This window comes from Myotis nattereri (assembly GCF_964212035.1).
Source record: "Myotis nattereri genome assembly, chromosome: 3".
Classification (NCBI taxonomy): domain Eukaryota; kingdom Metazoa; phylum Chordata; class Mammalia; order Chiroptera; family Vespertilionidae; genus Myotis; species Myotis nattereri.
The window spans coordinates 168,465,408-168,609,586 of NC_138077.1; the positions used below are offsets into that span (position 1 = coordinate 168,465,408).

The following is a 144,179-nucleotide window of genomic DNA, read 5'->3' on the forward strand; positions in this document are numbered from 1 at the left end:
AAAATTAAAACCTATAATTCTAGTGAATCAATGTAATGAAAATCATTCACACAACATTAAGTACGCAAATATGTTTAAAAAAATATTTTAATAAGCATATTCAGAATGGCAGACAGGGAATGGGAGAAGGGAATTATTTTACAGTGCAAAATTACTATGCATAAATTTAAAAACATCCAACTCATAATTTTAAATGCCTATTTAAATATTATTTCAAATACATTTTAAAGCTCAACAGACTTATGTTGAACTGAGTTGCAGATTCTGAACTCTATCTGAAAACGCATCATAGAACAGAAAACCATTCCAAATGAAATCGATAGTGCTTTGCTGGAGGTCAGAGAGACTAAGTAGCTATTAACAAAGGCTTCTTTTCCCAATGCAATTTGTCAGGAGTTCAAGAGTTATGAAATACAGTAAATATTAAGCAAATTAGATTCATGATATTACTACAAATTTCATAGTGCAATGACTTATAACTAAGCACTGTGTGAAATGCCTATATAAACACAAAATTAAATATTCCTTTATGAAGAGCTGAGCATTATGTATTATAATAGTGGAATGTCTTTCATTAGGCATACTTTAAAAAGAAAGATGAAGAAAAGATTTCCTAACATGTATACATGTGCTGTATTCAAGAACTTCACAAACCTGCAAACAAAATGCATCTTTTATGAAAGTTGAAAATGGTATCTCAAATATTACAACTTAAAAAGTACATTACTATTTGTTCGAAACGTTTCTATAGTCTTTGACAAGGAGCTAGGATACTTTGGATTCATTTGAATAAAATCTGATTTAGAAAATGGATTGTGACCATATGTTAAAGCTGCCATTCTGGATAAATTAATGTTCTAGGCAAAACAAAAACAAAACAAAATTCATGCTTCTCAACACTTCCACCCAAAACTTGGATTTACTGGGATTATGTATGTAACAGTGGATGCACATTATATGAAGTCAGTCAAGTGTTGTCGAGTGGCTTTTAACACTGTTTGGGGCAGGGGGGACTTGTTCACACTGGTGGAGGGAAGCAGTCTGAACATATGTTAATAGTAATACTTCATGGAGTAAGGCCTAAAGCATAATATCTCAGTGCAAACCTCTACTCAATTGCATTGGACAGTTGAGCCATTAAAAACAAGATCACAGAAGATTTATTTAAAAAGACATCAGCTCTTGAACTGATGGCTAGAAATGAATTGGTAGAAGCATTTGGGGTATGCGTATGTGATAAAAACAATAGGTGACAATCTTTTATAAAAGTTTGGATATAGGTTGGTCTATCAGCTGTATAAAACTACATTTTTTCAACAAGAATTTTGCACTAAAAATAAAATGGCACTCTTGCAAGGCTATGCAAATGGATGATCCTATTTGTAATCACAGAACAATAGTTACTGTATAACTTATCTTCATTTTGGAAATATACTATCGAATCTGAAAAACTAGATTATAACTGGAAAAGTCCAAAAACTTTTCTAACTTCACTTTTTCCTCTTAAAAATCAATATTGCTGCCTGCCAATCCTTTGTGTCGTGTCAATTATCTAAATATCACTTGACCTTTTCCCCAGTTCATTTAATGCAAAAATGGGAAATTTCATAATGCATATAAAAATAACTGAACAGGATTCGGGTCAGCATGATACATTTAAGCATTTAAGCCAACATTAAATGTTTGTCTTGCTTCAAAAATAATTTTGAAAATTATAGCAAATACAAACAAACTATGCAATCCAAGTATCATGCTTAATTTCAGAATTCTCACACTATTTGTCCATAAGTAAAAAATTGAAAAAAATTTTCACAATCCTTCATGAATGCTTTTACCACCTGTATAAGAAACATGACTTAGTTACTACACAAAACACTTAAAAATTCATTAGAAAAACCATAGCAAAATAAAATGAAAGCTGACAGACTCAGAATATCAATTCCTCTCATAAAAGTTTACCAACTGTACAAGTTAAGAAAATTATACAAGCTTTTGTATTAAGAAAAGACAGCTCAGTCAAGACATATGTACTGTAAAAATCTTTCAAAGGCTACAAAGAATCTGGAAAAATACAGAATGTATTTCTTAAGCCCAGATAAGAATATGGAAAGACATCATTGATGTCAACAATTTTACATATACAAACCTGACTTGGTTTATTTTTAAACTTCTATATATAAAAAAATCATGCTAGCATAACTTTCAGGATTCATAAGGGTTTCCTTAATAACGATACTCAACTTGTATATAGAGAAAAATGTCTGAAAGATTTCAATAAACTAAAAAAATTTGGTGTTAAGCAGGAAAATTTTTTCTTCTCTGCCATAAAAATTAAGCAAAAAGTACTTTGTAGTAAAACTTTAGGATTAATACATCCAATGAAAAGGTACAGATGTATCTTTAGTTCAAATTTACTAAACTATTTGTTATATTCTTAAAAGGGTCTTTATAGTTTTAAAATAAAAATTCTGCAAAAGGCAGAATTATGAAATCATATTTACTAAAATTAGGACTCAATTCAGTTTTCAAATTTTAACCAATTACTTCAAGGAAATCAAGTTTTTAAGGTAACCCATCAACCCTGAAAATTTTAATCACACCAGGATTTACTCCAAAGAAAGTAAAATAAGTTTAAAATTCAGTCATCTGTGTTTTCAAGTTCTTCAAATTTTCCATGTGAGATTGTTTCTTGGAAAAATTCAGAAGAACCTGGACTTTCTTTTCCATTGCTGTTTACCCTTCGCCTTTTGGCAGGTCTCTCACTTTTTTCATCAATATGGGCAAGTTTTGGGTCAGTGGTAAGATTATCTGTTTCATAACCATTACTATCCATATCTGCATGAAGTGGTTTCTTATTTCCACCTGTTGGTCCATTAACGTGTAACCCTTCAACTTTTACTTCTTCTTTGTTTAATAATTCACCTGGTCCATTAGATGACACCCCTAAGTTGGAAGAAACAAACTGCTAATATTAAACTGTTATAAGATTGCTTTTCATAAGGAAGTGAGGTATTAGATCTGTGTATGGTCTGAATTTGGACTATATTTATTTGCCTAGTAGTGGTGTGACCTTAGACAAGTTATTTATATTCTCTGAACATCAGTTTTATCATATATACAATGAGGATACCTTATGATAGCCTACCTTACCCAGTTGTTGTGAAGATTAAATAAGTAAGTATAAAGAATTAAGAACAGAATTTGGCATATATTAAGAGCAGGTAGATATTATGTGACAAAATAAGCATTGGGTCCAGTAGTCAAAAAAAGCTGAATTTTAAGCAAAGATATGCATAAATTATTCAGATTTAACAAACAGCTATACCTTTCTAAAACCATGTAAAATATTATATTCTTTCTTTAGAAGCTTGAGCTTTATACTGCCACATAAAACTACAATGATGTGACTTTTTAATTCTTAATGTAAATCTATGGATATTACTGTACTTTAAGGGTAAAGAGGAAAATATTATCTAAATTAATTTAAGTAATCTATCATGTTGAAAATTAATGCTTTCATTGTCTAGGCATACACTTGAAAATGCTAAAAGTAAATAAATTCCTCCATAATAGGTGAGAAAAGAACACAATTATTCTAATGAAAGCAAGTAATAGTAAAGGTCATGTTCAATTTATCTGCAATAGGAAGTAGAAATTGTGGGAATACTTAATGTAAAAATATAAAATGTGTCACTAAAGATAGTTAAAATTTAATTAAAATATTCACTATAAAGGATAAGACTCAAATATTACATTTTGGTCAAAGTAAATATCCTATTTTCCTCAACTCATAAGTATACCCAATCATGAATCACAGGATTATGTATCATGATTTTGTTGTAGTAAGCTGAAAGAGTTGGTGACACTGTGATTAGGTCAAAAATAACCGTAAGGTTTCAAGAGACTGATAAAGTCCCTTACAAATAAATAAAACTGGGTTAGAAAGTTCCTTCTTTTCCTTGAAAAACCTGAGAAACTTGAGTTTTAGGTACTCAACGTGAATAGCTTCTGGGCTACTGAGTAATTTACAGGTAAATCATGAAACTCTCCTACTCGACCTGCATGTTCTCATTAAATGCTTAAAAAAGAACAAGAAAAGGAAATTATTTATTTGGTATTATGAGCAAGTAGGAAAAGACAATCGTAGTACCAACTGAGTTTCTACTTCTAGTTCCAAGGTCAGAATTTCAGCTTTTTATTGTATTTCAAGGTGGATGTGCTAGCATTAGATGTCAAGTCAATGAAACTTTTTGGGCCAGGAAATTGGTGGTTGGGCCCTACTTTTTGTTGGCTTGGCTTGCTCTTAGAAGGGAAGTAGTGAGGAAATAGAGAGGGATAATCAAATAAGCAAAGTGAAGTATATTCACTACAGTAGTGCCAGGGTCAGACCAAAGGTCAGAACATGGGTCAAATTTTTCTCAGCATCTCTCTTCTAGTTTCTGTCATGGGTTTAGCTAGCTCTGCACTGGCCCCCCCTAAGGCTGCTACATCAGAATGTAAGTGGGCAGAACTTATAATGTACCCGTTTCTTTCTAAAGAGGAGTGAGGGACTTATTACTTTCTGCATGGCTACTGTCTTACTTAGGAAGAAGATCATTTTTTTTAAAAAAAATGTTTTATTGAATTTTTTACAGAGAAGAAGGGAGAGGGGTAGAGAGTTAGAAACATCAATGAGAGAGATCCATCAGCTGCCTCCTGCACGCCCCCCAGTAGGGATGTGCCCGCAACCAAGGTACATGCCCCCGACCAGAATCGAACCTGGGACCCTTGAGTCCGCAGGTCGACGCTCTATCCACTGAGCCAAACTGGTTCGGCAGGAAGATCATTTTTATTAAATTAGAAGTCAAATAGTTCTCTGACTAGGTGTTAATGATCAGCACAATGATCTTTGGTCCACTGTATATTTTAAACAGGAACATTACCTGAACCTCAATCATATTGGTATGCCTTCTGCTTCCTTTTTTCATGGAAATAGAAATAGAAATGTTTCTCTTTGATCTTTTCCTAGCCTTCAAAGTTATTATGCTATCAAAGAGAAAAATATTCAAGATGGTGTCTTTGTTATCTCTTTTTATCAGTATGTTATAAGCTCTCAAAATATTTAAAAAATATGTGTATTTCTGATGTGAAATGGCTGGGGTTTTGGTCTAAAAATTAACAAGAATATTTATATTCAGACATCCTAACTGGATAAGAAAAGAGATGCTACTCAAAAAGAATAAATTTCTTAAAAGAAATGGTCACTGTTGACAGTATAGTTTATTAAACTTACTTTTTAGTGATATCAATGGGAGGTCTTTCCAATTAACTTGTATTCTGTGTATTGTTAGTATGTACGTATGTATGGTGATATCATGTATGTTTCATCTGATATTTACAATTATTAATTTAACTTCTGCACTGAAGTTTAATAGAAACCAAAACTGAACATTCCAGGCTACAGAAAGAAACAGAAGTGTTTCTTTGGTTGCTTACCATTTTGATTACTATTGCTTATAGTGCCATCTTCTTTCTCAGACTGGCTGTTACTACTGTTTGAGGCAGTTGGGGGAGGGGATGGTGCTCGACTGGAGGCAGCACTTTCACTTTCATCCAGGAGACGATCCATGTAATCCCTTAAAATTAAATAAGATCAAAAAGTAATTATTTTCTTATATTACAAAAGCTGAAAAGTAAATGATGTTAAATTGAGAAGGCTCTATTTACAAATATATCCTAATTTTCACTTACTACTACATTCATTCTAGTGCCTTATCTATCACACCAGGATCTGAACATGTAGATGGAAAGCTTCTTTTGGTTACATGTTTGTAGGAAAAATGTGTGAGAGCCTTAAACTAGCTAATTTTAGAGACCTATAGGCAGCTTTAAAACTTTTAAAATTGTAGGCAAGTACTCAGAGTGGTCCAACTAAAACCAGAGGATCTAAAAGTGAAGAGATAGGGATAATGTCAACCAGAAGGAGAACAGAAGGATTTCTGAGCAACATTGGAATTTTAAAGCCCCTGAAGTCTATTTGATGACTATGGCAAACATCTCAAAGACAAATTAGGTCCTAACAATGAGTCACCTTCCTAAATCTTCCTGGATACCTTCTATATTACCTTTCTGCTAGATATGAGCTATAAGCTCACTAAATTTCTGGGCTTATCTACTGGCTTTACCTGCCACTATGTCATTAAATGCGAGTTCACTTCTTGTCTAAGTCATTCCTGAATGTTACGGCATGGAAGATAGTTGTGTATATGACATTGGTTTGGGTTAGACCCGGGCTCACTATCTCTCTGAGGTAGAGTGCTCTTATCTGTCAAAGGCATATAATCATACATGACCTATCTACCATATAGAGTTATTGTATAAGACACATATAGGAAAAGTCTGCCAACACCAGCACTGGAAAAACTCCCTGAAGGCAGGGACTTTAGTCTGTTTTACCAGTGCACTTTTGGTGCCTAAGTTGTGCATGGCACAGGTAGAAGCTTAATAAAAACAAAAATACATATTTTAAAATTCCCTCAGAATAAGTATACTGGAAATATTCAGTCAAATGTTTTAGAATTTTGTGAGCAGGACAAAGAATGTGGATAAAAATGTGGATAAGAAAACAGTGGGATGGCTCAAAGTCTATGTTAAAAGTCCATAAAAAGACAACCAACTATAGCTATAATCTCAAACTTCATGATCACATTGTCCCTTGGGTTATGGGATATAATAAATATAAGGATGTGGTACTTGAGTTCAAGAAGCTTCCAACAATCTGAGGTACAAAATTAACACATATCAAAGAAACATACAAGATAACAAGCTAATCAATTTAACATTCTAGGCCTATTTACCTCATCTATAAATGAAAGGAGTTAAATTTAATGGTCTTTATTACCTTTCAGCTTCATGCCATTTATCTTAACTTTGTTACAATTATGTAACAAAGCTGAAGCACAGAGAAACAGAAATGAGCATGATGAATGCTAAAGGGAATTCAGAAGCTAAGGCTAATAGGAATAGAAGATGCATGATGGGGAATTGCTGTAAATAAATTTGGTGTGGTGGGAATGGATAATGGAGGGTGCTAAAAGCCAAGCAAAGGAAACTAGAATTGACTAGATATCAAAGTTACTTTAAATTTCTGAATACATCAATGACATTGTGAAAGAATTATTATTATTATTTCTTAATGATTAATGGCATCCAGAATGCTTAAGGAAGAGGAGTCAGGTAGACCACCCAGGAGAGTGGAATAGCATTCAGATAACCAAAGTTGGCTGAGTTAATTTTTACTTTTTTTCTTTTTAATATATTTTTATTAGAGCCCAGTGCATGAATTCGTGCACCAATGGGGTCCCTTGGCCTGGCCTACGGGATTGGGCTGAAACCAGCTCTCCGACATCCCCCAAGGGGTCCCAGATTGCAAGAGGGCGCAGGCAAGGCTGAGGGACCCCACTGGTGCACGATCGGTACTGGGGAGGGATGTGGGAGGTTGGCCAATCAAGGAGGGACCATGGGAAGGCTCCAGGGCGTGTCCAGCCTGTCTCACTCAGTCTCAATCGGCCAGACTCTAACAGCAAGCTAACCTATCTGTTGGAGCATCTGCTCCCTGGTGGTCAGTGCACATCATAGTGACTGGTTGACCGTCTGCCCCCTGGTGGTCTGTGCATGTCATAGTGAGCAGTTGAGTGGCCTTAGCATATCATTAGTATATTATTCTTTGATTGTTTGAACGAACGACCGGATGACTGGACACTTAGCATATTAGGCTTTTATTATATAGAATTGGTTTCGGAGAGGAAGAGAGAGAATCATTGATAGGCTGCCTCCTGCACGCCCTCTACTGGGGATGGAGCCCACAACTTGGGCATGTGCCCTTGACCAGAATCGAACTTGGGACCCTTTAGTCCACAGGCCGACGCTCTATCCACTGAGCCAAACCAGCCAGGGCAATTTTTACTTAAAAAGAAAAAAAAAAAAGATTAAATGCAAGGTGGTTATAGCCAAATCTCCAATTTGCATATAGCTACCAATTCTTCCAGGTAGTGAAGAAAGAATCTGTATTAGAATTTTTCAAAGGCTATTTATAGGCAAAGAATGTAGCTCGTTCTGGTGAACAAATGCCAGATAACAATGCAACAGAAAAATGAACAAATAACTTTCAGGAAAATGTACTCTATGATTCTGACTAAAAATAAAGATGAAAAATGCAATTTTGGCTAAAGGCATTAACTTAATGTTGTGTGCAACTACTACTAAAAAGCAAACTGGAAAAATAAGTTTGGAAGCAAACTGGAAAAATATATCCATGCTTACAGAAAACCACAATTTCTCCCCATCTGGAAAATAATGCACAGTCTGGTTTAAAATTACAGTTCGGCTAAAAAAAAAAAAAACTTTATGAAAGATCCAAAGGGAACATAATCAAAGACTACAAAACAGTATCTTGCCTAGTGGGGCAAGCACATTTGTTCACTTCATACCATTACACCAGAGGACCACTGTTAACTCTTGAAGCCTGAGAAAGAGAAAATGTGGGATTACCCTTAACTGTGGCTATTCCACCTACAGAATAAGTTAACCTTAACAGGAAACAAGGTTACAGACATAGGTATCTTCAAAATGTTTACAGAAGCTACGGAGAAATTATTAGAGAAACTAAAATGTTTGGCAGCACATCCCTACCTAACCTGTGAAGCCCGACAACAAAGAGGACCAACAAAGCCAGCCCACAGCACCTCCCTTGGTGATGCTCTCTGGAAAAGAAAACTGGATGAACCATGGGTCTGACCCAACATGGCAATTCTTATGTTCTTATGCTGATCATGACAGACTGCCTGTAGTTCATGTGTAAATATTATTTCTGAAATGGGTATAAAAAAAAAATGAAATGTTACTACTGCTTAAACCTATAGAATAGCTTGAAAATTGTGACTAAAATGGTACATTCTGTAAATTAGACAGCTATATCTAGTTCTACATCATTATGTCTCAACAATACCAATTCATTATATAATCCAGAAAAAATTTATAAATGTATAACATTAGACAATTAGACAAAATCTGGAATACTATTATGAAATTCCACTCTAGCTATCAGGAGCTTTAATGAGGGATGAGGCACAGAGTCCAATGTACCCATGATTTGCAAGGGCAATCATAACCATTTATTTGCTTTTAGATGATTTTGCTTTTGACTTTAGAGTGTTTGATCCTCCAGCAAAATGACCAGCAGAGAGACCTATAAGTAAACATCACTCAGAAATAGTCTAGCCAACAAATTTCTAAAGCACAAATATGTATACAAGCACATCTTTCAAAGGCAGTTATTTGGCCAGCTTAAGAACTTTACTAGTGAACACTGACCAAATGAAGTCACATTTTACGTTATTCTTATTCCATACACATTAGGGAATAATCAGGTATAGTATGATCAAGTTAAGTCCACTGTAACAATTCATTAACATTTTAGAGCAACTCATGTGAGAGGATAGGTTCTATATTCTATGTCAGCCATTTTCAACTAGTGTGCCACAAAAATTTTAAAACATGTAATACCTAACTATTGATAGTCAGGGCATTGACCTCTTTTCCCTTAGATTGTCAAATTAAAAAATGACAACAGCCAACACAACAATAGCCATTGGTATGAATGAATCAAAATTATACCTAATTATTTTGTCAGATCAGCAAAAATTTCAGTAATCTATATATACATAAAAGCCAATCAACCAGAACGACCGGTCGCTATGACATGCACTGTGGCCGCCCTCCCCCCGGCCAGCCCGGCCCCCAATCGGCCCCCTTCACCCTGCTGATAAGGGGGCAGGGCCGGCTAGCCAACCGCCCACGGTCCCTCCCACCTGCCTGCCCGATTGGCCCCCATCGGAGCTGGCCGGCCAGACCCCACCGGTGCACAAATTTGTGCACCAGGCCTCTAGTTAGTTGATATGTGCCATGAGATGAAAAAGGTTGAATGTCGCTGCTCTATGCACTTAAATAACAAATTACTAGTGGCAATGGGGACAGTGCTTCATTCCAGAGCTAGACTAACTGAGGGCTAAGAGAATTTGGTGCACGGGGACTAGACTAGACATATAAGGCATTTTGCATAGAGTTTTGGTTACCTGGATCAAAAATAGATTAGACAAAAAATATATTAATTTCCCTTCCTCTTTAAAGTGCTTCTATTAGGCATATGACCCTGTGTTTTTTAGAAAAGATAAGTCTTTTCTATTCTTACTGCTCTCACAGAGTTATTACATTAAAACTATAAATGCTTATACTGAATGAAATAGAATTAAATAAAAACATGCTTTCACAGCTGTTCTGATCCACTTACTTTAAGGAATCCTACTGAAACATACACTCTAACATTTGCTTTGATATATTTGTTAGCTCAAATAATATGAACTGTAGTTTGCAATGTTTTCTAAGACACTGAAAAGTCCAAATGTCCTATAGATATGTCAATAATGGATAAATTGTAACTAAAGTATTATTAAACAATTACAATTTCCTCAAGAAAACTTTAGAAAAGCTTAGTGAAACTCTGGCTAAGTAGCTCAGTTGGTTAGAGCATCGTCCTGATATGCCAAGGTTTCGGGTTCAATTCCCAGGCAGGGGCATATACAAGAATCAACCAATGAATGCAAAAATAAACAACAAATTGATGTTTCTCTCTCTCTCTCAAGTTAATAAATTAAAAAGAAACACACAAGTCCCACCCCAACAAAGCAAATAGAAAAGCTTAGTAAAAACACATGACACGAAAGAAAAGACACTCACGTTACACCAGGATGAAGATTGTATTTCTTTTTTCCAAATCGTGTTTGCTGAGCAAAGAAATCATAACGTTCAGATTTTTTCCACATATAATAGAATGCTACACATTCACCAACTGATCTTGTTCGAACCTGTAAGAAACAAATATATGTTTTACAGTGATCCAGAGTCAATTATTTTACAAAAAGGCTGAGAATAGTCCGCAGTGAGTGAAAAGCTATTATAATGCTAATGCTTTGTTTACTAAGTTACTCCTGTGATTACTGTGCTGTACCTATCTGTGTAATTGAATGGGTTCACTTCACAAATGTTCACCTATGAGATGACAAATGATGTTGACAAAATTATGTTTTGCTACTTGGCTTGGAGAGCTGGAAGGGTTGAAAATGAAAAAAAGGTACCTGCATGAGTACTTGGAATACAAGATAATATTACTTTAACCCACACATTTCTATGTTGAAGGAGGTATCTCATAGGATTGATTGCACCCTAAGGTCAATTTGATTATTTACTTATTTCATTACCTGACATACATTTTTCTTTCTTCCCCTCTGCTTGCATTTTACAACTTTGGCCTATGTTCCTTGAAGGCTGAAAGCTATTAGGTCTCAAAAAAAAAATCTTTCAAGCTCTTTTTGCCTCCTTTAGAATCTTATTTCTCAATAGATACAAGCCAAGTCAATTGCACTTTTTTTTAAAAAATATATATTTTATTGATTTTTTTAGAGAGCAAGGGAGAGGGATGGAGAGTTAGAAACATCGATGAGAGAGAAACATCAATCAGCTGCCTCCTACACACCCCCTACTGGGGATGTGCCCACAACCAAGGTACATGCCCTTGACCGGAATCGAACTTGGGACCCTTCAGTCCGTAGGCCGATGCTCTTTCCACTGAGCCAAACCGGTTAGGGCTCAATTGTACTTTTGAGAGTAAAAATTGAAGATACTTTGGGGCATGTAAATTTAACATTATGAAAAATCTTCAATAAAATAAACCTGCATAATAGAACTTACGATTAAGATCAAACTTCAATTCCAGGTGTAAAAACAAAGTCTTAATGTTTTCACTGGACCAAAATTCTCCCTCTTAACACGTTAAGAGCCCAACCTGTTTTGTCTTCCGGACAGAAAGAATAGTGTCAGTCACCAGTGACTGACAGGGCGCTTAATGTGTTAAAGAATACTGTCTTCCCTCCATTGACTCGAACAACTAGTATCTACACTAATAAAAGAGAAACATGGTAACTGGCGTACGACCGCTACCCTTTTTATTGGCTAATCAGCGAGATATGCAAATTAACTGTCAGCCAAGATGGCGGCCGGCAGCCAGGCAGCTTGAATCTAACATGAGGCTTGCTTGCTTCAGTGACAGAGGAAACCAACGTTCCCCACCTGCGGCTGCAGGCCTCTGAGCCTGCAGTTTGAAACATTGTAACAGATACCGGGGACTTCAGCCAGCAGATTCGCAACATTGTATGCAAAGGCCAGAAACCTACTTTTAGCCTAGGCCTAAGAGCTGGAGCCAAGCCTCAAGCTAAAGCTGGCCCAGAATAAAAAAAAAAAGGAAAAAAGGAGCAGTTGGGAGCTTCAGTCACCCCCAGCCTGAAAACAGCTCTCAGCTCCTCACCCAGACTGGCCAGGCACCCCAGTGGGGACGCCCTACCCTGAATGGTGTGTGACCAGCTGCAAACAGCCATCATCCCCTCACCCAGGCTGGCCAGGCACCCCACTGGGGACCCCCACCCTGATCCAGGACACCCTTCAGGGCAAACCAGCCGGCACCCACCCATGCACCAGGCCTCTACCCTATATAGTAAAAGGGTAATATGCCTCCCAGCACCGGGATCAGCGTGACAGGGGGCAGCGCCCAAACCCCCTGATCACCCTGCGGCTCTGTGTGTGACAGGGGGCGGGGCCACAACCTCCCTATCCATCCTGCTCTGTTCGTGACAGGGGAAGGCGCCCCAACCCCCTGATCAGCCCTGCTCTGTGCCTGATAGGGGGGAGCTCCCCAAACCCCGCCCCCCCATGGGCCCTGCTCTGTGTGTGACGGGTAGAGCCATAACCTCCCCATCGGCCCTGCCCTGAGTGTGAGAGTGGCGGCGCCCCAATCCCCTGATCGGCCCTGCTCTGTGGGTGATAGAGGGTGGTGCCCCAACCCCCTGATGGGCCCTGCTCTGTGTGTGACAGGGGGCGGTGCCCCTACTCTGTGCGTGACAGGGGGCAGCGCCCCAACCCCCTGATTGGCCCTGCTCTGTGCGTGACAGGGTACAGAGCCCCAATCCCCCTGATGGGCCCTGCTCTGTGAGTGACAGGGGGCAGTGCCCCAACCCCCTGATTGGCCCTGCTCTGTGCATGACACAGGGTGGCGCTGCAACCTCCCCATCGACCCTGCCTTGAGTGTGACGGGACCGTGCCCCAACCCCCCAATCGGCCCTGCTCTGAGCCCGACCAGGGGCTGCACCTAGGGATTGGGCCTGTCCTCTGCCACCCGGGAGCAGGCCTAAGCCAGCAGGTCCTTATCTCCCAAGGGGTCCCACACTGCAAGAGGGCACAGGCCGGGCTGAGGGACACCCCTCCCCCCCGAGTGCACAAATTTTTGTGCACCGTGCCTCCAGTATTAGGTATAAAGCAGCTGACTTCTGTTAACAGTGAAATATCACCATCCCAAATGTTTATAAACAAATCCAGGTTTAGAGTCAATATTACGTTAAGGCATTTTTGGATAGTGGTTTCAAATCACCTAATAATTTTTTATTCCTTAAAAAAAAAAAGGGGGGGGGGATTCCTAGGGGTATGTTGTTGCTTCTAGTTATACCAGCCTATCATTCCAGGAGTCTCTTCTATAGGTAATCCAACATGGTTTGATCAAAAGTGTTTAAATTCAAGATTCAAGCAGGAATGCTAGAAAACTATTATCCAAAATGTCCCTTCAAACATGAAACTGCATTTTTTTTTACATTCAGAACCATATATGACCAGTCATTAGCATAATGCATTCCTTTCATAGTGTTATTCACTATATTGGAGGTCAAAGATTTGGATACAACATTAAGGAGTATAGATACATTTTCTAAAACAATGCTAAGACTCAAAATTTTTCTATTAGTTATGTCTGATGTTGTATACCAAGATGCAAGATAATCAAGAGCAAAATTAAGAAAAAGGAACCAATAGGATTTGTAAGCAATATTTTATTTATGAAACATAAAATACTGTTAAATATGTGTTAAAACAAATCAAGCGGACACCATCCAATCACATCCAGAGGAATATAAGGAGGACGTGGTCACAGACTATTTAGAGCCCAAGACTTAAGCCCAGATACTTTTAACTTCATCCTAGTAAGCCACCACACAAGATTTAGCTACTATCTTCAAGGAAACATGTAAAGCCAAGTTCTTTTGTCACTTATATTTGCTAAAAGTGTAATATTTTTAAGCCTGGAAATTACGTAATTTCCTACATTTAAACTCTCAGAGTTTAATTTTTGCCTGTCCCAATTCCCCACAGGAACAGAACATTTCCCCAGTCTATATAATTATGTAATTACTATTAAAAATCTTACCCGATTTCAGCTGCAAGAGAGTTAAACCTAAAAATAAATCTGCAAGTAATAGTGAAGTTCTTTTGGGTATACACTGACACTGTATGATTGATATTACCAATATGGAATGATGATCATCCTATCTAATAAAAGAGAAACATGGTAATTGGCATACGACCGCTACCCTTCCCATTGGCTAATCAGCGAGATATGCAAATTAACTGCCAGCCAAGATGGCGGCCAGCAGCCAGGCAGCTTGAAACTAACATGAGGCTTGCTTGCTTCAGTGACGGAGGACTCCAACGTTCCCCGCCTGCCGCTGCAGGCCTCTGAGCTGCAGTTTAAAAAACATTGTAACAAATATAGAAGCTAAACAAAACCCCAGAAACCAGCTTTAGTCTGCCGGGCTTCAGCCAGCAGGATCGCAACATTGTAAACAAAGGCCAGAAACCTACTTTCAGCAGCGGAGGCCTAAGAGCTGGAGCCAAGCCTCAAAGCTAAAGCTGGCCCAGAATAAAAAAAAAAAAAGAAAAAAAGGAGCGGTTGGGAGCTTTAGTCACCCCCAGCCTGAAAACAGCCCTCAGCCCCTCACCCAGACTGGCCAGGCACCCCAGTGGGGACCCCCACCCTGAAGGGTGTGTGACCAGCTGCAAACAGCCATCATCCCCTCACCCAGGCCGGCTAGGCACCGCAGTGGGGACCCCCTTCAGGGCAAACCAGCCGGCACCCACCCATGCACCAGGCCTCTATCCTATATAGTAAAACGGTAATATGCCTCCTAGCACCGGGATCAGCGGAGCCACGAGGCCTCCCAGCACCGGGATCAGCGTGACAGGGGGCAGCGCCCAAACTCCCTGATCGCCCTGCGGCTCTGTGTGTGACAGGGGGTGGGGCCACAACCTCCCTATCCACCCTGCTGTTTGTGACAGGGGAAGGCGCCCCAACCCCCTGATCAGCCCTGCTCTGTGCCTGATAGGGGGGAGCTCCCCAGCCCCCTGATCGCCCTGCGGCTCTGTGTGTGACAGGGTGCGGCACCCCAACACCCCCCCCGCCCCCACGGGCCCTGCTCTGTGTGTGACAGGGTAGAGCCATAACCTCGCCATCGGCCCTGCCCTGAGTGTGAGAGTGGCGGTGCCCCAACCCCCTGATCGGCCCTGCTCTGTGCATGACAGGGGGCCGCGCCCCAACCCCCCAATCGGCCCTGCTCTGAGCCCGACCAGGGGCTGCACCTAGGGATTGGGCCTGCCCTCTGCCACCCGGGAGCAGGCCTAAGCCAGCAGGTCCTTATCTCCTGAGGGTTCCCAGACTGCGAGAGGGCACAGGCCGGGCTGAGGGACCCCCCCTCCCGCCCGAGTGCACAAATTTTTGTGCACCGGGCCTCTAGTGTTAAAATTGTTTACCTATGAATCAGTAGGTTACGGTTTAATTCCTGGTCAGGGCACATGCTTGGGTTGCAGGCTCAATCCTGTGTGTGTGTGTGTGTGTGGGGGGGGCATATAGGAGCCATGATTCTCTCTCATCGTTGATTTTTTTCTCTCTCCCCCCTCTCCCTTCCTTTCTGAAATCAATAAAAATATATTTATCCTAATTAAAACCAGATTAAATAGAGTATCTGATTTTTGACCACTCAGGACTTAAGCAAATGTAAATATTTAAAATGTAAATGTCATGTTAAAAATGCTTTAAAGTTTCAAAATTATTTTGAAGACCCTCCTAAAAGAAATTTGTCACAGGTTGTGGAAAATAGCTTTAAATAATTACATAGTAGACACATATCCCACCCAGAAGTTGTTGAACGTATTTCCAAATGAGTGCAATATAAAGGCTTCTAACATCATGCACTGAAAAGTCACTTGGCAAATATCTGCCTGGAAGTCCAGGCATGTTTTATTACAATAATTCCCTAGATACCATATATTAAAATTTTATGGTACAACTTTTAACATTAGAAAATAATAAAGACATAAGATAAATTAGGTTATTAACTAATTTTTGTAAACTAGAGAACATATGTCACTTACTTTATTAGCCTGAATCAAATGAAAATCCTTTCCATAGGCCTTCAGCCCTTGTTCAAAATTTCTACACTCTTCTTCTGTCCAAACAGACAATTCCTCTGACAAAATGGGAGGAAAACAACTGTTAAGAAATGTTCTCCAAATGTTGTATATAACAAAACTGTAAATAAAAATATAACTTCCTGGTCACACTAAAGGAAGTACTTTACCCCTAAGCTCTATTACTTATGGCTGCAAATGACAGTGACAAAAACTCCTTATTAATAAAATTTTGCATGATACCCTAAGTCTCCAATCTCAACTTGAGCCACTTTCTCCTTTATTCTTTATGACCCAACTATATGAGCCACCTGTCAATTCTTTAAATTTATGTTTTTTCTTTAGAATCTGTGCACATTGTTCCTTTTGCCTGGAATTATTTCCTGCCTCCTACATCCCAACAAAAATATCACTTTGTTCTAGAAGCTTTCCCTAACAGCCTCACCCTTTCCCTCAACTACATTAAGTTCCACTGCAATAAGTTTGAAATGCACCCTTTAGTTCTCCATTAAGAATGTATAACTATTTTCCAGTTTCCCTACCATCTCTAAGCACCATGAGGGCAAGGACTTTGTTTATAGTTATGTCCTTAGTATTTAGACCTTCTAATTTTTGTTGAACGAATCTTTCATTTGTTATATAATAATATATAAAGAGTTGAGAGAAAAACACACACACAAAAAAACCCAAACCCAGACTTTACTTATGACTATGAATAATGATTGCCTCAGCTAAATTACTTCCGTTCAGAGACCTCAGTCTTATCAATTTTGAAGTGAAGGTAACATTTGTCACGTAATTTAGAAGCAAGATCGAATAAGATGTTTATAAAAATGTGTTGAAATTCTAAAGTAATAAGTAGTTTTATTTAAATGGCTTTATTTTCTCTAAAGAAGGGACAACCTTAATCCCATTTTCCATAATGCCTTGTACAAGGGTGGCAAAAGTAGGCTTACAGGGGGACGGGGGGAGGACGGGAACAGGGCGGAAGAGGTTAATGGGGGGAAAAGGAGGACCTATGTAATACTTCCAACAATAAAGATTAAAGAAAAAAGAAAGTAGGCTTATGGTTGTGAGTACGAGAAAGCTTATTCCTGTATTGTTATAATATAATCATAACCGGCATGTCTTTTTCTATAGGAACTGTAAATCTACTTTGCCCACCCCTGTAAAACTCTTGCTGCTACACACAAGTTATTTAACAAGTTATTTGTTATTTAACAAATATTTACTAAATTCAGAAAGATCAGTATTATTAAAAGAAGAATATAGCTAGGTAGACCTAAGAGCTTAAGCTTTAAATTTCTGCTACATCATGAAAACAAATTTAGTATTTATTTATGCTTACCTCTAGCTGCTTTTACATTAAATCTTAATCTTCTCAATGCTTCTTCTGTGTCAAAATTGCATTTAACCAATTCATATAATGCCTAGAAAAATAAAGGGTTTCAATATAAGCTACAATTTCTTGAGAGTAAAGGCCTTTCCAAAATCCAGTGTTTTCATCCTTTCTGGAGGACAAATAATTCCAATGAATGGAACACTACAGAGAAACAAACAACCCCAGTCCTGATAATTAGCTACCTCTAAAGCAGTGGTTCTCAACCTTCTTAATGCCGCGACCCTTTAATACAGTTCCTCATGTTGTGGTGACCCCCAACCATAAAATTATTTTCATTGCTACTTCAGAACTATAATTTTGCTACTGTTATGAATCGTAATGTAAATATCTGATATGCAGGATGTATTTTCATTGTTACAAATTGAACATAATTAAGCATAGTCATTAATCACAAAAACAATATGTAATTATATATGTGTTTTCTGATGGTCTTAGGCGACCCCTGTGAAAGGGTCGTTCAACCCCACAAACAGGTTGTGACCCACAGGTTGAGAACCACTGCTCTAAATATTTAGAAAATAGGATAAACAAATAACTTAAGTTGGCTTCCACAGTATCACAGGAATTTAGAAACAAAAAAGTTGTATAAAGATAACAAATTCATTCTTTTCTGGCCCTTTAGGGTTCCTATTCTAATTTTGAACACATCAGAAAAGAAAAACACTAATTAAAAAAGGTAAAAAAAAAAAAAAAAAAAAGCCTGGCTGGGTGTGGTTTAGTGGTTGAGGGCCGACCTATTAACCAGGAGGTCATGGTTCAATTCCTGGTCAGGGCGCATGCCTGGGTTGGGGCTCAATCCCTGAAGAGGGGCATGCAGGAGGCAACTGATCAATGATTGACGATATTTCTGTCTCTCTCTCCCTCACCCTCCCTCTCTAAAGTCAATAAAAATATATTTTTAAGAAAAGGTAAATATAAATAATGCTGTCATTAGGTTTGCAGAAGCCACTGGTATGTAATAACATTATACTAGATGTGCACAGTATTCCCAACTTGATGAGATCCAAAGAAACTTTTCTCTCTCATTGATATTTCTACTTCCTCTCCTTTGCTCTCTTTGAAATCAATTAAAAACGTTTTATAAAGCCTAATAAAAAATATGTACAGGCAAACTGAAATATCAAGATTTTTGTTTGTTGAGCTGAAATCATACCCATGGTATGTGTTAACACTAGGTATCTTATGTTGATCATAACCTCAGATTCCATTCATAACATTACAGGAATTTTGGTGGATAGAATAACTAAATGTGACAGCATCTACAGTTAAAATATGTATATGATTAATTTATTTGGGGGAAATTGTAACATTTCTTATTCATGTACCTGTTCATTGTCTTTTATGTGAGATCCTTCAGGAATTGCTTCTACACCTTTCTCATCACCTGTTCTTCTAGATGCATCCTTAAGAAATATAATCACTCTATCTTCTGGTAAGTACTCAGGATCCCACAGGAGTTGATCATCATTTTCATATACTAAATTAATAAAACATAATATTTTTTAATTGCCAAAATTTGAGAGAGTTTGTTAAACATATCATTAAACAAATAACTCATACTTAGAGCCAAAATGATAAACACTGAAAGGTAAATTGTGGTCCTACTACTTGCCTAACTTCAATCTTGGACAATATTCATAGCCTAGGTGAGTAAGCAATCTAACCAGAGAAGTACCACTTTATCCTCTTTCAAATTCTGTCTTACTTAAGTTTATTTATCAAATTCCAAGCTCTCTTGGATTGGATAGCAACACCAACACTTACTACCTATTATGACCGTAGGCAAATTATTTCCCTTCTCTCTGCCTCACCTGTGAAATGGGCTTCGCAACCCTACCACATAGGGTTATGAGGATTTAAAATAATTTAAAACAATTCTGGCACATTTTATGATTTAATGGATGTTCAATATTTTTGAAAAGGAATATCTAAAAATTGCTCACCCAAATGCTAATGCTGTTTATTTCTTGGTGGTAGGATTTGGGGCAATTATTTTCCTATGATGCTTGAAAATATAATGAATATAAATAACTTTCATAAAAATGAGTCATTTTTTAAAAAGCATTTAGGTTCCATCATTAAAATTTCCATTATAGTAAGAATAAAGCCTGAATCTCATAAAAATATTAAAAGTGAAAGGGATGGAGGAGAACCTAAGAGAGCCTTGTGGAACTCTAAAACACAGGAAGATGAAAACACAGACAAAATTAAGAAGAACAGTCACAAGATAAAATATCAAAACCATGGTAGCACAGCCGCTAGGTGAAGAAAATGTTTCAAGGAGTGATAAACTGGTTAAATGCTGAGACCAGACTGAACACTGAAAAAAGGTATGCTGGATTTATTAACAAGGAGAGCGGGAGATGTTTCAAGAACATTCTGTGCAGAGACAGACGCTGAAGTCACACTGGAGAGAACTAAGGAGTAAGTGAAGGGTGAAGAAATGAAGCGGGAGCGCTTGGGAAGTCTGGCTGTGAGGAAGCATAGGGCAGCGGCTGAAGCGGAGGTATGGTGGGAGAACGTCTGGTTTTGTTTTTTTAGAGAGAGATGAGACATTATCGTTTAAATGCCAATAAAAATGCCAGCTGGAGAAAAACGTTGACTCTAAGAGATAAAGGATAACTGACAGTGTCCAAGTTCCTTTCGCTATGAAAAAGAAATTAAAAGCTAAACGTCTCCTATGTACCAGGCAATATGCCAAGTGTTTTCATGAACATTACCTGCTCCACCCACCATACAGTTTAAATATCCTATCTTTCTTTTCCCCAAAGTTTATATTATTTAAAATACAGCGCAAAGGACAGTCTCTATAAAATTTCCTTTGTAAACGTCATGCCTTTTTAAATCTGCTGTAGAATCCTAGTGAAACTCTTAAGTTGTAAATACAATAAAACTCCCATGACAATGTGAATTTGAATATACTGCTATTGATTTCTATTCCCTGCTCAGTCCATGTTCGCTGAAGGTTACAGACTAGTTATATTTTTGGAGTGATGGGTATGGGGTAGACAAGGCCTTACAAGGAAACCTGACTCAGGAAGAGGAAGGAGGTCTCTGAGTCCCAGTGTTCTCCAGTTAGAGAGCCCCACATAAAGCCTATGAAACCAGCACAAACTGGGAGATACGTCTGGAATCATTCTGGAAGTCCTAGGAAGCCAAGGATACAATCTTGAAAAGGTCATACTATGATCAATGACATGAATTTTAAGTCATCTAGCTGAGCTTTTCCAGTTACATAACTTCACTTTTATGAAAGATCTACATTAGTAACTTTTTGCTAATCAAAAGGTATCTGGAGACAATTTTCACTTCTATGAAAAAAGGCAAAAAAAGTGGAAACGGCATTCAGCTTTGTTCTGTAGTGAGCCTTTATAGAGCCAGTGTGCCTGAGTGGCGCCACCAAACTTCTGCCTTGGATACTACACCCACCATTTAAGCATCAAGCCGCCATGGTTTCTTACTGTCTATTATCTGTGATTTACCTCGATTTTGTGCATCCATTTGGCAAGATGTACCTTAAGGTAAAAGAGAGCCTGTATCATTCCTGCTTTTACTATGTGTTAATATTATCTTAGGTTTTATGTGTTATTTGGTAGGTTATTTTTGGGGTATGGAAACGCTCAAAAATGTTTCCATATAAATTAATGGTACCAGTAGTTGTCCCTTATAAGCATTTTTGCTCCCGCGGTTTTAAGTTATCCACTATCAACCATGGTTTGAAAAGCTCTGCGTAATTTACTTACTTCATTTCATCACATAGGCACTGTATCCTCTCACATCATCACAAGAAGTACAGTACAGTAAGATATTTTGAGACCATACTCATAATTTTTATTACAGTAGTTATTGTCCTATTTTATTATTATTGCTGTTAATCTCCTAATGTACCTAATTTATACATTAAACTTTAACAGAGGTATATACACGTATAAGGAAAAACAAAGTATACACAGTTTGGTAACACTGGTCTTTCTGTTGGGTAGTCTAGGAATGCATTGCCCTCAAATGAGGGGAGCACACTACTGTGATTGCTTCTTGGCTTTCCATTTTGGTATACAAAAGGTTTCATAGGAACGCTCTACTTTTGGATAGGTTTCTTCAATAAAATGCCTGTTTCAATAGTATTGTTATCAACTAAGAGTAGTGCATGTGTTCAGTTTTCAGTAACTTACGAATCAATTTGTCAAATGCTCATTAGAAACAATTTGCCTGGTCCTTTGCTATTCACTGCTTCATAATTCCTAACAATCATTTACTTACTCTAAAACTTATGTAATGCAAACATGAAAATTTGACTGGGAATAGTCTGAACCATGACCTTCTTTTTTCCTAAGTAGCCCATCTAAATTCCCAATTAAATTAGTCCAGGGTTCTAAACCTTGGCACTACTGACACTGGCCTGACAATTCTTAGTGGTGGGATAAGGGAGGTTCGATCCTGTGCAATGTAGGATGTTTACCAGTACCAGCATTCAAATTACCTAGTCTTATCACAAAGTTGCAGTGAGAGTGACAATAAAACACATAACTTTGAAAAGCATGTCTTTCGTCTTCTTTAGATATGCTCTGAGAGGGGCTGATACCACCCCTGGGTGCTACAAGAACAGATAAAGGAGTCAGTGGAAGCTAAATAACTCACTCATCTCTCTGGCCACAAGTCATTACTTCTGGCTGGGTATATGACTAAAGCTGAGTCAACAGAGGCTCTCTTTAGACTTTTTGCTGGAGCAAAGGGGTATGGGGAAATTCTCATTTTTGCTGGTCTTCTAGCTATAAGGACAGTGGTTGATTTGCATATTAGGGTTTTATTATATAAGACTGTGGTAAGAATGGTAATTTACATGAATTTAAGAAAATGTTAATGTGGAGTTGAAATTTTATAACCAAAATAGATACTGGTTCAAAGGAATGTCTTTGAATGTGACTGTAACTACTAATCTTCCTATGTAATAAAAGCCTAATATGCTAAATGTCCGGTCGCCTGTTCAACCAATCAACGCGTAATAAGCTAATGATATGCTAAGGCCACTCAACTGCTCGCTATGACATGCACTGACCCACCAGGGGGCAAATGCTCCGACCGGTAGGCTAGCTTGCTGCTGGGGTCCAGCCAATCGGGACTGAGCGAGATGGGCCCGACACGCCCTGGAGCTCTCCCGCGGTCCCTCCCTGCTGGCCAACCTCCCGTGTCCCTCCCCGGCCCCAACTGTGCACTGGTGGGGTCCCTCAGCCTGGCCTGCGCCCTCTCACAATCCGGGACCCCTCAAGGGATGCTGGAGAGCCACTTTCAGCCCGATCTCGCAGGCCAGGCCGAGGGACCCCCCCCACTGGTGCATGAAATTGTGCACTGGGGCCTCTAGCATTTACAGAATTATTTGAATTAGGAGTGATAACTGATGAGGAATATATAATGTGCAGAGAGCCTAGTAAAAAGAGATCAGATGTCATAGAAAAGTGTCATCAATATCTCTCCAAATACTCAAATTAGGGTTTATGTCAATAAAAAATTCTAATCCTTCTGTCAAATTATTCCCATAGTAAAGAGATCAGGTTATCTTAGTTTTATGGAACTTTTATCAAAATCACTTAAACCAAATGCTTTCCCTTTTGAATGTGTGCTCACCAAACCATTAAATATACCTTATACTTTTTATCTGTAAGAAAAGACTGCATTAACCAGCACAATCCCCTTGACAGCTTAATTTGTGTTTTTCATAAGTTTCGCATCTGTTTGGTTTGTATGCATAAGGTACCGTGTAAATGGAAACAAATTCTGGATATCACAACAAAAGTTTGAATTCCTGTAATGACAAATTTGAGGACAGGCCTTGTACCACAGTGACCCTCTCCAAGGCAGTATCACCTTGCTAAATCTAGTCTGATCCTTACACAATCTAATAGGCTTTCTCAAAGTAAGAAAGCTTCAGAAATCATTGCTTTGACTGGGGGAAAGAAGTATAATTGCTTTCTAAAATTATTAAACCAAAATTTAAACACTGAAAATTAGAGATTATGATCATTTATTCACTGTGATCTATGACAATAAAACATGTTATAATTAAAAAGAACATATTAAAAGATAATTAAACTACCTTTAGCCATAGCATTAACTTGCCAGATAGAAAACTGAGATGGTTTTCCTTCCCACTGACAAAATACAAAATTTTCCAAGATAAGCACTGCTATCTTTCATAGTCAAATTTAATTTGTAATAATTTCTTTAATAAAGAAATTTAATAAAATGAAACAAATGTCTAACTTTCAATTCTTTATTTGGAGAGAAAGAATTCAATGGTGAACACATACTAAACATTATATAACACTAGAGGCCTGGTGCACGGATTTGTGCACTGGTGGGGTCCCTCGATCTTGTCTGCGGAGATTGGGCTGAAACCGGCTCTCCGACATCCCCTGAGGGGTCCCGGCTTGTGAGAGGGTGCAGACCAGGCCGAGGGACCCCACCAGTGCACGATTGGGTGTGGGGAGAAACCATGCGAGGGCTTCAGGGCATGTCCGGCCCATCTAGCCCAGTCCTCATTGGCCAGGCCCCAGCAGCAAGCTAAACTACCAGTCAGAGCATCTGCCCTCTGGTGGTCAGTGTGCGTCATAGTAACCAGTCGAACATTTGAACGAATGGTTGGACGCTTAGCATATTTGCCTTTTATTATATAGGATAGGATAGGAGAGGTAAAGCATAGAACTGCAAATTCAATTACAAAAGTTCAATACAAAAGCTAATGGATCATTTATTTTTGCATACAATTACAAGGTATTCACAAAACATATGCACAGAACTTCAACATATAACTAGGTCACTCCATACTGAAACTTCTAAAGTTCCTTTATGATACAGGAATTAACTGAAAGTGAGTGAAAGCAGTTACTGGTGTGCTAAAACATTTTTACGGTCACTAGGATTTACCAGCCTATGGTGTCCCCTTAATTACCTCTGATCTGCTGTTTGTCCTGAAAGCCCGTGCACCCTCAGAATATAAAGTACATTTCTGGAGGGGATGCTAAAAAGAAAATAAACAACAAAAGACTTCTACAACTCCAAAATGATCTGCATATGTAAGCTGAAATGTGGAGAAAATTGAAATAAAAGAAATGAAGAAAGATTTCTAGCATCAAGTGACGTCACACTACACATGAACTCATTGAAAACACACATACACCCACAACATTCTTTATAGAACTCACCTAAAGTGAGTAATCTAAAGCAGACTTAAAAAAAAATCCTCAAGTATTTTATGTTTATTAAAAACTTAAGTATTTATGACTTACCTTAGGACTTTAAGATAAAATGATGAAAAAAATCATGTAAAATTTAAATGTACAAGTTGTTTTCCCAAATTATTTCAAGTACACAAATATCAAAGTAATAAATTTTAATAAGTAATCATTAAAAGTTTCAGAAGCAAGTAATTTTATAGTTATTTATTCAAAGTTTTATTTAGACCTGTCCAACAGCTTCCACTGACATAACTTTTAAAATCTAAATTATAAAGGCTATGAAAGGGTATATTCAGAGTATTTAATATAAGAACAAGAAAAAAAGAAATAAAAGTTGGGATGTTTTAAGTCACTTAACAACAAAATAAGAACTCACCTTTTCCACTAGATTTGTGTGAACAAAACTAGAAAAACAAAAAATGTATTTCTTCTTACAGAAATAATGCAGGACCTCTTTCATATTTAAATGGGGTAACATAAACTGTCATGTTCTTATCCCATTATAAAACAACAGTTCATCACTTCAAAAGCATGAATCCAGCTATTAACTTTACTAATAACCCACCTTTTTCATTTTCTTTGTATCTACAAACGCCAACTGGAATCTCTGCTTGAAACATGGAGCCCACCATAATCTCCTATTTTAAAAATAACATAAAACATTAGTAAGGGCCCTGGCTGGGTACATCAGTTGGTGGGAGCACCGTTCTAATGCGCCAGGGTTGTGGGTGCGATCCTGGTCAGGGCACATACAGGAGTCAACCAATGAATGCACCATTAAGTGGATTAACAAATTGATCTCTCTCTCTCAAATCAATCAATAAAAAGTTTTTAAAAAGTACATTAATAAAGTCTTAGTAACAGACTTTATATCCATTTTCTAGCATTACCATCTTCTTGGACAAACTGTTCCTGGTTTCTGTGTCATATAATACAGATGCAACAATTAACTACCTCAGAGAAGTATTGTGAGGATGAATGAGTTAATAATAGATAGGAGCTTGGATATGATTGGATGAAAATATTAGTAATAACAATGGGGTGAAATGCAATATAGACAATGTATACAAACTACTTCAAAATATGGAGAAAAAAATTCTTACTATTCAATTAGTAAGATAATTGCAAACACTAAAAAACTGGAAGTCAAATTCAGGTATTTTCAGAGTATCTACACTGTAAACTGTGGTCCCTGGGAAACTGATACACAAATGCTCAGGTCCTATTCCAGACCTACTTACTGAACCAGAAGCTCTGAAAATGAGACTCAGCAATTAGTGTTTTAACAAGGTATCCAGGTGATTCTGACACACCTTAAGTCTGAGAACCAGAGCTTTAAGATAAAGAAAGTAACAAAAAGGGTTTGTATAAAGCTCAGTAAAGGCCAAAAGGATGAAACTCCAAACCAAATGGATAAGGAGGTTAGTGCCTGACTTTCATTAAAACAATACAAAATGAAAAAGTAACCTCCCAAACACAATTAAAACTTATTTTAGGAAATCTGGTAATCGACTTTATAGCATCAAATCACAAATTAGGGGAAACTGTTCAGAAAGACATTGGAGGTCATCACAGACAAGATTTTAGTACACACAGGGTCCAAAATTACACACTCTCTTTTGTCTGGTGGCTAAATGTTAAGAATAAATTTACTGCATTTTTAAAATGAAGACTTAGGGAGGAAAAGTACAAAATCTTGGTCTAGCAAGTTTAAAGAACTCCTAGAATTTGAAAACTTCTGCTCTCCAGTTACTGTCACCCCACTGATGTTAGAAATTGTTATTTCCATATTTTATGGGAAGAGATGAAACTCAAAAAATTTTATTTCCTCAAGTACACACTATTATTAAGTTCTGGGGCTGTAACTTGAAGAGATTTGAATTCAAAGCTGTTTCCTCTACCCATTTCTATAAAAACTCCCTTTTATCTTACAAGCCTGAGAAGATCCTCAATCTAGACATTTTTTTCCCCAACAAAATCATACTAAAAACAGTCTGGATTTACCATGGCCTGATTATTACACACTATTCCTGAGGAAATGACTAGTACCCTCCAGCAAAGAAGAGTTCACTTTCCCCCGTTCTCTCACCTCTGAGCTTTTTGTCCCTTGATTAAAAATAATAACATCCAATTAAATACTATATTGAACACAGATACAAAAACAGTTAATTTATTTTGGAGAAAACTTATATAAACTTGAATGTGTGATGAAAAACAGTAGTTTAAGATGACTCAAGATTTCTACAGTTTATCATTTTATAATTTCTACATGGTATTAAAAATCAGAAAAAACTGGATTAAAAACCATTTCCCCAAATAGGACACATAAATAGTAACTTCTGTGAACCTTGTTATGTCTTCAGACCCATCAGTCATTCATCATGCACTCAAATTACTGTACTCATACTGTACTGGGCTAACCTTCTCTTAACACTCTATTCCAAACAGATGTCTCTCCCTTCTAAACATCTTTTTGGAAACCTGTTGTAACAGATCAATTTTGGCTGAAGCCCCAAATCCTGGGTAGCCCAGTTCAACTTCATTTGAATACTTAATTCTTCCTAATAGAACTCTAAATATGTTTCCTTATTTTTAATCAGCAAGGGGGTCAGCTCATTTTTAAATTTCCCCCAGGCATCCCAGACCAGACAACTTTAAACTAAAAAACAAACAAACAAAAACAAAAACCCACAAAAACATAGGGAAAACTCAAAAGTATTAACTAAACAAATAATCAATCATGACTGAAGTGCAGAAATCCCACTCAATTTGATGTTCTGGTCTATTCTGCATTCAAAGAAATTTACACACTAAATTTAAAATCAAACGTAGGAAAAACAACAAAAAAACCTCAATGGAGTTTTTAAGAGAAAGATCAGGTGATCATTTTTTTAATATATAAATGATGATTTGCTCTAAACAATTTCACATGACATTTTGATACTTTCATAAGTCAACAGCTTTGCAATAGTTTTTAATTCAATTTAATTGTATGATTAAACAATGTTATATAATTCTATAATTTAAAACTATGTCTATATATTCTCTTTAGACTCATTTAGAAATCAACTTATTTAATTATGCAGTTTTAGAGAAGCCCAAATCCATCTTTTTACACATTATATTTGGAGTTGTAAATATCAACATTAATATAGGATAAATTTATAATCAAATTTTTAAACAGAATTTACTGAATACTAAAAAGCCTCATGATTTATATATATTTATAAATGTGATACTTTCTATAGTGCAACAAAAGTCTAATTCAGCACTAGTTCAGAAGTTTGGATTTCTAATCATGGTGTGAGCGCTAGTTCAAAGGCCAATTCTTTCTATATCATTATTTTATTTTATAATAAGATAAACATCTGAATATATTAGGGGAAATCTGAACATCTACCCAATATTTATAAGTCAGAACAGGGCTTACCTCAACTTTATCAACATATATTTACTTAATAAAAAATTAATTACATTGGGCTTTTTAAATATTAATTTATCTAAGTTTTGGGAAAATATGGCTCTACTACCTTTTTCCAGTCTTCTGATGGAATATAATCTTCATCTTCTTCAGATTCTTCTTCTATTTCACTGTCTAGAATAAGTAAGACAATACTACTATAAAATGATTGCTTATCCTGTCCACAGCGTATATTTGTATTTTATTCTTACATCTACCATCAAAATATTTAAATATGCCCAAAGTTATTTCCAGATTTAGACCAAGATATTTAAAATCAAATAATACCCCATCAGTTAAAAAACAAAACTAAATAAAAAAAGCCCATACACCTTTCAGGTCAATCCTAATCTTAGACAACTGTATTCTCATGAAATGATTTTCTACAGAAACTTCAGAAACAAAATTTAGAATCAAAATAACCTATTTCTAAACTTAATTCTATCAACAGCCTGGTGACAGAGTAAATTATATGATCTCAATCTCTTCCTTACAAAATGAGAATTTGGACAGAATGGTGATTTCCAAACAGTGCTCCCTGAAACACTGAGAACTTTATGGCATCACTTTGGGTGGAAGCACATGAAGGGAGTATGTATGATGTCCTCCATTCTACCCAACTGTTTTATTCAGAGCAGGGAAGCTGCTGTCTATTTACATTTTGGAGTAAGAATCTACACTAATAAAAGAGAAAAATGGTAATTGGCGTACGGCGATACCTTTTTTATTGGCTAATCAGGGCTATATGCAAATTAACTGCCAACTAAGATTGGCAGTTAACTGCCAACAAGATGGCAGCTAATTTGCATATGTAGGCACAATGCAGGGAGGCGAAAGGGAAAGCAGGAAGAAGCCCCCTGCCTCTGACAGTGATCGGAAACCCAGGGGGGAGCTAAGAGCTGGGGGGGCAGGGCAAAGGCGGCCCTGGGGCCGCCTTTGCCCTGCCCCCCAGCCATGATCGGAGAATCAGGCGCCTTTGCCGCCCTGGCCAGTGATAGCAGGAAGTAGGGGTGGAGCCAGCGATGGGAGCTGGGCACGGTCGAAGCTGGCAGTCCCAGGAGCTAGGGGTCCCTTGCCTGGGCCTAAAGCGAAGCCCATGATCGCGGCGCCCCCCGCTGCCACTGCAGGTCCCCGCTGCCTGGGCCGGACGCCTAGGCCAGAGGCGTTAGGCCTGGGCAGGGGCGGAGCCTGCAACCGCGGGGAGCTGGGGGTCCCCTGCCCAGGCCTGACACCTCTGCCGGAGGCCTCAGGCCTGGTCAAGGGGCCGATCCGGTGATTGGTGATCGGAGGGTGATGAGGGTCAACTCCTCTGGCCGAGGCATCAGGCCTGGGTGGGGGGCGGAGCCGGGGATTGGGGGGATATGATGGTCCCCTTGCCCAGGCCTGAAGCCTGGGTCAGAGGCATCAGGCTTGGGCGGGGGGTGGAGCAAGCGATCAGAGGGAGATGGGGGTCCCCTGTCCAAGCCTGACACCTCTGGCGGAGGCGTCAGGTCTGTGCAAGGGGCCGATGAGGTGATCGGAGGGTGATGGGGGTCAACGCCTAAGTGCTCCCAGTATGTGAGAGGGGGCAGGCTGGGCTGAGGGACACTCCCCCCGCCCCCCCCCCCCACAGCCAGGGCACGAATTTCGTGCACCGGGCCCCTAGTGTATTTATAAAAAGGGGTGGGAAATCTGAAAACAGATTCTTAACATCTTCTTAACTCTAAAATGGCACACAAAGTTCAATAGGATAACATTCCATATAGAAATTAATTCTTCCTATGAAGACAGGCAATGTATGTGTATATATATACAGCTTCCATGCAAACATCACAACTGAAATACCAGCTTAAACAGTTTAGGCAGTCACTTAGCACCCCACTGTCAGTAGATCTGCTCTCTGTTTAACTAAGACAGTGGTTCTCAACCTGTGGGTCGCGACCCCTCTGGCGGTTGAACGACCCTTTCACAGGGGTCGCCTAAGACCATCCTGCGTATCAGATATTTACATTACGATTCATAATAGTAACAACATCACAGTTATGAAGTAGCAACAAAAATAATTTTATGGTTGGGTCACAACATGAGGAACTGTATTTAAAGGGCCAGAAGGTTGAGAACCACTGATTACTAAGAGGTTAATACTACATTTCCCCAAACTTAAATAACATAATTATTGCCCTGGCTGGTGTTCTCAGTGGTTAGAGCTTTGGTCCCTGGCACTGAAAAGGTTCTCAGGTCCGATTCCTGGTCAAGGGCATGTACCTGGGTTGCAAGTTCCATCCTTGGACCCCAATCAGGGCACATGTGGGAGGCAACTGATCTCTCTCTCACATAGATGTTTCTCTCTTTTCTCTCTCCCTCCCTTCCACTCTTTCTAAAATCAATGTAAAAAAATATCCTCAGGTGAGGATTAACAACAAAACAATTAACACAATTATTTCAGTAATATCTTCCTGCATTGGTACACTTTTCAATTGGACCATATCTTAGATCAAAACTCAATAAAATTATTATTAGCAGTACTACATTCACTTCTAAACTAAATGTGTAACAGAAATCATTCATACAAAGCAGTTGCCATGTTTAATCAGTTATTACATTACTAAATTTCATGAGGGATTGTTCAAGTGTTTTTCTTCTTTTTAAAGTACAGAAATTTAGATAAAAAATTTAAACTAATAACACTAATAGTTGACTTTTTATCAGAGAGTTGACCTCTAGAGTAAAGATTACTGTTTAGAATGAAACACTGTGCAGTAGATGAAGTATGCAAATATTCAAGATAGATATTACTGGTCATCTCTGACTAGATCATAATTGTAGGAAAATTAGGAGACTTCTTTCTAAGTATAACATATTCCTATCTCAAATGTCAACCACTTCTTCAGAATTAGGAGGCACTGATTAAGGAAAGCAATGCTTAGGAATCTATTTTTAAAAAGCTAATAGGCAAAGAAAGTAGAAAATGAAAACTGAGGAAAAGACTAGGAGAAATTAAAAGATGACCATGAAACAAACTAAATTTAAGAAAGGGTCAGGAAGGGAAAAAAAGGAACACACTTAAAACCAAGTAGTAAGTGACACAACAATTACTGTAGTATATTCATGAACAGGGCCCAACATTGCAAAACTAAGAACCTAGAACAAAACTCCATTACTGTTAAAGCGATATTTAAGAGTAAATAAACTCAGAGCAGTGAAAAAAACACACTAGAATTTTAGGCCATATATTAGAGAGTAAAAATTACACCCCAACTATAGCAACCAGATACACTTACTTGTATCAAAATATTTACATCGACGTGGGCGTATTATTTCCTGTGCATCTTGAGAAGCAACAGATTGTGATGGATCATCATTGGAAGACTGAGTTTCATCCTCTTGACCTGATGAATCCTTTATATTTTCTTCCTGTGGAATCATAAATTAAATTGTTGTAAGATGTAAAACAGTAACAACAAAAAACATTTTGGAGATAAAAGGTCACAGTATTTCAAATACAACTAGAAGATTAAAATAAATACACCAACTGTAGCATGGTGTGCTGGGTCAAATCCTGGACCAGGGAAAAGGACATTAATGGGAAAACTGATAAAATCTGAACTGCCTGTAATTTAATTAAATAGTGTGGTACCAGTATTGACTTTTTATTTTTGATAAATCTTCCATGGTTATGTAAGATATTAACATAAGGGAAATTTCTGGGTGAAGAGTATATAGGAAGTCTCTGTACATTAGAACCTCTTCTGTAAATCTAAAATTATTTCAAAACAAATTAAGGAAAATGAATACAGAACTGCCAACTAGCCATTATTACTTAAAAAGATAGTGCTTTTTAAAAGCTGTTACAAATTTATTTAGAATAGGCATTGAAAAGAAATCTGAATAACACAGATGAAACTTACCCCTCAGGAGTGGATTACAGAGAACTTGCAATTTTTATTACATATTTCTATATCTTAATTTTCAATATCTAAATGTATTACTTTTAAAATCAGAAAGAATACAGGTAAAAATAAGCAGTCAAAATGAACGTATTTAAAAATTATAACTCCAACAATAAAGACTATAATCTTAAAAATTTCGGTATAAGCTTACTTTATTTTCTCCACTACAGCCACTGTTATCATCATTATCAGCATCTTCATCATCTTCACCTTCTTCTTCCTCTTCTTCCTCCTCCTCATCTTCTTCAGGTAGTCGACTAGTACCATCATACCCATAAAGGCTGAGAAGTTCATGAATTGGCATGTCGCTTTCCTAAATAGACCAAAATAAAAAGTTAATTCTGAGTAATATTTCATATTCCTATACTTCACAAATCTGTATTCATTCCATACTGAAGAATGCTCTTAGACCTGTACCAAAAATTTTAAATTCATAAAAAGTGAAACTGAAAATAGTTCTGAAAGTTAAGAAAATTCTAGTCTTTTATGAATTTCTTAAGACATTGACCAATGAGAATTGTTAACAACAAAATCTTTTAAGTATAATAAAAAGGGACATTGGTTTATTGGAACTATTCTTTTGTGCAATCATTTAGATAATGTAAACCATCAGTTAATAGTATGTATGGATGCTCACACTTAAGAGTATCATATATAATGTGGGAGTGGGGGAATAGAATAATTAGAAAGTAAAGAGACTGTAAACTAAGCCTACTCAGCCCAAATACATGAAAAGAAAATAGCAATGATACAGTACAGGAATAATACTGAATTGTATTAGCCATTTATTCTCTCTTAGGGTAATCTATAATTACATATAAAACTATCTTATGGAATTTCCAGTTTCTAGATGAGATAGGCTCACAGATTAAGCCATTTCTCAAAAAACAAAAACAAACAAACAAAAAAAACAACCAAAAAGAAAAACCCCCCACATAAGTAATAACTTATGTGGCCAGATCTCAAGTCTAATTCCAAAAGTCCATACTCTCAGCCATGGACTTCCCCCAAACCCCACAAAAACATACCGAGGGTGAAATAAAAAAATATCCATGTTAGTGAAATGAAATTAGCTTTCTGCAGAAGGTACTCTTTTCAGTAATCAATATGACTACAATATCAAGTATCAGGGAAACATGACAAAATTCTGATTAAAAAAGGAAAATTTAACCCATTCATGTGAACATATTACACACACACACACCCCTTAATAGAAAGAGTCAGTTTAAAAAGAGTATCATGAAATAAGACATTCTATATAATAAAAGCCTAATATGCAAAGTGTCCAACTATTTGACCAGTCACTATGACGCACACTGACCACCAGGGGGCAGATGCTCCGACTGGTAGGTTAGCTTGCTGCTAGGGTCTGGCCGATGGGGACTGGGCAAGATGGGCTGGAAAAATCCTGGAGTTCTCCCACGGTTCCTTCCTGGCCCCGATCAGGACTGGGCCAGACAGGCGGGACACAACGTGGACTAATCCATGCACTGGGCTGGTTTTGGCCTGATCCCTGAAGGCCAGGCTGATGGGCCTCTAGTGTTCTATATTTCTCCAGCAGTCTTGTAGTGTTATTCATAGGCAGAAATAAGTCTAGCCTACGTGTTAAATACATTGTTGTGGTAGAGAAGGGTACATCGAACTGGATGATATAAATCCAATGACGCAAATCACTTATATCATACAATTAACTCGCATCACACCCAGAATTCGTGTGCAAGAAACGACTAATAATTATAATTTTTAAAAGTTTTCTTACAGAAATAAGAAGAAAATGTTAACTTCTACTTGATATCATAAATGGATGTTCTAATTATAAGTCAGTCTGTGAATCTGTTTCTGAAAGTGAAATCCCTAATGGCCTGCTGTAGCCACAGCTTGAAAAATGTTAACTATGTCAGGCAAGGTATTCCCACCCTAGCTGATAGACCAGGTGGCATACTTAATGACATCTTGTATTGTGATTCTCAAAGTGCAGTAGCACAGTGTTTAAGTTGTTTAAGGATCTAGTCCATGCAGATATCTGGTCCATGTACGAGACAGAAATTTGGGAATTAGGAGTCAGGATTTGAGAAGTAAAACAGAACTTCAAAATCAAGAAAAAACTAGAGTAAGAGAAAGAGAAAGAGAAAGAGAAAGAGAAAGAAAATACTGTTTTTTTATACAACTAGAGGCCTGGTGCACAAAATTCGTGCACTCAGGGGGTGGGAAGGTCCCTCAGCCCAGCCTGTGCCCTCTCACAGTACGGGAGCCCTCGGGGGATGTCCGACTGCCACGGCGGCAGGGGAAGCTCCCACCACCGCCGCTGCACTCGCCAGCTGTGAGACTGGCTTCTGGCTGAGTGGCGCTCCCCCTGGGGGAGCGCACTGACCACCAGAGGGCAGCTCCTGCGTTGAGCATCTGCCCTCAGGTGGTCAGTGCGCGTCAGAGACTGGTTGTTCTGCCATTCAGTCGATTTGCATATTAGCCTTTTATTATACAGGACTAGAGGCCTGGTGCATGAAAATTCATGCACTGGAGGGGGGTGTCCCTCAGCCCAGCCTGCCCCCTCTCACAGTTCGGGAGCCCTCAGAGGCAGGAGGCGAGCCGGCAATCAGGGCAAGGCGACCCCCCCATCACACCTCTGGAGAGAAAATCAATTCAGAAAAAACTACACAAGTATAGAAAAAAAAATGGTAAGTAGGTTACTGTATAAGAGGAGAGGGTATCTATAATAACAAAAAGAAAGTTAGGGCTGGTATTTTAAACTATTTTCTCTAGTCTTACTTAGTTTCTAAAAAAATCTGTCATATCCTACTTTTGACTTGGTTTGAAAGTAGGTGTTGAACAGGGACTGACACAATGTTAGGGCTTAGGGAAAATACAACCAAATGCTCAAGATGGACTTAGGCAGGGAGAGATTTCGTTTGCCAGGAAGACTAAGCTAAGTTGGAATTCACTGCTGTAAATCACATGTAGTATAATTAGAACCTAAACTAAATGAATGGTTATGGTAAAGAAAAAACTCAAGAGATCTTGCAGAAAAAACCAACAGGTTTAACCATGGATTAAGAGTAATTGAGGGGTCCTAGTGACACTGAATCTCTGGTTCTAGACATTCCTTGGACTCAGATACTCATTCATATGACTTCTAAAAAATAAAAAAAAATAAAGTTCTAAAAAAGTTCTAATATACATCTAAAATGCATTCTTAAAGTTAGTTTTAGGTGGGTTCTATCATGTGTAAACAAAATAAACCTTGCTTATTCCATCAAGAAAATGCTTACTTAATATAAAACAAACTATAGTCCGGCTGGTATGGCTCAGTGGTTAAGCATCCACCCATGAACCACAATGTCTTGGTGTGATACCCAGCAGGAGGAAGCCGATCAACGATTCTCTCTCATCATTGATGTTTTTATCCTTCTTTTCCTCTCTCTTCCTCTCTCTGAATCAATTTAAAAATATATATATTTAAAAACAAACTATATAGTGATATTATGCTTCTGTTTAGACATTAACTTTTATCTTAACTTCTGTCACTCAATATCAATTTATTAAGCAACAGTCAGCAGCAATAAATTAGTAAGCAATAGTCATGACCCACTGTGGAATACAACATTTAGAGTTTGACAGTGGTATGAAAAGTTAACTTACTTGATCTAAGGCAGTGGTTCTCAACCTTCCTAATGCCGCGATCCTTTAATACAGTTCCTCATGTTGTGGTGACCCCCAATTTCATTGTTACAAACTGAACATAATTAAAGCATAGTGATTAATCACAAAAGCAATATGTAATTATATATGTTTTCCGAAGGTCTTAGCGGACCCCTGTGAAAGGGTTGTTCGACCCCCAAAGAGGCCGCGACCCACAGGTTGAGAATCGCTGATCGAAGGTATAAAGTGAAAATCTTGTAGCCAACATTGGGCTAAAACTACAAAAAACAAAATCAATTCTGCTGCAGCTCTTTTGAATTCAAATAAGTGTTCCTACTATGTGCTAACTGAAGTACTTAAAGATTTAGCAAGTATCATGTAAGAATCATTTATTGTTTTCTGGGTAACAAGGAAGATGATAACAACTCTTAAATTCTGGCTGCGAAGGTGGGTAAAAATAAAAGGTAGGGTAATTGGGAGAGGACAGAGGTGTGTAAGAAGAGATTTAGGATCCTTTTATAGTCCATTTTTGACCCGATACCTGTGATGTTTTATAAAAGTTAACTACCTGAATTCTATTTACATAATAAAGTTACTTCTTTAAAAAAAGGCCTTTCATTTCAAACTTTAAACATACCACCTATGATCACATAGAATTTTTCAGTCAACTCTATACATCCTTTTTCTCCCCAAACACAAGCAGAGAACCAAAATTTCAAGTGTTTCCTCTCTCCACAAAAAAAGTTATAAACACTTCATCCTCTAATTCTTATTGTTATTTACCCTTGCAAGATCCTCTATTTCAGAACTGAAGTTTGTTTCTCCTTCCATCATTTCTTCTTCTTCTAATGTTCGTTCATCATCAAAATCATGAACCAGCATGTCAGCTGATGGATCAAATTCATGGTCATCTGATGTTGCTGAACCTCCTGGTAAAGAATATTTTTTAAAGTTTGGTAAATCAAATTAAGTGTACCTCATTAATATTAATATAATGTATATGACATCTGAAGCTGATATAAATCAAATAACAGTACCAAAGAAAAGCTATGCACAGAAAATATTATTTATTGTTTTCTGAAATTCTTGCCATTACTCATATCTCCCCGCAAACCTCCTCTAAGGGATTATTTTTTGCCTTTCTCATCTCTATACACAGGTACAACTACAGAATAAGAATCACAATTCTTAATCATTTGATCAATATTTAATAGACTCAATGAGTATGAACCCTTATGGCCCCTGAGAGTATATATTCATGTGAAATATATAGTCATCTTAACATATAGTCTAATGAAAACAAAGTTGCACTCAAATATTACTCTTCTATTAGCACTTTCATGAAAATTTATTCCAGTATATAGATAATTGCCCTTAACTTATTTGGATGATTTTTATATGAAATAACTCAAAGATAAACTATAGAAGCAAAATGTACTAAAATTGCACACAAAACTCTTATGAAAGGCATTAAAAATAGCCTAGCTAGTAGGTAACTGATGTGTAAGCTAATCTATTTTTAGCCTGGTGGTTGGAGAACACTGCTGTACTCAATAGGTCAAGCCTTATAATACTGAATTGCAAATGCTAGGGCATACATATTCTGTAAACTATCCCATTTGGCTATTGTTTGGACTTAAGTTTGCAAAAGCATTGTTTACTAATGAACAAATGAGTTATTTAACATTAAAATAATCAATTTAAGTTTAAACTGTTAAAAGTTGTATTAACAGATGCACCTACTCCTCCTTAGTAAAACAAAGTGATACAGATGCTGATTTGTTTAAATACACACTATTAGGGATAAGGAAATACAGAAGGCTCCAGGTTCTTGCACCTCCCACACTTTTCAGAATAAGAAATATTTTTGGAGTGCTTACTATGTACCAAATACTATGCTCAAGCACTTCATATACATCATTTCATTTAAGAAGAACAAAAAGAAAAACCCGAGGCTCAGAGTTAAGTAGCTTGTTTAAACTCTTAGAGCCAGTACATGGCAAGGATGGAATTTGAATCCTGGGCCTGCTAATTCCAAAGCCTGTGCTTTTACTGCACTCCAAACCTCCCGTAAGGCACAGCCTCAGAAACAGTAGGTATCCTGCCTCAGAGAATACTTGAAAAGAGCCTCTGTTTACTATAATGAGTGAATAGCAAGCCAGGTTAGAAAGCAAAATACTTAGAAGTCATGGTACACTCTGAGGAACATAATAAAATACTGATATTAAACATAAAATAACTAGATATGTAATTGCTAAATCAGGTCTTATCCTACAGTACAGCACAAAAGAGTTAACAAATTATCAAAGTTTTACAATGATTTACAAAATAAAACATTTAGAAAAGCATATTATCATTTCTTTTGGAAAATTAAGAAAAACATGGCATAATTAGGGCATTTTAGTACTGGTTGAGGGACTTGCACAGTTTAAGAACCACTAATTTAGTTGTAGTTTTTGCGGTTTCAATCATTGTCCCTTCTTTCTGAGTTTTTAATGGAAAATGCTCCCAAAACTTTTCAGTTCACCTAGCAATCAATCTCCTAGGAGACTTAGTTAATAATTATGTATTCCTACAAATGATACTATACTTTCCTTCTCTCTTATATGCAGAAAGATAATTAAAAAACCCTCACACAAACTCTTTCGTATACTATTATACCAATCCTATCTAATAAAAGAGAAACATGGTAATTGGCATATGACCGCTACGCTTCCCATTGGCTAATCAGGGCAATATCCAAATTACTGCCAGCCAAGATGGCCGCCGGAAGCCAGGCAGTTTGAAACTAACATGAGGCCTGCTTGCTTGCTTCAGTGACGGAGGACTCCAACGTTCCCCGCCTGCCGCTGCAGGCCTCTGAGCTGCAACTCTAAGCAACTATGTAACAAATATAGAAGCTATACAAAACCCCAGAAACCTGCTTTAGTCCGCCGGGCTTCAGCCAGCAGGATTGCAACATTGTAAACAAAGGCCAGAAACCTACTTTCAGCAGCGGAGGCCTAAGAGCTGGAGCCAAACCTCAAAGCTAAAGCTGGCCCAGAATAAAAAAAGAAAAAAGAAAAAAAGGAGCGGTTGGGAGCTTCAGTCACCCCCAGCCTGAAAACAGCCCTCAGCCCCTCACCCAGACTGGCCAGGCACCCCAGTGGGGACCCCCACCCTGAAGGGTGTGTGACCAGCTGCAAACAGCCATCAGCCCCTCACCCAGGCTGGCCAGGCACCCCAGTGGGGACCCCCACTCTGATCCAGGACACCCTTCAGGGCAAACCAGCCAGCACCCAGCCGTGCACCAGGCCTCTAGTCTATATAGTAAAAGGGTAACATGCCTCCCAGCACCGGGACCAGCGGAGCCGAGAGGCCTCCCGGCACCGGAATCAGCGTGACGGGGGGGAGCGCCCAAACCCCCTGATCACCCTGGGGCTCTGTGTGTGACAGGGGGCGGGGCCACAACCTCCCTATCCACCCTGCTCTGTTTGTGACAGGGGAAGGCGCCCCAACCCCCTGATCAGCCCTGCTCTGTGCCTGATAGGGGGGAGCTCCCCAACCCCCTGATCGCCCTGCGGCTCTGTGTGTGACAGGGTGCGGCGCCCAAACCCAAACGCCCTGCAGCTCTGTGTGTGACAGGGGGCGGGGCCACAACCTCCCTATCCACCCTGCTCTGTTCGTGACAGGGGAAGGCGCCCCAACCCTCTGATCAGCCCTGCTCTGTGCCTGATAGGGGGGAGCTCCCCCACCCCCTGATTGCCCTGCGGCTGTGTGTGTGACAGGGTGCGGCGCCCCAACCCCCTGATCGGTCCTGCTCTTTGGGTGATAGAGGGCGGCGTCCCAACCCCCTGATGGGCCCTGCTCTGTGCGTAACAGGGTACAGAGCTCCAAGCCCCTGATGGGCCCTGCTCTGTGAGTGACAGGGAGCAGTGCCCCAACCCCCTAACGGGCCCTGCTCTGTGCGTGACGGGGCAGCACCACAACCCCGATTGGCCCTGCTCTGTGCGTGACAGGGGGTGGCGCCGCAACCTCCGCATCGACCCTGCCTTGAGTGTGACAGGGGACGGTTCCCCAACCCCCCAATTGGCCCTACCCTAAGCATGACTGAGGGTGGCATCACAACCTCCCGATCGCCCTGCTCTGTGCATGACAGGGGGCGGCGCCCCAATTCCCCAATCAGCCCTGCTCTGAGCCTGACCAGGGGCTGCACCTAGGGATTGGGCCTTCCCTCTGCTACCCGGGAGCAGGCCTAAGCCAGCAGATCGTTATCTCCCGAGGGGTCCCAGACTGCGAGAGGGCACAGGCTGGGCTGAGGGATACCCCTCCCCCCCAAGTGCACAAATTTTTGTGCACCGGGCCTCTAGTCCTATCTAATAAAAGAGAAACATGGTAATTAGCGTACTACCACTACCCTTCCCACTGGCTAATCAGCGAGATATGCAAATTAACTGCCAGCCAAGATGGCCGCCGGCAGCCAGGCAGCTTGAAACTAACAGGAGGCTTGCTTGCTTCAGTGACGGAGGACTGCAACGTTCCCGCCTGCCGCTGCCGGCCTCTGAGCTGCAACTCTAAGCTGCAACTCTAAGCAACTATGTTACAAATATAGAAGCTAAACAAAACCCCAGAAACCTGCTTTAGTCGCAGGGCTTCAGCCAGCAGGATCGCAACATTGTTTCAAATATAGAAGGTAAACAAAGGCCAGAAACCTGCTTTCAGCAGCGGAGGCCTAAGAGCTGGAGCCTCAGAGCTAAAGCTGGCCCAGAATAAAAAAAAAAAAAGAAAAAAAGGAGCGGTTGGGAGCTTCCGTCACCCGCCAGCCTGAAAACAGCCCTCAGCCCCTCACCCAGACTGGCCAGGCACCCCAGTGGGGACCCCCACCCTGAAGGGTGTGTGACCAGCTGCAAAAAGCCATCATCCCCTCATCCAGGCTGGCCAAGCACCCCAGTGGGGATCCCCACCCTGATCCAGGACACCCTTCAGGGCAAACCAGCTGGCCCCGACACGTGCACCAGGCCTCTATCCTATATAGTAAAAGGGTAATATGCCTCCCAGCACCGGGATCAGCGGAGCCGAGAGGCCTCCCGGCACCGTGATCAGTGTGACAGGGGGCAGCACCCAAAGCCCCTGATCGCCCTGCAGATCTGTGTGTGACAGGGGCTGGGGCCACAACCTCCCTATCCACCCTGCTCTGTTCATGACAGGGGAAGGCGCCCCAACCCCCTGATCAGCCCTGCTCTGTGCCTGATACGGGGGAGCTCCCCAACCCCCTGATTGCCCTGCGGCTCTGTGTGTGACAGGCTGCAGTGCCCCAACCCCCTGATCAGCCCTGCTCTGTGTTTGACAGGGTGCGGCGCCCCAACCCCGTGATGGGCCCTGTTCTGTGCGTGACTGGGGGGAGCGCCCCAACCCCGAGTGGCCCTGCTCTGTGCGTGACAAAGTACCGTTTCCCAACCCCCCTGATGGGCCATGTTCTGTGCGTGACAGGGGGCAGCGCCCCAACCCTGATTGGCCCTGCTCTGTGTGTGACAGGGGGTGGCGCCGCAACCTGCCCATCGACCCTGCCTTGAGTGTGACAGGGGGCGGTGCCCCAACCCCCCAATCGGCCCTACCCTGAGCGTGACTGAGGGTGGCATCACAACCTCCCAATCTGCCCTGCTCTGTGCATGACAGGGGGCGGCGCCCCAACTCCCCAATCAGCCCTGCTCTGAGCCCGACCAGGGGCTGCACCTAGGGATTGGGCCTGCCCTCTGCCACCCAAGAGCAGGCCTAAGCCAGCAGGTCGTTATCTCCCGAAGAGTCCCAGACTGCAAGAGGGCACAGGCCGGGCTGAGGGATCCCTCCCCTCCCCACCGAGTGCACAAATTTTTGTGCACCGGGCCTCTAGTCCTATATAATAAAAGCCTAATATGCTAAGTGTCCGGTTGGCCATTCAACCAATCAAAGCATAATACGCTAATGATATGCTAAGGCCACTCAACCACTTGTTATGACGTGCACTGACCACCAGGGGGCAGATGCTACCACTGATAGGTTAGCTTGCTGCTGGGGTCCAGCCAATTGGACTAAGTGAGATGGGCCGGACATGCCCTGGAGCCCTCCCACGGTCCCTCCCTGGCTGGCCAACCTCCTGCGTCCCTTCCCGGTCCCTCAGCCTGGCTTGTGCCCTTTCACAATCTGGGTTGAAGGATCCACTCCCTCCCCCGCCCCACCTGAATGCACGAATTTCATGCACCGGGCCTCTAGTCATAATATAATTCTTATTAGATGCAAATATTGTCAAAATAACAATGTTTAATTCCTGACTACTTACCTTCCTTTACCAACTTAAAAAAAAAAATCAAGCTTACATTAGTATCATATGATTTACCTGAAGCCCCTCACTTGTCATTATATTTAAGGCCAATTAAATTTAAAGTTTTGTCACTTCCCCCTCCCTACAAGAAATACCTTAGGTGAACCTTTTCTCTCTTCTCACTCTAATTCTTTTCCCTACATATACACTATAACTGTTTTTTATAAACTTCCAATTTTTTCTTGCCTTCATATGACTTCTTTTTACCTTGTCCTTTGGGACCAAATAATCACCCTACTCCTTTTTGTTAATTACTAAGGCCCATTGTTAGGCTGTCTCCTAGGGGGAAAAAAAGGTCTTAAAAATAAATTATTACGGGTAGGGAGTCTGACGCACTGTGAAAATAAATATTATGTTTTAGAATTAAGCCAATATCAGCACTTTTTGTATCCTGTTGCAAAATTACTAAAAGGTATCCTACATTATTTCAACCATTAAAGAGATAAATTCTGCTTATAATATGCCACTAGAGGCCAGTGCACAAATATTCATGCACTCAGTGATGGTGGGGTGGGGGGCAGTCCCTCAACCTAGCCTGTGCCCTCTAATAGTCCGGGAGCCCTCAGGAATGTCCGACTGAGCCGCAGTCTGGCCTCCCTCTGCAGGAGGCGACTGGCGGGGCCAATCAGGGGATGGCACAGGCAGCGAGTGGCCCTGCCAGTGGCTTCTGCGGGAGGCAACTAGGCGATCAGGGGACGGCACAGGCCAGCGAGCAGCCGGACCTGCCCCCCAACCCCCCATTGCCCCTCTGCTGCTGCTGGTCACCTCCCCCCCCCCCCCCATTGCTGTCCCCTCCCTCTGCCCGCTGGCACAAGCCTTGGCTGGCCTGGCGCCATCTGCTCACAGGTTCCACCCCGTCAACTGGTCATTCCATCTTTTGGTCGATTTGCCTATTACTCTTTTATTATATAGGATGTGCACTCATTACATTATTTTATTTCCTCCCCTCCCTAAATCCCTATCTCTAATGGCTACTAGTTTTATAGGTTAAACCTTGTCTTATACCTCCACATTGGTTTATACTGGTGGCGTCTATAGACAAACCACCTAACCTGGGCCATATGACCGTTATTACTATAATAAATTCCAAAGTGCAGATGTTACAAAGGACACAGCCTTTTACCAGTGGACCAAATAATTTTTTTACATGAAGCCTCTATTCCTAATTTCTTCCAACTTACATAATTAGTATTACTTACAAAAACAATAAATATTCTCTTGGGCAGAAGCCTGATATTAGAAACACTATCTATCTTAAAAGATCTTCTTAGTCTAAAACCAATTTAAAAACAAAAAACACTAAAGATTCAATCTGTTTGTATAAGCATTCAGCAGGCAGTAAGGGGCATCAAAGACATTTATATTTTCCAAGCATTACTATTCTTCCAATGCAGCCTAGACTGATTCAAATGCAATGGAAATTCAAGTCATTCATTAATATCATTTTTGGAGAAATTATTTTTAGACCTATGTATTACCTGATGAATGTCTCAAAATTTCATGGAAAAATATATAAAACTCAGTTTATTTGCAATATCACATTAACAAAAACCAACTAGAACCTATTTTTTTTTTTCAATGAAAATGATTCTGTTTGCAAGAAAAAGAAATTAGGAAAAATTCTATGTCCTATAAAGGATATGATAATCTAGTATTTATCTGAGGTCAGACTACTTCCAACCTTAACTATCCAGAACATATTTATAAACCATGAAGTTGAAATAAATATGATAAAATCAACTGTCAATTTAACGCACACTTGTCTTTTAGAAGGAATCTGGAGGTATTCTAGTCCAACCACCCTACTTGATGCCTTATACTACATGGAGTACAATGATATGTGTTCATGAAAAGAACCTTGATCCATTTAAAAAAAAAAAAAGAAGAAGCTTACTATGATGTTAAGCATTTTTACAAATTTACTTTCTAAAATTTAACACAGAGAGTAGTGACTGCTTCAATAATCTGAAAATTTTAGTAATACATCATAACTAAATATTCAACATGAGATGTTTTCAAATGAAGTATTACAATGCCTTAGAGTGCTCCCTTTCTCTCTCTTCTTTAGCTACATTACGCTGTCCCTTAATCCAAGTACTTCATTGCAGAAGGCAGTACTCTTGGTAAAGTCCCTGGACACTAGTCAGAAAAACTGGTTGGTACCAAACTCTTTGCTGACTGCTATTCAGTTCCAACCAATTGTTGCCACACAGAAATGCTGTACCCAATGGAACTGGAACCTCTACCTGATCAAGAGAAGCCTAAATATAGATTTTTATATAAAATATTCAAATTTTTAAAGATCACTACACTGGCAGAATAAAAACACATTTATTTGTGGCCAGATTTAGTCCAAAGATCATAACATCTAAGTTAGGAAAAAAATGAATCTGTATTGTATTTAAAGAATACAAAAACCCAAAGATATGTGTTCAGAAGATAAAAACTGTTCCTATTCAAATATAAAAAAACTTCCTTAATTTACAACATTAAATATTCATTTGTTGAATGTTTTTCTTATTTTATTTCTCCTTCCTTCACTAAATGTTTTCACAATTTTTCTCTCAAAATACTTTTAATTTCCTATACAAGCTAATATTTCTAAGTTGTTAGTAATTCCTTTTTTAAAAGTACACATAACTCCTTTTTTAAAAGTACACATAATATATATTTATACTTCAAGTCAAATAGCAATTAAAAACTATTAAGAAATATATGTGGAAATTCATGAGAGAGTGAGAGAGGGGGCGGGGGGGAGGGGGGAGGAAGAGAACCCATTAACAGTCACGAGTTTGAACTCACAGCAGCCTCACCTGTACTTTCATGGGCAGTCAAATATTTCATCCATTTCTTTTTCCCCAAAGAAAAGAAGCATTCAGAAGAAAAGCAAGTCAGATGATAGTCTAACTCCTCTAGCCTTTATGCAACGAATAGGATAAATATTAGTCAAATAGAGATTATAAAAAGTATAGAAAATACTTACCTGGACTTGAAGACTCAACAGATGGCTAAGGGGGGGAGGGGAGGGAGGAAAAAAGAAGAAAAATTAGCATTTTTGTGTAGTAATCCTTACCAATGTTACAACAGGAATTATTCAACAACTATAACTAGTTACACACCAAAAACTATCACAATTGTTAATGTCTGAGTTGTCTAGGACAAAATAAAACTTCCTGTATAATCCTTTCTGACATTATATTTATTTAAACACACAGGAAAATTGGAAAACATTCCTGAATCTAGAAACAGACAGTAATTTGGAATTGATTCAAATTTTAAAGGCAAATATGGGTGTCATAACATATGTAATTTAAAAGATATGATTTAGATTTTGAAATTTTCTGAAATATTCCCTCCTATCAATACAGGAAAACCATGCACAAGGTTTGCTACCAAGCTGATCTCTGGCTTAACATGTGCGTGAGCCTATACCTGCGTGGCTCAGTTGGTTGGATGTTATCCATTGCACCAAAAGATTGCCAGCTGAGTCTCCATCAAAGCACATGACTGGTTGTAGGCTCTATCCCCGGTAAGAGGCATGCAGGAGGCAGCCGATCGATGTTCTCTCTTTTCCTCTCTCTCTCTAAATATATATATGTGTGTGTGTGTGTGTATTAATATATTTTATTGATTTTTTATAGAGAGGAAGGGAGAGGGATAGAGTTAGAAACATCGATGAGAGAGAAACACTGATCAGCTGCCTCCTGCACACCCCCTACTGGGGATGTGCCTGCAACCAAGGTACATGCCCTTGACCGGAATCGAACCTGGGACTCTTCAGTCCGCAGGCCGATGCTCTATCCACTGAGCCAAACCAGTTAGGGATAAAAATATATATTTTTAAATGTGTGTGAGAATGGAGGTGGAAACAATTTAAGACATTTTAACTAAAAATTATATTGCAAGCAAGCAGAAGGAAAAATTAAAATGTTACTTAAGCACCAAACAGTACATTAGGTTAACTTCACTAACAAACAACATACTTATAAATTATCACAAAATAAGCAGCCTTTCATGCTCTAGAGAAGTTAGGTTATCTGATAGGAGACCACAAATACTCCAAATTATAATGCTCCTTCTACTGTAACATTTCACCTCTCATAAGTTTAACAACATACATCTGGAAAACTTAAAGATAAAACTGTTAGCAATTTGTTTTATTAATATCATCACATGAGTTTGTGGCTATTTTATCTTAATTAAATTATAATCAAGTCATTTACAAACAAACTCCTATAAGATAAATTCAATAAGAAACTCAAAAGATGCTTCAAATGACCAACTTCATGACTAAAACTTTGTCCATTCATTCAGAGCTATCTATTTTATGCCCAACAGAAATAAGAGATACAGGAAGGCCAAAAGCACTAGAAAGAGCTAGGGGATATTCTAGTATTTTCCTTCTTTCTCCTAAGTAATGGTGCAGAGGGGCAAGAACAAAATAGAAATGAGGAATGTGCGCAATACTTCAAAAGCTAGGTATTTAAGACAAATTTTTATAAGGTGTTAAAACTCCATTTTGAAAACTGTCCACATTATGCTACTGTAGTAAGTATATACATACTCCAAATTCCACATGATGACTTAATTCTCTTAAGGCACACTTTTTCAAGGATCCTATCTTCTTCTTTTAATTCTTAAAAGAGAATGATTCTTGCCTCTAGCACTGTTTTATTCTAACAAAAGACTGATAAAAAAAGACTAGTAATGTATATTTTCAAGTTATTCTGCCACAACAATCAAACAAGTGCTACTTTTAAAAAATATTTTTTAATTCATTTCAGAAAGAGGTAGGGGGAGGGAGAGATAGAAACATCAAGGATGAGAGAGAATCATCAATCAGCTGCCTCTTGCATGCCCCCTACAGGGGAATCAATCAAGCCTGCAACCCCAGCATGTACCCTGACTGGAATTGAACCTGTGACTTCCTGGTTCATGGGTCAATGCTCAACCAATGAGGCACACCAGCTGGGCACAACTGCCACTTTTTCATTCAGTTCCTCAATGGGAAGCTGAAGAGTAGGGTGAGACAACACAATAATCTATAATAATAAAAGCATAATATGCTAACTAGACCAGACATCCTTCTGGACAACCTTTCGGATGAAGCTGGGGCTGCGAGGGCTGAGGCAGCTGCCACAGCTGCAAGGGCCAAGCCCCTTGCACAAATTTTGTGCATTGGGCCTCTAGTGTAACCAAAGGGTTTCTCGTTTGCTTAACATCTTTCAGGCAAAGCTACACATTTCTGGCTGAAAATGAATTTAACCACCATACAAATTATTGCACAGCATATCAATATTTTCAAAAATTAATTGGTTTATTTCATGTAATTATACTTTATTTCCCAAGTTTAAGCACAACCTCTGTCCAAGACTACAATGTTCATGACTATCTTCATCTGGTCTCAGATACACTATCCACATAATAGCCTTACAATGCTGTTTTTCCTTTTTAGTAAACTTTTGAAACAAGTTGCATGGCATAAAGAAGAAAAACCAGTATTTCTTTCAAATTAGGAGCTTAAAAGAAATGGTCCTTTGAGCATTCAGTCGTTTTTGAACGCTCCAATAATTATTCCATCTAACTGTTTGATAAGAAAGGCTTTCTGATTAAAAATAAGTTATTCGCCCTAGTTGGTTTGGCTCAGTGGACACAGTGTCGGCCCACCAACTGAAAGGTCACAGGTTTGATTCTGGTCAAGGGCTTATACCTTAGTTGCAGGCTCTATTCTCTTGCGGGAGGCAACCAATCAATGTGTCTCTCTCACATCAATGTTTCTGTCTCTCCCGCTCCACTCTCTCTAAAAATCAATGGAAAACTATCCTTAGGTAAGGATTAATAATAAAATAAAAATACCAAATATCTTAAGGACTGGTAGCATTTGTGAATATAGCTGGCATAAAATACAATACACAGTGTTGAAAGATATCATTAATGATATTATATCAGAAATACTGGAATGTTTCAAAAACCATGATTTGACTGATGGTATATCTAGATTAAGATAGGGGGAGGGAAAGTAGGGATGGTTGCCTATACATACATATTTTATTCTTCTATATTCAAAATAAAATTCCATTGTATTGGTTTGAGGAGGGTGGGAATAACATTAATTTCTTTAAAGTAATTATATCCAATTAAATAAAAGATGATCATTAACCAATATCACCCCAATGAATTTAATTTAAAATGAAATAAACTATGACTGATTAAACAAACAAAAAGAGGAGCTTCTGAAATACTAGCATTTGAAAACAGTTTATACTGTAAACATTACTTCTGCCCAACCTACAAAAAAAATTATTATGTTTCAAAATATGAGTTTAATATTATAATACAGGGTATTTCAGTATGGAATGCGGGCATTTGTTTATTTACCTATTTAAAACAGCAAAACTAGGTTACATTTATATAGTACTACATTTTTTCAAATGCATAGTTACATGATCATAACCATAAACCTGGCAATAATACCTTCCCCACCTACCTCATTTTATGTATCAGCAAACCCAGGGAGATAAAGTGACTTGATTAAGGTTCCATGGTAAGTGAAAAAGGTGGAACTAGAGCCTAGAGTCTGATTCCTTGTATACCTCCCAGGGAAACAACTACGTAAAAAAAATTTCTCATTTCCTTTTTTTCCTTACCCTTATTTTCTTTTTCTTTTTAAAATGGTTTTCATCTGTTCAAAAAAGGTTTAAATTTGACTGCAAGTCTTTCATTTGTCATGTGACTATTATCTATGTCTCCTTAGGAACTGGTATCTCTAACAATATCCTCCAGGAAAACTGCAGTAATGATCACACTAAACTGGACATGGGGAAAATAAAACTAAACCTATGTAGGTACTCACTTGTAACAATATCTATTTTTAGAAAAAGTTCAAACTATAAAATGTAAAAAGTCAGGATTTTACCTTGGGGATTAAAATGTCTTAAGTGCACTCATACACTATTGGTAAAAATATGAGTTAGTTTACCTGCTCTGGAGATCGTTTTGCCAAAATGAACTTACCCTACTGATATGCCTAATAAAGAACAACAAGATGTATAATGTTCATCACCACAAAGTTGTTCACAGCAAAAAGTTGGGGAGAAATTTAAAAGTTCACCATTTAATTAGCTAGAAATGGAAATACAGTTCTTCCAAGCAATGAACACTATTCGTCCATTAAAAAAATGAGTGGCACAGACCTGGTCGTATTGAGAAAGAAAAAATACATACATACATACATACATACATACAGAGAGAGAGAGAGAGAGAGAGAGAGAGAGAGAGAGGGGGGGGGGTGTAGAGGGGGTAAATTGGGCTAGAATATACATAAAAATCTTTTCCTCCCAAAAGGATGCACAAGATTCTGTTAACAAGTTATCACAAGGGAATGGGTTGGGGAGAGAAGGTTTTTTCATTTTATACATCATTTGCTAACTACTTACAAACATTACTCCTTGTTTCTTAAAAAGAAAATCAATGGAGATTGTCTCCTGAAATTATGAGATTTTCATTTTCTTACTTTACCCTTTGTTTAAAAGACCTAGTACTCACCATTTTTTTCTTTAACAAGTATACTAATATAATTCTGAAAAATAACCTAGTTTTCTTTTAGGTACATACATAATTGTTTGAGATAGAAAATATTAACACCAGACAGACAGGCACATACACATTATGAGTAGGCTAAATTAATTTAAAAAATGAACTCTATTAACTTTTATAGCAATTTTCATACTTTGACCCATACAGTATACAATTTAGCCAATCAAATTGTTAAGAGTTGTAATAAATATTCAATGCCTCAGATGTGTTCAAATGTTTTTATATTTTTTTAGAACACAGTGAGAAATATCCCATCCACTAGAAAACTATAAATTGGAAGAGTAAAAAATCAATTAAGTAGAATATTGCCATTATTTAAAAATAAAAAATATAAGGTAGTAAAAACATGAAAGAATCTTTAGATTCTTCAATTCCAAGCAATCAAAATCCATTTTCAATGAGTATAACTATCTGAATTAAATTTTCCCCTCAAACCAATTCCACCGCCATTTCTTTAAGTGTTATTGTCACCTACTTGGTAATGCAGATACTAAATTTCCCAAGTTTAAACACAACCTCTGTCCAAGACTACAATGTCCATGACTATCTTCATGTAGTCTCAGAGATTCTCTCACAGGTGAGGATGAGAACAGAAGCCAGGAAGGAGCTAAGGACCCAACTCCGTAGTGGGAAAGGCAGCAGGGACTATACCAAGGCAAGGGCTCACCACAACCTCTTCCTCCACACAAAATTAATCACTTAACTTTGCTGTTACCCTGAGGAATTCTAGAGCATAAAAAGATTAAGTCTTGGAGTGAAAATTAGAAAATTTACTATAGTAGTAATAATTTAAAGGATGAATTGCTATATTAAGCATAAGGAATTCACAAGTCTAGGTTCCAGTATTAATTGTGCCACAGACTAACTGTAGGACCTAGGACAAATTACATAAACTCTTTGCTTAGTTTCATTTTCTCGAAGATTTAAATTTCTTCTAGTTTAGTTCAAATTCCTTTGAGATCAAAGTTTTTTACTTTTATTATGATTTCTCAGAAGACAAACTACTAAGGAATGCTTAGCTAAATGGATGGGATATGTTTAACAGACTCTTCTAAATTTATTTTTAATCTATGACTATTGGGAAAAGAGGATCTCAATTTGCAAAAAGCTTTCTGGGGGTGCTATTAGTTCACATCTACGTACTAGTAAGCAAAATTTTAAGTCATTCTTCTAAGCCACATAAATATTCAATGCCTCAGATGTGTTCAAATGTTTTTATATTTTTTTAGAACACAGTGAGAAATATCCCATCCACTAGAAAACTATAAATTGGAAGAGTAAAAAATCAATTAAGTAGAATATTGCCATTATTTAAAAATAAAAAATATAAGGTAGTAAAAACATGAAAGAATCTTTAGATTCTTCAATTCAACAGAATGGGTCCCAAGCCAAGAATGTTACTTGAACAGTTTAATCATTGCAATGAATTTTGAAACCATTTGCTAATCTTTTTATTTTTTTAAAAAATATATTTTATTGACTTTTTACAGGGAGGAAGGGAGAGAGAGAGCTAGAAACATCGATGAGAGAGAAACATCGATCAGCTGCCTCCTGCACATCTCCCACTGGGGATGTGCCCGCAACCCAGGCACATGCCCTTGACCGGAATCAAACCCGGCAGTCCGCAGGCCGACGCTCCATCCACTGAGACAAACGGGCCTCGGCTGCTAATCCTTTGAAACGTACAAGGGACTCAATCTGAGCTTCAAAAGCAAGAAATTTCTATGTAGCTAATTACTTTTCATAAAGACATGTAAAGTTTCAATGGCAATGTGTTATTTCCAAATTATTTGGGAAACTGATTAGTCTCGCAAGAATTCTCTAAGACGAATTCACTTCTACTAGTATATATTCCCCACCAACCTTTCCTACCTCATCAAGCACTTTACCTATTACTTCTTCTGAATTAAGCTTTTAAGTAGCTTAATTTTAAGTAATTTTAAGTAATCTCATGCATTGGTGTTCTTGATTACGTTTGATAAATCCTTACTAGCTCTAAAGTATAAATACTAAAAAAAAAAAAAAAATCATTACCAGTATAGAAATTTAAGACTTAAATTCATTATAGTGAAACAAGTTTTGTCTAGAGTAGAAATTAATACTATCAAGAATAACAAGATGATCACATTTCCTTAGAAAACAAAATCCAAATATACTTAAAAAAATGCTAAGGAGTATGTTTTTGAAAGAAATGAATGAATAGATGTGATAGTGAATAAACAGATTATGTACCATTTTTTGAAATATCAGAATACTTAAGACTAACACAGAAAAGCAAGCCCATTAAATTTTCTTTTCTTTATTTATATAACAGCAATATGGACTAGGTGAAATGACAGGACTTGTGTTATACTGTGGCTTTTTTTTTTCCTTGAGAAAAAGTCCCTTATGTGTTTACAAACACTGAAATAAAAGACAAATTGTTCCTTCCCAAAGGTCCCTACACCACGTTCCTTATAAAACCCAAAGGATCAACTAGCCGTCTTTTAGAAGATGGATAAATAACTTTAAGGGATAACAAAGAATGAGAAATATTACCAAAAAGTATTTTTAAAAAGGAGCATATGTATTTCTTTGAAGCATATTAAATGTTATTAGTGTTACCACAATTTGAAGAATCATTAGTTACTTCCTATTATGGATTGAGATGACCAGACCAAGTATGAAAAATTGGTATATTCTATTTACATCTAAAGTAATTTGTAAAAAAAAATAAAGTAATTTGTATTCAAGAATTAAATACTTTGGGGGGGGGGGGAGGGAAGGGACAAGGCCAGGGTTATTCTTCTATGTAGGAAATAACAACAAAAAACCCCACAGAAGCATAATACCTATATTTTCTCTGGAGACATGCTTCTTCAATAACCTGTTTTCCCCTCAGATTTATCGAATAAATGCATATTATTGCTTTGCACTTACTGTTCTTTCGCCAGTTAGCTTCAATCCTTAGGTCTACTTAATCAAAGGTATAATAGCCAGCATTTGAATTATTTACCACATGTATCATAAAGAATGAATCTCCAGAAAGCACACACAAAATCAAGTAAAAAACAAGCATTTCTCCATCAAAATTTTTTAAATAACCAGTCTCTAAAGTCATCCTTATTAACATGTTGAAATCAGAAAATTATAATTTTTTCCCACCTCTACACCTGTTTTAGATTTTTTGTAGGACACAGTGAAGTTTACTTCACTCTTCTTCCAAATTCACTGTAAAGAAAATCACCTCCAAGTAATTGAAGAATATAAAAGAGGATTTTTTTAAAGATACCAGGTCACTAAATAAATGTGCTGAAAACAAAATTCAGGGTTTTTCTTCTTGAAATTGGACCACACAAGTGTTCCTACAGAATGAGAGTTCCAGTGTCCAAATGATGCAATTTTTAAGAAAATGAAAAGAATACACTTGAAAATATTAGAAAATTATTAGTAATTCAAAATGCATTTCTTTTCCTCTTATATTACTGCAAACATCTTTAATTTCTAAAATGAGAAATAAAATGTTAATATACTTCATTTACATATGAAGTTTTCAGTATGCTGGGCAGTTATAATTTCTGGGTGAGGTGTTTTAAAGTTAAATTTCACCATATTTTCATATACTAAGCTACTTTCCTTCAATAATATCCTGCTTTAAAATATGACAACAGACCTTAAAGCTCAAACCACTGTGAGCAGTACCACTAGGGAAGAACCCACAACACCTATGACAGACAGCAAGCACACTGCTGCTTACCCAGTGGATAGTCACTGAAAGGGTGATCTGCTAAAGGCTATTTGATAAGACATACGTAAAGCCGGCTGCCTACAGCCCCTCCCCCCTTACATATGAAGGAAAAACAAACACACACTTAAGACTCACCAGGGCTGAAATTCTTTCAGCTAAGCGGAATAAATCCAGTCACATTTAAGTAAAATACAAAGTACTATGTTTTCTCCAATTCATGGGAAATTAAAATGCAATTCTTTAACCACAAAGAGCAAAGACATGGAAACAATCTAAGACTCAATCTAGTTTCGAAACAGAAATATTAAATGTTTTAAAAAGAATATCGGCAGCAAACACTCCTGCTACCGCACAAATATAAAGCCCGTTTCCCTAAGGCGAGCGGGAGCAGCACCCCAAGAGCCGCTCCGGGCGACAGTTCACCTTTATGTCCCCCCACCTCAACAGGTACGTGGAAAGGCCTCCAAGTATTTCCATAACGTAACCATGTTTCTGTCGCCCAAGGTTTAAAAAGGGGGCCTGGTTTTGATGAAAACACTCACCATTGATTTCATTTAGCAAGTCAGACAGACAAAAACTGGGGGCCGGGGGTAGAAAGAATGACCTACTTCCTGAATCTGTTTCTGGGTGCCTCTGCGACCGTGTAAACGGCAATTCCCCCAAGAGAAATGAATGCCCCACTGATCACGGCGAGTGGCTCTACGCAAACGAAAATCTAAATATATCCCCCCTTGAACTGAAAGGTACCTAACGAAATTCTTCCGAGGGTAAGAAAAAAAGTTTTTCTTTAAAAAAACCGAACGTTTATGGTTTAAATCGGAAGCAAAAATTTAAATCCCCAGGTCCTATACTAAATTCAAACTACCAGACCCGGTTTGGGACGAGCGGGCGGCGGGGGAGGAGGAGGCTGGGGGGGAGGGGGCTGCCGGGAAAGTGAAACCGGGGGCGGCAGACAGCAACTCCGCGGACACGGAGGGAGGAAGGGAGGTGCTTTCTGCCCGGGGGCCCGGGGATGAAGTTTGGAGAAACGGGGGCACTCGCAGCCTAGACGGCTGGATGCGAAAGGCCAGGCTCATGCCTCCCAGCTCATTCGATCCGCGACAGGGAAACTGCAGTTCACCAAAGGCCCCCACGCCGACGGGATGTCAGCGGCGGGCGGGCGGGGGGACGCGGGCGGCGCAACAGCATCTCGGCCCGGGAGGGAAGAAACTTCGCAAGAGGAAGAGCAGCGCCTCCTGGCCCCGGCGCCGGCCGGCCGAGCTGCCCCCGCCCCCGCCCCCGCCGGCGGGCGCCCACCCCCGGCCCTCCGCGCACGCAGCACGACGCGGCCCTCGACCCTCCAAACTGCCCCCGAAGTCCCGCTGCGCTCGGCCCGCCGGCCCCGCACCCATCCCAACTAAGTTCCCGGAGCCGCTCCCGCCCGGAGCGCGGCCCGCTCCGGACAACAGGTGGGCAGCGGCGCCGGCAGGGCCGGGCCTCTCCTGGCCAGGCCCACTCCACTCCTCCCCGGCCGGGGCCCCGGGGCGCCCGGCTCCGGGACGGGGAGGGGAGCTCGCTCCCTTACCTCCGCCATATTTGCCGTCCTGACGGGTCACATCTCCGCGGTGGCCGCGGCTGGGTCACGGCCAGAACCCGGATGTGAGACTCGGCAACGGGACTCCCGCCGCCGCCGCCGCCGCCGCCTCCCCGCTCCCGCCGCCACGGCCTCTGCCGGGAACGCGCAGGAGCCGCCCGAGCGCGCCCACCACACCCCACTCCGCCCCCTCGCGGCGACCCGGCGGAGCTGGGCTGGAGGGAAAGGCCGGCGCGAGCGAGCGCGGGCGCAGGGACCAGGGCGCGGGCCCGCGCCGCCCCCCCCCCCCGAGGGCGGAGCCAAGGTGGGTGTGGAGGGAGGCGGGCACCCCGCGAGGGCGCCGCCCGGCCCGGCCCGGCCCGCCGGCGACTCCAGCCGGGAGGAGACTAGCAACTACCGAAATCAGGACGGGTGCAAAGCGCGCCTGGCATCCACGCCGCAGGGGGAAGGTCCGTTATATTTTACACGCAGCCCTGTTTCTGAAGTGCATTCGCTGGAAAACGGGTGTTGCTGTGATGCGACAGCCGCAAGGAGTGCGCTTTAACGCAGTTATCCCTTGACAAATAGATTCCTCTCTCGGTTGATTCGCAATGGGCAACGTAAAATTCAGCATCTTGTAATTTTAGCGGTATGGGCAGAGATTAAGAGAAGGGACCGGGTGAGTCTGCCATCTTCCTATCTCATTTGCTTTGCACATACCTGCTGCGATGCCTGTAACACTGTAAGTGTGCAACCATTGAATTTTGCACTAGAGAAAAAAATTTTAAACATGAAATATTGAAAAGCTGCTCTTTGATGGACATAATCCCTGACTGAACTGCATGGAGGGAGAACTTGCTTATTTGCAATGCCCAAAACGCCTGCAATTTAAAAAGTTTATTATGATGTACTGTCCTAGAACTAACTGCCCTGGGCCTTAATGCCAACTCTGATGGCCAGAGCCAAAAGATTGCAAAATACAAACATGTTTCACCTCCATTATTTAGGCACATATTAGCTAATGCAAAGGTGACATTAAAAAGTACATTAACATATTTTACTAAGCCAGGAGTTTAACAGTCTTATTTCAAAAGACAGTTACCCCCCCCCCCCCGCAAATGTACAAGGGTTCCTTTCAATGCAATTTTTTAAATGGCTACCAAAATCAACCAGTTAAATATGAAAACAACTCATTCCCTCCAAATAATGTAATGCCAGTGCTACAATATATTGCAAAAAGTTGCACATAGAAAAATTTAATACTTAACTTACAATGCAATATGAGGGGGGCTGTTTTCTTAAGGTATTTGTATTCCCTTAAAATTCTAGACTCTGTAAGCAGTTTCCTATTTCTAAAGAGCCAACATTAACTTGAAATTCTTATGTCCAATAATAATTTGTGCATTTACAGGTATATGAAGTAGCTGCTAAGTGAAAGGACATTACCTGGTAATTTGACAGGAAAAGAGTCCATAGACAGTCTGTAAACCAATTAAACATAAACATCTGATGCACATTTTCTACTGAAAGAAAAGCAAGGGAAAGAAGAGAAAGGAAAACTTTAAGGTTCCCAAATCTACAAACAATTTTTACCATTAACTGTATTGTACAGTATTTTCATTGTATTTTTTAGAATACTTATATAAAAGTGTTTTTCAGGATTCCTTGGGGGAGGGAATATGTTAGCATAGATATATAGTTTCTAAGTTACCTACCCTGTTGAATGACCTTAATCCTAGGACTCAAAATAAAAATGGCTTTTTAAAGTCAGTTCATAGTCACATCATTTTCACTTTGAGATGTTTGATGGCAACAGCTAAAGGCAAAGAACAGTGGATATGCATAGACTTTAGGTGGGTAAAGACAAAAAATAATGAGGGGCCTTGAGGTAGAAACTCAGGCTTTATAATACCATGGTGATAAAGGAGGATTTTCCATTTAAATGTGAAAGCTAATATATGAAATTTATGTAGCTGGTTACCAAAAGAATTTTAAAGCATTGTCAAAAATGCAAGGTACAGGAATAATTTGCGTGCGTAAGGCCCATTTAATCTCTGATTCTTCAGTTAAACCTCAACAAAATCCCAACTGATAAAAAGCCAGGGATCACAGCCTCTTAAGCTACTTAATGAATTCTGAAGTTGTCAAGAAAATCAAGGTCTGAGAAATACTTGAATGGGTATCTATCTACTGACAAGTGACCTTTACGTTTATTAATACTATGTATTACTTTTACTAATTTTAAGTGGCATTATGGTATAGAGGAAAAACATTCCCTCTACATTTTTCTTCTTCCCGTCTTTATAAAGGTGGGTTCAATGTTTTGGTTTTTTTAGGTTCAGAGATTCCAAAAGTAAAGAGAAACAGCTCCAGTATTTTAAGTCATCAGTAACATGTGACTACTATATTCAATACAATCTACTTCCATTTTATTCTAGTGATATATCTTTACAAATTTTAGGAGCCACCTTAAGGAAGGTCTTTTTCAAAACTCTTCCTACCTCTTCAATATCAAATATGTAAAAATGAAGTATTCATTAGCCATAGAATCTTAGTGTTGGATGGGACCGAGAAGGTCCTTTGGTATATTTCTCCCCTATCTAGGTAGGAATCCCTTACTATGTTTCCCCACTCATTACCCGGCTTTTCTGCCTACACCTCCAATGACTCACTGTGTCATGAAGAAGCTGCTCTTTAAAAAAATAAAACTCTAATTTTTGGAACATTCTTTTTATTAATCCAGTATCTACCTGTGTGTTACTTCCGTTACTCTGAGTTCTTCAGCACTTTGGATTAATACAACAGATGTCTTCTTTGTATTCAAATGCAAACAGTCAATATTTATACTTGGGTTAACAAAAAATAAATGTTGAAAGTCTACTTATACTAGGAGAGCTGAAAACAGGACATGACAGAATTAAAGGCATGAGAAAACTCCCCAATATCTATGAGTTGCGTAAAAATATTATGGTTTACAGTACTTATTAATGTGATATTCAAAATGGTCGTTCTCTTAATTGAAGTATTATGTTTAAAATTAAACTAAAAAGTGTGGTTAATTCCAATTTTATGTGAAGTTTGTGGCTAATGTCCCAAAACAAACAAAAACTTCACTATACAAAGCCTGAATAAATGCCTCTTTAGCTCCCATTCCCCACCTAAAGGCTTCCTATTTTCAGGGAAACTAACATTAACTTTTACTACATTAAGCTGTTCAAAACTGCTATTATATTGGAAAATTATTTTAAAGCAATTTACTGAATGCTCCATTAAAAAGTTATTAAACAATTTTATAGAAGCTATAATACACAAGAACCACTCAGAGTTATTTTGTTAACAAAAGCATTTTACGGTCACAATTTTACTTCAACCAATACCTTAAAATAACCAATAAGTAAACTTCTTTGGCAGTTTACATATCCTAAGAAATACCTTTTATTCAATACCGATACCTGATTCAAATATAAGTAATATATACCCATATGTATAAACTGTTATGCAATTCAAAAGGTACCTCTCAAAATGCACCAAAAAAATTTTGTAACAACTTAGACTCTGGGGCTGTTTGAGTGAAACAGATTAATGCAACATATTCAAGACCCTAAAACCAAATCTATATCTAATAATTTTCAGAGTCCCTGAGTGCCTTTTGAGATTTTGTAATTATTTCCTAAATTTTTTGTTTAAAAGTGACAGCCTACACATTATATGCAGGTAAAAAATTTATGGATAATCACTAATTTGGTTGAAAATACCCCCCCCCCCAGAAAAAAAACCCACCTATTTTTAAAAACGACATTTTCGATAAAGGCTGAGAGTTTACCTTTGTTTAGTAGGCAAGATGCAGGTTACAAAGCAGTAATGCATTACATTTGGAAGCCCCTCATCTATTCGACAATCAGCATCAGCATCCGGATGTTAGTTTGATTTTTATTGTTAACGCCAGCCCAAGACACACCTTTTGGTTCTTCAAGGAACAGTTTAGGCTTTTCTTCTCATAATGTTTACATAAAAGAGTTTTACCCAGTGGCCCTATTTTATCAGACTATCACCAACTGATATTTTTATAGCTCTTAAACTGTTGACATGTTATTTTTATTTCACCCAAACTCGAAATTTTTGGCCCATCAGCAGTTCTCAACACGGGAACATATAAAAACAATATACTGACAGTACTTGAGGGAGTTTGGATTTTCCCTCCCTTAATCTCCAAGTGTGCCCCTGCCTACCAGCATCACATCCGTCTTGTCTGCATTGAACCTCAACCAGTTGGTTCTTAACCACGTCCGTAACTCAGCCAGGCACTGGGAGAATCGAGCCACCACACCATCTGGATCAAAGGAAAGAGAGCCTCATAGTAACCGGACCAGAGACCATGATACCACAAGCTCACCATTCACCCTGTCTCTAATTTTTAAAAGAGATGTCCAGGAATTGGGAGAAGGATCTCACGACCATTTTTGAGAGCATGAGCGAATCTTGAGTCATACAATTTGTAACCAACGTTAAAAGAATAAAAGCGACTCAATTACATAGATCAACTCATTCCACCCATGAATGAAGAAAGAAGGTTCAGTCAACTCCAGATTATCTCGGCTGAGCGGCCTCAGGAGACCGGCCTAAGTTTTTCTGCAAAATTAAGAATTTCAGCGTTGGCGAAAGCTTTAGGGATAACTGCGGCCCAGAAAGGGGTAGTGACTCGCTCAAGGTCACCCAGCAAGCGAGGACCAGAGAGAAGCTACAGGCCAGGGATCTTTCCATGAAAAGCTGGGAGAACAAGGCCAAAGGAAGGGGAGGCGTCTGTCCCCAGGAATCCTCCCAGCGGCTGGGAGCGCCTTGGTCCCTCCCAATAGTGCCCTCTTGGAGTCTCTCTTCCCTCCCTCACTCCCTCTCGAAAGAGATGGTTTGCCCAGGACCCTGCTCACCACCAGGGCTGCAGGGCGAGCAGGAGCCTCCCCCGGGCTGGGACCGAACCCCAAGATGCTGGGGAAAAGAGGCGGAGCCACAGAGGGGAGGGCAGCTTAGCCCCACCCCGACCTGGACCGGAGGCCGACAGGAGAAAGGGGCGGAGGCGATCAGGGTCAGGCACACTCACGCCGCTGCGGATTCCCAGCCAGCCAGCCAGCCAGCCGCGGGCACTGCCAAAGCGAAAGACCGGGCTGGGAGGGGGGCGGGGGGGGGGGGCGGAGGGGAGCTGCGCATGCGCCTCGGCGGCTCGCGCCCCTGCGGGAGGGAAGCGGGCGGCAGCCCCTCCCCGGAAGTTCAGGGTCTTCCGGGCGGTACTCTGCGGTGGGGGAGGGGAAGGAGAGAAAGGGGACAGAGGACACCTCGGGAGCCCTTCGTTCCAAAAAGGACCAGGAGAGGGGAGGTGGTTTATGGAGGCTGCACTTACAGCCGCTGCCGCCGCCACCGCCGCCACCTTCGCTGCAGCCGCCACCGCCTGGAGAAGCCCCATCCATCCGCCTGCAGCCGGGGAGACTCCGAGCCTGGGAGGGGCCTGGGGCCGGGGCCGCCCGCCTCCTTCTTCTAGTCGTCTCCCCGAGCTTCCTCCTGCTCCACCAACCCTCTGCCCTCCCCTCCGCCTCCGCCCTCCTCCTCGGCCTCCAGCCGCCAGCCAACCGCGCGGCCGCTTGTTGAGCCCGGGCTCCACCGTCTCCATGACGCCCGGCAAACATTCCGGTGCTTCAGCCCTCGCCGCTAACGCCCGGGGTTGGGGTGCAGGGGCTCCCGGAGCCGGCGGGGAAAGGGGTGGTCGGCCACTCCCCAGCCCGTCGCCACCATGCCCGGCACTCCGATAGACTACTACAGGAAGCCGAGCGGCGCATCGTAAGTTCCGGCGAGGAAACCTTAGTCCGGCCCTCCGGTTCGCGGAGGGAAGGAACCTCTAGCCGCAGCTGGGTTCAATCAGCAGCATCGGAAGCCTGCAGGCGGCCGTGTCCCTCCTTCCTGGGCCCAGCACAGGCAGCCTTTTCCAGACCCCCTCCGGCCGTGCTCGCCCCATGGGAAAAGGCCGGGTTGGTGGAGAGCCATCCTGCTAGCACTCCTCCGGTTTTTTCCGCCCTGCCGGCTCAAGCTAGTTGCCCACGAGCTGTGCCTTCGGTTTTTTCCTGCCCCCACCTCAAACCCTCCTGCCCTAAGCTCATGCCTGCGTACAGCATTCTAGCGGTCCTGCAGCCGGTGAATGACAGGCCGGCGAAAGCGCACAGCAGCTCCCTCAGCGCTGCCCAGCAGTGCCGCTCCAGTTCCCCGATGGGCTCCCTCTCCCATACTTCCAGGCCCCTTTTCTTCTCTCTCCCCAAATTTTGAACATCTCTCCAATCTCCTCCAGCTCGGCTCATTTTCCTTTAGCAGAACTTGTTGAATATATTTTTTTTTTTTTGGAGAGAACCTCGCGTTCTCTTTTGAATATGATACTCAAGATTTTTGCCCATTCTACCGCCCCAGCAGAATAGCTTTCGTAAAGGTCCACAGCAGTAGCTGCTGCCCAGCAATATTCAGTGGCTATGTCTGTTTCATTCTCAACTCACGCAGCAGCAGCTTGGATCTGGTTTGTCACTTCTTGAGGTTTCTAGGACAACACCACTCGTCCCTGGTTCTCCCCTTGGTTTATGAATACTTTTCTCTAAATACTTTGCTGTTACTTCTTCATTTCTCCCGTGTCTAAATATCGGAGTGTTGCTGGGGTCAGTCTTTTTTTCATTATCAGGCCTTTAAAAATCACCTATACACTGATGATTCGCAAGTTTATATCGCTAGCCAACACTTCTCCCAAGAAAACAGACTTTTAAAAAAGCAAATATTTCCCCTTAGAAGTTAATAAGACATCTCAAAATTTATATCCAAAACTGAACTTAATTTTCTAACCAACTCTGTAATAAAATGGCAACTTCTCTTTCAGTTCATTAAAAGCCTTGGAGTTACCCTCGACTTCTCTAACATCCACTCCATCAGCAGCTTTTACCATTTCTACCTGAAAAATGAATCCAGGCTTACCATTCCAATGTAAGCCACTGTAACACTGCAGTAACCACATAAATGGTTTTGCCAACGCCCACATTACAGTAATAACTGGCTCTTTTCAAAACCATCTTCTGGCTCCCATTGCACTCAGAGTGGAAACACTACTTACAGTATCTCACTTTGGACTCTTCCTCTTGATTAATTACACTCACTGTTGTTCCACAGTAATATCAGGCACATTATTTCCCCAATTCAGAATGTGTACATTTGCTGTCTTTTAGAATATTGTACCCCTAGATAACCTCAGGATTCATTTTCTTTACATGTCACTTTATCAAAGAATTCGCTAATGTGTGTGTGTGTATAATACTTCCTCCTCCACATTGCTTTATTTTTCTCCATAAAACAAGTAAACCTACTTGGTATTTGGTATACTTGTTAATCTGCCTCACCCAAGCTATGGTACTCCATGGGAGCAGAGACTTTTTTGTTTTGTTCACTGCTATTGCCTAGAAGACAGAACGTGCTCAATAAATATTTGTTGACTGCACAAATGAATGAATCAGTTTGTACTTTAGTGACTGGCTACTTGTCTGGTTTTTGTTTTTACTTGAAGGTATGGCAATCTCAAGGTAAAATTGAGTAGAGTTCATGTAATTTTTAAAGTCATACAACTCTCATAGTAGCTGAGATAGTTAGAAAAATTCCCTTGGGAATTTCTTAAATAATGACAAATTCATAGAAGATTACCTGTTAAGGAAAGAATTAGGTGGGAGATGGGAAATAGTATAACCTTAACTTTTTGAGTTAGCCATGTTGTATAATTAAAATTTGACAGACACAAGTTTACAATGGTTTGACCTAATACATATGTTATTTCTCATCTTTCTTTTAGGATTTAATCCTGATCTTGGAAAGGATCACATGAAACATTAATTTTTCACTTTCACTTTTTCACTCCAAATTTTCTTATTTTGAGTCTTTCCTATTTGTTTAACAATATTGGACAATCTCTTTTAAAAACTACCAGTAATTAATTGTTCAATGCTTTTATCCCATTTCTCTGCTCATTTTCTCTATTCTACTGACTCAGCCGTGGGCAAACTACAGCCCGCGGGCCGGATCCCGCCCGTTTGAAATGAATAAAACTAAAAAAAAAAAAAAAGTACCCTTTTATGTAATGATGTTTACTTTGAATTTATATTAGTCCACACAAACACTCCATCCATGCTTTTGTTCCGGCCCTCCGGTCCAGTTTAAGAACCCATTGTGGCCCTCGAGTCAAAAAGTTTGCCCACCCCTGTACTAACTTCTTGGTTTATTCATTTTCTTTGATTTTTTAGAATTTTCATCTGTTGAGCATGTTATCTAGTTTTTCCATTAGAATCTTAAACTCAGTCCCTGGTGGAGGGCATGCAGGAGGCAGCCTATTGATGTTTAACTCTCACATCAATGTTTCTCTCTCCTTCCTCTCTGAAATCAATAAAAATATTTAAAAAAAATTAAGTTCCTGCTTTAGCAAACTTAAGAGTATAGAGCTACCTGGCCTCTGGTATCATGACTATTCTTTAGACAAAGTGATTTTCAGAGTGGTTATCTCCTGAAATCATCTTATTGCCCACTAATTTGCCTCTTGAGAACATTTGTTTTCTAACATAATTACACATGTATTATAAATTTCTAATATAATTGAAAGGAATTTCAATTTCTTTTAAAAAGTAGTCTGTACTTTCTCTAATTTCTCAATGTAGTAGGCAGAGTGCTATTTGCTGGGGCTATAAATGGTGGACATGATAAACATGGTTTCTGTGCAGTAGGAGAGGAGAAGGTAGAACTGGATTATAGTGAATTATGAAGCAAACTAGAGGCCCGATGCATGAAGATTCATGCAAGAATGGGCCTTTCTTCCCCTGGCTGCGGGCACTGCCGTAGCTCCAGCCAGAGCCGCCTTTCTGCCTTCACTCTGGCCCAGAGCAGCCTTTCCGCCTTCCCATGCTGCCCAGAGGCCCGGAGCGGCTGGGGCAGTGCAGAACGCCTGTAGCGCCTGTGTATGCAAATTGACCTGCCATCTTTTGGGGTTAATTTGCATACTCACTCCTGATTGGCTGGTAGGCCCCATGAACATATGGTCAATTTGCATATTTCTCTCTTATTAGTGTAGATAAGAGGAGTAAGGAAGTAGCCAGTATAATTGTCTAATGTTTTAAAAAGTTAGACTATGAAAGAAGGAGAAATATAGTAATGGATAGAGGAAGACTTAGCTAAAGGAAAGATTTTTAAGTTTAGGGGATGACTGAAGCATAATTATATGCTAGGGGGAAAAGATATGAAATAAAATGTAGGAGACAGGGAATTATTGATGGAGAAGTATCCCTGAGAAAGTAGTAAGAGACAAGTTTCAAAGCCTAGGTAGAAAGTAGCCTGAGATAAGAATGGCAACTGTTTTACTGAAAGAGGAAGAAATTAGAGTTTAGGTTTATATGAGTTTGTAGGATGAGGAAGAAGAATATAATGAAGGTGGAAAAATAATTTAAGGAGGTTTTACTTGATTATTTTTATTTTCTTAGAGATGTTGAAGGTAAAGTCCTTTAGAGACTGAAGTGGGGAGGACAGATAGAATACTTTAAAAAGATATAGCATGAATGGGATTAACTTAGTCATTTATTTTTTAAAAATGCTTATTTTGTGCCCACAACATACTGGGCACTGTCCTTCATATTAGGGATATAGCAGTGAACAAGACAAAAGTTTTTGCCCTAAACATGCTTATATTTTAGTAGAGGAATGGACAACAACAAAGTGTGAAGTAGTAATAAATGTACTAATGTCTTTAAAAATATTTTATTGTACTGTGATCATATATGATTTGGAAGTAAAACTATCATTAAAAACATTTTCTTTTGCCAGTACAGGAATGGCTCAGTGCTTGAGCATCAACCTATGAACCAGGAGGTGATGGTTCAATGCCTGGTCAGGGCACATGCCCAGATTGCAGGCTCTATCCCCAGTGTGGGTTGTGCCAGAGGCAGCCAATCAATGATCCTCATCATTGATGTTTCTATTTCTCTCCCTCTCTGAAATCAATAAAAATATATATTTTTAAAAAGTTTTCTTGACCATCTACTTCCTTTTTAAAATCTAAGGGCAGATCGTCCTTATTTTATAGAAATCCAAAGTATAATCAGAGTACTAGAATGAATGATAAGGTAGGTTTTTGTCTTAGGGAACTTACAGAGTAGATCCAAAAGTAAAATCATATTTTTTCTCCAGGACATATACATTTTGATGATAACTTCTCTTCTTATTAAAATTATTATGTAATTGTTCAGGCAGGTTTATACTTATGCTGTAACCTGCCTATGTAACTGCACTCTACACTCATTTGTGCTTACTACATGTCAGACACTTCCTAACTATAACATAAATTATTTTAATCCTCAAATAACCTATGAATTAGAAACTATTATCCCCATTATATAGATAAGGGAACAGACCCAGAGAAATTAGTGTGGACTTTGGATCTGACTACCTCGGTTTAAATTTCAACTCTACTAGAAATGTTTCCCTCTAAAGTTCTGTGATTTCATATAACTAGTATAAATAATAGTAATAGTAACCTCATAGAGTTGTGTGGAAAATTTGACATAATGCATATAAACATTTAGATCTATTCTTACACATAATGAGCTTTTAAGTAGTAGTAGTAGTATTTCTCATATGTTTAAATTGTTTTCATGTTCCTAATTAAAGTCTCTTTTTAGTGTTGGTTAGTTTTTCTTCAATTGTGGATCCTCTATATTATTTTCTTTTCTTGGTATAGGAACTTAGGCAGTCCAAAAAAGAAGTCTTTTACTGCCCTTTCTAGCCCAGGAAAAGGAGCTCAAACAAAAGGATATCTTGGTGTGACCCCAAGCAGAATGGGTTCATCAAAAATCATGGCGGCATTACCAGAGATGAAAACAGATAAAATGACTACCACAAAGGCAGCCATACAGGTAATATTCTCTTTTTTCCCCCCAATATATTTTTATTGTTTTCAGAGAGGAAGGGAGAGGGAGAGAAAGAGAGAAACATTAATGATGAGAGAATCATTGATCAGCAGCCTCCTGCATGCTCCCTACTGGTGATTGAGCCTGAAACCCAGGCATGTGCCCTTGGCCGGAATCAAACTTGGGACTCTTCACTCCACAGACTGACACTCTATCCACTGAGCGAAACCAGCTAGGGTAGTAATATTCTTTAGAATGCTGAGTTTATTTGAAAAAGACACATTGAAGAACTTGAAGACATGTTAAAGGTAGAAAATATGCTGCTTTGAAATAATCACTCCTAATATTGATATATTGATTTAATTAGTATTTACCACATAACATATTTTACAGTATAATATTGGCAGTTACCGCCTATAATTCATTATTGGTAATAATATTAGAGTGGAATGAGGAAAGTCTACTTGTGACCTTAAGAATTAGTTGGTTTGATAGTAATTGTGACTAATCTAGCTATAATACAGATAGTACAACTGCTATCCCCTCTTTGCAGTGTACTCTAGAAAAGTTCATTAAATGAATTGTCATAAAATAGGTTTTCTATCTCATTAGAGGACTTATTAAGAATTGCTGTTTAAGAAGTAACACCAATCCTCCTCAGACTATTCCAAAAAATTCAAGAGGAAGGCACACTTCTAAGCTCTTTATGAAGCCAGCAGTACTCTAATCCCAAAACCAGATAAAGACACTACAAAGAAAGAGAATTACAGATTACAGGCCAATATCCCTGATTAACATAGATGCTAAAATCCTCAACAAAATATTAGCAAATCACATCCAGCAATACATTAAAAAGATCATATACCATGACCAAATGGTATTTGTTTTGGGGATGCAAGGCTGATACATCACATAACTTGAAAGACAAAAAACACATGATCATATCAATTGATGCACAAAAGCATTTGACAAAATCCAACACCTTTTTTTGATAAAAACTTTCAGCAAAGTGGGAATAAAGGGATCATACCTGAATGTAATAAAGGCCATATATGACAGACCTACAGCCAACATCATCCTCAATGGGCAAAAACTAAAACCATTTTCCCTAAGAACAGGAGCAAAACAGGGAGGCCCACTTTCACCACTCCTGTTTGACGTAGTATTGGAAGTGCTAGCCATAGTGATCAGACAAGAAAAAGAAAGAAATTATATCCAGATTGGAAAAGAAGAAGTAAAACTGTCATTATTTGCAGGTGACATGATATTGTACACAGAAAACCCTAAAAACTCCATTGAAAAACTACTAGATTTAATAAATGAATTTGCAATATATCAGGATACAAAATTAACACCCAGAAATCTACAGCATTTTTTATACCAATAATGAACTCACAGAAAGAGAAACTAGAAAGACAATCCCATTTACCATTGCAACAAAAAAAATTAAGATACCTAGGAATAGACTTAACTAAGGAGGTAAAAGACATGTATTTGGAAAACTACAGGACATTGAAAATAGAGAGGAAGATACAAACAAGTGGAAGAATATACCCTGTTCATGGATTGGTAGAATTAACATCATTAAAATGACCATTCTAGACAAAGCAATCTATAGATTCAATGCAATCCCCATTAAAATACAGCATATTTCACAGACCTAGAACAAACTTTCCAAAAATTATATGGAATAATAATAGAAAAATTAATAGCTGCAACAATCTTGAGAAAGAAGAACAAAGTTGGAGGGATCACAATACCAGATATCAAGCTATATTACAAAGCTACTGTTCTCAAAATTGCCTGTTACTGGCACAAGAACAGACATATAGACCAATGGAACAGAAGAGATAACCCAGAAATCAACCCAAGCCATTATGCTCAATTGATATTTGACAAAGAAGGTCAGAGCATACAATCGAGTCGAGATAGTCTATTCAATAAAGGGTGTTGGGAAAATTGAACAGATACGTGCAAAAAAGGAAACTAGATCACCAACTATACCATACACAAAAATAAACTCAAAATGGATCAAAGACTTAAGTGTAAGATGGAAAACCATAAAAATCTTAGAAGAAACCATAGGCAGCAAAATATCAGATATATCTCATAGCAATATCTTTACCGATACATCTCCTAGAACAATGGAAACTAAGGAGAAAATAAACAAGTGGAACTACATCAAAATTAAAAACGTCTGCACAGCAAAAGAAACTATCAACAAAATAAGAGAGCCCACTGCATGGGAGCACATATTTGCCAATGTTACATTTAATAAGGCTTTAATCTCCAAAACTTATAGGAAACTCATACAACTTAATGAAGATAACCCAATCAAAACATGGGCAAAGGACCAAAATATGGGTATGTCCGCTTTTAAAAGCGGACATACAGAACCCAAAAGACATGAAAAAATGTTCAAAGTCACTAATCATCTGAGAGATGCAAATCAAAATGACAATGAGGTACCATCTCACACCTGTCAGAATGGCTATCATCAACAAATCAACAAACTACAAGTGCTGGTGAGGATGTGGAGAAAAAGGAACCCCCATGCACTGCTGGTGGTGCAGCCACTGTGGGAAACAGTGTCGAGTTTCTTCACAAAATTAAAAATGGAACTCCCATTAGACCCAGTGATCCCACTTCTAGGAATATATCCCAAGAAATCAGAAACACCAATCAGAAAGGACACATGCACCCCTATGTCCATAGCAACACAATTTACAATAGCTAAGATTTAGAAACAGCCTAATAGCCCATTAGCAGATGAGTTGATTAAAAAATAGTGATGGAAAGAAATATATATGATAGACTAATCCAACAGACTACAATCATCCGTATATGAGCAAACTAAAATACATACAACAACATGGAGAAATAGAAGAACGTATTGTCAAACAAAAATGACAGAATATGTCATAATACACTGAGTGGCCAGATTATTATGACCACCTGACGTTTTTAGGCAAATTAGCCGTTGACTGCATCTTATGGCATATGGAAGCTGAAGGCCTGTTTTAACACCTTTGCTGTCTGCAGTTACCAAAATAAAATGTCTCCAATTCACACAGGAACACAAGGATTGGACAGTCGAGCATTGGTAAAAAGTCATGTGGTCCGATGAATCAGGTTTCCAGTTGCATCATGCAGATGGCAGAGTGAGAATTTGGCGGAAACAGCATGAAAGCATGCACCCCACATGCATGAGTATAACCCTTCAAGCTGGTGGGGGCAGTGCTATGGTTTGGGGCATGTCTTCCTGGCATGATTTGGGGCCTTTAATTCATGTGGAACAACGTCTGAATAGTACAACATACCTAAGTATCATTGCTGATCAAGTTCATCCTATCACGTTGATGGCATGTCCCAATGGAGATGGCTTCTTCCAACAAGACAATGCGCCATGCCACGATGCTTGTATTGTGCAGGAGTGGTTTCAAGAACACGAGGGAGACTTTACCTTGCTTAGGTGGCCCCCACAATCACCAGATCTCAATCCAGTTGAGCATTTGTGGGACGAAGTTAAAAGAGCCATCAGGCAGCTGGTTCCACAACCATCAAATCTCACAGAACTGGACAGTGCTAATCATCAGGCATGGTGTCAGATTCCTCGCATCACCTTTCAACATCTCGTGGATCAGTGCCAAGAAGAATCACCGCAGTATTGAAGGCAAAAGGTGGCCCAACAAAATATTGATGGGGTGGTCTAATAATCTGGCCACTCAGTGTATATGACTATATACATTTTAAAAACAGGCAAAACTAAATTACACTGACTTTCATACATTGTTGGTGGGAACCACTTGCAAAAACTTTAGCAGTATCTATTAAAGATGATTCATTACACAGAAATTCCACTCTTTGGTACATATCCAACATAAATTCATACAGCATATTTTTGGTAACACACATACAACAGTATTCATAGCAGCACCATTTGTAAGAGCCAAAAAAAAAAAAAAGAAAAAAGAAAAACAATATTTCTATTGTTTACAGAAATATCCGTAAACAATAGAATAGATAAATAAAATTCTGGCTATTCACAAAATGGAACAGTGTACAATAATGAAAACGAACCATCTATTAGATAATATGAATGAATCTCACAAATATAATAATGAACAAAAGAAACCAGTTCCAAAGAGTACATACTATATGCTTCCACCTAAATACAGTTTAAGAACAAGCAAAACTACTCCATGTTATTAGAATAATTGTTACTTTTGGTGGGAAACAGTGTCTCTTATGAAAGGAACTTCTGGGATTCTGGTAATTTCCTGTTTCTAAATTTGAATACTGGGTCCATGGGTGTGTTCAGTTGTTAAGAATTTATTAAGCCACAAAAATGTAATATGCAAAAATAATCTGGATGAATAATAATTTTTTTATCTTTCTGAATTTTCTCAAATTAACATATATTACTTATACATAGGTAAAAAGTAAGACTTAAAAATGTATGCCTACTTTGGAAACTTTTTAAGCATAAGATATTTTATCATTTAATTTTTCATGTTTATTCTAACCCAGAAACATTATACTTATCTCTTTTTTTCCTATTACTTTTATTTCTATTTTCTAGGACTTATTATTTAGGAACCTTATCTTTTTTACTTTTTTCATATTACCATTTTCTACAGGTGTTTGATGTAAATGGAGTTGATGTTACTCCTCGACCTCTTTACCGTCCAGATCCACATACTGGTACACCAAAGCCAAATAAACTATTGACATCACAAGACGGATCATTCTCATCAGAATTTGTACCTTCCCACAGCCTTTATCAAAATACACTAAATCCTAGTATGTTAGGGCAGTTTTCAAGGTAGAGTATACTGTTCTATACTTTTAAAAAATATTATATACACTGTCTTTTCATTTAAATTGCATATATGTAACTTCGATGTCCATTGTCTCCAGTCTCCCAGCTCCACTCTGTCATCCTAATGTGCCATCTCTATGCTCCTCTCATAATTAGGTCTAATTAGATGTAGAGCTTTACACGTCTTAAGTTCTTGTACACTCACACCAAAACATTAGTGAAAAAAATATATAAATTTTACTCAATATTTCCTAAAAAAACAAAAGAGGGGGCTAGTATTACATACCCACAGACATATTTCTTGAGTTTCTTTTATGCTACAATTTCTGGGAAAGAGTGGCTTTTGCTCTCCTCCCTCACACCTAGTCTCCCATGCAAATCCCTGTTCTCCTAGGGTTTGATTTCTCTCTTGTTTTATAATTTTCTTTCTTGTAATGGAAATGTTATGCATTTTTTTATGTAGATACTAATACACTTGAAATTTCGTGAATGCTTATAGTAGAAAAATTCAGATCTTTGCACTAATGAAATGGCGCATCCTAAAACAATGTAAAGATTAAAGGGAAATATTTGAGTGTGTAATTTTCAATCTGACAAATTAAAAGTTCCAGATGTTAACTAAGCATGAGATTTGCAGGGTTGGGGGAGTGCTCAGCAAAACAATGGATATTCCAGTAAATTTGATCCAACCATTTGGAGTGCAGTTGGGATTATAGACAGAAAGGGGTGGGGGGGGGGGGAGGGGCATTTAATATCTTGGAGTAATTTTAAGTCCATATATTTAAGGAAGTTATTTTGGGATTCTTTAATATACTGATTTCCCACTGAGTACATAGATTTTCTTTTAAGTAAATCTTGAGAAAGCCTTTGTCAAAATGAATAAGTCACATTTAAGATGGGATTTGAATAATGAGCAGAAACCTGGTGAAAAATGAAAGGAAGTGTATTCTAGGCTGAGACCCTGAAGTAGGAATGCTCTATAAGATTGAGGAATAAAAAAAAAAGAAGAAAAGAAAAGAAAAAGGGAAGACAAGAGTGATACTAAAAATAGAGAGTCTAGGTAGGTGGGCTGTATTCTAGGTTTTTACCCTAAATATATTGGGAATCCATTGAAGGACTTTAGGTATAGTTTTGATATGTTATCTCTAAAATATATTTAAATGACTTACTTAAAGAATATTAGAAATCAACTTGATGTTTGAAGAACAAATTTTTATCAATTTTGCTTATGATTATAATATAATTGGTTTCTCAACCTGTATTTTCATTTATATGTTTAATTATCCATAAGGACATCTAAGCAAATAAATAATGTTGTTATTAAAGGTCAGTTTTAGGAAGCAGTACAGTGTCTAAGTCAAGTCTATCAACTAGTGAGTCAATAGCAGAAGACCTAGAAGAAGCCTATAAACGAGAAGGACCGGCTAGTGTTACAGGTAATGAAAATACAGTTGTTTATTGAAGTAACAGACCACTATATTCCTTTAGCACATATGCTCATTATTTTTTGGATACTTGAGATAGAAGAACTGTGGTAATGATTCCCAAATGCTCATTTGTGCAGTAGCAATATGAACATTACCAGGGTAGTAACTATCCATATAATTCTAAAAGTTCCCAAGGTGGCTGTCCTATACCACCAGCCTCAAGAATCACAGAGCATGTTTTAAAAGACCTCAGCTTTTTACTCAGAGACAAATCTGATACATTGCGATCAATGCTGTAATAAGATATATGCCGAATATGATGGGAGCACTTAGAAAGGAAATATTAACTCCTTTGAGGTGAGAAAAAGAGAATGTTCACAGAGAGTTCTGTGAACTGACATTTGAATTGGGTTTTAAATATAATAGTTATTTGTGAGAACGAAGAGGAGAGGCCCGTTCCAAGCCAAGGATAAAACATGAGGTAGTGCAAAAGATTATGAAAGTAAAGATAAAAGAATAAGGAAATAATGGTTGGTCAGAAGTACCAGAAGAAAGGAGTGCCTACTTGAGGGGCCATTTGCCTTGGAGTAGAGTAAGGATGTCTTTTTCTCTAAGATGATAATGAAGGATTAATGAGAATATTGATACGGTTGGGAAAGTGCTTGATGGAATCTTCTTTTTTTGTGATGGACTTTTATTTTTGGTGTAATAGGAATGCTCTTGACAGGATACCTAACTACCATTAGTTTAGTTTATTCAAATAAAGGCTTATTTTTCCCCACATTAAAAGGAGTTAAGAGGTAGATAACTTTTGGCCTTAATTTTGTGACTTAATTATGCCACAAAGGACTCTGGATTGGCAGCTCCATTATTCTCTTTCCTTAAGCCCTTTCTTGCCTCATGCCTCCTGGTCTCAACATATCTACCCCAGCTCTGGGTATTATCATATCCACATTAAAGACAGAAGAAAGAAAAAGGCAGTAGCACCAGTCACATCTCCCTTATCACGAAAGAAAAGATTTCCCAGAGGACTTTGTTCTTCTTGTTTATTTTTTTATTTTATCTTGTTGGCTAGAACTGTGTCACATGGCCACCCCTAGCTTCAAGAGAGTGTAGGAAACCTAAATACTTGGTGTTTCAGTCTCTGTTAAATGGAAAGAGGCAAAGAAAGGGAGAAGGACTTAGCAATGAAACTTTAGACAGTCAGCAATGTCTGTTGCAGGAATGAAACTCATCCTCTCCGAGGGAGACCAGGACTGGGTTATTGTCATGACCACCTCCAGCCCTTTCTACACATATTCTACATATTTATGTAGGCCATGTTCATTTCCTTTAAAAAAAAATAATCGTCATTTGTGTTAAAAACCAATTCAAACTATTACTAATACTGTAAAAAGATCAAAGCAATGTTTCTCATTCCTATCTCTCCAGTATCTAAGATTGAGGAGACACTACAGAGAACGCTGAAATTTTAGTTGAGGCTTCCACACATTAATATATAAAAAAGTAAGTTTAGTATTTGTTTCTCCAGGTTATCTGTAAAGCTGTCAACAGGTACTGGTGACTCCATATTATAACTCCATTTAGTGAGCTGTGGTATGGGTAGGGTTTTCCTACTTCTGTACTTTTACTTGTAAACAATTTTTACTACAGTGCTTTATAATGTGTTTTAAAGCATTGCATTTACAAAAAGGAAAATGCTGTAAATATTGCATATTTTATGTATTTGGACCAAAAGGTTAAAAGTAATTAGACAAAAGTGGTTTTGCACCAATTTTATTATGTCAAGTAAAACCATCAGACCTACAAAAAAAAAAAAAAAAGTTTTGTTTTTCTAAAGCTATCCAAGTTTTACCCTTCCCTCCTTCTGGAAGAACTATTAGGAATGGAGAAGATGTGTTCTCTCCATCTCTGGAAGTAAATAAGGGCAGGTGAGGCAAATTGATAAATTTGTGTGCTTTTCCAGGTGGAGAGGGATATGCAGTCAAGATCTAATTGTACGGCCATTTTAGCTTTAAGGGATCTGGCCCATGAAATAAATTCTATAGGTATACTAGAGGCCCGGTGCATGAAATTCATGCATGGGTAGGGTCCCTAGGCCTGGCCAGTGATCAGGGCCAATCAGGGCCTTCCAGCTGCCGGCTGGGGCCTCCCTTCCCCAGCTGCTGGCTACCAGCTGGGGCCTTCCTTTGTTCCATGCTACCCCCTGGTGGTCAGCACACATCATAGCAAGCAATTGAACTCCTGGTCGAACTCCTGAGGGGACAATTTGCATATTAGGCATATATATATATATATATATATATATATATATATATATATATATATATATATATATAAAGTTTCAGGCAATTTCTCAATACAAGCAACATTCAGACAATGGTTGATACAGAGATCCAGGCAAAAATCAGCAATTAAGTAGAAGATTGACTAGACTCTTACTTTCCTGGAATTAGTGGAATTAATAACTTGAATTTTTTTTTTTAGATTATAAGAAAAGTTTTTTTCTTAGGCTCTGGGACTTCTTAAGAGGAGACTGAGCCTTAGTCTGTGGAATGTGTATACCCTTAAGTTTTGTTTTTCTAAAGCTATCCAAGTTTTACCCTTCCTAAACACTCATGGATTCCTGCTTCACACCCTGTTTTTAACAGAAAACATTGAACTCTGTGTAACCTATATACCTTGTCATGACTCTTCCAACTTCCCCAGTCCTGAGTGAAATTTTTTTAAAGGAACTTGGACCTCTGGCTAGCCTAGAAGCTTGAGGCCAACCTTTTTCAATATCTTATTTGCATGGATAATAAGCCTATTTTGATCCTATATTTAACCAGAACTTCCATTGGAGAGTCTTTAGCTCCTGGTAAAGATGATTAGAGGTGGGCTGTAATCTAAATCAAAAGACAACTGATAAAAAGGACAAAGAACAAAATGTTGTTGTAGATATAGACTAGAAATTTGCTTAGTTTCAAAGGAAGGTTGCATATTATGTTCCCAGTTATTTAATATACTATTTTAAAGGAGCAATTAGCAAATGATTTGTATTGTGCATTTTAGAGTTACAAATTCCGAAGAAAACAACCAGAAAAACTATAACCAAAGAAGAACTAAATAAGACTATAGACATACTACTTACCGAGACTGAAACAATGACATTGTTTAACCTACCAACAGTCATGATTTCTGTAGAAGCTGAAGAAGCTGAAAAAATACTGTATGTATGGTTCAACTGTTTATATTGATTCTATAATTTAAATGCAAATACAGAGTTTCTTACTATTTTTTAAAAAATACGTTTTTATTGATTTCAGAGAGAGGAAAGGAGAGAGAAAAAAACATCAATGATGAGAAAATCATCAATAGGTTACCTCCTGCATGCCCCCTACTAGGACTTAAGCCTGAAACCCAGGCATGTGCCCTGACTGGGAATCCAACTGTGACTTTCTGGTTCATAGGTTGACATTCAACCACTGAGCTACACCAGTTGAGTGGAGTTCTTATTCTTGTTTCTGTCCTTGGGGATTCCTGCATAAATACTGTGGTGTATGTGCCTGGTGAAATTATTTGTTACCCTATGTGTCCTATGAAATTATACTTAAAGTGTTTATACTGTATGCACTTAAGAACCCATGGCTTTACCATATTCACTAAAAAGTAGAGGAACTACTAAGATAAGTCATAAAAGAAATAAAGAAAGCTTCCAAGTGTCAATATAGGGTTTAATGATTTTTATGCATATATAAAGGACTGAGGAGACCAAGATGGTGGCGTAGGGTGTAGACCTGTGCGTGCTGCCTCCCACAACATCATTGAAACTACCAACTATAAGACAAACAACCACCATTCAGAACCATGGGGAAGTTGGCCCAGTGGAAGTTCTACAACTAGAAGGAAAGAATGAAGCGCAGTGAGACTGAGTAGGAGCTACAGAGGCACCAAGAACATAGGTACAGAGTTGCGCGTCAGGCGGACCGCAACTGGATGTGTGGTTTTTTTCAATCAGAAGGGGTTACGAACTCTCAAATTCACTGGGCTTGTCCGGGTCGGGTCTCTGAGGCCCCAGGCCTCACGGGGAGAAGCGGCACAGCCTTGCAGCAATCGGAAAGCGAGGGAGGCTCTTTTGCAAAGCTGCTCACCAGCACTAGGGAACGCGAAGTCCCTGAGTCCCAGAGAGGCGAGGAGCCGGGGAGGTGCCATTGCTATTTGCTCCAGCCTGGTGACTCCCTGAGACCCCGCCCTACCCAATTTACATCTCCATCCAAGCCTTGAAAGTGGCACAAAAAGACCCACCTGCGCCTTTGAAGCATAACCCAACAAATTGCAGACTTCAACTCCTCGCACCCATCAGAGATACACTCAAGAAGCAGACCCAGGAGAACCAAGATAGCGGCATAAGGTACAGACCTGTGTGTGCTGCCTCCCACAGCAACATCGAAACTACCAACTATAGGACAAAGAGCTATCATTCAGAACCATGGGAAAGCTGGCCCAGTGGAAGCTCTACAACTGGAAGGAAAGAAAGAAGAGCACTGAGACTGAGTAGGATGTGCAGAGGCACCAAGTACAGAGCCCAACCCAACAAACTGCAGATTTCAATTCCTCGCATCCAAAAGAGACACACTTAAGAAGCAGAACCAGGTTCGGAGGAAGCCGGAGCCGGACCAGGATGGGCCGGCGACATGGAACCGCTGTACCAGCAAACGCACAAGCAGGTCCACCAGTTCCAGTCTCACATGGGACGCTGGGAGACAGCAGACAAGCAGTCTGTGCACTTAGTAGAAAACGAAATCCAAGCAAGCATACCAGATATTCAGCTTCCAAGAACGCCTGGAGATATTTTCCAGCAAGGAGCAGCCCAACAAAGGACAGAATGCCAAACTTTGTGTTGTCCCGGTGAGGCCAGGATGCACTGGTGAGGTCGGGATGGCCCCGGTGAGGCCGGGATGGCCCCGGTGAAGTCAGAACACCCCTGGAGAGGTCGAGAGGGCCCCGGTGAGGTCGACACTGCCCCAGTGAGGTCAGGATGGCCCCAGTGAGGTTAAAATGGCCCCGGTGAGGTCGGGACAACCCCGGCGAGGTTGGGACGCCCCGGTGAGGTCGGGACGGCCCAGTGAGGTCGAGACGGCCCCAGTGAAGTCGGGACGGCCCCAGTGAAGTCGGGACGGCCCTGGTGAGGTCAGGACGGCCCCATTGAGGCTGAAACTGCCCCGGTGAGGTTGAAACGGCCCTGGTGAGGTCGGGACAACCCCACCAAGGTCAGGACAGCCCTGGTGAGGTTGAAATGGCCCCAGTGAGGTTGAGACAGCTCCGGTGAGGTCGGAACGGCCCCGGTGAGGTTGGGACAACCCCGGTGAGGTCGGGATGGCCCCGGTGAGATTGGGACAGCCCTGATGAGGTTGAAACTGCCCCGGTGAGGTAGGGACAGCCACAGTGAGGTCGGGACAGCCCCGGTGAGGTCAAAATGGCCCCAGTGAGGTCAGGACAGCCCCGGTGAGGCTGAAACGGCCCCGATGAGGTAGAGACGGCCCTGGTGAGTTCGGGATGGCCCAGGTGAGGCTGAAACGGCCCCGGTGAGGTTGAAACGGCCCCAGTGAGGTTGGAATGGCCCCGGTGAGGTTGAAACGGATAATAAAAACCAATATAAACTGATGAACAAAAATAGATGCAGAGGCAGAGCTGCATTGAACAGACTGTCAAACTACAGTGGGAAGCCTGGGAAGGGTTTGCGGGGGGGGCGTTAAGAGATCAACTGAAGGACTTATATGCATGCATATAAGAATAACGAATGGACACAAAACACTGGGGCGTAGGGGAGGCCGGGGGAAAGTCAAGGGGGGAGGGAAGGAGACATATGTAATACTCTTTGTAATACTTTAAGAAATAAAAATTATTTTAAAAAAGATAAAATAGAAAGGACTGACATTTTTATATTCAAAACTTAAGGGAATATCTGTTATGGGAAAATAATTAACATTACTATATTAGAGTAGATATTCCATTTCTCTTTATTAATGACTATAAATACACTGAGTGGCCAGATTATTATGACTGGCCAGATTGTTATGACCACCCCATCAGTACTTCATTGTCACTTCCAAAAATACTGAATATTGAAAACTTCCTAAGCAAATACTCTCGAGGTTTTATTATTATTATTATTTGCATAACTAATTCACTTCATTGTACTGATGGGGTGGTCATAATAATCTGGCTGGTCATAATAATCTGGCCACTCAGTGTAGATTACTAGTTTTTGCCTCATGTATGCTGAACCTCTGTTAGGTGCATACACATTCAGGATTGTTGCCTTTGAGGAATTAACCCCTTTATCACTATGTAATAACCAATCTTTATCTCTGACAAATTTCCTGGCTCTATGTTTGAAATTGACATAGTTACTACAAATAACTTATTAATGTAGTTATTCAGATTATTTAGCTTCAAATATAATTTGAATATGATGCAGACTACTAAAAAAATTCACTAAATTTATTTTGGAAATATTATTCTTACTCAAATATGAAATATTATAGTGTTGTTTGCATTATAAAATATAGTACAATTAAATCTTGAATAATATACTTTTAAAATTTCATATGACTTATGCAAAAGCTACCAGGACTGAAAAAAAGGAAAGAGAAAAATAACAAAGGAATAGATAAGTGATTTGAAATCAAAGAGTGAGAGATACTAGAAGCAAATGTTATATTAACTCATAGATCTAGACTCCACCAGTAAGTCTTGGGTCCCCAACAAATTGAAAAAGCTAAAAGAGAGATTTTTTTTATTAAGCTCAGACCCTTTAAAGGATCTTAATTATCTCCAGTGTTCTCAGGTCAGCAGGGTCTCCTAGCCACTATGATAAGCAAGCACAAGTCTTCTCTGAAGGAAAATATACCCATTTAGGCTCTTAAGATTTCTCAGATAAGGTTTGGTAAAAGCACAGTAAAGTCACAAAGATTACTAGTTGCTTTTTTAAAGCCATTATGAATGAGAGTTAAACTAAATAAAGAACCCTAGATCTAGACCCTAACCACTAATATATTCTATATTACCAGATAGAATATAAAATATCTGTGAAATATTTAAATAAAAGATAGAGTTAAAACATTATTAACATTAAGACACTATCAAAATGATTATTTATATTTGGAAAAACATCTAAAAAGTACTTTAAAGTATGTTTACCTAATTGTTGAAATTAAAAAGTAAATACTGACTTAATTCTTATAATTAAAATACACATTAAATTTAAATAGGCCATAATAGAATATAGATTTAATAAATTGGATATGAATACCATACAAAGATCTGGATAAATTATACAAATTAAAGTTTGTATAATATACAAAATAAAGTTTGTATAATATACAAAATAATGGGATATTAAGTATGAGAAATTTGAAAAGATATTGACAATAGAATAAAGGCCTAATGTATAGTTAGTCAGTTCCAAAAGGGTAGAATAAAAGGAATGGAGGAGAATTACTATGCAAAGAGAGTGGGTAAAGACTTACTGTTTAAAGACACCATTCTACTGAAAAAGGAATGCATTTTTAAAAAATCTAAAAAAAAAAAAAAAAAGGAACTGAGTGCATTGTACTGGTGTTGTATTGAATATATAAAAACAACAACAACAAATAGTGAAAGATTTTTAAAACAGAAGAAAAAAGAAATAGCATATCATCTACAGAGAAACAATTAAACTGAAAGCATTATTTGGAATAAAGAAGGTTACTTCATAATGACAGGAAGGTATAATAATTCTAAACTTGAATTTTCATAATAAAATAATCTCCAAAATATATGAAGCAAAAATTGGAAATTTGAAAAGTATCCTATTAAATTAAAATATTTAAACATACCTCTATTAATTATTGATAGGTCAACCAGATAAAAATTAGTATAGATGTAGAAAATTTGAACCAAAAATGTAATCTAATGGTTATACATAGAACTCTATATTCCACAATTGGAGAACACATACTCTTTCAGGCACACATGGAACATTTATAATAACCATCCATGCACAAGGCCATGAAACAGTTTCAAAAATTTCAAAGAAGTGGTATCATGCTAAATAAATTATCTAACCATAGTGGAATGAAGATAAAAATTAGTAACAGCCCTATCTGGTTTAGCTCAGTGGATAGAGTGTCGGCCCAAGGACTAAAGGGTCCCAGGTTTGATTCCAGCCAAGGGAACATACCTGGGTTGCAGATTCCATCGCCAGCCCTGGTCAGGCGCATGTTAGAGGCAACTAGTAGATGTGTCTCTCTCACATTGGCGTTTCTCTCTCTCAGTCTCTCCCCATCCCTTCCACTCTCTCTAAAAATCAATGGAAAGGTATCCTTGGGTGAGGATTAACAACAACAAAATTAATAACATAAATCTCAACTAAAACATAGACACACGTTTACATATACATTTGGAAGTTAACAAGTACATTTCCTAAATTCTTCCTGAATCTAAGGAAAAGTCATACTGGAAATTTAGGGAATACTCAGAACTTAATAATTATGAAAGTAATACTTACAGGATGTTACAAAAGTAAGTAGTACATTGAGGGAAATTTATATCTTTGTGTTTATGTCAAAGTTTATAAAATCTATGTGGAGATAGTCTTAACATATTTTGGGTGGGCAATGAAAGAAGTAGTGATGTTGGGAGGTACAGAATAAAAAACTTCTTTTTGTTAGTTTAATAAAAGGCAATCTCTTCCTCAGGAGATTTTTGATCTCTCACTTTTTGGTGCAATCCACATTAAGAAGGTAATTTTAAGAAAATGCATAATATAAAAAGATGATATGGGTAGTAATATTAATTTTTTATTAATGAGTTAAACGTACTTTATTTTTTATAGCCAGAGAAACAAGAATTATGAGAACCTTTGTAAAAATAGATTAGGCAATGACTTATATGTTGAAAGAATGATGCAGACTATTAATGGAGCACCAAAGAATAAAGATGTTCAATGTGACAGAATTATAAAGGAAAACAAAGGTAATTTATGTTTTATTCTGCTTGATAAACTATCATGTTTTCATATACATTCTATGAGTCTATCAATTAACAAGTAAATGTTAAAGTATATAAAGCAAAAACTGGGAATAATTTGGCTAAATCACAACAGTAACTGAGTACCGTAATATACAGCTTTCGGAATTTGACAACTAAGTTAACAAGTAATAAACATAGATATAGAAGATTTAAATAACATAATTATCATTTTTCATTTTTACACAAACTGTATCATAGAACTTTGTACTCTTCAAGTGTTTATGAAATGTTATAGAAACTAATTGTTTATGTTACAAAGAATATCATGTATAACTAATAACATTTAATATGAACCAGATACTATTCTAGGCCTTTTACACTATTTTAGGCCTTTAACCGGTTTAATTCTCACAACAACCTCAGGAAGTAGGTACTATTATTATTCCCCAGTTTATAGAGGAAGAAACAAGCAAAGAGAAGTTAACTAACTTGACCAACGTCACTCAGCTAGTACTGCAGACAAATGATACCCCTCAACAGTCTAGTTCTAGAGCCTGTTCTCTTAACTACTATCTTTTAATGTTTTTAAATTAACAACCCTGAGAACACTGCATAGTCCTAAATCTGTGAAGTGTTGCCAAAGGGGTAATTAGAAGAAAGGTTATAATCGTAATGGCCTTTGTAATTCAGCAAAACTATAAACTAGGTAGCTAGAAGGAAGAAAGCAATGCTAGGAGAATATCCAAGGGACTTCTAAGCACCTGGGGATGTTCAATTTTGTATGGCTGGTAAGTACCTGGTATTATTAATTTTTTCTTGACACTACACATATATGTGTTATACATTCTTCGGTGAATGGTATATATTTTACAATGAAAATTTTATTAAAATAATAAAAGACAATTTATACTAAAGAATTTGGATACAAACCGAGTAAATATTAAGGTTTTATAGATGTCTTCCTTCCCTGATTTTGTATGAAATTGAAGGAGATTTAGGAGTCAGAGAGATAGAAATCAAAATATTACCTTTATTATTGATAAAGTTAATTGAAAAATGTAGCCTTCAATCTGCAGCTAAGTGGGCTTGCTATTTCTTACCTCCAGAATAGAACTTAGCAATAGTGATTGGCACAACTAGCCAACTACAGACCTCCTGTGTAGAGGTGAGAACAGACCAGAATGAATGCTTTCTGTAAATGAGCAGGCCTAACAAGAGAATTCAGAAGTGACTGAACTGAAATTCCTTCTAAACTCTCCTACAGGATTAGTCATTTCTCTTTCCCTGGTAATGCATCAGTGAAGGACAAAGGCCAGAAGTGTTAATTTAGTGAAGTTTCTTCTGTAAAGATTCACAAAAAGTGAGGATTTTTTTCCCACTTAACAGTTATGTATGTAGTAATCTATAATAATACAAGTGTAATATGTTAATTAGACCAGACATCCTTCCAGACAACCTTCTGGACAGAGCCATGGCGATGGTGGCCAAGCCCCTTGCACGAATTTCGTGCATTGGGCCTCTAGTTTATAATAAAAGTGGCATTACAAATAAGTGGCTAATAGAATAAGTGTATTAGTGTTTCTGGCTAACTTTTGAAAATACAGTTAAATTTCATAACTTTGTAGATTTCATAAAGCCACTTTGTTTTCTATATATGATACTACAATAAAAAGTTTTTAATAAAAGTGTGTGATATGAACTCACTTTATTAAAATATACACATATTTGTTTACATACAAATACATTTATATGTGAATCTAGAAGGACATACACTGGAATGTTAGCAGTTATTATCACTGGGTGATGGACATGCAAGTCATATTTACCTTTTTTTTTCCTCCAAGTGACCATGTTTTCTTACTCAGATAAAAAGTAATTATTCTATAAATGTTATATAGCCAATTGCTACTCTTTTGTAGTTTGAATTAAACTAGTAGAAAGAAACTGTTATTAAATGTATAAAAACTATTTAGGCATATCTGAGATTCAAAAATGCTCAGAACATAGGTATAGGTGGGAATACTTTTTCTAATACTAGTTAACATAGCTTTCTTTAATAATATACAACAACATACAATTGGAAGGTTATAATTTATTATTCCATCTTGTCCATGATTTTATGGATGTGATTTGAAGTTTTCTATTTCTTAAATTTATTCAAATGAACAAGTATAATGATGGTATCCAAAGTAAAATTACCAATGTTATCTTCAAAGAAGAAACAATTGTAAATCACTCTAACATTTTACATTGCTCATTTATAATATGCACACTCATTTATATAGGAATTATTTTATTAGTGACCATATAACAATGTAATTCAACTTAAACTATCAGATAAAGGGGGGGGTTTAGGTAATTTAATATTCAAAGATGATTTCTTTCTATGATCTTTTATTTCATGAACATGGAAATTATTCCGCTTTCAATTCAGCAAAATAGACTAGGTATTTATTCTGTATATGATTTTGCTAATACTATTAAAATAAATTCAATAAGATAGAAATGTTATGAAATGTGAGTTAACATTCCTACTAATTGAAAACCTTGTTAAACCCTAGAGAGCCTTCATTTTTCATTATGAAAAAAGCTTCTAACAATGAAGTAGTTGCACTTATTAAGTCCAGATCCTGTTTTTATTTTCAGGGGGGAAATTCTTTATTAAATCCCTGTACTTTAAATGAAAGTTTAGCATGTAGGATATATTATTATTTGGTCACTGGTGAAATAATTGCTATATAAGCCTTTCATTTTTATATCAGCAACTAAGGGTTGGGAGCTTTTTTTTTTTTTGTAGACAGTGTTATATTTGCTCATTTGAATAAATATAAATAAGCAAAAAATTAAAAGAGAAATTCAAAACCCTACTACTCTACCAGCTCTGTGAGAACAGGGTCTGTCATTTTCTCAATATGTATGATCTTTTCAAATAAGTATATAGAAAATTTTTCTTGATAAAATGGAATTAGATGATTATAAATACAAAGTTCTGAGGAATATAACATCTTCTTACGTGTTAACCGTAGTAAAGGAATAGTAAACCTTGTTATAACATGACTAGAGGCCCGATGCTTGCCCTGGCCTGCCCTTGCAGCCCCAGCTTCGTCTGAAAGGTCATCCTGAAGGATGTCCGGAAGGTTGTTTGGCTGTCCAGTCTAAGTATCATATTACACTTTTATTATTATAAATTGTCTGGGCTCATGTCAACTGAGAGACTGTTGATCTTCTACTGTGCCAGTTTTGGATGAAGAGAAGGGAGGTGTGGGGATCAGAAAGGATGGTAAGGCTAATTTGGAGCTACCACTAAAGTATAGGTGCTGAGAGTGTGATGCCTAAGGATCTCTTAAGGTATCTTCATGATCTATTTTTTTTTATTTTTATCCACTTCCTGCCATTGTGGTTAAATGTTTTTCCCCCCTAGACAGTAGATATCTTAGATTTTGCTATGACTAGTTATGTGTAAACTAAAATATTAGAATTTTGGTTTATAGTAATTTTTACCTTGCTGTCTCTTTATTTAGGCATAATGTCTACTGCTTGGGATTTATATGATTCTTATACTCTGGAGCTTGCATCTTTACCAATAAAACAATCTACAGTTGACTCAAGCTGTAGAGGAAGTGTAAAACGATCTATAATTGAGTCGAGCAGTAAAGTCAGTGTACTTTCTAAAGATCAGGATCGAAGAGGGCCAGGAAGTACTATAGAAAAAAGTAAGATTTCAGTTTTTTGAATGAGGTTTTTCACATGACATTTTTAATAAATTCTTTTTTTTTAGCAGTTATAATATTTTCTTTCTGTATGGAACATGAAAAGTATTTTTGTGTCTATGCTCATGAGGGATATTGGTCTATATCTTCTTTTGTACTTTCTTTGTCTTGTTTTTTGAATCCTAATGTCATAAGTTGCATTAGAAATTTTCCTTTCCCTCCTATTTTCTGGAAGAGGTTGTGTAGAATTGGTGTTAATTCTTTAAATGTCTGGTGGAATTCTCCAGTAAAACCATCTGTGGCTAGAGATTTTTTGGGGGAGGCTGAGTGGGGGGGAGATGGAATTTACAATTCAATTTCATTAAATTTGCTGGCTTCTTCCACTTTATGTTTGGAATATATGTGGCAATAAGAATTCACAACGGTGTCATTCCTTGGATTCTGAGGAATCCATAGCTATCTAGGTGCTCTACCTTCCTTTTCCAAAGACTTTTAAAGCCTTCTCATGTTATATATATACTAGAGGCCCAGTGCATGAATTTGTGCACGGGTGGGGTCCCTCTGGGTGGCCTGCAGGGATAGGGCCGAAACCCACAATCCAATGCCACCTGTAGTTCGTACCTGCCACTCCCGCTCATCCCAGCCCCACTATGCCTGTGGCAAGCTCATGCCCAATCAGTCCTGATTGGGAGAGGCTCGCACTGCCACAGCAGCGCTCACCAGCCATGAGCATAGCGTCTGGCACCCTCCCAAGGAGAGTGGCCTGCAGGATCAGGCTAAAACTGGCTCTCCAACATCCTCTGAGGGGTCCTGGATTTCGAGAGGGCACAGGCCAGGCTGAGGAACCCCACTGGAGCACAATTGGGCTGAGAAGGGATCGCGGAAGGGCTCCAGGGCATATCCGGCCCATCTCGCCCAGTCCCAATCAGCTGGACCCCAGCAGCAAGCTCACCTACCCGTTGGAGCATCTGCCCCTGGTGGTCAGTGCACATCATAGTGAGCAGTTGAGCAGCCTTAGCCTATCATTAGCATATTACACTTTGATTGGTTGTTCAGTTGTTTTGCCATTTGGTCTATTTGCATATTATCCTTTTATTATATAGGCTATTCCAGGATTTTTAATTGCATTTAGCAGGAGGAACAGGCAAAAATATCTGGGCCATCTTTATTGAAGCAGGATTTCCCTTTATTTGTTTTTTAAAATAAAAGTCTGCTAAATAGTGTGCTAGGCAGACTAATACTTCCCCCTAAATGTATACATCCCAATACCTGGAATGTGTAAATACCTTACCTTACATGGCAGGAGAGACTTTCCAGATCTGATTAAATAAAGGTCTTCAAAGGAGAAGATGATCTTGCATTATCCGAGTGGGCTCCATCTAGTCCCATGTATGTTAAAGTGGAGGACCTTTCCTAGCTGTGGTCAGAGAGAGATGCAATGACAGAAGGTCAGAGAGATGTAATATTGCTGACTTTGAAGATGGGGGAAGGGTGTGGGTGGGTCCAAAGCTGGAAAAGACAAAGAAACAAATTCTCCTCTAGACTCTTCAGAAAGAGACAAAACCCTATTCACTTATTGGTTTTAGCTCAGTGAGAGCTGCATCCAAACCGCTAACCTACAGCACTCTAAGTTTGCATGTTTTTAATCCACTAAGTTTTTGATAATTTACTATAACATCAATAAAAAATTAACACAGCAGTGGTATAATATTCCTATAAAGCAACAATCAGATTGGACCTTTATCTGAAGACTGATTATCTTGTTTTAATTGGAATAAAAATGTATAGACATGAACGAAAATTACCTCATGAGGTTATCATTGCTTATCTTTTGAAAGCTAGTATACTTTTGAGTGATTGAGAATTCCAAAATGAGATAATATATGTATATCTTGCATGTGCTTGGTACATAAAAGTTATTCAACAAATGTCTCCTGAAGTTGTTGAATTCTGGAAGAAAACAAATAGTAATGACAAAATGTCATTTTTTAATATTTAGGATGAATCATCTAATATTATTTAGATTATTTTATCATTACATTATGTTTGCATTTTACAGATAGTGACGCTAGTTCTATAATGGAAATAGAAAATGCAATTCTGGCTAAAATGCATGATGAAGAAGAAGACCACTCAGAAGCAATATTCAAATCCGAAAAGTTTCACCAGGACTTATTTTTTATGGAACGAGTTCTAATGGAGAATGTATTTCAGCCCAAACTTGCAGCTTATCGTCAGCTTCCTATTTTAAAAGGTATTTTAAAAATAAAATTTAAACAAACTCAACTATTTTTATAAATTAAATGGTGTTATTCTAAGTTTAATACTGACTGGGTTATCACTTATCAGAAGATGTGTTTATATAGCTTTCAGCAGTAAAAATGCAAGTAACAGAACTCAGACTAAAGGGCCCACAGCAAGTCGTAGTTCCTTAGATTTAAAAACTCGTAAGCATTTGTGGCTCCCTTTGCCCTGCATTAGATATTCTCTCATATTCAAATTTCTTTTGCCATTGCCTTTTATACCTCCCAGGTTCTGGCTTTTATGACCTCTTCCTAATTTTATTGCAGGGTCATTCTTCCTATTCTCATTGCTACAAATTCCATCTCACATGTTCTCAAATATTTGGAAGGATTTTAGAGATTATCTAATTTAACCTTACAATACTTGAATGAACAAAATAAAGGCTATAGGAACTTTATAAGGTTACATAGTCTATGACAAAGCTAGGCCTTCAACCAAGATCTTTTGATTCCATTCCAATTGTTTTTTCTTTCTACCATTCTGACATGCTGATGTATCATAAACACAGGTTTGAACATGGCATTTAACTGCTAAAAAAATTCAGAACCTTCCCATGGTCTAGCATAAATTACAAACTTCATATGTATCATACAAAGATACTGCAATATGGCCACAGACTATTTCATCTCATGGTATGACTTTGGAGACCCTAAATGTTAGCCATTTTATACTTATCTGACAATTTGCAAACAAAACCTGAACATTCCTGCCTTACCTTTAGTTGTACTATGTTTGTCAGTCCACCCTTGTATCCATCACATCTTTGCCTATTGTATTCCCATCTTTCATGAATGCATTAGAGCTAACTGCTTCATGAAATCTTTCTTGCTCTTTCAAGTCAAAATCAAATTTCTATATGCCTACATCAAAAAGTCAGGTTACAAAATAGCATGTGTGAGAAATGGTTGTAAACCTTTTGCTTACATATATCCAAGAATATTAAAAAACTATGTCCTTTCTTTCATATCAGGTTGATACTTAACATTTTCATAACATACATAAACTTTTAATCCTATATTTAAAGAGTTATAAGGTTGAAATTTACTTTATACTGTGCATTTTGACATTTTAAAAACAAAACTGTTGATAGATCACTTCTTTAAATACACCTAAGAAATAAAAATACCATAGAAAAATTTTTAATGAGGTAAGATTTACACACAATGAAATACACATATTTTAACTGTGTAGTTTGATACATTTTGAAAATATATAAGCCCCCAAGAAACCAGAAATACCAATCAGAAAGGATATATGCACCCCTATGTTCATAGCAGCACAATTTACCATAGTTAAGATTTGGAAACAGCTTAAGTGCCCATCAGCAAATGAGTGGATTAGAAAACTGTGGTACATCTATACAATGGAATACTATGCTGTGGTAAAAAAGAAGGAATTCTTACCATTTGCAACAGTGGACCTGGAGAGCATTATGCTAAGCGAAATAAGCCAGTCAGAGAAAGATAAATATCACATGATGTCACTCATTTGTGGAATATAATGAACAACATAAACTGATAAATAAAAACAGCTCTAGAGACAGAAGCATCCAACAGACCATCAAACCTCAGAGGGAAGGTAGGGGAGGGTGGGGGTAAGGGACAGTGATAAACCAAAGGACTTGTATGCATGCATATAGGCCTAACCAATGGACACAGACACCAGGGTGGTGAGGGCATGAGTGGGGGACAGTGGGGGGGGGCAATGGGATGATAAGGACACATATGTAATGCCTTAATCAATAAAGAAATAAAAAGTTCCCTTGTGTGGTTTACCAGTTACAGTTTACCCCCTCTCCCCCATAGAAAGCATTCACCTGATTTCTCTCACTACTGATTAGCTGTTTTGGTATATCATATAAGTGGGTTCCTACAGTAAGTATTCTTTGGTGTCGGGCTTTTTTCATTCAACATAATGTTTTTGAGATTCATCTAGGTTGATGTGTATATAAGTAGTTTATTTTTTTCCCAAGTACTGTTCCATTTTATGAAAACACCATCATGATGTGTATATTCATTCATCTGTTGATGGGTACCTAGACTGTTTCCAGTTTTGAACTCTTATGGGTAAAGCTGCTATGATCATTGTTGTGTGTATTTTTGTGGACATGTTTTCATTTCTCTTGGGTAATTACCTAGAGATGAAATTGTTAGATCACTGGGTAGAATTATGTTTAATTTTTTTAAAAAACTGAAAAATACCTTCCCACAGTACTTGTACCATCTTACAACCCACAAGCAATATAAGAGTACCGGTTGCATTATATTCTTGATAACACCTGATGTTGGCAATCTTTTTAATGCCCTAAAGGTAGTCATATTAAGTACTTTTCTTGGGCTTTTTTTTTTTTGGTCATTTGTATATCTTATTTTGTGTTATGTTTGATCAAGTCCTTTACCTACTTTAAAAATTTTTATTAATATATTTTTACTTTCAATTTTATTCTGTGCCTACTTTAATATATATATTATATATAATACAATAATATATATAATATTAATATATATTAATATATATAAATATTATATATATATTATAGATATATTATATATTTATTATATATATAATTTATTTCAGAGATGAAGGGAGAGAGAAAGAGATAAAAACATCAATGATGGAGAGAATCATTGACCAGTTGCCTCCTGCACGCCCCATACTGGGGATTGAGCCCACAACCCAGGCATGTGCCCTGACCTGGAATCTAACTGTGACTGCCTGGTTCATAGGTCAATGCTTAACCACTGAGCAACACCAGCTGAGCATATTTTCTGCCCACTTTAAAATTGAGGTTTTATTTTAAAATCAAGTTGTCAGAACGTATTTTTCTATGTTTTGGATCCAAGCTCTCCCCCCCCTCCCCCTTTAAGAGAGAAAGGAAGGGAGAGGAGTGGGAGAGAGAGACACACACACATTGATGTGAGAGTGAAACACTGATCTGTTGCCACCTGCACACATCAAACCTGCAGTCTGGGTATGTGCCCTGACTGGGAATCAAATCTGCCACTTATTGGTGAACAGGACAATCCTCCAACCAACTGAGCCACACTGGCTAGGCTGGATACAAACTCTTTGAAAGATACATGTATTGCAACTATCTTCTCTAAGCCTATGGCTTGCCAATATATTTGTCTTTTGATGAATTTTTTTTATTTCGATGAGGTCTTCTCTTTCAGCTTTTTCTTTTGTAGTTAATGTTTTTCATGTCCTCTCCAAGAAATCTTTGCCTGTCCCAAGTTTGCAAATATCTTTAACTTGTTCCTGGACTTAGAGGGCGAGATTCAATATTTCACTGTTAAATTTGAATTAAAGTTGTTTGTAGATGCACTTTATTGATTTGAGGAAATTTCCTTCTCCTTCTAGTTTGCAAGACATTTTTAAAGATAAGTGGGTGTTGGATTTTGTCCAAATTTTTTTCTAATTAATTAAAATGGTTATATAAATTTCCTACTTTAATTTGTCAATGTAGCCAGTTACATTGCTTGATTTCAAATGCTAAAACAAATTGAATCACTATGGTTAAGCCTCACTTGGTTATGTTGTATTTTCCTTTTTATATGTTGTTATATTCAATTTTTAAATATTCTCTTAAGAATTTTGCACTGAGTTCATGTAGCATATTTCTTTTGCAATGTTTTCCTCCTATAAATCCCTTGACGGGTTTTTGCATCAGTGTTATGATAGACATATAAAATGAGTTTTGGAAGTCTTCTCTCATTCTCTATATTCCAAAAAAAATGTGTATTGCTTCTTCTTTAATTGCTTGATAAAATTTACCAGTGAACCCATCTGGAACGTAATTTTTTTTGACAGATATAGGGTTATTCAGATATTCTATTCCTATCTGTGTCAGTTTTGGTAAATTGTGTTTATGTGGTTGAAGTTATTTGCATAAAGCTATTAATAATATCCTCTCCTCAAATTCTTTCTAATATTTGTAGCTGTAGGCTTTATAGTGATATCATCTATTTAACTTTTTATATTCATTTGTGAATTTTCTTCTCCTTTTTTATTAGTCTAGTTGTCCAGTTTTTTAAGATAGAAAGTTTGTCATTGATTTCACACATTTTTTCTTATCTAAGACAGGCATTTTACATTATAAATTTACCTGTAAGTACTATATTAGCTATATCTCACAAATTTTGATATCTTGTGTTTCATTATTATTCAGTTAACTTTCTATTTCTTATGTGGGTTTTCTTGACCAATAGGTTAGTTTGAGGTGTGTCTTTTTATTTTTAAGGTTTTAGTAATTTTTAAACTACCCTTTCTTTTTTAAAAATTCTCATTTGAGGATACTTTTCCATTGGTTTTTGAGAGCGTGAAAGGGAGAGGGAAAGACAGAAATATCGATGTGAGAGAAACACATTGATTGGTGCCTCTTGCATGAGTCCCAACCAGGGCCTGGGCCGGGGAGGAGTCTGCAACCAAGGTACATGTCCTTGACCGGAATCAAACCTAGGACCCTTTGGTATGCAGGCTGATGCTCTATCCACTGAGCCAAACTGGCTAGAGCTAAACTATTTTTTCCTATTGAATTCTAATTTAACATTCTGTGGTGGTCAGGGAACATATTCCATATGATTTCTATCCTTTGAAATTTATCGAAACTTGTTTTATGGCCCAGCATATGGTGACTGTTTTATACTCAAGAAGATTTTATATTCTGTTGTTATTTGGTATGGTATTTTTAAAATGTTAATTTTGTCAAATTGTTGATAGTATTTTCAATTTTTATCTTTATTGACTTTTAAAAAATATATTTTTTATTGTTGATAGTATTACAGATGTCTCCCATCCTCCCCTTTATTGATGTTTTGTTGACCCTTTCTATCAATTAATGTGAGAGTAATATTTAAATCTCTAGTTAGGATTATAAATTTGTTTATATTTCCCTTTAAGTTTATTAATTTTGCTCTACATATTTGAGAGCTTTGTTATCAGGTACATTCAATCTTAAAAGTATTCTGCCTTATGGATGCTACCCTTTTTACAAATCATTATTTATACTTTCATGATTAGGAAATGCCCGTACTTATTCTGGTAATACTCTGTCTTGAAGCCTAATTTGTATAACATTAATATAGCCTCACTAACTTTCTTATCCTTATTATTTGCATTATCCTTATTCCTTTTACTTATAACATTTTTATTTTTATGTTTAACCTGTGTCTACTATAAACAATATATAGTTTGGTCTTTATTTTGTTACTCAGTCTAACATTCTGCCTTTGTGCATTTTTATCTGTGCCTCCTCAGCTAGACTGCTGTGTTTTGCTCCACTCACTTCCCAGCACGTGGTGAGGTAATGGTCCCAGGCTGAAAGTGTGCCTGACCCTGGTGTTCACAGCTGTGCAATGCCTATTGTTTAATGCCTGAAAACAGTTACCTCATATTTCAAGTACAGTTTTATATTCATTTATGGCAGGAGGGCAAGTTTAATACAGTCTGCCCATAACAACTGGAAGCTTATCACAGCCATGTGGAACCCATCATTGACCATTTTCAAAAGATGAAACAGTACTTTTACTTTTGGTTATGATGTAGATAATTAAGAGACCACAGGGCATAGAGATGAATTGTAGCAAAGTATGTAGTTTTGCTACTTGATGACACACAGATATAGATAAGAGTTCAGAGAGTCTGAGATGACTGGAATTGGTGGGATAAAGAATCAGGCAGGAGGAAGCTATGAAGAGGAAAAAAAATGCATAAGTCTACCATAGAGTCTTTGCCTGAAACAAAAACTGTGCATGTTGGGGTAAAATTGAGGAAAGTAAAGAACAACCACTAGGAGCTATAAAATGAACAAGTGTCAGAGTTTGCTCTGGTCTGGGGGATATTTGAGTTCTGACTGGCCAGAGGTAGAGACCTTATTGCACACCTGGGGTGTTCAGTACATATGCAGAAGAGCTACACCTTAAAAGTAGGGTTAGACTAACCCTAAAGTCTAGTTTAGGACCACCATCCCCCAACAGACAACCCTTTACAAAAAACTTTTTAAAAAATCAAGCTAATACGAAAGTAAGTTAACTGCTTTTCAAAACAAATGGAACACTGTATAAAGGAAGAAAGCGCAACCCAGACTTCCAATACGGTAACATTTACAATGTACAATATTCAGCAAAAAAAATAAATAAATAAATAAATAAGACTAGTTGCATGAAGAAGCAGTAACATATAAGCCACACTATAAGAAAACTCAGTCAACAAGAACATGAAAAAGTGGCCAAGATGATGGAAAAGCAGGCAAGGACTTTTAAATGGCTATTATACCCAGAATAGGCAATACAGTATTGAAGGAGAAAAACAAAGTCAGAAGACTGGCACTACTGGACTTCAAGACTTACTATATAGCTATAGTAGTTAAGACAGTGATTATTGGTGAAAGAATAGACACAAAGATCAATAGAACAGAATGGAGAGCCCAGAAATACATATACATGAATATAGTCAATTGATCTTTGATAAAGGAGGAAAGAATGCAATGAAAAAACGATATGCCGAGACCGGTTAGGCTCAGTGGATAGAGCGTCGGCCTGCGGACTGAAGGGTCCCAGGTTCGATTCCGGTCAAGGGCATGTACCTGGGTTGCGGGCATATCCCCAGTAGGAGATGTGCAGGAGGCAGCTGATCGATGTTTCTCTCTCATCGATGTTTCTAACTATCTCTCTCCCTTCCTCTCTGTAGAAAATCAATAAAATATATATTTAAAAAAAAGAAAAAATGATAGTCTTTTCAACAAATAGTAGTGTAACAGTTGGACATTTACACGCAAAATAAAGAATCTAGATACCCAAAAGTTAACTCAAAATGGATCATAGATCACAATGTAAAATGCAAAACCATGAAACTTGTACAAGATGACACAGGAGTATGACCTTGAGTATGATGATGATTTTTTTTCCTTATTTAACACCAAGAAATAAGAAAAAAGTGGGTACTAATATCAACACAAAAAACTGTAGGGTTAGTCTAACCCTTCTGTTAACACATAGATGTTTATAACAGTTTTATTGATATACTTTTACCCAGCCCTTCTTACAACCATAAAAGAGGCACAGTGCCTAATGGACCTCTTTGCATTTTGGAGGCAGTGTATTCCTCATTTGGATGTGCTCCTCTGCCTTATTTGTTGAGTTACCTGAAAAGCTGCTAGTTTTGAGGTGTGTCCAGAAGAATAGGAGATTTTGCAACAGGGCCAGGCAGAACTATTCAAGGTACCCTGTCATTTGGGGGTACCTTGATCCAGCAGATCCAATGGTGCTTGTAGTGTTGGTAGTAGATAGAGATGCTGTTTGGAGCTTTTGGCAGGGTCCTATAGATTAGAAGAAGACAATCTTATTTTTAAAAAAATATATACTTATTATTGATTTCAGAGAGGGAGAGGGAGAGGGAGAGAGAGAGAGAGAGAGAGAGAGAGAGAGAGAGAGAGAGAGAGAGAAGCATCAATGATGAGAGTGAATCATTGATAGGTTGCCTCCTGCATGCCCCACAATGGGGATTGAGCCGGAAACCCAGGCATATGCCCTAACCAGCAATAGAATCCATGACCTCCTGTTTCATAGGTAGACGCTCAACCACTAAGTTACACTGGCCAGGCGATAATCTTTTTATTTGATTTAATTTTAGAACCAAAACCTGAAGGGCCTAAAGACCTTTCAGAAGGTAAAAAACGTGAAGAGGTAGGAGAGAAGAAGGAAGAGGAAGAAGACATAGAAATAGGTGAAGAACAATCAACAATACCAGCCAATTTGGAACGACTTTGGTCCTTTTCCTGTGACTTAACCAAAGGTCTTAATGTGAGCAGCCTCGCCTGGAATAAAACAAATCCAGTAAGTTATCTAATATTTTAACAATTCCATCTCTAGCATTTAAGGGAAATTGTCAAGTCCTAATGAATATTTTTTTAATTTAAGCAAGTATTTAAATAAACATAACCCCTAGTTTTAAAATGCCTCTAAAGAAAATTCATGATTCAAAATGAAAAACGCATATAATTATGAAAAATTTTTTCTCTTTTAATATAAATACATTATCATTTTTATCTTTATATATATCTATATTGATTGTTTGATTGATTTCAGAGAGGAAGGGAGAGAGAGATAGAAACATCAATGATGAGAGAGAATCATTGATTGGCTGCCTCCTGCACGCCCCCTACTGGGGATTGAGCCTGCAACCTGGGCATGTGTCCTTGATGGGAATCAAACCTGAAAACCATCAGTCCTCAGGCTGTCGCTCGATCTACTGAGCCAAACCAGTTAGGGCACCATTTTTATCTTTTTTTTTTTTAATATATATTTTATTGATTTTTTACAGAGAGGAAGGGAGAGAGACAGAGAGCTAGAAACATCGATGAGAGAGAAACATCGATCAACTGCCTCCTGCACATCTCCCACTGGGGATGTGCCCGCAACCCAGGTACATGCCCTTGACCGGAATCGAACCAGGGACCTCTCAGTCCGCAGGCCGACGCTCTATCCACTGAGCCAAACCGGTTTCAGCCATTTTTATCTTAATAGATGTACTTGAGACACTCTCTGAATCCATATCAGATATTGAGAAATGAAGTAGAATATAGTATATATTCGATTTATTTCAACATTTACTAAACTCAGGTATCCAGATTTGTATTTTTATTTTACTTGTATTGATACAAAAACTCTGTGAGTTAGGCTTCATGATGTTGATGAGGAAATTGAAGCACAGAAAGGATAAACAACTTGCCCAAAGTTGTACAATATAAGTAAAACAGCTGGAGTTCAAACCCAAACATCTACCTCCAGGTTTCTTCCTTTTAAGTACTAATTGCTAAAAATCATCCTGAGAAAGACCATTCATTCATTAAATGAATCATCAAATTGGGGGATGGCTCATTTACTTGTAAAAAAGAAATGATTATAGAGTAAGGATACTTATTTTCTCTTGGGGTTTATAAACTGCTTCTGAAGACATGATTCTCAACTAGTTATTCCAAAATGCTTTTATGTAATGGCAATAAACATTTAGTGTATTTTTAAAGTGATCAAAACTAATTTATTGGTTTAAGTTGTATTGTATTATGTATGATTAAGAATTAGCCTTATTATTTTATTGCCACATCTTTTAAGATGCTATGTGCAAATATGATAGTTGTTATGGTTATTAAAAAACAGAAGTTCTATAATCATTTTTGTTGAAGACTAAATAACACTGTAAAATATATATATTTTTATTGATTTCAGAGAGGAAGGAAGAGGGAGAGAGAGATAGAAACATCAATAATGAGAGAGAATCATTGATCGGCTGCCTCCTGCACGCCCACCACTGGGTATCAAGCCTGCAACTCGAGCATTTGCCCTGACCAGGAATGGAACCATGACCCCCTGGTTCATAGTTCGACACTCAGCCATGGAGCCACACTGGCTGGGCTGTATAAGATTTTTAATAAAATAAAATCCTTTTAATTTGGATTTGTCATTGTAACACTATATTTGAGAACATCTCATAGATAAGTGAGATTCAATAAATCAATAATAACTGTAATAAACACATATGAATTCTATTTAGAAACTGAATACACTAACATTTTATTTTATTGAATTTATTGTGGTGACAATGATTTATAAAATTATATAGACTTCAAGTGTACAATTCTATAATACATTATTCTGTATATTGTATTGTTTGTTCACCACCCCAAATCAAGTCTCTTTATCACCATTTACCCCTCTTTACCTTTTCTACCTCCCTCCACCCCCCATTTTCTCATATTGTTTTTTCTTAACCTCTTCACCTTTTTCACCCAGGCCTCTCCCACTGCCCCCCACAACCTCCATCCCCTCTGACAGCATTCAGTCTGTTCTTCGTATCTATGAATCTGTTTCTATTTTTTTGTTTTATGTATTTTGATCATTAGATTTCACATATAAGTAAAATCATATGGTACTTGTCTTTTCCTGACTGGCTTATTTCACTTGGCATTATACTTGCCAGGCCCATCCATGCTGTTGCAAAGGGTAAGCCTTTCTTCTTTTTAATGGCCAACTTGTACTCCATTGTGTAAATATACCACAGCTTTTTAATCCACTCATCTACTGATGGACACGTGGGCTGCTTCCAAATCTTGGCTTTTGCAAATAATACTGCAATGAACATAAAGGTGCATATATTCTTTCAAATCAGTGTTTCAAGTGTATTTGGACACATTCCCAGGAGTGGAATTGCAGGGTCATATGGCAGTCTGATTTTTACTTTTTTGAGGAAACTTCAGACTGCTTTCCATAGTGGCTGCACCAATCTGCATTCCCACCATCAGTGTGCAAAGGTTTCCTTTTCTCCACATCCTCACCAGCAATTGTTTGCTGATTTATTGATGACAGCCATTCTGACAGGTTTAAGGTGATTTCTCATTGTGGTTATAATCTGCAGTTATATCTCTGATGATTATATTGATGCTGAGCATCTTTTCATATGTCCGTTGATCATCTGTATGTCCTCTTTGGAGAAGTGCATATTAAGCTCATTTGCCCATTTTTTAATTTGATTGTCTGTATTTTTGGTGTTGAGTTTTAGAAGTTGTTTACAAATTTTGAATATTAATCCTTTATCAGATGTATCATTGGTGAATATGTTCTCCCATTCAGTGGGTTGTCTTCATTTTGCAAGAGTGAAACATCGATTGGCTGCCTCTTGTGTGCCCCCTACTGGGGATCAAACCTGCAGCCTGGGCATGTGCCCTGTCCAGAAATCAACTGGCAACCCTTTGGTGCATGGGATGTACCCAACCAACTTAGCCACACTGGCCAGGGCAATCATTAACTTTTGTCTGTTTATACTTACATAAGCATGTCTTGAAATGACCTGCTTTACTCATCAACTCAGGCTGCTATCATAAAATACCATAGGCTGGGTGGCGTAAATGATAGAAATTTGTTTTCTCACAGTTCTGGATGTTAGGAAGTCCAGAATCAAGGTGCCAGCTGATTTGTTCCTGGGAAGCCTCTCTTCCTGACTTGCAGATGTCTGTGTCCTCATATGGTAGAGAGGACTCTGCTGTGTCTTTCTCTTTATAAAGGCCATTGATTTTACAAGATTAGGACCCCACCCTTATGACCTCATGTTACCATAATTGCCTCCTAAAAGCCCTGTCCTTAAATATAATCACATTGGGGATTATGCGTTTTACATATGAATTTTGAGGGAGGAGACACATCATTTTATGATACCTGTCTTTACCTTAAATATCTTTATTTTACACTTAGAATGATTTGGTCATTCTAAAAAACCCAAGGGATATTATAATGTAATAATGCAGTTTTGGAAGATTATCTCAATACTAGAGGCCTGATGTGTGAAAATTCGTGCAAGAGTAGACCTTCCTTCCCCTGGCTGCCAGCACCGGGTTCCCTCTGGCACCTGTGACCTGGGCTTCCCTCCTCTGGCCGCCGGCAGGCACCCGGGACCTGTGCTGGCTTCCCTCCTGCCCCAGCTTCATCAGGAAGGCCATCCGGAAGACGTCCAGTCTAATTAGCATATTATCCTTTTATTATTATAGATGTAAAGGAACTTGTTAGCAATTCATTCTTTGGGGGTACTTATTGTTTAATCTGAAAATTTGATTATCATTATAATTTTGCTTAGGAAGATGAAGGTGTAAAGTAAAATAGAGGGTATACTAGTATTTAGAAAAAGTCTTAATTGAAATGTTTTATCACTATTATAAACACAGTTCATTAATATGCATCTTTGTACATTTGCAAATATTTATATGTCACCCTCTCTTATATTAAATGCAATTTTCTGATTTTCAGGACCTTTTGGCTGTTGGCTATGGGCATTTTGGATTTAAAGAGCAAAAAAAAGGATTGGCTTGCTGCTGGTCAATAAAGAATCCCATGGTAACCCAAACAGGATGAAGACCCACTTTTATTTAATTAAATGTTGACATGATTATAAAGCAGATAGTTGTTCAAGCAAGCCATTTTTTTTTTTTTGGTTTAAGTACATAATAATTAAAATTTGTTCTTTTTGATATAGGTTAAAGTAAATTAATTTACAAGTTCATTCAATAAATATTTATTGAGCATATACTATGTACTGTTATATCTGTTGATCCAGAGTTGAACCATTATTGTTTATCACGGCTAATTACAAAGAATGAATTTGCAAAAAAAAAAAAAATCCTTTGAAAATTACATTTCATTTAATACTGGGTTGTTTCTTAATATATGAATAACTCCTTATCACCCTATAAGATAGATTTCTGTTATCCTCAACTGATATAAAATAGGTTAATATGACCATCTTATTGCCATGAACTTTTCAAAGAGAATAAATAAGAATCAACCATTTGTGTGTGTGCATGTGTGTGTGCTAAATAGCCCCAGTCAATTTGTTACTTTATAGCTTTACATTTAGTTTTAATTCACAACTGAAATGTAAAGTAAAAAACTTAGAAAAGGATCAGAAGATCATATGAAAATAGAGTTTTTATAAATATTCCCACTTTTGTTAGAAAGATGGGTTTATATAGCATAAAAGAAAGGAAGAAGCAATTTTAAACAGGTAGAAGGATTGATATAAGATTCATCATCAGTAGGCTGTCTTCTTTTCCAATAGGGTGTTAAAAACAAGAAAGTATTTAGATTAGACATTGAAACAAACCAATAAAATGCTTGACAGAATTTTAGGAAAGTACCTTAGTGAGTTTGGAGCAGATAGGAACACATATGTTAGGTCATTTGTTTGGAGCCCATTATTGTTTCTTTAAGAATGTAGTCCTATATTGATCAAACAAATACTATTGAAAAGTTGCCAATATATGGTCATTATTGTAGAAGCCCATCTTGTATTTCTTAAAATTATTGAGCTCTGAGAATTCATCAAAGGGAGGGAAAGGAGGTTTTGTTCTCATCTGTACTGCAACTTAGGAAGAGAAAAGTAACTTAATGTAGACTAACTCTTCTCACATCCCCATTGGCACTAGACTACACTTTAGCCATCATCAGACCCTACCTACCGTGGTGTACAAAACCAACTTTAACATGTAATATAGTATTTTTGTTTCAGTGGCCAGAACGTATTTATCAGAGTCCATATGGAGTTACTGCTGTGGATTTTTCCATTGGAACTCCTAATCTTTTAGCAGTTGGCTATCACAATGGCACCATTGCGGTTTATAATGTACAGAGCAATGTTAATGTTCCAGTTCTGGATAGCAGGTGAGGATCCAAGAATTAGATAAATGTAGAATATATGCTTATTTAGAGAGAAGTAAAAATTTAATGTTATTTGGTCTTGAGTGAATGTTTACATTGTTACTGAGAATGGTACCATTATTTTTCAAACATTTAATAATTTCTCCTATTTTCTCTCCAGCTGGAATGCTTTGCCCTAATATCTCCTTTATCTCCTCTGCCCACCTCACCAACAAATTTCCTTTGGCTTGAAAGTTTTATGCTTATTCTTTTTTAAAGAAAAATGTTCTCAATTTTATTGAGGTATAACTGAAAAATTATATATATTTAGGTTGTACACTGATTTTTTAAAGGTGTACAATGCGATGATTGAATATTTGTATACATTGTGAAATGACCACAATCAAATTAATTAACACATCCATCTCCTCACATAGTTACTATTTTTTGCATGTGTGGTGAGAAAACTTAAGGTTACTCTATTAGCAAACTTCAAGTATACAATACAGTATCATTAACTATAACCACCATGCTATATATTAGATTTCCAGAAATGACTCATCTTATAACTGAAAGTTTGTATCCTTGATTGCTGTGGTACCACCTCCTCAAGGAAACATTCCCATTTCTTTCTTTTGTGCATGCTATACACAACTTTATCACAGCACACATCATGTTGTATATAAATTGTTTATGTATATATCATTCTCCTGAGGAGGCTGTAAGCTCTTTGAGAGCAAACAGTAAGTCTTGTTTATCTTTGCATGATCAATACATCCATCACATAATATCAGATATGTAACAGGATTACAGTGTTTAAGAATGAATGAATGGCCCTAACTGGTTTGGCTCAGTGGATAGAGCATCGGCCTGCAGACTGAAGAGCCCCAGGTTCGATTCCGGTCAAGGGCATCTACCTTGGTTGCGGGCACATCCCCCGTGGGGAGTGTGCAGGAGGCAGCTGAATCAATGTTTCTCTCTCATCGATGTTTCTAACTCTCTATCCCTTTCTCTTCCTCTCTGTAAAAATCAATAAAATATATTTTTTTAAAAGAAAAAGAATGAATGTATGAATATAAACAAACAGTGCAATATACAGATGATGTATTATAGAATTGTACACTTGAAACCTATTTAATGTTATTAACCAATGTCAGCCCAATAAGTTTAATGAAAAAGAAATAGATATAGAACTCTTAAAAGGAAAAAAAATGAATAAATAAATGAGTCATATTGAGAAAATAAAAAAGTTAAAGGGGGAGGAGGATATTGAATATACTAGGTTTTTGTAATAGACCATATATCAATGGGGCAAAAATGAGGTAGAATATTTATATTAGTTTTGACTAAACTTTGCTGGAACTGAATGGAAATAGGCATTAAAACGGAAGTACTTATGCTTAACTTTGAAATTATTTGCATAGTTTTGTAAGTGAGGGCCTTTCTGCTTGTTTCCAGGAAGAGGGTCCATAAATTTTACCATAAAATCAAAGATATCTATGATTTTAAAAAGATTCAGAACTATTATTTTGGAGAGTTCACATAAAAGAAAATCAAGGGATTCAGTACTAGGAACAGAGCAGTCAGTAATCTGACAAGTGATTTTAAAATTCACTGAGAAGTGAATAAAACTTAAACAACTTATTCATTTAAACTACGAAAAATCCTTATAAAGATAAAGATACTTAATATTCAATATGTATAAAATGAGCTAAATTTAAACAATTTAACTAGGGAAAAATAAAAGGAATAGAATAGGTGAAATACATTTTTAAAAGAAAGGAAATAATTTGCTTTTGTGTTTGTTATGAGAACCAATAGAATTAATGTAGTAACAATTTTCTTTTTAAGAAATGAGAAAAACGGCAGTGAATATTAGGTGTCAAAGTGATTATTTTTCCTGTTTTTCAAAATATTTAAATTAAAAATCCAGTTTTCAACAATAAAAGCACTCTATAAGTAGGTTATAGTGCTCTATGGTGTTGTCCTTATCACATGTACTCTAAGTCTTTTTTTTAATTATTTATTTATTTTTATTTATTTATTTATTTATTTTTTAATTAAATCTGTATTGTTCAGATTATGACATTAGTTACTCTTTTTTCCCACCATAACTCCCCTCCACCCAGTTCCCACCCCACCCTCCGTCCTCACTCCCCACCCACTGTCTTCATCCATAGGTGCACGATTATTGTCCAATCTCTTCCCTCACCCCACACCCCTTTCCCCCCCGCCAAGAATAGTCAGTCCATTCCTTTTCTATGTCCCTGATTCTATTACAATCATCAGTTCATACTGTTCATCAGATTATTTATTCACTTGATTTTTAGATTCACTTGTTGATAGATGTGTATTTGTTGTTCATAATTTGTATCTTTACCTTTTTCTTCTTCTTCCTCTTCTTAAAGGATACCTTTCAGCATTTCATATAATACTGGTTTGGTGGTGATGAACTCCTTTAGCTTTTTCTTATCTGTGAAGCTCTTTATCTGGCCTTCACTTCTGAATGATAGCTTTGCTGGATAAAGTAGTCTTGGTTGTAGGTTCTTGGTATTCATCACTTTGAATATTTCTTGGCACTCCCTTCTGGCCTGCAAAGTTTCTGTTGAGAAATCAGCTGACAGTCGTATGGGTATTCCCTTGTAGGTAACTGATTTTCTTTCTCTTGCTGCTTTTAGGATTCTCCCTTTTCTTTTGCTCTTGGCATTTTAATTATGATGTGTCTTGGTGTGGTCCTCTTTGGATTCCTTTTGTTTGGGGTTCTCTGTGCTTCCTGTACTTGTAAGTCTATTTCTTTCACCAGGTAGGGGAAGTTTTCTGTCATTATTTCTTCAAAGAGGTTTTCAATATCTTGCTCTCTCTCTTCTTCTGGCACCCCTATAATTCTGATGTTGGTACACTTGAAGCTGTCCCAGAGGCTCCTTACACTATCTTCGTATTTTTGGATTCTTTTTTCATTTTGCTTTTCTGGTTGGGTGTTTTTTGCTTCTTCATATTTCAAATCTTTGACTTGATTCTTGCGCTCCTCTGGTCTGCTGTTGGGAGTCTGTATAATGTTCTTTATTTCAGTCAGTGTATGCTTAATTTCTAATTGGTCCTTTATCACAACATCGAGGGTCTCATTAGATTTCTTGAGGATCTCACTACATTTATCGACGGTCTCACCAGTCTTTTCGAGGGCCTTATTAAATTTATCAGTGGCTTCTAGACAGTTCTTTAAAGACCTTAAAAGTGTGGTTTTGAACTCTATATCCAGGAGTTTTCTTTCCTCCAATTCTGTCGTTTGTGTCCTGTTTCTTTGTCTCAGCATTTTTTATGCTTCGCTGTGTCGATAGAGTACCTTTCTGTGCTAAGTGTCCCAATTACCTGAGGTAGACACTCTTAGTGCACCCCCTTATGGGCTTTGTGCACAGTCTTGTTATAATTAAGCCTTGATTGTTGTAGTTATCACTGTGAGGAATTGACCTCCAGGCCAATTGGCCGTGAGAATCAGCTGTGTCTGCAGTGGGAGAACTTCTGTGCTGGAGACACCCCTCTGGGGCTAGACTTGCTTCGATGGGGCTTTGGTGCTCACTGAGTCTGCCCCCTGAGTGTGTCTTTTATGGTTCCACGGAGCTGCAAACTGGATGGTCCCACTCTGACCTCTGGGCTTCCTGGCTCCTGGATCTCTAGGGAGGTGCTAATCTAGCCTTTGCCTGAGGCTATCCAGCAAAAGTCTCCCTGCAGGGCTTGGGCGGGGTGGGTCCCATGCGATCAACAGGGCGGGGTTAGCAATTATGGCTGTTCTCAGTCTTGCCCTCAGAGGCTCTGTTTCTCAGTGTCCCAGTAATCGCTGCAAGCCCCACGGAGAGAAAGCTGCCCTAGGGTTCTGAGCGATGCCAGACAGTCCTGCTTCTCCCATATGAGTCTGGGTCCCTAGAGACTCACCTGGAACTGGAGCTCAGAGCCTGAGACTCCCTCCCAATTGAAAACAACAACCACGCCCTCAGCCGCCAGCCCGCTCCGCATGCACTCCGCACCTTAGTATTTTACTTCAGCACTGCGCCTCCTCTGAGTCTCGGTATGCTTTTCTCTTTCCTCCTAGTTGTAGAACTTCCACTCAGCCAGCCTTCCTGTGGTTCTGGATGATGTCCGTTCCATCTTTTAGTTGTATTTTTGAAGTGGTTGTTCGAGGCAGCAAACTCCGGTGTTTACCTATGCCACCATCTTGGTTTCTCCCTCTAAGTCTTTTTTTTTTTTTTAAAAAATTCTTATAATGAGTATATATTTAGTACTTTTCTCTGTTTCAGTGAATCACCTCAAAAACATTTGGAACCTATATGGCAACTACAGTGGATAGAACAAGATCGAGGAACAACAGGTGATGACAAGAGAGAAATACTAGTTTCTATATCAGCAGACGGAAGAATCGCCAAATGGATTATACGCAAAGGACTGGACTGTTATGGTAAAAAGAAAATACTACTAATAAACAGATATCAAGTTATCTTTCTCTTGTTACAGGCTGAATTAAAAATTCCTAGTAAACCATGTATAAGAGGTGAAAAATTTTGGTTTTGCTAAATAAGAAAATAAAACTGGGTTTGGTCATTTTTTTTATAAGCATCTAGTTTGGGTATGTGCTAATTTTAACCTAATCACATGCAGAAGATGGCAGAAATCATTATTTGCAGAAGGGACATATTATATCTACAATACTTTTTCATGTGATAAATAAGATATATTTTTTTCTTTTTTTTTTACCACTCTGAAATAATTTTAATAAACTGGTTTGGGGACAGTTTAGGATTTCAGTTGAAACTAGTTAACACTCTCAAACAACACTATTATATTTGCAAACTTAGTTTTCTAAGGCAGGAAACCTTTTCCCCTATTCTCTCCCATTATTTTTTTTCCATTTATTTATCTCTTCCCTGCCTCATTCTAAAAATTAATTCAGATGTCTATATAATTGCTTGGAATTATGGCACCAATGTAGCAGAAACAGCATATATGTATTAAATCATATGGCAATTGATTTTCTTCCCCTGGTATGTACTTGCTCCACTCACCATCCTAGCTTCCTCTAACTACTAAATACCCCAAATTGGTCCCAGGGAAAGCACTTAAAACCTTATATTTTCAGAGCCATGAAAAAACAGATCAAAGGGAGAAATCACACTAATATCTCCCCATGAAGGAAATAAAAATCTGTGCATCTCATGATTTGAAACCCTTGGGGGACCTAAGAAATGTACTGTATTTTTTCTTTAAATAAAGATTTGATGCGTTTGAAGCGAACTACTTCCATCATCAGCAGAAGAGGAGGGGAAAAGGAAAAGAAAGGTGAAGCTTTGATATCTCGTCAAGCTCCTGGGATGTGCTTTGCTTTTCATCCCAAGGTAAATTATTTCAATCCATGATTTACTATTGCATATAACAACTTCCAATAATGGAAGTATATTAAGATATAAAGCAAGACAAAAAGTTAGCATGTTAACTAATATTGTGCCTTGTAAGTAAGAAAATAACAAACATAGCTGTCAACCAAAGGTGGTATGGCACATTCCAGTTGACTATACTCTGTCTCTATCTTCTTTCCAGAGAAAAGGTCTGTATTTCTGAGGAACTATGGCAAGATCCTCTTTACAACTGCATGTATAATGAGTGCCCCTCCTTGACCTTCTTGTCTGCTCTGCTGCTCTATTGTTTCAATAGAAACCAAATGTACCATATAGTCCTCTAGATCCTTCATGTGAGGGGTTGCTCTTACGATTCTAGGCATCAGGAAGACTACTTAACACATTGCGCACTAGTAGTTTTGTTGCCAGCTTTACCCAGTGGCCAGATAAGTTTCTAGTAAACGAGTACAAAAAGGTTTTACAAAGTCTCATACTTTAAAAAGATAATAGCTTGTAAGAACATGTAATAAATAACTTCAAAATGCAATGGGTATTTAATTTTAAGGCATGCCTTTAACATTATGTAAAATACTGTGTAATATGAAACGGGAGAATGCTCGTGATCTGCCCACAATGTGTTAAGTTCCTGCTTATCAAGCCCAGAATCAAATCAAAACACAGTTAATGAACTTCTACTTCTTAAAATTCTTTCTATCTGGAGGTTCTTTGGAGTCAGAAAATTCAGCCATTATGACCCACTTCTACGAAAACATATCCTAATGTTTTCTGATATGTAATATGGTCATCTCTTTAGTGTCACTGTTGTCTACCTAATTATGCAAACAAAACTTGAGCTCCTACTTTGTTCTATCCTAGCATCCAAATGATAGTGAAGTCTTACTGCATCACTCCTTCCAGCCCACGCTTACTCCTTGTTAATGTAGCTCAGGCCTTTGTCATGTTTCACTTTTATAACAGTGCTAGCATATTCTAACTGCCTTCATTCTCAAATTCCTATAATCTACTTTTCACCTAACTCTATGACAGTGGTTCTCAGCGTGGGCAGGCCGTTGGGTATTTTCCCACCAGGAGACTTTTCACAATGTCGTAACACATTTTTGGTTCTTACAGCTGGAGGAGGTGGGGCGTGGGGAGGAATGCTATTGCCCTCTAGTGAACAAAGTCGAAGGATGCAGGGAAACATCCTATAAATGCATCGTGCAAGCACCATCGCCATCTCCCACCCCCAAACAAAGAATTAGCTGGCCGAAAATGTCCATTGTGCTGGGCTGAGCAGCCTCGTCTGGTGTCCTACAAATGTTCCTTGGTGGGAGGAATTCAAGATGATCATGTAGTCTATAAAGCGTGTCAAACTCAAAGGCTAACATGGGCCAAAAAAACAAGGTCGAAGTTCATGTGGGCCGCAAAATAACAACAGCTTCCATTTTCATTGAAACGTAGGTTTATTTTGAGACATGCTGAATACAAAGGGCTGAAATAAATGAGTAATCGTTAACACAACACAATAGAACATTTTAATAAAAATTAATATTTTTTCTTGAACATTAACTTACCAGACACTGAATAACTGCACAAATTAATAAGCGTAATGCAAATAAACCTATTTTTCTTGTTCTCCGAAAGTGAAATATTTCCTCTTGTGCACCCCAAACAAGGCAATCCAAAACTAATGACGTGGCAGTCGGCTGCTAAAATATCCGCTGCTAGTATTAGTGGAGAGAAATGGTGCGCCTGCACGTAGGGCACATAAGGGAAATGAATGCAACACAATTATAGTAATCAGTCATCAGCGAATGTTGTAGTTAGTTAATAATTATGTATAACAGGATATTGTAAAAATTAAATTACAAAATTTTTATTAAAATGTTTCTTACAAACCGTTATATTAGCTGGGCTACAAAAATATTTGTTGTGGGCCATATGTGGCCCGCCGGCCATGAGTTTGACATGCTTGCTGTAAATAAAGACTTTTACTTCTTCCTTTTTAATCTGGTTACCTTTTATTTCTTTTTATTGCCTGATTGCATTCATTAGAACCTCTAGCACAAGTGGGGATGGAAATGGCGAAAACAGACATCCCTGTCTAGTTCCTTATCTTAGGGAAACAGCATTCAGTCTTTTACTATTAAGTGTGATTGAGTATAATGTAAGCTGTCAGTTTACTGCAGATGGAATTAGATCCTTACTGCATCCATCATACACAAAAACACTTTTAGAAGAAAATGTAGGAGAATATCTCTATGACCTCAAAGTAGAAAAAATCTTCTTAAACAAGGCACAAAAAAGTACCATCCTAAATAATAAAAGCCTAGATGGCATCATGCACGATGCCCTCGCGCAACGTCGCCACACGATGGTCAGCAGGGGAGGGCAGTTGGGGGCAACCAGGCTGTCAGGGTAGGATGGTTGGGGGGGACCAGGCCAGCAGGGGAGGACAGTTGGGGGCAATATCAGGCCGGCAGAGGAGGGCATTTGGGGGCAACCAGGCCAGCAGGGGAGGACAGTTGGGGGGGATCAGGCCTGCAAGGGAGGGAAGTTGGGAGCAACCAGGCCAGGAGGGGAGGGCAATTAGGGGTGACCAGGCTGGCGTGGAAGGGCAGCTGGGTGCAACGAGGCCGGCAGGGGAGGGCAATTAGGAGTGCCCAGGCTGGCAGGGGAGGACAATTGAGGGCAATTGGGCCGACAGGGGAGGGCACTTGGGGATGATTGGGCCAACAGGCAGAAGCGGTTAGGGGCAATCAGGCAGGCAGGCAGGTGAGTGGTTAGGAGCCAGCAGTCCGGGATTGCAAGAGGGATGTCCGGCAGTCGGACATCCCCCAAGGGGTCCCAGATTGGAGAGGGTGCAGGCTGGGCTGAGGGACACCCCCACCCCTGTGCACGAATTTCATGCACCAGGACTCTAATATATATATATATATATATATATATATATATATATATATATATATACCAGTTACACTAAAATGAGAGCTGCTATTTACCAAAAGATACCAAAGAAAATAAAAAGCCATACACTGGGAGAAGATATTTGCAACATATTTAATAAATAAAGAATATGTAATAGAACACAAACTTAAAGAAATAAATATAAAAAAGATAGATTATTAGTAAAATAGTCCAGAGATGTGAATAGAAGAGGAAATAAAAGTGTGCTCAACGTTGTTAATATTCACATACATGGCGATCTAAACCATTAGGTATAATTTTACACTTAATAAATGGCAAAATTTAAGATTTCTGATATGACCAACTGTTGAAGAGAATGTGGGTCAAAGGGAACTTTTATTTACTGCTGAATGTAAATTAATCATGGTACTTGGTGGGAGGGGGGCGAATTTTACTTTTTGTGTAATTTAAAATTGCATATGCCCCCTGATCTAGTATTTGCATTCTTAAGTACTGGCACACACTAGAACAGTGTGTCTAAAATGTTAATGTACGTATAAATTATTTGGAAATCTTGTGAAAGTGCAGATTCTGATTCAGTAGATCTGGGGTAAGGCGAGACTCTGCAGTTCTGAAATGCTCCCAGGTGATTCTGACCCCACATAGTTAGGACACAGAACACTTACTTTCAGGCTTTCTAACTGTGACTTATTTCACTATAGGAAATGCATTTATTTATTTTTAAATATATTTTTATTGATTTTTTTTTTTTTACAGAGAGGCAGGGAGAGGGATAGAGAGTGAGAAACATCGATGAGAGACATCGATTAGCTGCCTCCTGCACTCGCCCCCCCCCCCCCCCCACTGGGGATCTGCCCACAACCAAGGTACATGCCCTTGACTGGAATCGAACCCGGGACCCCTCAGTCCGCAGGCCGATGCTCTCTCCACTGAGCCAAACCAGTTAGGGGTAGGAAATGCATTTAAAATCCTCATTTAATACATACATTTTGTTATAGATTTTTGAACTAGACACCATCTAGTTCAATTTCTCATTCCCAGCAAGAACCATTTCCTTAGCATTATATACATAAATAGCTATTATTAAGTCATCTGCCTTCTTCTTGACTTGTTCTATTGAAAGAACACTTACTATTTCCCTGGACTGCTAGTTCCAGTGAGAGATAGCTCTAAGTGTTAGAAGGTTTCTTTCTCATTTTAAGCCAATGTTTGTCCATGTAATTTCTAGATAGGATGCTAAGTTATATCCTCTATTCCAGCAAAAAGTAAATCTATATTTTCTTTGCACAGTAGTTCTTCAAGTAGTTTAATTATTATAAAATCATGATAGAAAGAATAAGACAACAGACAACTATCTTTAGTATTTCTAGTTTTGGTTCTTGAATTGATTTTAATATATCTTGAGTGGTCTAATCTTCTATTTAGCACATTTACTAACATATCAAAAACCAATGCATTTTGATTTTTTGTGTTGTAGGACACAAATATCTATTTGGCTGGCACTGAAGAAGGTCACATTCACAAATGTTCTTGTTCATATAATGAACAATACCTAGATACCTACAGAGGACATAAGGTTAGTTTAATTATAGTAAGTATGGAAAATGTATCTTGAAATATTTCTGAAACAATAATATCATTATGCACAGTATTTTAAACATGCAATACATTTACACCTTCAGAGTTAAAAATACCAACTCAAAATAAGTGCTTGCTTGCATGGAAACTACCAGTAATGTGTGGGGCATTGTATTTGGCTTCCAGATATCCTCAGTTTTTTCTTGCACATTATGGAAGTCACAAGTTTTATTTGTTTCTGACTTCGCTTATAACATGCTGATCCCAAAGTAAAATTGTCTCTTGTATATCCCTGTTCTACATATCTTTTATAACTGTTCCATCTATATTTTCTACATTTCTTTTTTCTTAACACTCCTTATATTTTTAAGTCAGTATGTATAATATGTATTAATATTTAGTGAGTATTGTATCAACTATTTGTTAATGTTTTTGTATGGCATAATTTAGAGAAGATTCAATTTATGACATTACTTTCAGCTAAAATAATACCCACATAATAATGCATGGTGGATAAATCTTCTAGAAATCTTAGCATTTTAAAAATGTTGGTGAAGTTTAAAGTATCAGATATTAAATACTATTTACCAATGTGTTTTAATTTATTTTTTTAATTTAAGGGTCCAGTGTATAAAATAGCATGGAATCCGTTTTGTCATGATGTGTTCTTAAGCTGTTCTGCAGATTGGGGCGTTATTATATGGCAACAGGAAAATACCAAGCCTTTTTTGAGTTTTTATCCAACTACTTATGTTGTTTATGACGTTGCCTGGTCCCCAAAATCATCCTATATATTTGCAGCTGCAAATGAGAACAGAGTGGAGATTTGGGACCTTCACATCAGCACGTAAGTGTTAATATTTTTTGGGGGGGATGTTTCTAGTAGAAGTAGGTCAAACTAAATGATACCTGAAAGTTTTGACATTGGTTACAGAGACCTGTACAGGGTGGGGCAAAAGTAGGTTTACAGTTGTTCATATGGAAAACAATGCAATGATTAATAATAACACAAGTTGCCCCACCCTGTATTCACTTTAAAACAAGTAATAGTTTATACTATGAGAGTTCTTTAAGAATAAAGATGTATGCCAGGATGCTATATTAATATTAATTACTTATGTGGTTATAAACATATTTGAATGAAAATAGGTTATATTGCCCTGGCCAGTGTGGCTCAGTTAGTTGGATATAGTCCCATACACCAAAAGGTTGCCTGTTCCATTCCCAGTCAGGGCACATGCCTGGGTTGTGGCCCTATCCCCCATGTGGGATATGCCAGAGGCAGCCAGTCACTGTGTCAATGCCACATCGATGTTTCTCTTTCACCCCTCACCCTTTCTCACTCTCTAAAAATCAATAAAAATCAATAAAAAGAAAATAGGTTATATTATTCATCTCCTCAAATGATTAAATACTGATATATAATATTAAGAAGCAGTTATTTTGATTTTGAAAATGCTTAAGCTTTTTATTTTTATTGCATAAAATCACAAAAAATATTTCAGACTTCTCTAAGTCTGAATATACAAAGAACATATTAACAACAACTGAATTTACAAATAAAATATTGTATTACAGTTTGGATCCTCTAATTGTGAATGTTGCTAACCCTGGAATCAAGTTCACAACTGTTCTCTTCGCTAAACAAACAGATTGCCTTCTAGTGGGAGACAGTGATGGACAGGTTGCTGTGTATGAACTGAGAAATATGCCCACTGCTTTGTCTTCTGGCCGGGTAAGATTCAAAAGTCAAAATTTTATGTAATTGCATGATTTTATTTAGTTGCAATTTTGTGTCATACAAGGAAGGGCTTTACATTTCTTATATCTTAAGTGTGGTGCAATGGAAAAAATATAAGTTACAAGAACTGCTACCTACTTGGCATGATTCCTATCTGTTCCCTGTCTATAAAATTGGAATAATGATGTTGTTGAGCATAAGATTTATAAATGTCATATGAAAGAACTTAAAATTGTACCTAATATTTACTTAGGACTTAATAACTGTTAAATATAGCTGAAAAATTTACTGAAATATATACAAAAACTTTTATAACAAATAATATTTTTAGATATTATCCAATGTTCCTAAAATAAGCATTTGTTTCTATTGGTTTAGCATTATCCTTAGTCCCTTCCTCTGATCTTCAAATACCAAAGCTTTGTTGTAAAACTTTGACAAACACAGTAATATCAAAGATGTCCATTATTTGTAAGGTAGCTTTTCAAGTTTTTCTGTTTCTTATGTTTAACTTTCTATTTTAAGCAGTAATCTGGAAAATATTACAGTAAATACAATAAACATGTTAAAAACATTAAAATATTCAGAAATCAATAAGGAAAAACACTAAGACTCCAGGAGAGAGTGGATAGTGATTGGAAACTTCATTCACAAAAAAATGACTAGTAACTTATATTTTAAAATTCAACCTCACTAATAATTAAAGAAATAAAAAAGTATTACATTAAATTAACATGTGATAGCATTCTCATATATCAAATTAACAAAGTTTTTTTTTTTTTTTAATGGGACTGCTCAGTACTGGCAAACATTTGATAAGATAGGTCCTTGGCTATACTGATGTTTAGAATAGAAATTGGCGTAACTTCTTTGGAACCAAATTAGCAATATGAGCCAAGACTATCCACTTCTGGGACTCTATCTTGTAGAAATATTCATAAAGGCAATCAAAGAAATTAATTATAGCATTATTTGTAATTGGATGAAAAAACAAAAAGAAGGAGGAAACAACTTAAATATTCAACCAGAGAAAAATATGGTCAGGGAAGGAAGATGTGTTGATTAGATTTGGGTCACATGTAGGAGGTAGAGTTCTACCCCAACCATAACTTTATTTGACTGTAAATGCTAAATAAATAAATAAACAAATTGAAAATACATAAAAATAAATCAAAGTCACAAATTTATTTGTTAGACAATTTAATATGACAGGTTCTCTTATATATAACAAGTATTTAACATACAAAATATATAGCCCGAACTGGTTTGCTCAGGGGATAGAGCATCAGCCTGTAGACTGTAGGGTCCCAGGTTCGAATCCAGTCAAAAGCACATGCTCGGATTGTGGGCTCGAACCCCAGTAGGGGGCATGCAAGAGGCAGCCAATCAATGATTCCCTCTCATCATTGATGTTTCTCTCTCTCTCTCCCTTCCTATCTGAAATCAATAAAAATATATTTTAAAAAATTAAAAAGAAAATATTTATAAATTCCTTAATACAAAAATAGTAAAATTATCTGTTTAATTTGCTGCATTATTTCCATATGCAATTCTTATTCTTCTGAGGGTAAAAATATGTTTTCTCAATAAAGAAACAAATGAAACATCCTAAGTAGTTTTGGAGATTATTTTCTTAACTGGCTGAGATGCATATTGACTGTAGACATTTAAAGGAATTTTCCTAACTGCCGAGCCCTGTCGCACTGTTGATTTGTCATTGTCCTCCATATGGAGAGGTCTCAACGCCCTGGTCTCCTAAAGTCTAGTTACATATTACTTACCTTCTCCATTCTTTTATGGAGCTCTGCAACATGTTGCTGCATCACTTGATTGATTTCTATCAAGTGATTGAAACAACCTAAATGATCATCAGTGGAGAACTGGATAAGTAAATTATAGCGCATTCACCTGAGTGACTACAATACCAAAGTTTAATTGATGTATATTTCAACATGTCAATATGACACATTTTGAATACATAGTATTGAGCAATAAAAGCAAATTTCATGAAAGGAAGTACAAAATATGATTTTGTAATATTACTTAAACACAAAAAATAAAACTGTGTTCTTAGGTATGCTTATAGTTAGTAAATGTATAGACTGGAAGGTGGAAGACAATATTTCATTTCTGTGTTTGGATTTGTATCATTTAGAGACATCTTTTTGTGTGTGAGCAGTATGCCATGTAAGCAGAAAGTAGGCAAAACTCAGAGTCTGAACATTTTTGGCAAACTAGTGTGTGTGTATGTGTGTTTTAATTATTTCAATGCTGGTGAGCAAAATTTTCTTTTAACAAATATATTCCATAAATTAGTAAATAAATATAGTTTCCTAATACAAATAAGTCTTTTATGCCTTTGCTCATAATATTCTAAAGGTTAAAGATTATATTTCTGGGAAATTAAATTATTAATCAGTTTTTATATTACTTATTGTCAAACACAAGCTTAACTGATATAGCTCTTTTGTAGCTTTGCAGAGAATTATAACCCTAACAGTAATTTGAAGTCTCAAAGCAATTAATGCCATTATTTTCTATCAAGATATCTTATCAAGTAACATTATGTTCTATAATTTTCCCATTAATTTTAACCAAGAGTGAATAAAATTTTTGGAAGTCTTATGATTTCATTCTATAGGAAAAATCTGTACCAAATTTATGGTAAAGGCTGCCTCTGGGAAGTGAGTGCTGAGAGAAGAACAGCATTGGGTGGGCTGCAAAGGGAACTTTAGTGTTATCAGTATGGTTTTATTTCTTTTACTGAAGAGTATCCAAGGCTGCCCTTGCCAGTGTTGCTCCATGGTTAGATCATTGGATTGTGCATGGAAGGGTCAAGGGTTTGATTCCTGGTCAAGGGCATATACTTGGGAGCAGGTTCAATCCCTGGCCACTTCAGGGCACATGCATGAGGTAACCAACTAATTTATCTCTCTCAGATCTCTCTCTCTCTCTCTCTCTCTCTCTCTCTCTCTCTCTCTCTCTCTCTCTCTCTCCTCTCTCCCTTCCTCTCTATCTCTCTCTTTCTCTCTCTCCCTTCCTCTCTCTCTCTTTCTCCTTCCCTGCTCCCTTACTCCCTACCACTCTCTAAAAATCAATGGAAAAAAATATCCTCAGGTGAGAATTAACAAAACAAGAAAGGTCTCCAAGGCAAAGATGACATCTGTTGGTTTGGAGTAGATATGTGTTTTCCAAAGGCAAAGTACCAGGCAGCACACATACCATGCATGCTCAGCAGGGTTCACTGGGGAAAACCCACGGAGAAAGGATCGACAGCAGTTTTAAGACCACAGCTCCCCCGTATCTCTGCATTGCCCATCACCCTGTGTGGCCTTGCACAGGAGCAGGAGGGGGAGGAGGAGAAGGAGAAGGATCCTTGGACTATGGAGGTTTTGAGGGACGAGATTTCTGAAACTCTGGCCCCTCCCTGATGTGATAAAAAACCAGAATACAACTGTGCTGTGACATAGCAGAACATTGGCTGCAGCCCTATCCTGTCAAGTCAGGATTCATGGTTTGGGGTAACATCAGTCTGGCGGCTGGCATGAACAGGCGCCTGGGATCCAAGCCTTGCAATTATAGCAAGTGATGTAGCCAGTTGTCAACAGGATTAACCAACACGTTAGCATTCATTGTTTGTTGAAGCACCGTTCTCTCCTGGCATGATGGGAATTGGTTGCTGGGGGCCCAAGTCTTGCACTGTACAGAATTATGGTTCAAGCACTCGGCAGAAGCCAGTTTCAATGGGACACTGCACAAAGAAACTTCCTTTCTGGAGGCAGCCTGTAGAGAATTACTCCTGGATATTATTTCTACTCTTACGTTTCAGTGTACAAATGTTTGTCATATTATTCTATGTACTTGGGCTTTTACCTTTTCCTTCCCCAAATTAAAGAAAAAATAAAAGTAAAATCTTCAAAATGGGGCTTTAGAAACATAAAACACAAACACAATAAATCCATGCTGAGAGACACAGAAGGCAGGAAAAAACACACCATCCTTTCAGCAAGTATTTACTAAGTATGCACTATGGCAGGGTCTGTTTGGAGCAGTAAGAACATAATAGTGAACAAATTATGGAAGTGACCTATTATATTTACCCAAGTGAGAACAAGCTAGAAAGAGATGTGTTTGAGAAGCAACCTGGGAACTGACTGGGAGTGTCAGGACTTGAAGGATGGAAGGAAAGCCACAGAGAATTATGGTACCGGCTACAAGACAGGAACTGGCCTACATGGTATCTGGGGTGTTTGTAACTCTTCAGAGTTTCACATATATTAGCTCACTCAACTCTTAGAACACGCTTTAGAAGTAGATAGATGTTAACTATTTCTAGACATAAGTGATTTTCTCAAGATTACCTTGACTGTGTGATCAGGAAATCTCCAGGCTCTGCTCCCAATTTCCATCTTTTCACTGTATCTTTCTTTAAAACTCACCTCCCATCTTTGATTTCAGCCTCTTCTATATGATCATTTTACCCCTTTAGTACAAAGGTCATTATTATTATTACATGAAATACATAATCCACATAGAAATTCAGTCATTTTACTCCCTCTAAATCAACTACTGTATTACAGATCATGAAAAAGCCTAAGATAATATAAAGATTAAAAGTTATTTTACAGATGAGAAAATTCAGCTTTATGCATTAAGCTAATCAGGAGCTGCCAGAATTGTCCCTTTACTGAATTCTTATAAAACTGCTTATCAAACTTCAGTGAAGGAGTCTTTCATAGAAAAGAGCAGATTTATACTAGGGATTTTTTCCCTTTTATAATCTTAGCGATAAGATATGTGTATCACTAACATATATATATATTTGACTTATAAATGACAATTTAAAGACTACTTTACCTCTTAATTTGTATTTTATTGCATTGTAATTGTGTGACTTTTTTTTTCTTTTCCAGAGAGATGTGATAGATAGTTTGCTTGGACCAAAGTCAAATCAACCAGCATAAATTGTCATTACTGATATCCTTTCTTGTTTGTTGTTTTTTTTAAAGGAACAATGTTTAATATCTAATAGTCTGATTGGATGCAGTAAGATGGGATTTTGATTTTAGAAAACAATATTTAATGTATAACTTCTATTTGAACTTAATAGAAATTTAATCAACCTTTATTCCAGAGATATGTTGTTAGTTTTTTATCCAAGCTAATTATAAGGGTATTGTTGGGATTTTCTTAATTTTTGAAAGATACTCCTACTCCATTTCTTAATCGTATTCCAAGTATATATACATACTTATAAAATGTCTATGTATGATAGAAAATTATTATTCCTTTAGAAGAAAAGTTTGGAAGTTATTAGAATTACTTAAACAAAAATCTTTATTAAATCTAAGTTCTATACACATTTAAATCTTCTGTTTTCCAAGGTTTGTGAATTATGCAGGTGTTAGTATTAAGAAAATACTGGATTCTCATACTCAACTTTAAATCAATATTCATCCTCTTAGATCTGAGAGCTGAGCTATAGAACTTTATTAGACTATTTGACAAGCAAAAGACATGACAGCAAAAGTCAGAATTGCACTGTTTGGCCAGCAGGCATGACACTCACAGTTCAGGGAGAAGAGTTAGTCTGGGACACATCAGGGCTCCCTCCTCTGCATGCCCGGAATCTGCCCAGACTTAAGTGGGCCCACAGAGAAAACAGAAAGTCCCTGATCTATGGTTTGCATCAGGATGTTATTTTATAATGACTTCTGGGCAAGCTTGTGGAAATAGAAGGAGTAGGAGGCAGTGACTCCTCCAAACATAGATTGCTAACAGTCTGTTCCATGCTGTTTGTTTCAACAAGTCCTGGTTTTTGTTAACTGAGGCTGAAGGACAGTATGGCCTATAAAGCATGTTACATGAGGAGGACAAGACAAGCCATTTAAAACTCACTAAACTCTCTAAAAAAGATATATATTAAAACTAAGAATACAATCCGTGCAACAGCAGGAACTACCTTTCACAAGTATCAATTTCTTCAACATCTCCATTTCTTTGGAGCCATCCGTTAAACAAAAGCAAGGAAACTTTTAGGTAGACTGAGATCTTAGGTCATGTTATAAGGAACATACATTTCCTACAGGTAGAAGTCTATTGTAATACATCCCCTTGTCTTTCTGAAAGGTTGGACTTTCCATAGCACCCTGTGCAACAAAATAAAAACTTAATTTCATTGGAAAAAAAGTGTTTCTTTTTATTATGTATTTTTGATCATTAAAATAATTTCACATATTCTACTCTCATTGAGCCTATTTGAAAAATAAAGCTATTTTATACTTCCTGGATCCTGGGCAACTGACCCTATTCCATTTTACCTTTCTGAACATCATTCTTGTAGACTCTCCCATACTTTTATATTAGCATCACACTTTTACTTTAAGATTTTCACTTGAGAGTTATAGAAACTATAGAAGGCAATATTTTGCTGGCTTGCTAGGCTGACTTTGGATTCTCACTAGAAAATTTTAGTTACCATAAAATTTTAAAAAATTAAAAACTTTATTTCTTGGAGCAGTTTTATGTTTATAACACAATTGAAAGGGAGGTATGGAGATTTCCCATATGCCATCTGCCCTGAGAAATGCATAGCTTCTCCAGTTATCAACATCAACACCAGAGTGGTAAGTTTGTTATAACTGATGAACTTATATGGACATAATAATCACACAAAGTCCATAGTTTACTTTAGGGTTCACTTAGTGTTATATATTATATGGGTTTGGGCAAATGTATAATGACATACATTCATTAAGTGCAGTATTATAGAGAGTGTTTTCTCTGCCCTAAAAATAATCTGTGCCATGCCCATTTATCCCTTCCCTCCCCTATCCTGTCTCGATAGTTTTGCCTTTTTGTCTGGATGTACCACAGTTAATTGTCATTGACTTACTGAAGGATATCTCGGTTGCTTCCCAATTTTGGCAATTATGAATGAAGTTCCTATGATACCCATGTACATGTTTTCAACTCCTTTGAGAAAATACCAGTATGATTGCTGGAACCATATGGTAAGAGTATGTTTGGATTTGTAACTCCCAAACTGTCTTCCAAAACTGACTGTGCCAGTTTTCATTTCCACCAGCAATAAATGAAAGCTCAGCATCTACAGCAGGTGCTATGGGGGACAGAGAAGTACATGATTTCAAGGGGCATGTTGGAGTTGCAAGATTTTCACACATGGATAATTGTAGAATATAATAAGTTGGAATTCAGGCAGGTCTAAATAATGTTGGAAGGAAGGAATCTAGCTGTCATTGAGCACTTATGAAGTTCCAGATAGTTTCATGGGCAACATTTCTTTCACTCTTCTGATAAGAATTCTGTGAAGTAAGTACTCTTACCACCACTTACCATTTTACCGAAGGCAAAATTATTCACCCAGGTAGTAAGCAATGTGTCTAGGGAGCAAACCAAGTCTGCCTGCCTTCAAGAACTGAGGTCTTTGTTTATTCTACACTGTGCCTCCGGTAGGAAAAGGGAGATGGTGGATTGCTGTAATAAATGACAGTATTGTGGAGATACGACGAGTGGGGTGAAATAGAATTCTAGTGGGAATTCCAGCAGTAGGAATTGTCTGATCAGAATTTTGGAAATGAAGCTACCATGTTCCAGAAATAGTGAGGGGACTGACTTCTCTGAATTTCTTCATTTTTTTTTTTTTTTAAATTCAAGTAATTTAGAAGTTTGACTGGTATTCTTTCTGCTAGCCTTATATAAAGTGTGAGGCAGAATTTATTTAAGATTCTGTTTTAATAATCAATTGTGTTTATGTCTAATCATAAAAAGTTAAAAAAGGAAAACATGATTACATAATAAATGCTGCCACCTATGATTGTAGAGGTTTCTATTTAGTTTACAATGACTTTAGTAGACATAGCTGTTTTGGCTCAGTGGATAGAGTCGGCCTGCGGACTGAAGGGTCCTGGATTTGATTCTAGTCAAGGGCACATGCCTGGATTGCAGGCTCAATCCCCAGGAAGGGGTGTGCAGGAGGCAGCCAATCAATGGTTCTCTCTCATCATTGTTGTTTCTATCTCTTGCTCCCTCTCCCTTCCTCTCTGAAATTAATAAAGATATATATATATATATATATATATATATATATATATATTTAAAAAGTTAAATAAGTAAAATTACTTTGATAAACAAAAGTAGTTTTTAAAATGACCCATAGTTTTCATATTTTGGTAGGTGAATTTCTTGAAAAATTATGAACTTACCACCTCCACCTTAATATTGAGTGGTTCAGAGTTACTAGATGTTAACAGAAAGAGTAAGGGTTTTTAATCTCAAGAGAGTAAGCATAAATTTACTAGATTTACATAATTTGTCGATCTCTGGAGTAGAAAATCAAAATACACTAGAAAAAGTAATTTCAGACTATCTATGACACACACAGTAGTGGAATGGATGTCTGTATAAGGCTCTCTCTTTTTAACACCACTGATGTAATACTATTTATTTAACCTTTCATAGGTTTCAGAGTATTTTTCATATATTATTTATTTGATCAATTACCGGTTTACCAATCAGCATTCATTCATACATGAGTTCTGGGTGCTTGCCAGTGTGTCAAGGTGCTGATGAGTAAGTCTGAACCAAGTTAAAGTGAAAGAGGACTTTGGAAACAACACCCTGATAAAAACAGTGGGCCCCGCTTTTTATTTTCAGGCAAGAGGTTTAAATCTCCAGGGCACACACAGGGCTGTTTTGTGTTTGTGTGTTTTTTGTTCATAGCATGTAACTAATATCTTTGGAAGCTGCTGGTCGCAGAGCAGAGGTAGCCAGTACAACCCAAGTCAAGCTTTGCCGTGGCTACGATCCAGCTGAGTGACACTGGCAACATCACCCCTCTCTGCACTCGTGTCTCCTCCTCCATAAAATGAGGAGGCTGGCAAGGACTGAGTGCTTCCCAAAATGTCTAATCTCCCTGAAACAAGACCAACATGAAAAAAAAAGTGATGTATAGGATTCAATTTCCTTTCAGAAATCCAATGCTTTGCGCCAAGAGTAGAACTTGGTTGCTGCCTTCCTTATCAGGGCCTGTTAGGGAAGTAGGGTTTTTGTTTGTTTGTTTGTTTTCTCTTTCTCTCTTCCTTTCAGTTGAGAGAGGAAGCTACTTCCAGCTTCCAAAGGAACACGAGGTTTCTGAGGAAAGCACACCGTAAAACCTTGGGCAGGTGGATTCCGCAGGGGAGGAAAGTCTTGGGCGTGGACAGCCACGGTGGGACCTACAGGCTGTGTGCTGCACCAGTGGCTGCTCCATGGCTGACCTGAGTGCTCTTTGCTAAGACGAGAGCAGATGCCCGATGGGTGGCAGCGCTTTAGCACTTGGTTAATCACAGTGTGTTACTGCCCAGTGCCCTGACATTATGGAATTTAAATAATAGCTTTTGGGTAGGCAATCTTCCTTTCCTAAAAGTTGTGTATGAAGAATGGTTAAAACCACAATGAAGCCTATTTTCTTCCTTTGCTTAGATGACTGTTTTCAAATTTTCACGAATCCTTTGAAATTTCGAATGCTGTGCAGAATTGCAATAAAAATGCCATAAACAAAGCTTGCTGTGATTTTTCTTACCTTTAAAAAATTTTTAAAAATAACTTTAAAACAATAAACAGAAAATGCCAATGGTAGAAGAACCTAAACAATACAAACCAACTCTTATTTCATCAACTAGAAATAACTATCCACGCTTAGCTTTTGGGTTATTGTATATCACTGAAAATGTACACACTGATTTATTGTCAGGTATAAGAAACTACACAAAATGCCTTTCTCAAAGACCCCTAGAGTGCTCAAGAAATGTGCTTAGTATCATGCACTGACATTCTACTTGAGAATAGCTGGGGGCATGTATGTAACCATCAGGCCCCATTAATAGTTAAAGCCCAGAAAATGTTTGAGTAATAAGCTCTTCCTATAGTCTGGGCCACCTTGCTTTTGCCTCTCTTCTGCTGAGATAAAAGGACATTCTATTCTCATTCTGGAAGTAGAGAAACTAAGACCCAGACAGGCAAGGCATTGCAACACAATAGGGTGTCTTCACAGATAAAAAGACAAAGTTTTCACAAAACTGTTTTCATTTCTAACTCTGACAGTCAACGCCTCAGTGGGTTGGAACAATAGTCAGACTCTGTTCATCTGAAGTGCTGTTCTGATCAATACTATAGTTTGTATATTTGAAGTCCATCTTCTACATATTGGGTACTCAATTGTGTCAAGGTATTGTGCAGGGCATTTGAACATTTTACTTCCTGCCTTTATTGCAGTAAGCCCATGAGGGTGGGGTAGGACTTCGCCGATGTCTTGTAGACAAGGAAATAGAAGCACAGTGGTATTAAATAAATGTGTCCTAAGTCACACAGCTGAGGAGGTGGTGCAATTGGATCCAATTTCAGGCTACTGAACAAAGGCAGTCAAGTCAAACTGGTGGTCGATGTATTCCCTGCGTTACCACCAGGGAGTCCTTTTTTAAAAAGTGAGTTTCACTGGAGAAGGTCCTTTGATGAGGCAGTGAAATTGATTATATTAAACTTCAACCCTGGTGCACATGCCTTTCAATATTCTGGGTGGTGAGCCGGAAGACTGCACGGAGCGCTTTTGCAGCGTGCTCAAGTGTGATGGTCTGAAGGAAAAGCACTTGTGTGATTGAACTGTGAGCCTCCGACTAGCTGCTTTTCCCATGAAGCACCATGTTATTTTTCTTTAAAGAAAAAAATTGGAAAAATGTGGTTGATCAGATTTGGGTATTTGGAATGAAATGAAACCAGACTTGAAAAAGAACAAAGTGATCCTGTAACTTCAAGAGAAACAACTGACACTATTTGTTGCCGATGATAAAACTGAAGCTTTACAAGCAATTTTGGAAAACTTTCATTCATCAACAGGAGCATCAGTAGTGATATTAATGAATTTGATTTTTGCTATTGTGTAATGAAATGTGTCAACATTTGTAAGATCTGCATAACTAACTCAGTGAACCAGTATTTTCCAAGTATGATGAAACAAAACCATGAATGGGCACTCTGTGATGTTCGCTGGTAAAAATATAAATAAATAATAAATGTCTTTACATTATATTCTATATAATAAAGAGCTAATATGCTAATTAGACCAAACAGCAGAATGACTGTCCGGATGACCTGCTGGACGAAGACAGGGCTGTGAGGGCCGAGGCAGCTGGGGTTGCAAGGGCTTAGCCCCTTGTACGAATTTCATGCATCGGGCCTCTACTATGTATATAATATTCTTTTAAAAAAATACATTTTTATTGATTTCAGAGAGGAAGAAAGAGGGAGAGATAGAACATCAATGATGAGAGAGAATCATTGATCAGCTGCCTCCTGCACACCCCCTACTGAGGATTGAGCCCACAACTCCGGGCATGTGCCCTTGACCGGAATTGAACCTGGGACCCTTCAGTCCGCGGGCCGACTATCTGTCCACTGAGCCAAACCAGCTAGGGTTGTGTATAATATTCTTGAACATTTAAAGAGTTTTATTCTATTACATATGTGTAAGAACTTATTTTGTTATAAACAGCTTTTAAATTTATCAAGTTCCAACTTCATCATATAATTATTTTCTTTTGTTAAGTTGAAGAATTATGTTTATAGGCCCTGGCCAGGTGGCTCAGTTGGTTGGAGCATCGTCCTGTGCACCAAAAGGTTTCAGGTTTGATTCCTGGTCAGGGCACATACCTATGTTTTGGGCTTGATCCCTGGTGGGGGTATGTACAGGAGGCAACTGATCAATGTTTCTCTCTCACATCGATATTGCTCTCTCTCCCTTTTCCCCTCTCTTTAAAATCAGTAAAACATATCAGTGAGGTTTAAAAAAAGAATTACATTGAAAGCCTTCCTCATGTTTACATTTCTCTGCATTCTCAGAATAAATATTTTTTAATGTTCAGAATGACTGAACTGTTAATATTTTATTTGAAATTTGTCTATCTGTGTTCATAAGAAAAATTGATCTCTACCTGTTTGGCAATGAAGATTAATTTCATAAAATGAAGGTGTTATCTGTTCTTTAGAAATTTGGAAGAAAAAAGCTATAGGCAGGTAGACAGACAGGAGCAGAGCAAGGGTGATGGGTCAGGTACAGAAGATCACCAGGGTGGGAAGCCCTGAATGCCTAGCAAGGAGCAAAACTGGGAAAATAAGAACCTCATCCCCAGGGTAATCTTTCGTCCCTAGCACATCGCTTGGCAGGTGGTTTAGAGCCCCTGATCTTTTCATCCTTAAAGATAACATCTAGGCCTCAGTTGTATTTCAGCTCCAGGCTCAGAAAAGCAGCAAAACCAGACACGTGACTCCATGGCTGCCTCAGGACCAGCTGCATTGACTAATGACCCCCTGCCCTGGCACTGATGAATCCATGGAGACCATGAGTCTGAAAGAACACATCTGGAAAACTGATGAATATCCCTTGAGACCCTCCCCTGAGACCTCCCCTAAGATTCCCACCTGTAAGAGATGAATGTGCTCAGGATGAAGGACCCAGTCAGTGTGTGCGCTCCCCCAGGTGAGCATGCCCATGCATTTCCTGCCTCCTCCTCTCCTCTATGGGACCCCATGAGACTTGCAACAAGGGAAGCAATGGGCAGTGGCAGCTCGTCCTGGGCTAACATCCTGACCCTGCCCCAAGGCTCCCTTTTCCCTGACTTCCCAGTGGGCTGAAGCAGTCTGGCCTAGGCTCCCCTGTTGCTTCTTTCTGCTATGCCCTTCCTTGTTTCACTGTCCCAAGTATATTTTTGCTGAGGGCAGTAAATTCTTATTTACTTTGCTATACTTCGTCTCTTGATTGAAATCTTTCCTTCAACAAGACAAGAACTGAGGTCTCATTGTCTCGCCGGTAACAATAGTATCTTTTGGTTGGTGACTTTTAAAAAAATTCACTGCAGTATAATACAATCAAGTGTGCAACTTTTCAGTTTCATGGGGACATGGCCACACATATTTGGTTAATGTCCATGGCTGCTTTCGTGCTTCAAGGCCAGAGTAGATAAGCTGTGACAGAGACCTATGGTCTACAGAGCTGAAAATAATTACCGAGTGGCCCTTGACATTTTGCTGACCAGTGCTTAGAACATTCATATTTCCTCAAATTGACCCAGCTCCCTAGAATGGGTCCTTTAAAGGCTTTTACTTGTGTTTATGAACTGGGATGCAAATTGATTGTTTTTCAAATTTTTTTTAAGGGTCTTGCCCAAGTAAATTTCTTGTTATAAATTTCCTTAAAGAAAAATATAATGTGTTTTTATAATTAATTACATTTAATTCATTTTTTTAAAGTTTTAAACTGAAGTAATGACTTTGTAAGCTTAGTATTTTTTATATGAATTTTAAAAATGATTTCCTAGCACCCCCTGCACAATCAGGAGTTCTGTCCTTTGGATAGTTGGATGATTCACCCTCATCTTCGTCTGTCTGTGAGAAGCAACCACTTTCTTTTTTATTATGATAAATGGAAAACGAAGCTTAGTGCTCCCATACTGGTTATACTGGTTCCTTGCCTTGCTAAGTAGGGAAAAAATAGCCCCGTGGGTGGGTGAGGAACCACAAGTTTCAAGTTATATCCTGCACTAAAATTAAAGAAAAAAAAATGTGTACCTTCATTAAACTAGCAAGGAAAGAAACCGAGATTACAGAAAACTTTAATCAGATACTTAACATATTTAAGCCTCAACCTTCTATAGTATGTGTGCATGCATAAGAAGAAGGAAGAGAACATATAATTCACATGGACACGAGGACAGGAAAACATAAGTGGCACTGAGCAAAAGCAGAGAAAGGGACTGAGAAAGGGCTCAAAGGGAGGCAAGACAGCTGACTGGAGGAAGTGTACAGACCAGCAGCGATTAGCAAAAAGAGGCTATGTTTGAAAACGAATAGGATTTTATAGTAAATGTTGACTTTAGGAGAAATTATTTGCCATTCAAAGATAGCAGTAGTAGATGGTCAAAACTTTGAAAAGAAAAAACACAACCTAGGGCATTACATAATGGTGGTGAGCAGAAATTGCTAAAACATATGCTCAATTCTTTATTTTTTAATTTATTTTCTTTCTTTATTGATTAAGGTATTACATATGTGTCCATTGCCCCCCCCCCACACACACACACACACTCATGCCCTCATCCCCCTGTTGTCTGTGTCCATTGGTTAGGCTCATATGCATGCATACAGTCCTTTGGTTGATATCTTCCCCTTACCCCCCCCTCCCCTATCTTCCCTCGGAGGTTTGAGCATCTGATCAATGCTTCTCTGTCTCTGGATCTGTTTTTGTTCATCAGTTATGTTGTTCATTATATTCCACAAATGAGTGAGATCATGTGATATTTATCTTTCTCTGACTGGCTTATTTCACTTAGCATAATACTCTCCAGGTCCATCCATGCTGTTGCAAATGGTAGAAGTTCCTTCCTTTTTACAGCAGAATAGTATTCCATTGTGTAGATGTACCACAGTTTTCTAATCCATTCATCTGCTGATGGGCACTTAGGCTGTTTCCAAATCTTAGCAATGGTGAATTGTGCTGCTATGAACATAGGGGTGCATTTATCCTTTCTGATTGGTGTTTCTAGTTTCTTGGGATATATTCCTAGAAGTGGGATCAGTGAGTCAAATGGGAGTTCCATTTTAAGTTTCTTGAGGAAACTCCATACTGTTCTCCACAGTGGCTGCACCAGTCTGCATTCCCACCAGCAGTGCATGAGGGTTCCTTTTTCTCTGCATCCTCGCCATGTGCTCAATTCTTTAGGAAAACAGGTTCTGCAGGAAGAAACTGGAGATCAAGAGTAAGCTTCTACGATGGGTCCAACATTTTACACACTGCCTCTCCCTCTCCTTGGCAAGAACATCAGTGGTGATCATTGATCAGTAATAAGTAATGATCATTATTATCATCATTTCTACCTTTGAGAATACGGAGGCTCAGGACACTGGCCACTTTGACTAAACTTCACAGTTAGTCAAGATTCAAAGCTAAAATGAAATGTTTGTCCAATCTGTGCTAAAACAAAAACAAAACCAAAATCCTAGATCGCATCGCTGCTCAAAAGAAATGCGTTCAGAAGCTGAGGCGAGTGCAGCTGGAAGGATGTTTGGCAGACTTGGCCTGAGGAACCACTTCTGCTGTTTGTGAAAACAACACGGGTGGGGGTGGGAGGGGGGGAGGGGGGGAGGGTGTGTGTGTGTGTGTGTGTGTGTGTGTGTGTGTGTGACCGGATTGCAGGATGTGGAAGCCAGAGGAGCAGAGAAAGTCTGAGGCTGTGGGTGCAGGCCACTTCCTTAAACATTTGAGAGCAAAACATCATAGTAAGTGATCAATAACCATTTAATATTGACTTTTTCTTAATGGGTTGTTTTTTTTTTAAATAATATCCAGAAAGACAGGTCAGGTAATGGTCCCAACAAGGAAAGTGCTCATTCTCTAAAATGTTAGGTTTAAAAGTTACAATTTCTCAATTGTTGGTTTTTAAATCACTCCCATATACTGGATAATTCTCAAGAGTTTTTTTTTGTTGTTGTTGTTTTTAATCAATGAACTGATGTAGTGCTTCATTTCCCAGCACATACTCTGTTGGACCCTGTTGTCACGGCCTCCTATGAACAACGAGCACAGACAACAAACAGCATCTTGGTGCAAGGTGCTAGCGTATTTTTGAGAGAACCTTTGCATTTCCTATGATGCCTGATATCAGAAACAGATCGAATAGAAATAGTTTGAAGTGAAGATAAAAAGGAAGGCATTAGTGAATCTGCTTCGGGGGGAAATTTTCCCTATTGATTTTGGGGGAGGGTTTCCTGCTGACATTCCCAGAGTTCACAGAGTTGCCCATAATTTGCTATTAGTACTGACGATCCGCTGAAGAGGCTGCTGCTGCTGAATATTTTATAAGCGGGAGGAAGATGTCAGGTCTCCGTTTGGAGGGCTGCCAAGTCTAAATCTCTCACCTTGATGTTGTAGCTCCTCTCCACTTCCACTTTTTCGGCTGCTTGAGAATATCTCCATCTGAATGTCCCATTATTAACTTAATTCAACAAGTTCACATTCAAACTCAGTCTTCTTTTAAAAATATATTTTATTGATATTTTACAGAGAGGAAGGGAGAGTCAGAAGCATTGATCAGCTGCCTCCTGCACACCTCCCACTAGGGATGTGCCCACAACCAAGGTACATGCCCTTGGCTGGAATCGAACCCGGGACCCTTCGGTCCACAGGCCGACACTCTATCCACTGAGCCAAACCGGTTAGGGCTCAAACTCAGTCTTTCAGTCCTCAACTCTCCTTGCTGACCTCCTTCGTTTTGCTAACAGGACCATTGATCTAGTTGCCCAGACTCAAACATTGAACTGCTATCAAAGGAGCCAGTTTGATGAGGGATTCCTATCGGGCGCTGTACTGCTAAGAGCTTAGAAGCATGAATTTTCACTTGTGTTTAGTAAGCAGAGGCTGTACCCTCACAGGCCAGTCGTAGCCCTCCCTTTGAGTAAGTGTTCTGTCTCCTGGGACTGGGCTGACTCCAAAACCCTGTGAGGTAGGTACCAGCATTATCATTACCTTAAGATGGAGAAGTTGTGGCTAAGTGAGGCTGGTAATTTGTTTAAGGTGACTTAACTAGTGACTGGGGCAGCAGGACTCAGGCCTGAGACTGCAAACACCCAGAGCTCCACACCTTCAACCGCCTGTCCTGTTCCCTTAAAGTCACCTCTGAGTACCCCTCCCTTGTGCCTGATTGTGAAGACTGTGTCCCTACAGTGTCCGTGCAACTGCCCTGTTTTCCATTTCAATGTCACCACTCAGTTCAGCCTCTCATTGCCTCCCACTAGGACCTGGGTGGTCTTCCTGCTCTCTGCTGGTGGATTTCTCTGAAGGAATCGCTTCATGACTACCATTAGCTGAACGAAAAGCCTTCGATGACTACCCGGGGTCAGAGCGTTGCTTTCTAACCAGACATTCAGGTTACCACCCACGAGCCCTTCCCCTCTGAGTTCTGACCACTTATCTTTATAAACACTATTTTTACCCAGGCTGGACTTTTTCCTGTACTCAGACCTCCTCTGTCTGTTGAAATCTACTTCATGGTCGAGGTAAGTGCTACCTCCTCCATGAATCTTTTCCTGATTCCCTTATTACAATAAAGATAGTCTGGAATTTTCTTATAAAGTCATATCCTAGCCTGAACTGTGGTCACTTGTGTACTCATCACCCCGATAGGATGCTGGTCCCTCGGGTTAAATGGTGTGATACTAGTGTCTTTGTGGTTGGTAGTTAGGTAGTATAGTGCCTTCCTATGATTCTTACTCAGATGGACTAAATTTTATTGTTAGGTGCTGTCAGGATGTGTGGTCCACGTATTCAAGATGTTGTCAGTGTAGTAAGGGAAACAAAACTATTGTTCAAAAAGCAGCTAGCAGCTGTGGGCAAACTACGGCCTGCGGGCTGGATCCGGCCCGTTTGAAATGAATAAAACTAAAAAAAAAAAAAAAGACCCTACCCTTTTATGTAATGACGTTTACTTTGAATTTATATTAGTTCACACAAACACTCCATCCATGCTTTTGTTCCGGCCCTCAGTCCAGTTTAAGAACCCATTGTGGCCCTCAAGTCAAAAAGTTTGCCCACCCCTGAAATCAGGAGCTCCACTGTGAGAGTGATGTGAGGAGAATTGGAGGAAAATAATGGATGGAGAAGGATTTAGAGAAAAGGTGAGACGTGCGTTTAATGCTGAAAAGTGAAGAAAGTTGCTGTAAGCAGAAGGGAAAGGCATAAGCAAAGGTAGAGATGGGTGTGGGGGAAGGATGGCACTTTAGGGACAACTATTGAGAAGGAAAAGTACCAGGGAAATTCAGATGTTTCAGAGTAAAACCATTCCCTCAAATTGACAGTGACATTTCTTTTTAAGAAAATGTTTAATTTTTAAATTGATATATAATTGACATAATATTGTGTAAGTTTCAGGTGTATGACATGTTGATTTGACACATTTATATATTGCAATGTGCTTACCACCGTGGTGTTAGCTAACACATCTATCAAAATTTCCTACCACAAGGCTTTTTGTGATAACCAGCATTCTTCCCAGTTAGTCACAAGTAGTGAGTTTTTACTATATTTTTATACGACTAGATATTTTTGTGATAACCAGCATTCTTCCCAGTTAGTCACAAGTAGTTTTTACTATATTTTTATACGACTAGATAATTTCTAAAATTCATCATTGATGACCTGAATTACATATAGTAAATGGCAATATACTAGCAAACTGCTTCCTTTTTGCTTTTTAACAGCCATCATGTTTGTTGTTTATTTTTTTTAAATTGATTTCAGAGAAGAAGGGAGAGGGAGAGAGAAATAGAAACATTAATGATGAGAGAGAATCATTTCTTGGCTGCCGCCTGCCTGCCCCACACCAGAGATGGAATCCTCAACCGGGGCACGTGCCCCAACCGGGAATCGAACCATGACCTCCTGGTTCATAGGTTGACACTCAACCACTGAGCCATGCCGGCTGGGCACATAATGTTTTAAGGTTTGATTCCTAACACAGCCTGGTACAGATGGTAAGAAAATCTCATGGATGAAATTTTAGAACTACAAAAAAAAAAAAGCCATTTTTATAATGGATTTTCTACATACTAAATAATTTCCTTCATTCTTATTTAGTCATGCAAAATTGCTCTATGATTGTTCCTGCTATTGTTCCAACAGGAGAGATGTTCTCAAATGTGTAATGAAAATATGAAGCTAATTTACTTACTGTTTTTGTGATATATTCCAGATTCAAAACTGGTCTATGGAGATTGACAAATATTGGTTGTGATAAATTATTACACAGACATTTTCCCTCTAAGGCACTAACAGAAAAAATAACAAAAATCGTATAGCTCATTTTGAAAAGCTACTTCCAAAGCCAGAGAAGGCAAGAGATTTTAAAAGTAAATGTGTTTTGGGTGAAAAACGAGACATCGATACATTTTAAAACTATAAAGAACTGACTGTTTTCCCATTTGTTAAATTCTTTTTGGTATGAATTACACATCATTTTTTTCTTTAGGATTATCATGTTGCTAATTTTCTCCATATGTATACAATTTGTCTTTGACCTTTAACTAATGTCCTCTGGGCAGTCCACTTACCATCCAAGAACAATGCCACAGCATCATTTTACACTCTGAAAGCTCCATAAAAACAAATGATCCATGGTACAAACTACATTAACCAGCAGAATAAGAAGCTATTTCAGCCCTATAAATTTTAGTGCCATCCATTGAAAACCACACTGGGTCACTTCTAAATTCATAAGAACAAAATAGTAAATACACATGTCTTATGTGTTAGCCTGCCAGCGATATATTTTGCGGGAAAGTTTGTTAGCCTAGGAAAACCTATTCAAAGGCACAGCGAGCAGTGTATACGTAAACGCAGCGTCTCTTTCGAATACATGATTTTATGTATTACAAATACATTTACTATTAAGCATCATGCATATTTAATATCACAACGATTACTTCAGTGCCTGAAAAGGCTTTATTCACTTTATGGTTTCCATTATTGAAGAGCCAACATTGAGTTCTCCCACAATTCTGTGACGTGCAGGCAGCTCACAAGAGCTTCTAGTTTTATCTAGCAGCCCCACGGGACTACGATAATTGTTATGAAATCATTAATTCTACCTCAGCAGTTTCAACTGTCAGGTACATGTAACAATAATTGCAGTTAATGAATGCTGCTCAATTTATTAAGTAGAAAATGAAAGCCAGTATTCTTTTATATGCAGCGGTGAGACACATTAACATTAGTCATTTGTGTATACCATGTTGAATATCCTACTGTCATTTATTGGTCAGGGTATGTAGTCATGTATTTTTTTTTAAACTTCTCTTCCTTAAAAAACAATGCAGAAAATTCCAGCTCTTTAATGGAAGAGTAATTAAAATAATTAGTACCAAAAGCAATATTTAATAAGACTCTATGTCTATGAAAAAAATCCAGCAGAACCAAGACTTAGTTCCTTCTTGGGATAAATAAGATTCTTTCTTGTGCCACCCTTCCCGCCCCCAACCTTTAAAAGAGTATAAAAAATTCCCAAATCTTCCAGTTGTTTGAAGTATTAATATTTCCTACTCAAACCTTTTGTCAGTAAAACTTTTTTGTACTTAGATACAGCCTATTTCTTGATTTAAAAGGAGTAATACTAGATTTCTTATTTTCAGTCACTCAAAGTAAACGGCATAGACATTTGCAAGAGCAAAGAGTGAAGAGTTTCTGAAAACATAAGATGCAAAGGTATCACTTTTAGGATTCCAGAGGCATCTACTCCCAATAAGTATGCTCTGGCCATGCCGAGGTCCAATGTGAACAATCACAATCAGCTTGTACCGTGGGATCATCAAGTCCTTGACCTGGGCTTTAATCACCTAGAATTTAAAAGGAAAAAATACAAAAAATGGTTCTCACTTAGCCACACTGAAACTTAAGGGTATTGCCCTTTGTCATAAATATAATGGATTTAATTTAAGAAAATAGCATGATCCATTGTAGATACTGTCACTGATTGTTGTAGAGCCATAACTATGATTTGCTTCAAGCACTGTCCTCAAGAGAAAGGACATTTAGGGACAAAGTGACAGCACCAGCAATAAATGTACATTTTTCTCAGGCACATGAAAAAAAAACTGTAATCCAAAAAACAGAGCTTAATAGAGTTATTATATTCTTTGGAAAATTTATGTTAAGATGGCTTCCCTTCAAAGAATGTTGGCATTAGAGTTACACCATCTTGTTCATGTCTAATGAAGAGACCATAGGTCTGGAGTCTCCTGCAATATGACTAATCATAAATGCTCATTAAAGACTTTGTTATAAAAGAGCAAACAGAGGAAACCTGATAGAGGGCCAGCACTGCAGTCGATAAAAATAGAAATGAATGCGCTTAAATGAATTTAAAGGCCACAATGTCTGTGTCTGATGGCCATCAAAGCTGCCTTGGGGAAGAGAAATGATCATTAACATTTTTTATCTTTCACAATAATTTAAAAAAATAAATGGGGCAGTTTTATACATTTTTTAAATGAAATACATGCAAATGATGCACGTAATGATTGTTTTAGACAAAGGCTCTCACACAGAGATAGAATATGACCTAATAAATATTTTAATAAAATAAAATATAAATAAGCATTTGTACTGCTACTGCAAATTAATTGCTTTCTTCAAAAAGCAGGAGGTTGTACTCTCTGCAAATATTCTAGTTACAGTTAACTCTTTAGGCAAATCACACGTTACCTCAGAAATTGTTTTAGCCATCTGTCTACAGAGCTCTGGGTCATATTGTTCTTCTTGTAGGTAGGCAGTTAACACATCTTTCAGAATGTGATTGACGGTAACCACGGGAAAATGCTTGGTAGGACCTGAAAATATGACAAAATTTCTTCCTAAGAAGTCATTTTATTTATTTGTTTATATGTATGTATGTATGTATGTATGTATGTATGTATGTATTGTTTTTAAGAATAGTTTATTGACTTTTTAGAGACAGAGGAAAGGAGAAGAGAGAAATATCAATATGAGAGGTTAACATCTATCTGCACTCCCCCTACTGGGGATCTAGCCAGCAGCCTGGGCATGTGCCCTGACCACAATTGAACCGGCAACCATTGGGTGCATGGAAGGATGCCCAACCAACTGAGCCACACTGGCCTGGGCTAGGAAGTCATTTTATATCATACCCGCCCACCTCACAGGCTAATTAAGAGTACACAAACATGGAGAGACATTTAATCTTCTGTGTGGCCTTCATTAAAGAAAAAATGGTAGTCTTCGGTTTCCAGTCAAGTTCTCTGGCAGAGAATAAGACAGTAGACTCATCCATTTGCCAGACGACCTAACGAGTGTGTTCAACCATCGAGGTTTGATACTGAATAATATCCCCATTCCCAGTTCCCACTATTAATGACCTACATCCAAGTCTCAACACAACACCACTCTCCTGCTTCTGTCTACCTACCACACAGCAACTGGATGGGTCGTTCTAAATCCAAGATTTTTTTTTTTTTTTTTTTTTGCTGTTTACTATGTTCTTAGGGACATTCTTTCTTTAAACCTCTATTGTTGAAAGTGTTACATATGTCCCCTTCCATCTCCCCATTGACCCCTCCCCCCCTCCCCTGCCTTCCCTCTGAGGTTTGACAGTTTGCTAGATGTTTCTATGTCTCTAGGTCTTAAGTCCCAGATCTTACCATGATATTTCACTTAGCAAGGTCTAACATTCAGCTCCCACCCTCCCTGTAGCCTCTTCTTCCAATATCACAGGCTCTGCACGATCCTGATCCACCTCATGGACTTCATCTGTCTTATAAAACTGCTTGTATATTGTCTCTTGCTCTCTCTCTCTCTCTCTCTCTCTCTCTCTCTCTCTCTCTCTCTCTCTCCTTTCCCATCATGTTCATCTAGAAATATCCACGAATGTGTTTCAAGGCCAGTTCAAAAGTCTTCTCCAGGTAGCCTTCTTGCTCTCTCCCAATAAAAACCATCCCTCCCTTCTCTGCACTCCCAATGCACTGGGCCCCCACCACTATCTTGGCTCCGAATCTACCTAACAGCTAAGGCACACCTGCCGTTCTCCCCAGTGAAATGAGAAGGTCGGCCAGATTTTTATCCTCTTCAGAGTTGAACACAATGCTAATGGCATAAGAAATATTTACTTTATGATTTCTGAAATAAGACAGAATCAAACATTTAGAGCGAATAATCATGGTACAGATCATGGCTACCTTTACTGAGCATTTTCTACATGTCAGGCACTATGGTAAGAATGTCATATCTGTCACCTTATATAAACTTCCAGTAGTCTCTGGCGTGAATCTTACTGTTATCTCTCTTTCACAGATGTGAAACAGAGGTTTAAATGCATTGTGTAACTTGCCCGGAATCACACAGTGGCAGAGCTGGGATGTCCCATGTCTATCTGACTCAGGAGCTCATATTCTTAACCACAGTTAGTCCATGTTCAGATAAGGAGCTTCATATGGGTCTTCTTTACCTGCCACTCCAGGAATCTTGCCTGTACCTCCTGGGAGTATTAACCTCCTCGTCTTTCTTTCACTGTACAATGTGTACCATGTGCCCAGGGCCTGGGGTACAGGGGCTTGATCATTATTTGCTGAATTGATATGGATAAATGGATGAGATGAAGAATTATATCCAATTCTATTTGAATATTCATCAGTATCTTTTCAGAGTTTATTTTTAATGACTGTATCTGTCAGGGCCCAAGGGAACACATGACACACTAAAGTTAAGACAATTCCAGGAGGACTTAATAAAGAGACTCCTTTGAGAGGTCTGAGCAGGATGTAGGAAATCTCAAGGAAACTCTCCCTAGGTTAGTGAAAGTGAAGGTGTTACCCTCATCCTACCCCCGGCTTGAGGGATATGAGAAAGGAACTCTTCCTAGATCCTAGAAGAGGCACGTGGATTAGGCTCCCTGGATAGCAGTTATGTCCTTCTGTTGATAGATACAAACAGCCAGAGATGAACCCACAGGCAGAGTGGAGGGAAAAAGACCCAGCTCACAGCCCTTCCACCCTGCGGCTTCCGACAGAACTTTCCCATTGGCTGAACTGAACCAGAAGGTTACAGCCCATGCTTGTAGCAGAGTTAGGTCAGCTTCCTGAGGCTCAATAAATAGTATTTTCAACTGGGAGGAGGGGAGTTATGGGGGGAAAAAAGAGAAACAAATGTAATAATCTGAACAATAAAGATTTAATTTAAAAAAAAGTACATGATCACAATCAGGAAAAAAAAATAGTATTTTCATTTTGATGATTGTATAGGAATTGTTCAATTAAATTTATATTCGTGTGGGAAATGCATCTGAACATGTAAAACAGGGACACCTGATACAATGAGTGTGGTAATTAACCCCAATAGTTAGCCAGCAAGAATCTCTGTTCTACAAGACAGAGATAAGCAGTTATAAACCTGTGAAAGGTTGGTCTCGGTTACTCCTGCTTTATGGGTCTGTAGGCAAGCTCCTGGTACCATAGACCTCAGAGTGCCTTTCTGTGGATCTTTTCGATTTCTACTCAAATATTCTAGTGAAATGAGGCTAAATTTGAGGTTGATTTCCCCCTTTCTATTTAAGAAAATTTAAAATGAACTGCCAGCTTAGACTAAATTAAGTAGATTACATCCTTTAGATCCATACCTCTCTCTTTCTCACTCCCTCTGACGAAGCACTCATATCACACATACCTTACGTTTGACCTACATCACCCACATGACACTTAATTTAGTCATGTGCTATGACAGTGATGGCGAAACTTTTGAGCTTGGCGTGTCAGCATTTTGAAAAACCCTAACTTAACTCTGGTGCCGTGTCACATATAGAAATTTTTTGATATTTGCAACCATAGTAAAACAAAGACATATTTTTTGATATTTATTATATATATTTAAATGCCATTTAACAAAGAAAAATCAACCAAAAAAGTGAGTTCGCGTGTCACCTCTGACACGCATGTCATAGGTTCGCCATCACTGTGCTATGATGACCATATGCATGGCTCCCTTCAGAAAGTAGTAAACTCCTTCGGTGCGGAAGCCTGTCTGCCTAGTACACCTCCCTGCCATTGGGAACAGCGTCTCCCTTTCCAGGAACTGGTCCTCTTCCTACACTGACCACATGGCTCTTTAGGATCTCCCAGGGCCTCCTTTGAGCCCAAGGCCAGGTCATGGTTGACTGGCCCAGAGGAAACACCTGCCCCAAGCCAGGCCAACTGGAGTCCTTTCTTGGAATTTTTAGTTCAGACTTGACGGGGAGTAGGAGAGGATCAGGCTCTTTCTGTGGCAAAGTTATGCCGGGTGATCCTAAGGAGCTGCTGGGGGCCAGTTTCTCACAGTGGGAAGGAATCCAGACACGGGGAGAGGAGGAGCTCACACAGTTTGGTGCTAGAGAGACAGACATCTGGGGGCACTTGAGCCTGTTTGCAGTAGCTCCTGTTAGCCAGATGGACCAATGTCTTTTCTGCACTTTGTTACTTAAAAAAAAAAATCTCATTAACCAGATTCTATTGTGAAATAGAATGAGCTTTTCTCACTCCTTTGTGACGTCCCCCCTCTACAGCCACAATCATCATTGCCTTGCTCAGGCGGGGATGCTAAGATGCAAAGAGAAAGCAATTATCAGTGTTCAGCTGTTGACTTTCAAAATCAGCTCCCCGAAGGTACTTTCAGAGTCAGCCGATGTGAATGCCAAAGCTATTTCTTTCTTTTTTTAAAAAAAATATATTTTATTGATTTTTTACAGAGAGGAAGGGAGAGGGATAGAGAGTTAGAAACATTGATGAGAGAGAAACATCCATCAGCTGCCTCCTGCACACTCCCTACTGGGTATGTGTCCGCAACCAAGGTACATGCCCTTGACCGGAATCGAACCTGGGACCCTTGAGTCTGCAGGCCGATGCTCTATCCACTGAGCAAAACCGGTTAGGGCTCTTTTTTTCTTTTTCTTTTTTTGAGATAATTTTTTTTTCTTTAGGAGGGAAACATTTTTTTTTTTAGAAATAAAAAAATCAAGGCCCTGAAGACGGTCTGATGGATGGAAGAAAAAAAAGAAAAAAAAAAAAGGAAAAACTTGTCCATAAAAATAGATAAGAGAGAATAGATAAAAAATTTAGTCATTTAATATATGTGTCTCAGTTTCTGCAAACTGAGATAATAATAATGACCAAATATTGTTTTTTGTTAGGGTTAAATGAGTTGAACTTTTTAAAGTGCTTACAACAGTGCCTGCCACACACACACACACACACACACACACACACACACACACTCACACACTCATTAGATATATGTTGTTGTTGTTGTTGTTGCTACCTTATTCTGAGGAAGGAAAGGGAGTGCTGGTGCTGAGAAGGCAGTGAGATCAGTGAGGGTGTCAGTAGGGAAGGAGGGAGGCCTCCATGGGGTGGGGTGAAGTCTGAGCTGAGAGACTCATAGGCTGTCCAAGAACACATCTGATGGCAGGGCCTGATCTTCTCACGGAAGGTGAGCTCCAATGATGCCTCTCTCTCTCTCCATCTTAAAAGTCTACTTTCCATTCTGTTGGCTTCATTCTCACGCAGGCTGTCTCAATGTGGCAGCAAATATGGCCACCAATGAGTCTCATCTGACTTGCTGCTCAGTCAGTGTTTGTAAAGAATCAAGTACCTCTTTAATCATTGCTCCAAAAAGGACCGTGGAGCACTCATTCCATAATTAATAGGAAATTATATTGGATGTCATAGAAGGCTTTTCTTCTCCATGATCCAAGGTAAAGTCTTAGAGGCAGTCATTTTGAGAAGCAATAACATAATGAATGGAGAAGCAATATAAATACATTTCTTCATTTAATTCTCATAGTATCCCTCTGATATGTGGACTATTATCCCTATTTATAGATGAAGAAACTGAGATTCAAGGATTCGAAATACCTTGCTTGAACACCATTTATTTAGGATTTGGCAAAACTAGTATTCAGATATATTGGATCCTATAGACTGTATTTTTTCTATATGCATGATTCAGTAATTAATTAGTGAGCAAATGTAAATGGTGTTTCATTACAAGAAATATGGACATTTATTTTACCATTCCCTTCTTTTTCATTTCATTAATTTACATTCATGTTTCATCTCACTCTTGGTGGCTGTAATTACTCAGGTAAAGGGAGGACAAACATGTTAACCATTTAAGATATGTTTAGATGATACAAATATTTTTTGATAGAATGTGAAATATTAAACACAGTAATGCTGGCGATTGACTGATCTCCCACCCCCCACTAATCTGGTCAGTATTGCCTTTTGTAGATATGAGAAAATCTTTACCAAGGCCCACAGAGTACCTTTCATATGCAAAATAAATCCAGAAATAAATAGAAGTAGAAATATGTTTTTGATTTTTAATAAGATGGCTAGTTGAATGCTTAAAAAATTAATTGTCAAGCACAAAAGACTAATTATAGGAGATTAATTCACACAACATTTTGTAAGAATATATGGAAAATACTATACATATTAAGGTATTTGGAAAATTTCTTTTCTACCCTCTTTTTTTTTTTTAAAAAAAATGAAATTTATTGGGGTGATGTAAATTTCAGGTGTGGATTTCTATGTTACAAGATCTGTATATTGCACTGTGTGCCCACCAACCAAAGTAAAATCATCTTTTATTACCATATATTAGGCTACTTTTCTAACTTGGTTCAACATCCAGTACTTCTAAAACTGATAAGACAATTTAGCCCATTTATTTGAAGAAATAAGTCATGAAAATAATATATCCCAGGAAGAAGAAACACAGGGCTTCATATTTCAACTCCTTTATCTTGTTGAAATTGGACTCAAACCCTTTCAGTATGCAGAACCCCAAATCATAGGCACGGAATGGCAAAGATCTTTTAGCTACTAGTGGGTGAAAACCTAACCCAAACTTAGCTTGCCTTGCTAAAATCCCAAGAGTACTTTGGACTTAGGACTCAAATGATGATGTTGGGATGTAATTCTCTCTTCTTAGGCTTCATGTGAGGGCAGGAGAGCAAAAGCTGCCATAGCCCCTACATTCTTTCAGGTTTCAGGGCCCGATCTGCTTCTTCAACAGCCAAACATTTTTCTGAATTGAATATCAAGGCTTTGATTGATTTGACCAATCGGAGAGTCTATGCCATCCCAGAATCAGTCACTAGTACATCTCTGAGGCTAGGATCAGCTTCACCAGAATGTTAGGGACCCAAAGTAGTAATGATGCTCCCCCCCCCCGCCCCCCACGCAAAACTGGGTAAGGTTCTGAGAAGAAGTATAAAAATGCATTGGATGGCAGGAATATTCGTTGTCTACCACAGCATTATGAAAATACCAGTAGACTGACTAATTATGGAGCCTTGTAATCCACGTAGTCCTGGGGATTCCTGGAGAAACCCGGCTCCAAGGCTTAATAGGATGCGCGGATGGTCTGTAATTTTCGCGAGGTTAACTGGCACAGATGGAACTGCTCCAGCCCATGGGGTCTTTCTTTGGTCACTGGTAAGTCTCTGCGGAATTTGTATATAGCAGTAATTATATATGGATTCAGATAATAGTGGGCAGGCACGCACTGAGAGAAAACAAGTAGGTCTATAAGGAAACATGGATGGGAAAAGATATTCACTGTGGGCTCCACCGGGAGTTTAGGGGCAGGTGCAAAGATCTTTGTTTTCAAAGATCTAAAACCTCAGTGTGAAGGGATAAACATCTCTGTCAACAGGGGACCCAGAATTATTAGCCTTTGCCTTCAAGGCTTTTTTCTCCACCTATCAACAGCATTGGTTGGTTTTGTTAGATAAAACTTTAATGCATAGCTCTTTTATTTCATATTTTATATATACACTTCATTTCAAGTAGATATAAAATAACTCCACAAGACAATCCCCCCAAATACTCAATGGACTTCTTACTTCAGTAAGACACAATATTCATCAGTGCTGCCCAGTGAACTGCTTGGTGTTTAGCAACCACTGATAGAGAAAAGTAGACCCTCCATAAGGGTCGGTAAGCGGTTCCGCATGAGCACAAGCAGACTCCCAGATGGGGTGAAGGGATCAAGTTCTGACCTGTCTCCACACAGGTGACCCTTCAAAATCCCAGATTTCTTTAAGATGAGCCTCCCACCAATCCCATTCATCTCCATTGCCCCAGTCCTACCTCTTCCCATGGAGGGGAGGGGAGCTGATCAGGACTCATGAAGCCTTAATCAGCTGTGAATCACTGGGGTTTGAGGAGCCTGCTAGGCTCAGCCCCTTGGAGTGAGGGGGCATTCCCTGAGATTCCTTGTTAGGAAAAGCTTGTCCCCATGTCTTGCCAAGTTGCCCTCTGTCCAGCCATCTACATGGAGCCATACTGCTCCCCAGGGAGAAACCCTGCCCTCCTACCCCCCGCCCCCCCACATGAAGAACTGCAACCTTTGTAGTGCAGAGATGGAGCTGTGGAGAGCTCTTTGTAAGCAATTAAAGTTTGGGGTGATGACACTCGAGAAGAGAAGAGAAGAGAAGAGAAGAGAAGAGAAGAGAAGAGAAGAGAAGAGAAGAGAAGAGAAAAAAGAAAAAAAAAGAGAAGAAAAGAAAAGAAAAGAAAAAAGAAAAGAAAGAAAAGAGAAAAGAGGAAAGAAAAGGAAAGAAATTACAGCAGCATCAAATCACTCAGTTAAGATCCCTTCTATTGTACTAGCATTGAAGATAATGCCGGGTTATCAAATATTAGTTTAAGTAAATATCACTCACAAAATTAGAAGTTTAACATAGAAGAGAGTGATAAAATAACACACCCAGCTGATAGGTGTTTCCCATCTGAACTGTAAGGCGAGAGGCAACATCATGCTGGCTAGGTTCATCCATATACGACACAGTACTCACACAGCTGGAAGCAAGGAAGAAACAAATGTCAGTAGTTATTACAACAACAACAACAAAGCACAATGTTGCTTTCAGCAAAAATATCACACAGGTAAAATTTTCTCTAAAACGTTTAAGCAAGTGCCAGGTAAATATCCTGATGACATATTTAAAGCCAAAAACATTTGAGAGATGGAAACTTTAAGGCGTAAGAAGTTACTTGCGATTGTGATTGAATGCAATAGTGATTAAAGCCCAGAGCCGTGCCCAGGCATCTGATTATTAAGAAAGTGTTTGGCCCTGACCGGTTTGGCTCAGTGGATAGAGCGTCGGCCTGCGGACTCAGGGGTCCCGGGTTCGATTCCAGTCCGGGGCATGTACCTTGGTTGTGGGCACATCCCCAGTGGGGTGCGTGCAGGAGGCAGCTGATTGATGTTTCTCTCTCATCGATGTTTCTAACTCTCTATCCCTCTCCCCTCCTCTCTGTAAAAAATCAATAAAAAAAATATTTTTTAAAAAAAGAAAAGTGTTCGTGGTTGGTCTGTCTGTGGGGCTGCCACTCGCATCACCCCCACAGGTGCAAAGGCTCTCCTCCAAGTGGACAAAGCTCACAACAGGGCCTGGGGAACATACAGAAAACCTAACACGTTGGGAAACAACTCTGTATATACATAGGGGGTTATAAAGAATGCATGACTGTAGGTACCTCACAAATCCCTTTAGTAGAAAGAAAAGAAAAGCAAAAAACTCATCAACATGGTGAGAGAAACCACAATTCACCCAAACGACTGTAAATCAATAAGCATCAATCACCCTTTTCAACGTTCAGAAAGGGTTTAGGCTTGGTTACCAAGGCAATATAAGCTCCTCCAGGTGCTGAACAGGAGACCCAATCCGGAGGAGCCCCTAAGGTCCCCCAGGCACTGCTTAATTCAACTAAATTCAGGGGAAATCCAACTGCCACTAATGGCAGCCTCAGAGCGCTCTGCCCCCATTCTCTCCACCTGTGAAAATGGAGGTTCGTCAGATGTCATTTCAAAGGAGATTATATGATAGTGTGTGTGTGCGTGCGCGCGCGCGCGCGCGCGCGTGTGTGTGTGTGTGTGTGTGTGTGTGTGTGCACGCTTTCAGAGTGACCACTTTGATAAGCAGGCTGTGTTTTTGCTTTCAATAAAAAAGAGATATTTGTCCTTAATTGTTGGAATTTTTTTCTTTCACGAGGAGTTTAAAATACTTAGTTCTCAGCTATTTGGAATTAGTAGCTTCTTGCAAAGCGATATTTTAAGAAAATTATGGCTAATCTATTTTTTATAATCCTTTAACACAATACAATTTACACAATAAATTAAGGTTTACCAGGGAGGTGATGCGAGAAATTACGGCTGCTTTTTCACGACGGCTTTCTGGATTAGTGATTTAGTCCCTATTCTTGTAACACCTGCTGTCCTCAATTTGTTGCTCCCTTTGAAGTAGCACGCAACCTGCTTGGCTATGTTGGCTGCAGGTGTTGTGGGCAGTACTGCAGAAGACAGCTTCTGCTTAACGTTGCATAAGCCCCTTGATTCTAAGATAAGCCAGCCTGTCCCAATATAATAAATGCTACTTTTAACTTTGCAAAACATTTCCTATAATGATCTTATCTTACCTTCACAATGCTCTTTTAAGTAAGTAAAAGAGTCATTATTCTACCCAGTTCAGAGACACAGGGAACAATGCAAAAGGCTTACTTTCCACACATAGGAAAGGCAGGTGTATTTCAAATATCCTATACCCCTCAGTGACAAAATCTCACATATGATTGTATCTGACAGAATGAAAAAAGGAGTAATGACTACCTGAAAGATTAGTTACTGCCATTAACACACAAACATAAGAAGGTATAATAAAATCCCTATTTCTTTTCTACTGAATACCATACTAAACACTCATAGAAAGGGAGTAGAGTTGGTACGAAACTCAGATTTGCAAAAGTTAGAAGTCTAAGACAAGAAAGCAAATAAGGATTTTGACACACAGTCCTCATTATTGTTTGTGATCGCCATGTTACTTACAAATTGATAGTCAGCGCAGTGTAATATTTTCAGTACGAAATGGGTATCACAAGGAGCCTAGCAACCCCACTGGCTGAAGACTATGTGCAAATAGGAAGTTTTGCAGTGACTTTTTTGATTAATGAAGATGGTTTTGTTAGAGGCACCTCTCACCGTCACCAGAGGTGTTACAGGACAGCCCTCTGAGTCACTGGCAGAGAGCTGTCCCCAACCTCGATTCTTGTCTTCTCATACAAATGAATTTATAGGAGAGACCTTGACTGCCTTGTGAAAAGCCAATTTATCAAAGCAATTAAAGCACGCACCTTTATGGAAAAAACAGAGCAAGTAAGCAAACCTATACATCTGGCTTATGAAGAGCATACGGGCTCCCAGCTAATCTGAAGAGCATGTTGGGTGAGGGTTTGAGGCATTATATACCCTCTTACCTATAGGTTTCAAAATT

The 144,179-nt window shown here is 38.4% G+C and overlaps 3 protein-coding genes across 10 annotated transcripts in view; 1 reads left to right on the forward strand and 2 right to left on the reverse strand.

Annotated features, from left to right (window-relative positions):
* Positions 1-1,145: 1,145 nt before the first annotated feature.
* MIER1 (MIER1 transcriptional regulator) lies at positions 1,146-61,046 on the reverse strand. Of its 6 annotated transcripts, XM_081087623.1 has the most exons (16): positions 60,638-60,829; positions 59,475-59,575; positions 56,692-56,765; positions 45,354-45,378; positions 45,184-45,220; positions 36,817-36,962; positions 32,549-32,710; positions 31,729-31,861; positions 28,539-28,603; positions 25,574-25,646; positions 19,102-19,253; positions 17,723-17,804; positions 16,339-16,433; positions 10,774-10,901; positions 5,476-5,615; positions 1,146-2,943 (listed from the first exon to the last, which is right to left on the reverse strand). In XM_081087623.1, exons 1-16 carry the CDS (start codon positions 60,702-60,704, stop codon positions 2,639-2,641), a joined length of 1,785 nt encoding a protein of 594 aa, XP_080943749.1. In that variant the 5' UTR covers positions 60,705-60,829; the 3' UTR covers positions 1,146-2,638. The 6 variants fall into 6 exon arrangements, with proteins under 6 accessions (XP_080943749.1, XP_080943750.1, XP_080943752.1 ...); XM_081087624.1 differs by lacking the exon at positions 45,184-45,220 and having other exon boundaries at positions 56,692-56,768; positions 60,638-60,835; XM_081087626.1 differs by lacking the exon at positions 45,184-45,220 and having other exon boundaries at positions 60,638-60,727.
* On the forward strand, positions 60,527-118,543 carry DNAI4 (dynein axonemal intermediate chain 4). The gene is made up of 17 exons (XM_081087621.1): positions 60,527-61,071; positions 66,026-66,200; positions 70,835-71,019; positions 72,343-72,452; positions 75,498-75,654; positions 81,304-81,443; positions 84,962-85,153; positions 87,210-87,404; positions 95,084-95,286; positions 99,247-99,333; positions 100,505-100,656; positions 104,922-105,079; positions 105,892-106,013; positions 110,419-110,517; positions 111,140-111,366; positions 112,098-112,254; positions 117,174-118,543. The coding sequence occupies exons 1-17, from the start codon at positions 61,025-61,027 to the stop codon at positions 117,222-117,224; spliced, it is 2,457 nt and encodes an 818-aa protein (XP_080943747.1). The 5' UTR covers positions 60,527-61,024; the 3' UTR covers positions 117,225-118,543.
* Positions 118,544-131,328: 12,785 nt separating this feature from the next.
* The window catches only part of DYNLT5 (dynein light chain Tctex-type family member 5), a 24,383-nt gene continuing 11,532 nt past the window's right edge, over positions 131,329-144,179 (reverse strand). For 2 of the 3 annotated variants that reach the window (XM_081087638.1, XM_081087639.1), the window contains exons 3-5: positions 141,617-141,708; positions 133,562-133,686; positions 131,606-132,693 (exon numbers count right to left, since the gene is read on the reverse strand). In XM_081087638.1, coding sequence (XP_080943764.1) covers positions 132,490-132,693; positions 133,562-133,686; positions 141,617-141,708 — 421 coding nt within the window. In that variant the 3' untranslated portion in view covers positions 131,606-132,489. Of the gene's footprint in view, positions 132,694-133,561; positions 133,687-141,616; positions 141,709-144,179 lie in introns of all 3 variants that reach the window. The other variant, XM_081087637.1, reaches the window with a different exon arrangement.

Bases quoted from the DNA above. Each gene is read 5' to 3' on its own strand.
- MIER1 (XM_081087622.1), bottom strand. From the start codon at position 60,920: ATGTTTGCCGGGCGTCATGGAGACGGTGGAGCCCGGGCTCAACAAGCG. The intron at 31,862-32,548 runs GTAAGCTTATAC...ATGATTCCACAG, and splicing joins GCTGTAGTGGAGAAAATAAA to GAAGAAAATATAAAGGATTC. The intron at 17,805-19,101 runs GTACATGAATAA...TTATTTTTCTAG, and splicing joins ACATAAAAGACAATGAACAG to GCATTATATGAATTGGTTAA.
- DNAI4 (XM_081087621.1), top strand. From the start codon at position 61,025: ATGCCCGGCACTCCGATAGACTACTACAGGAAGCCGAGCGGCGCATC. The intron at 66,201-70,834 runs GTAATATTCTCT...CATTTTCTACAG, and splicing joins CCACAAAGGCAGCCATACAG to GTGTTTGATGTAAATGGAGT. The intron at 87,405-95,083 runs GTATTTTAAAAA...ATTTAATTTTAG, and splicing joins TCAGCTTCCTATTTTAAAAG to AACCAAAACCTGAAGGGCCT.